The 144179-nt window shown below is 40.3% G+C and overlaps 2 protein-coding genes and 1 non-coding gene across 10 annotated transcripts; 2 read left to right on the top strand and 1 right to left on the bottom strand.

Moving 5' to 3' along the window:
- Positions 1-49735: 49735 nt before the first annotated feature.
- Positions 49736-89314, bottom strand: GPR180 (G protein-coupled receptor 180). Of its 7 annotated transcripts, none has more exons than XR_010837312.1 (11): positions 89047-89297; positions 86252-86410; positions 79558-79755; positions 73122-73302; positions 72930-72979; positions 69477-69634; positions 66331-66522; positions 64307-64384; positions 62926-63249; positions 56364-56449; positions 49736-49902 (listed from the first exon to the last, which is right to left on the bottom strand). XR_010837312.1 is itself a non-coding variant. In XM_059042318.2 (9 exons), the coding sequence occupies exons 1-9, from the start codon at positions 89189-89191 to the stop codon at positions 63091-63093; spliced, it is 1323 nt and encodes a 440-aa protein (XP_058898301.1). In that variant the 5' UTR covers positions 89192-89314; the 3' UTR covers positions 60993-63090. The 7 variants fall into 7 exon arrangements, 4 of the variants coding, with proteins under 4 accessions (XP_058898301.1, XP_066872980.1, XP_058898302.1 ...); XR_010837313.1 differs by having other exon boundaries at positions 49738-49902; positions 79558-79758; positions 89047-89283; XR_010837311.1 differs by lacking the exon at positions 56364-56449 and having other exon boundaries at positions 49738-49902; positions 79558-79758; positions 89047-89283.
- Positions 89315-92462: 3148 nt separating this feature from the next.
- TGDS (TDP-glucose 4,6-dehydratase) lies at positions 92463-110194 on the top strand. Of its 2 annotated transcripts, XM_059042320.2 has the most exons (12): positions 92463-92732; positions 94680-94746; positions 95802-95870; positions 96945-97035; positions 100090-100232; positions 102472-102570; positions 103559-103618; positions 104957-105000; positions 105603-105768; positions 107282-107340; positions 108093-108190; positions 109447-110194. In XM_059042320.2, the coding sequence occupies exons 1-12, from the start codon at positions 92647-92649 to the stop codon at positions 109515-109517; spliced, it is 1053 nt and encodes a 350-aa protein (XP_058898303.1). In that variant the 5' UTR covers positions 92463-92646; the 3' UTR covers positions 109518-110194. The 2 variants fall into 2 exon arrangements, with proteins under 2 accessions (XP_058898303.1, XP_066872465.1); XM_067016364.1 differs by lacking the exon at positions 95802-95870 and having other exon boundaries at positions 92572-92732.
- A 10258-nt stretch (positions 110195-120452) lies between these two features.
- On the top strand, positions 120453-120525 carry TRNAF-GAA (transfer RNA phenylalanine (anticodon GAA)). Its single transcript has one exon. It is a non-coding gene; the product is annotated as a tRNA-Phe (tRNA).
- The last annotated feature ends 23654 nt before the right edge of the window (positions 120526-144179 follow it).

The following is a 144179-nucleotide window of genomic DNA, read 5'->3' as shown; positions in this document are numbered from 1 at the left end:
TCTTTCCTTCTACTAACGTTGGGTTTTGTTTTTTCTTCTTTCTCTAGTTCCTTTAGGTGCAAAGTTAGATTGTTTATTTGAGATTTTTTTGTGTTTCTTTCAGTAGAATTGTATTGCTATAAAATTCCCTCTTAGAACTGCTTTCGCTGCATCCCAATGGTTTTGGATCATCTTTTTGTTTTTTTGTCATTTGTCTCTAGGTACTTTTTGATTTCCTGTTTGATTTCTTCAGTGTTCTCTTGGTTATTTAGTAACGTATTGTTTAGCTTCCACGTGTTTGTGTTTTTTACATTTTTTTCCCTGTAATTGATTTCTAATCTCATAGTGTTGTGGTCGGAAAAGCTGCTTCATATGATTTCAATTTTTGTAAATTTATTGCAGCTTGATTTGTGACCCAAAATGTGATCTACCCTGGAGAATGTTCTGTGTGCACTTGAGAAGAAAGTGTGATCTGCTGTTTTTGGATGGAATGTCCTATAAATATCAGTTAAATCTATCTGGTCTATTGTGTCATTTAAAGCTTGTGTTTCCTTATTAATTTTCTTTCTGGATGATCTGTCCATTGGTGTAAGTGAGGTGTTAAAGTCCCCCACTATTATTGTGTTACTGTTGATTTCCTCTTTTGTAGCTGTTAGTAGTTGCCTTATTTATTGAGGTGCTCCTATGTTGGGTGCATATATATTTATAATTGTTATATCTTCTTCTTGGATGGATCCCTTGATCATTATGTAGTGTCCTTCCTTGTCTCTTGTAACATTCTTTATTTTAAAGTCTATTTTATCTGATATGAGTATTGCAACTCCAGCTTTCTTTTGATTTCCATTTGCATGGAATATCGCTTTCCATCCCCTCACTTTCAGTCTGTATGTGTCCCTAGGTCTGAAGTGGGTCTCTTGTAGACAGCATATATATGGGTCTTGTTTTTGTATCCATTCAGCAAGCCTGTGTCTTTTGGTTGGAACATTTAATCCATTCACGTTTAAGGTAATTATTGATATGTTTGTTTCTATTACCATTTCTTAATTGTTATGGATTTGTTTTTGTAGGTCCTTTTCTTCTCCTGTGCTCCCACTTAGAGAAGTTCCTTTAGCATTTGTTGTAGTGGTGGTTTGACGGTGCTGAATTCTCTTAGCTTTTGCTTGTCTGTAAAGCTTTTGATTTCTCCGTCAAATCTGAATGAAATCCTTGCCGGGTAGAGTAATCTTGGTTGTAGGTTCTTCCCTTTCCTCAGTTTAAATATATCGTGCCACTCCCTTCTGGCTTGTAGAGTTTCTGCTGAGAAATCAGCTGTTAACCTTATGGGAGTTCCCTTGTATGTTATCTGTCGTTTTTCCCTTGTTGCTTTCAATCATTTTTCTTTGTGTTTAATTTTTGTCAGTTTGATTACTATGTGTCTCAGCATGCTTCTCCTTGGGTGTGTCCTGCCTGGGATTCTCTGTGCTTCCTGGACTTGGGTGGCTATTTCCTTTCCCATGTTAGGGAAGTTGTCTACTATAATCTCTTCCAATATTTTCTTGGGTCCTTTCTCTCTCTCTTCTCCTTCTGGGACCTCTATAATGTGAATGTTTTCCCAGAGGTCTCTTAGGCTGTCTTCATTTCTTTTCATTCTTTTTTCTTTATTCTATTCCGCAGCAATGAATTCCACCATTCTGTCTTCCAGGTCACTTATCCGTTCTTCTGCTTCAATTAGTCTGCTACTGCTTCCTTCTAGTGTATTTTTCATTTCAGTTATTGTATTGTTCATCTCTGTTTATTTGTTCTTTAATTCTTCTAGGTGTTTGTACCTTAATTCTTCTAAGTCTTTGTTAAACATTTCTTGCATCTTCTCTGTCTTTTCCTCCTTTCTTTTTCTGAGGTCCTGTTACATCTTCACTGTCATTATTCTGAATTCCTTTTCTGGAAGGTTGCCTATCTCCACTTCATTTCGTTGTTTTTCTGGGGTTTTATCTTGTTCCTTCATCTGGTACGTAGTCCTCTGCCTTTTCATTTTGTCTATCTTTCTGTGAATGTGGTTTTTCCACAGGCTGCAGAGCTATCGTTCTTCTTGCTTCTGCTGTCTGCCCTCTGGTGGATGAAGCTATCTAAGAGGCTTGTGCAAGCTTCCTGATGGGAGGGACTGGTGGTGGGTAGAGATGGGTCTTGCTCTGTTGTCCAGAGCTCAGTAAAACTTTAATCTGCTTGTCTGCTGATGGGTGGGGCTGGGTTCCCTCCCTGTTGGTTGTTTGGCCTGAGGCAACCCAGCACTGGAGCCTAACCAGCTCTTTGGTGGGGCTAATGGTGGACTCTGGGAGGGCTCACACCAAGGAGTACTTCCCAGAACTTCTGCTGCCAGTGTCCTTGTCCTCATGGTGAGCCAGAGCCACCCCTCACCTCTGCAGGAAACCCTACAACACTAGCAGGTAGGTATGGTTCAGTCTCCTATTGGGTCACTGCTCCTGTCCCTGGGTCCCAATGTGCACACTACTTCTTTGTGTGTGCCCTCAAAGCGTGGAGTCTGTGCTTCCCCCAGTCCTGTCGAAGTCCTGCAATCAAATCCCACTAGCCTTCAAAGTGTGACTCTCTAGGAATTCCTCCTCCTGTTGCCGGACCCCCAGGTTGGGAAGCCTGTCGTGGGGCTCAGAACCTTCACTCCAGTGGATGGACTTCTGTGGTATAAGTGTTCTCCAGTTTGTGAGTCACCCACCCAGCCATTATGGGATTTGATTTTATTGTGATTGCGCCCCTCCTACCATCTCACTGTGACTTCTCCTTTGTCTTTAGATGTGGGGTATCTTTTCTGGTGAGCTCCAGTGTCTTCCTGTTGATGATTGTTCAGCAGTTAGTTGTGATTCCAGTGCTCTCACCTGTAGTAAACTTTTATGAATTTGTATTGGCAAATAAATAAAACAGAACACAAGTATCTTGCCTCTCAATTCAATTTAAAAAAAATTTCAAAAACTATATGGATGAAGACAAAATGGTATGAATGGAAGAGAACAAAACTAGAAACCAGAGATCTGGTTCCACAAATTTCCATTTGTTACCTTGGGCAAGTCACTTGCCCTCTCAGAGTTTTTGTTTTCTTATGTATAAAATGTTGGCATCTTGACCTTTCACTGATCCTCAGAATAGATGAGTATTCTCTCCCCTCCCAGAAACACTTCCTTCAACTTGCCTCCGGGACTCTGCTGTCTCTTGGCTTTCCTCCTGTCCACTCCTTTCTGTCTCTTTTTTTTCCCCCTGGATTTTCCTCTTTTTGCTAGCTTTAAAGATTATAGCGCCCCAGCGCTCAACTCTTGAGCCTCTCCTGGTCTCTGTCTACACTCAGTGCCTTGGTGATTATACTAGTTTTTTTAAAATTACAGCATAATAAACTACCACAAACTAAATGGCTTACAAGGACACACATTTCCAGCTCAGAAGTCCAGGCATGGTGTGGCTGGGTCCTCTGCTCAAGTCTCAAAAACTGAAGTCAAGGGGTCAGTTGCTCTGAGTTCTCATCCAGAGGCTCCAGAGAAGAACCTGCTTCCAAGCTCAGTCAGGTTGTTGGCAGGATTCAGTTGCATGAGACTGTGGGACTGAGGCCTGGTTCTCCTGCAAGCTGTCAGAGGGGAGCTGCTCTCAGCTCCTAGAGGCTGCTCAAATTTCTTGCCACATGGCTCCGTCCTCCAACTTCAAAGCTGGCAATGGAGAATTTCTTATGCATGCAATCTCTCTTACTACAGATTTTTCTCTTCTTCTGTCTCTGCCCTCTAGAGCCAGATTCAAAGGACTTATGGGATTAGGTCAAGCCCATTTGATTATCTCCCTTGATTTAACTAAAAGTCAACTGATTAGTAACTGTTATTGACTGAATGCTTGTGCCCCACCCCTTCATATGTTGAATCCCTAACCTCTAATGTGATGGTATTTGAAGATGGGGCTTTTGGGAGGTAATTAGGGTTAGAGGAAGTCATGAGGATGGGGCCCTCATGATGGTATTGGTGCCCTTATAGAAAGAGATGCTAGAGATCTTTCTCTCCCACAACCCCTCCACCTCTCTCACTGCCATGTAAGGATACAGGGGAAGGTGGCCATCTATAAGCCAGGAAGGAGCTCTTCTCATGTTGGCACTCTGATCTCAGACTTATTTCCTCCAGGACTTTGATAAAATTGATGAGAAAATAAATTTCTTTTGTTTAAGCCACCCAGTCCATGGTATTTTGTTATGGCAACCCAAGCAGACTAATAAAGTAACATTAATTACACTTACAAGATCCGTTTTGACATACACCATAACATAAGCACAGGAGTGAAGTCTCATTTCACAGCTTCCGTCCACAGTCAAGAGGAGGAGACTTTAAAAGGGCTATAGCATCGGGGTGACGTTAGAATTCCACTTACCACAGTAATCTCATCAGGTCTTATGGCTTTAAAAATCAGCTACATGCTCATGATTCTCAAATTTATTTCTCCAATCTAGACCTGTCCAATACTTAGACTAATCTATCTAACTACCTCCTAGACATTTCCACTTGGATATTTACAGGCCCCTCAAACTTCACATAGATGCAACCAAACTCTCCATCCTCCCACCGAGACTTGCCCCTCCCACAATCTTTCTCATCTCAGTTAATGGCAACTCCATCCTTCCAGCTGTGCAGGCCCAAACCCTTGGAATCATCCTTGATTCCTCCCTTTCTCTAATGCCCTACATGTCACCGATCAGGAAATCCTCTGGGATCTAGCTTCAGAAGTCCAAACCATCATTATATCTCATGTGAATTACTGCAACAACTCCTGCCTTAATTTCCTAGTGCTGCCCTAACAAATCACCCCAATGTACCAACTCAAGACAACACGCATTTATTATCCCATAGTTGCGTAGGTCAGAGGTCTCAGGGTTTGTCTGGGTTCTCCGCTCAGGGTCCCCCAAGGCTGATATCAAGATGTCAACTGACTTGGACTCTCATCTTCCAACTCCCTTAAGATTGTTGCAGGATTCAGTTGCTTCTCATGGTTTCCCATCAACAACAGATGATCAAGTCCATCTCATGTGCTGTATCTCCTTGACTTCTCTTTCTGTCACATTTCTCTGACTCCCGCTGAAGAAAACTCTGCTTTTAAGGGCTCATGTGTTTAGATGGGGCCCATCTGGACAGTTCAGGACAATTTCCCTATTTTAAAGTCCATAACCTCGGGACTTCCCTGGTGGTCCAGTGGGTAAGACTCTGACCTCCCAATGCAGGGTGCCCGGGTTCGATCCCTGGTCAGGGAACTAGATCCCACATGCATGCCACAACTAAAGATCCCACATGCCTCAACAAAGATCCCATGTGTCACAACTAAGATCCAGCACAGCCAAAATAAATGAATAAATAAATACTAAAAAAATAAAAATTCACAACCTTAATTGCATCTGCCAAGTTCCTTTGGTCGTGTAATATATATAACATAGTCCCACTTTCCAGGGATTAGTGGGTGAACACGGAGGGATCCTTCTACCTGTCCTGGCTCCTAAACTTCCTGCTCATACCCTGCTCCCTTACAGCCTGTTCTCCAGACAGCGGACAGACCTGCAATGAGGTCCCATCTCACTCAGAGCAAATCCACATCTTCATAATGCCTCACCTACCCTACACAGTTTGGCTCCCCATTACCTTTCTGACCTAATCTCCCTCACACCTAGCATGCTCCGCCTTCTGGGCGTTTGCCCTGGGCCTTCCTCAACTGCACGTTCTCTTTCCCTCAATATCTGCATGGCTCATTCTTCATCTCCTCAAATTTAGTGCCAAGATTCCAACTTAGTGAGGTCCTTCCTGACCACCTATTTAAAACGGCAACCTCCAAATTCCCCAGGGCTCTCTTATTCCCTTTCCAAGCGTTATTTTTCTTCATAGCACTTTTCACTTTTGAATGTCGTATTTTATCTATATTTGTTTATTGTAAGCACCAAAGCAAGCCCCATAAAATAGAGATTTTTTTGGTCCATTTTGTTCACCGCTTTATCTCCAATGCCTAAAACAGTGCCTGACACACAGAAGCCACCCAGTAAAATTTGCCAGTTGATTGAATACAGGAGTATAAAATGAGGATAGTAGCCTGCCCTGAATAGAGGGTTGGGTACTAGGGGAAGGGGGTCGGACCGTACATATTATGGTGTGCCCTCTGTCAGACAAAACTGTAAGCTCCATGAGGACCATGCTGGTGGCACATCTGAGGACCTGGTGCAAAGCAGATTCTCAGTAAATGCTTGCTGAATAATGTCGATGTCACTATGCTAGATTCTGCAAGTACATTATCTCAAATGACCCGCGCTCCTGTGGACTATTATTAATTTCATTTTACCACTTTAACCATCTTCATAGAGCGAGCCAAATGAGACAGTGTGAGAGTATGTTGTGAGGGGTCAGAGTATCTGGGTCACCCAGTCCACCTCTACATCACATGCAGGCTTCCCCTCCACAAATGCGCACGTTTTTTAAAGCATTAACTGTTGAGAAGACAGCATGGCATGGTAGCAGGGGTGTGGGGTCAGCCAGGGAAAGGTCTGACCATTGCCTCAGCCACTGACCACCTGTGTGACTTTGGGGTGGTTACATAACCTTGCTAAGCCTCCATTTCCACTTCTTTAAGTAGCGCTAATCATTGTACCTTGTAGGGATACTGTGAGGATTAAATGAGGTAACACAGGTGAAATAGCCAGCAGAATGCCTGCTATTAAGCAGGTACACAACAACGTGAGTTTTCTTCCTTCCTTCACGAGCCCAAATCCACCTCTCTGTAACGTTTACCCTCTGACGCGAGCGCTGCTCTTGGGAGCAGTGGAGAATGAAACGGCTCTCTTCCAAATGGCTTTTGAAGGCAGTTATCATGTTCTTCCTCAATCTTCTCTTTCTAAAGGTGAAAATACTCAGTTCATTCAACCATTCCTTCTGAAAACTGGTTTTGACTTCGAAATGTGCACTAGTTTGACAACACAGCTTCGAAAACATCCTAGGGAAGTCTAGGGAAGACTTACGTTAGAATCTAAGTTCCATGGAGGCAGGACTTTTTTTGCCTGTTTAGTTCCTGATGTACCCCCAGCACCACGAAAAGTGCCTGGCACACAGTAGGCCCTCAATAAATATTCATTTATTTAAATGATGGACCTCCAGAGGTGGTCTCTATGGGCCTGTTCTGGGCATCATTCTGCTTTTAATGCCAGCTGTGCTTCTCAAGTCTCAGTGGGTTCTAAGTAAGTGGGAATCCACTTCAAACTAGTTTTTTAAAGATAATTTCTTGGACAATACCCTCAAGGCTTATCAATTCGAAAATGTGAAGTTTGTACCACATGATTCTCAGGGACCCTACTAATTCAAGGTTTTGGTTGTGGCCTCTTTTTTAAAAATTGAAATATAATTCCCATAACATAGAATTCACCATTTAAAGTGTGCAATTCAGTGGTATTTAGTATATTCAAGGAGTTGTGCAACCATCACCACTATCTAATTCCAGAACATTTCCATCACCTCAAAAAGAAACCCTGTACCTATGAGCAGGCGGTCTCAGTTACCTCGTCCTTCCATCCACTAGGCACCACTAATCTACTTTCTGTTTCTCTGGATTTGCTTATTATGTCCATTTTATAGAAATGAAATCATGCCATACATGGCCTTTTGTGTCTGGCTTATTTCATCTAGCATAATGCTTTCAAGGTTCATCCCTGTCACATGTTTTCCTTTTTATGGCTCAATAATATTCCATTGTATGTATATATCATATTTTGTTTATCCACTCATCTGTTGATGGACATTTGGGTTGTTTCCACTTTGTGGCTTTATTAATAATGCTTTTATGAACATGTATGTACAAATTTTTGTGTGGATTTATGTTTTCAATTTTCTTGGGTATCTCGGAATGGCATTGATGAGTGATAAGGTAACTATATGTTTAACCTTTTGAGAAACTGCCAAACTGTTTTCCACAGTGACTGCACCATTTTGAATTCCCACCAGCAATATATGAAGGTTCCAATTTCTCCACAGCTTTGTCAACACTTATTATTTTCAGTTTCTTTGATTCTAGCCATCCTAGTGAGTGTGAAATGGTATCTCACTGTGACATTTGATTTGGTTGTCTCTTCTAAGTCAGAAAGTTTAAAGCCCCTTCCCTCCAGGGGCTTTCCTGGTGCCGCAGTGGTTAAGAATCCTCCTGTCAATGCAGGGAAGACAGGTTCAAGCCCTGGTCTGGGAAGATCCCACATGACTTGGAGCAGCTAAGCCCGTGTGCCAGAACTCCTGAGCCTGCACTCTGGAGCCCATGAGCCACCACTACTGAGCCCATGTGCCTAGAGCCTGTGCTCCACAACAAGAGTGGCCATCACAGTGAGAAGCCCACATAACCACAATGAAGAGCATAGCCCCTGCTCTCCACAACTGGAGAAGCCCTCGCACAGCAACGAAGACCCAACACAGCCAAAAATTAATTAATTAATTTTTAAAAAAGATTCTGATTTCAAACTCCACATGATAAAAAAAAAAGATGCTCCCTACAAATGTCCATATTATCCTCTTTGCCTTAATAGTAGTCGCACATTTGTTCAACAATTCTTAAAGTTAATTTATGTTTTCAACCTGCACCACTTCTTAGAGTAACAAGTTTGTTAAATGTATTCTCTGCCTAAAATAATGCTTGCTTTTGTCACTAAAAAAAAAAAAAGAATTAGTTCAACTTTCACCAGTTATGCCTTAGTCCTAATCATCCATTAGTTGAGGGTTTTATACTCAACATCTCCTTACTCGTCAAGGTTCTGGGGATATAATGTGTCCCTCTAGAGTTTGTCTACCAAGAGCTCTGAGTTTTTCAGTGCGCTGTGGGCTCTGGCTGCAGGGAGAGGTTCTAGGTCAAAACTGAGATGCGAAGAGGGCAAAGAGGTGCCATTCATCCCTACATAACTTCCTGTTGAGATAAAAGCCAAGCCTCAGCCAAATAATCCTGGACCACAAATTCACAGCAAGGAAAGAGCAACCACAGACCACACACAATTAGTGTGACACAGTGGCTTTCAGATGGGACAACTTTGCCCCCCCCAGGGAGCATTTGGCAATGTCTAGAGACATTTTTGGTTGTCTACTGGCATCTAGTGGGTAGAAGACAGGGATGTCGCTAAACACCTGTAATGCACAAGTCAGCTTCGGACAACCAAGAGCTATCTGGCCCCAAAGATCAACAGTGTAAGGTTGAGAAACCCTGGTGTAATAGGATATCAAGGAGGACTTCTCCTAGCTTTGATTTTCAGTGTATTTCGCAGGCTTTGGTTGACCTATTTGGTTCAGCCTCTCTAGTTGAGGCCCCAGGTGATAGTGGAAAATAGATTTTTATACTCGTATTAACAAGCAGTACTCAAAATCCTGCCAGTAAAATTAAAAGAAAAGAAGAAAAAGAAATCCCACCAGTGACTGCAGTGAGCTCTGGCCATCTGTGAAATATATATTGATCGGCTGGCTCTACAGGCTAAGTGGAGAGGTTTACTTGTGTGTGTGTGTGTGTGTTTGTGTGCACACGCTATGTAAAAATCACTATCATGTAAAGAGGTGTATCTAGACAAAAAAAGAAGGAAAAATATTATAGAGGTACACCTGGCATTTAATTAATAAAAATGTTATTTTTCTGTATTTTGTTGTGCATGGGATTTGTCAGACTTTTAAATTTATAACTTATTTTATGATTTCTCATTCTAAATAGATATTTACATTCACACCCACTTTGTATTAACTCTGCATGATTTTTCTTGAAAAGACCTTCCAGTGGTAGAGTCTCAGGTCCCACAGAGATCTTCACCACCACAACGTCCTGCCTTTCCCCACCCACTGGCCAATGACTTGCTTATAATTAAACCTGATCCTCCCCTGCTTGGGCTCACTGCACACCAGCTGTCCTCCCCACCCCACAGATGCTGCTCCAAGGATTACCAACAACCTCAGCTTGGCAACTCCAAGCAATGGTCAGCACCTAGTCCTCGTGGCGCTCAATGCTCTGTGGCATCTTACAGCGTTGCCCGCTCCCTCCTTCTGGACCCTCCCCTCTTGGCTTTCAGACACCACACCCTGCTGGTTTCCTTCCTCCTGCTCCCCCCTCACACCTCTACTGCATCTTCTTATCGCTTCCCTCTCTCATCCCCGGCCAGGTGATCTCATCCAGTCCCATGGCTGCAGGAATCCACACAGATTCCTGCAGTCCTCATGTCAGCAGCCCTGACATGTCCCCAGAACTTAGACTTGTTTATCCAGTGTTCTGCCCGACATTTCTCTCTCTTCGCACAGCTCATAGGCGTCTCAAGCATCATGTCCAAACTGAACCTTTGATCCTCTCTCCCACCCTGACCTGCTCTTCTCTCCAGTCCTCCTCATCACAATGAAAGAAACTACCATCTACAGTACCTGGCTGCTCAAGTCCCAAATCCCAGGGGTCTCCCTTTCTTTTAATCTCTAGATCCAAATCCTTTAACAATGTCTCCTGACTCTTTTCCCCAAACATATCCAGCATCTACCCACTTCTCTCCAGCTCCTCCCTCCTCTTACCTGGGTCACTGCTGCAGTCTCCGGACTAGTCTCTCTGCTTCCACTGTTGCCCTGCCGCGATCCATTCTCCACACGGCACACTCAGTGTAAATCCGATCATGGTTTCCATCATACTCAAATGCCCTGATCTGCCAGACACTAGCATCCTCATCTGAGGCCCAGCTTCCGCATCTCTCCTGCTTGCCCACGTGCTCCAGGTACATTGGCCTTTCTCTAACTGGGATACACCAAACTCATTCTGCTTTAGAGTCTGTACTTGCAGTTCCCTTTGCCTGGAAAGCTCTTTCCCATGATCTTCTCATGGGTGACTTCTTCTCACGCTGGTCATCTCTTCAGAGAGGCCTTTGCCAAGCAGTCACTTGACACTCTGCCACATGAACCTATTTTAATTCTCTTCAGTGCACCTATTACTATCTGATACATCCTTATTTATTTGTTTATTTATTTATTTGCCTTTCTCCCTACTATAATGCAAACTCCACAAGAGCAGAGACTTTGTATGTTTTATTCACCCTGTGCCTAGAACATTCAATAAACATTTGAAAATATCAATGAATGGGACTTCCCTGGTGACGCAATAGCTAAGAATCCGCCTGCCAATGCAGGGGACACAGGTTCGAGCTCTGGTCCGGGAAGATCCCACATGCTGTGGAGCAACTAAGCCCGTGCGCTACAACTACTGAGCCTGCACTCTGGAGCCCGCAAGCCATAACTACTGAAGCCCGCGTGCCTAGAGCCCATGCTCCGCAACAAGAGAAGCCACCGCAATGAGAAGCCCTCGCACCGCAACGAAGAGTAGACCCCGCTCTCCGCAACTTGAGAAAGCCCACGTGCAGCAACGAAGACCCAACGCAGCCAAAAATAAATAAATAAATTTATTTTTTTTTAAAAGTGAATGAATGAATGAATCCCTGTTTTACAGATGGCAAAACTGAGGCACAGGGTTAAGTCCCAAGGTAATGGTACCACGAATATAGGTGGTAGAGCCAGGGTTAGAACCCAGGCAGTCAGTGTTCAGAGTCCATGGTCTTAACCACTAGAACATCCTGCTTTTCACCACCCACTAAGCTCAGACCTGGTTATAAAGACCAGGAGGGCAGGAGGACACAGGGTGGGTCTTCTGTCTTGGAACCAAGGGAAACACTTCTTGGAACACAAGGAGATGAAACAACCTAGTGGGGTCTCTTCTTAAATACTAGAAGGTGGAATATGAGTGAATTGACGGCCATATGCAATCCACTCCTGTCCTGCTGGAACCGTAAAGCCTGCGACTGACTTTGACAAACCCGCTCATCAAGGCTTCCCAGGGATTCCGAGCAGCCACGAAAGTCACCCTCATCTTCATCAAACTCAAAGCAAGATAAAGTCGGCTTCACAGCAGCAGTATAAAGTCGCCTTCGGGAGCCAGCTGGGCCTGCCTAGAGGCTGCCACTTTGGGATTTATAAGGTCCCCTCCCAAGGTGAGCGTGAGGGCGCTGAGAAGCCAGGGGCCCGTTCCTTGCTACACCCTCTGCGCCACCGTTCCCTGAGGAAGGCATTTCCTTCCCCTTCAAGCAGCACACACTTTCAGAAAGTGGTCTCAGGGTTCCTGAGTCTGAGGTCATTTGTTTTTGCTGTATTTGATGAAATATTGTGTCCTATTCTTCCCAGCGCCTAAGTCACTTCCTGAAGTTAAATTTGCCCATGGAGCAGCTTTCTCATAGAGTTAATGTATAGAGGCACCACTGGGGAATTAACTTTTGTTAATTTAAGTACTTAACAGTATCTTCATCCCAGTCCACCCCCAATGTCCCCCCCCCCACCCCCTGCCCGCCAGTAATTAGTTGGTTGGGGATTTTTTTCCTTTTTTTTTTTTGCTGATACCTAGTAAAGTAGAACGCTTTTCATGCGTTGTAGACATTCTCCTTGTGTTTTCTGCTCAGCGTTTGACAATAGTAAGGAAGAATGAAAGGGTTATGTAGATCCTTGGAACTGACTATTTTCAAGCTCATGGCTTGAAGAAATTACTAATCATTTTAGCAAAGGTTATGTGTTTGGAATCTTTCGATTTAAAGACACATTCCTCCCTTTCAGATGTAACTTCTGTGAAATTATAATAATTCAGCAGTTAGTAGAAAGAGCAGTAAAGCCATATATCAAGATCTCATTCCAGCCCTCTATGATTCCTATTTCTGACATACAATAAAGGGCAACATATTAATAAAAGAAATTCAGAATTTATTTTCAACCAAGAACTACTGAAAAAAGGTTATTTTTTGATCTTTGTCTTTTTTGTTGTTGTTGTTGTTGAAGGAGAACTAAGACCAAACTATCAACCTTGGTAAACTTGAATTAACCACGATCAGATTTCTTTACATAATGTCTTCTGTATGTTGCTTAGGAATGATTATTAGAAAGCTAAAACATATACAGGTGTATGTACTTTAATACTGGAATTTCAAAGTCATTATTTAAATATGGAGAAAGTTAAATCCTAGGCGTATTAGAAAATTTGGGATCAACTGAGTTAAATTTAAATTAAATGTGTGTGTGTGCAAGTTTCCCCTATTTTTTGAAGGTTGGAGCATCCAGCAGACATTTACTGATAAGGGCTTCCCAAAATCAAGGGCTGAGGTCATTACTGGGAAGGTCAGAGGCAGTGTTTCAGCTGAGTAGAGAGACCCACGGACTAGTGCACAACGTGTAACTATATTCATCTCAGTCAAAAGACAACATAAGATTTCAGACTTGGAAGGGCCCTTAATAGTCATCTAATCTCACCACCTTGTATTCAAAAAAAGGCTCTACTGATAATGTGTTATCTTATGAGGGTGGAGGAAGGAGTGCCTCCCGAGCTGATCCAGTCTGGCTGGGTTGTGTGGTAAACTTCTTGATTACTTAATATTATCTGTTCTCTGCCAGCGAAAAGGTCTGATCACAAATAAAGCAGAATTCCTAGATGGGATCCTTTGTTAATTGCTTCAAGTTAATGCACAGAATTGAGAAATTTGAGTGTTTGCTACATTCAGATGCTTCTTGAGTAAGGAGGGGTAGTGGGTGGGCAGATGGTGCGGCCACAGAGATCTCAATGTTCCCTTCCAGGTTTCCTTTGGGTCTTGGGCAGCTGAGCTCAGTTAAAAGCTCACATCGTCACTTCCCTAGTCCAACTAGAAATGACTCAAAAGGCTGACAGTCTCCTGGAGCATCAGTGGAGTGTACCTCTGCACGAGAGCAGGTACAAGCTCTGCGGTGGAATCAACAGAAGTGGACAGGAGTTCAAGTTCTTTGTGGCCAGATAATAACCAGATATGGTGGTCATAACTCCCCTGATATACAAGGATCGTGCTCGTGAGATGCCCTCACATTAAAAACACCACGAGGTTCCTAAATTCACAGATGGCAGCAGACACTTCAAATCCCCCCCTTGTTGAGTCTCATGCAAGTCTCATGCAAGCACTACTCAAATAAATGCATCGGCGAATTAAGAGGAGTCATTCTTCTGGACTTGGAAGCCAATTGTTTACCAGTTATCAGGTTAAAAAAAGGTTTTTCCCTTGATTTTCAGATAGTGGCTGATTTGATTGACTTGTTCAGTCCCTTGAATTTCATAGCAAAGCTCAAACAATGGCCACTAACGTCTGAATTGTGTGGGGAGGATTTTGGCAGCTGAGTCCACACACCCAAGAGTGAAGTCCAAGGCTGTTTTATTTCCGCACTGGTCACATTTTTATCCATAACGTCCTACTTTTTAAAGGAAAGGGCCAGTTGGCATTTAGTCTGTTGGAACTCCAGGTGGCCACGTGCCACTGGTTATGTAGCACACATTAAAGGGCATGCGTGTCTCCTCTTTCTGATTCCTTTTGCCAGCAGGATGCACTTTCCTGATAAATGAAATTTGGGAACCTCTCTTCCCTCTAATTTGCATGAGAGAATTAGGCAAAGGGCCTACAAGGATCATGAGGGCTCTCCTGCCATTCACCTGGAGTCACGGAGCCGCTACAGAGCTCCACGCAGATAGCGCAATCGCCACCACGTCCGACATGGAAATTACTCTGTAATTGAACTCTATTAGACACTAAGGCTGAGCCTCCCTGAAGGAAGAAATTTGAACATTTGGGAATATTATCTGGGAAATTTAGCTTTAAAAAATATTCATTTGAAATATTGGAGTGATTTATTTAAAAGTACTTGCCCAGAAGTTTAAAATATTCAAAGGATGACCTGGATTCTTCCTTCCTGTTGATATGTAGGGACACATCTTATAATACACACATTCTATCCTAATTGCTTAGTCATTGAATTTCAGTTCTCTCTGGAGAAAGAAGTCAGCCTGCATCACAAAAGAGGAAAGTCTAGGTTCCTAGCCTGGCTGCTCTCCAGAGCCTCAGTGTTGCATCTCCACCTGCCTGCTGGTCATTTGAACTTGGACGCCCTGTAGATAACGCAAGGCTTGGCTGACTGAGAGCACCGCCCCCCCCACCCTCTGCTCCCAAATGGCTCCCCCTCCCAATTCAATGCTCACTGTCACCTTCCTTCCTTTTGTCCTGAAGAGCCATGAGCCCCCAAGGCTCACTGGGCATTCCCTTGCACTATCTCTCACACTCCACCCTTCCTTTCAATTCCCATTACCCCCAGACCCCTGCTGCTTCAAGCCTGGATGATTATAATAGCCTCCTAACTAATCGCTTACTTGTTTCTCCCCCTCCAATTCACTGCTGCCACAGTAATCTCCCTAAAACACCACTTAATCATGCCAAACCCTTAATTAAAAATCTTCATTATCTCTTCATTACCACCAGGATAAAGTCCAAACGCCTTAGTTTCCTTCCACTATCTGGCCTCAATCCACATTTCCAGTTTATTGCCCACTATTTCCCCACAGTCTTCTAGACTCCACTAAAACCTGTCTAGCCACACCATTCATCCACCTGGAATGGTTTTTCCAGCCTGTCACTGAGATTTGTGTTCATTCTTTGAGGCCCATGTCAAGTTCTCCTGCCTTTTTGTGGGGTTTCTTCCCTGGGCGACCGTGTCCTCCGAAGAGTTCCTAGAACACTCAATGTTCCAAGTCACAGCCTACTATGAGTCATTATTTAGATCTACTTTGACTATATGTGTCTTAAAATCAGGAACAGTTCCAGATACATATTTACATCTCCCTCTCTTTAGAATCACCACCACCACTTACGGCCTGCCATCTCCAATAAACGCCAATCATGGTGTGATCTGGTTATAAGATATTTGTAGTTTGATGGCCAAAGGAAATAACTGTTGTAGTATGTCCATTGTGGTTCTTTATATTTGGGACAGCCCGTATGGGTGACTGGCATGCCAGATTATAAAGGGAATTTATTTGGTGTGGACGGGGGCTCAGTTAAATTCAACCAATCGCAAAGGGAGATAGTAAAGAAGGAAAAACGCTGGGGAAATCATTTTCGGGGCAAGATTGCACTCCTCTCCATCTATAAGGACTAAAGAATACAATGGAGGAGACCCTCAGGCACAGCTGTAGAATGGAAGAGGCCGAAGGGAAAGCAGGCGCAGGTGTGTTCAGAAATGTGCAGCTCCGCCTTTCCTTGCATTTGTGCTCGACTCACCAGAGGAAGACACAGTACACCAGGCATGGAGAAGCATCAGGTGATTCTCCGGATTCTCCTCTGCATTTTCGTTCTGATTACAATATAGATACCTTGTCCTGAAGAGGCTTTAGTGGCTTTTAAAAACAACAACCATATCGTGTCTTCCCTGCTCTATGCGGCCAGGAGTGCATTTCATCTCAAGGGCCTTTCCCTCTGATGCTTCACCTCAACTCACTGTATCCCTGCAGGAGTGAAGTGCTCTCCTTGTCTCCGTGGAGTCCTGGGGATGGGCACTCAAAATCTCACATGCCAGCATCACAGGAGTGGAAATTTTCCTTGGAGTCATTTGAATAGAGAATGCCTCCTTCCTGTCTTTTCTCACTTTCCTCCCACTTTTCACAGGGAAGAACCATGGGAAAAAAAACTTCACAAGGAAAGCAACACCAGATAGTTGAGTATGTTGGATCTTCTTTTTTTTTCTTTTTCTTTTTCTATCTCCACCCCCGCCTTTCTTCTCTTTAAACACATTTCACTGGGGAAAAGGAATCTGGGCGACTTGGGCATTAGCATTGTTTCTGGAAGCCAGAGGCGCACATGATCACCTCTACAATTGGCATGATCCTGTGGGCACTAGCCAGAAGCTTTCCCATGTCATCTGTGTCCCTATGGACAGCTGTCACTCAAAGGGCTCCCCAAGGATGAGTTGATGTCCTCTGATCCACTTGTCCCATGTTTCCCAAAGGGTCTTAGAACAGACTTTTTTTGTTTCTTTGTTTCTCCTAATGAAACATCAAAAATGGTATTTCACTCAATGAGATCTGAGGTCACATTATGTGTGCAAGAGACCCAGAAGACATCATTTTCAAGAGCTTGAAATCATTCCAAGCAGGTGAACTGACACTCTCATGACTTGTCCCCAGGTTAAGGTGACTATAAACACTTTTACAAATTACAAATACAATAAAGTATGTGGCTTATGGAAGTAGTCTGTGTCAGAAGGTGTCTTAAAAGAGGTAAGTTTGAGTGAGATTTTGATGTAGATGAGAGAAAGTGGGAGAGAGTGGTGTATGAAAAGATAATGTGGTTGAGTCAGAGTAATTCCTATAAGGATGACGAGAGTTTGATTAAGACGAAATTCTGGATGAAAGTTCACTTTCTCATCAGGCTTAAAACACAGATTTAGTCTAATCTATCTTTACATCCACGGTGACCAGCACAGTGCCAGGCACAATAAATGGGCAGCAAATGTCTGTTAAATTAATGTATGAAAAATTAATTGTTGCAGGATCAAATATATGTAGTCAAAAGTTAACTAGAATATTTCTAACTTTCTTCTATCTTGGTATAAGTTTTTTTTCCTTCCCCTATTGCCTGCTGCTGAACTTTTTGACTTTATGACAGGGTTGAGTGGCAAACAGAAACGCCCAGATTACTATTATATGCACATCCGTAATTTTCTACTTGACTCATGGAGGGTGTGTAACCAGAATGCATAGTGCACTTTGATCCCTTCGTAGTAGAGAGGCTATGTTAATGCTTAAGAGAGATAATAACACCACTAAAGCATGTTTAAAAGCTTTTTGTTATTGGACGGACATTAATGTCCTCAGAGACCTTCCAGGCATCTTCCAGATCATTTATGTTCTACAGGGAACTTCTCTGTAAAAATTCAACTTAGGGACTTCCCTGGTGGCTCAGTGGATAAGAATCCGCCTGCCAATGCAGGGGACACGGGTTCGAGCTCTGGTCCGGGAAGATACCACATGCCGCGGAACAACTAAGCCCGTGCGCCACAACTACTGAGCCTGCACTCTAGAGCCTACGAGCCACAACTCCTGAAGCCTGTGCGCCTAGTGCCCGTGCTCCGCAACAAGAGAAGCCACGCAATGAGAAGCCTGCACACCGCAACGAAGAGTAAGCCCTGCTCGCCGCAACTAGAGACAGCCTGCGCGCAGCAACAAAGACCCAAAGCAGCCAAAAATAAATAAATACATTTTTAAAAAATTTAAAAAAAAAATTCAACTTACCCAGGGTTTTTTCCCAGGTCAAAGTAACAGTTGTCATGACCCTCTCTTGTCTGGGTACAAACTTTATATAACGTAACCTCCCAGTCTAAAGAGAAAACTACAATTTCACTCCACTTGGAAGGTCATACATAGGGTGCAGAAAAGAAGTATGAATAGAACAAACATTAATTAGAGGGGAGACAATATGGAGGCCTTTCCCTCTGTGTGACCTTGGAGGTCTCCATAGTAACTGTGTGCTAATTGGCAAACTGCATCTGCAGGTGAGGGGCGGCTGCCCCCTGACCTCCAGGAACACGAGCGCCACCTAGTGAGGAAATCCCACTTCAAAACTAAGTCCTAACTTTATTCACTTCCCTTTGAAAATGATTACTAAGTTCACACAGACAGGTATATAATTTTAAATATTTTTAAACAAAGAATCCTAACTCCGGAGTCAAAAGACTGAGAGTCAGGAAATTTAAAAATCCAACCCAACACTTTGTATTACGATTTAAGATTCCTTTTTACCCATGTATACTTTCAAAAGTGCTGATATGCTGTTTTTCAAATCTAAAGAACACTTTCAAAACTCTGGAAGAACAAAAGAGGCATGGATGAGTGGGTGATAATAGGGTGCTGGGTGGCAGAAATGAGGCCTTTTACTATAGACTATGTTGTTTGTTTTCAAACCACATGAATGTATTGCTAATCAACAAATCAGTTTTAAAAAGAACAGTCAGCTTATATTCATGTTACAAGCAGCTGTGTAGTTTCAGCAAAAACAGTATTACTTAGTTACATTAAATTTATTTGCTAATTTGCAAAGAAAAATGCCCCCTCAAAAAAAAAATAATGCCTCCTCCTCATGAGGTTAAAGAATTTTCTCCATGTAAAAGTACTTGCCTGCTAAATGTAGGAGGTACTCATAGAAACTTCATCTCAATCACACACACTCACTCACACACACACACACACACACACACACACACACACCCCTCCTCAGAGTTTCTTACATCTTACATAGGCACACATCTCAGCTACTGATTTTTTAAAGAACACTTGTGTCAATGGTACTCAACTTTCTTGAACAAGCTCTACCAAGTACTTTACCTAACTTGATCCTTGGACATACTAACTTAAAAAGTAAATGGATGTTAAAAGTTACAAAGCAAAGTTCAAAGGACATGTCCTTCAGGTGGCCACAATGACTGAAAGAAGACTTCCATTTATCTCCTGCAACTTGGAGAGAAAAGACACATGGAATCCTGAGCCAAAAGCGGCTTATTGTCATGACAAAGACGGGAACCCAGAAACATCAGACTGGCCTTGTCAATGTTCCTGTGATACCAGGCCACCATCAGTGTGTTCAGGATGGCAGACCACTGTAATGTCTTCCATCATGCCTCTAAAAGTATGACAGCTTACTTTGAGGTTATTTTATAAACACCAGAACTGTCTGGTTAAAAAAATGTGAAAAATATCACATAGTCCTGAAGATTTTTTGTCTCTATTTGTGATTTAATTTTTTTCTGTCTACAGACCACTTTATGATTAGGTAAAAGACCCTGGAGACTCCACAATTGTTTCCACAAAATTAAAACAAAGCAGTATACAAGCAAACTCGACAGCTTCTGCTACGCAACTGGGTGCAATTTTTTCAAGTTCATTTTGGAATTCTGAACCAGATCTTCAGTGAATAAAAACCACAGAACCACTATATTTTAGTGTATTTTGCATTTTGGATGAATATTTGGGAATAATGCATTTCTGTCCTATTTAAAGCATAATAATAGAAAATAAAAATACACGTTTTGGATTTTGCATATTTTAACTATATGGACCACATATTGTAGCCTAAACATAATCTAATCTTTTTTTCTTAAATTAATTTTTATTGGAGTTTAGGTGATTTACAATGTTGTGTTAGTTTCTGCTGTACAGCAAAGTTAATCAGTTCATAATCCAATCTTAATAGCATTTGTTGGTATACCTAATGCCAAGTTTAAGTACTATCTTTATATACATATATATAAACTATAGAAAATATTAATTAACTTCAGCAATTATTATGTGACATATGTTCACAATTTTTCCTTACTCATTTTCCTTCAGGAATTACACTGAATAGAGGCTGATAGCTACAAAAAAGAAATTGAAGTAAAGGTGTTTGGAGATTTTAGATACATGCATTTCTGTCTTTTACTGTATAAGCTAGGGATTTTAGCAAAAACTATAAAATGGGTAGAATCAGTGATGAGGCCATTATCCTGTAAAAATGGACTAAAATGAGAGATTTTTTATTTAACTGACAGTTATGGCATTATTTTAAAAAGGGAAAATATGTACAATGGCAACTGTTTAATGATATCCAATTTATAGCCCTAGTCACATGGCTACAAAGCTAAAAAGAAGTGAAATTGAACCATCTTCCAGTAAATTAAACTCATGCCAATATCCCATGGCAACTGCTGGCCCAGCCATTCTCTTCATTTCATCTGAGTTGATCCAGCCCTAAACCTGTCTGTTCTAAACTTGTTCTTACAGCAAGAACCGCAATCCAATGTTTGGTAACGAGTCATTAAGAAGGGAAAAAAACTCACAAAACAGTCAGAACTTTTATTGGATTCTCAATTAGAAAATATTCGTGTTCTACACAGATCTACTAGAGAATGGACTTGAGGACACGGGGAGGGGGAAGGGTAAGCTGGGACGAAGTGAGAGAGTGGCATGGACATATATACACTACCAAACATAGGGTGGATAGCTAGTGGGAAGCAGCCGCATAGCACAGGGAGATCAGCTCGGTGCTTTGTGACCACCTAGAGGGGTGGGATAGGGTGGGAGGGAGGGAGACGCAAGAGGGAGGAGGTATGGGAACCTATGTATATGTATAGCTGATTCACTTTGTTGTAAAGCAGAAACTAACACACCATTGTAAAGCAATTATACTCCAATAAAGATGTAAAAAAAAAAATAAAAGAAAATATTCGTCTTCTAGAGCTATTGGCAATATGGGAAAATCTAGGCTATTTTTGTATATATGTGATTTTGAAGCTATTTCTCTAAAAGTGCAAGCCATTTTGGTTACTTAGTTCTTACAGCTGAGGAGAACCTAACATTCTCCATGAAACATTACACCTAGTTTCTTTAAAAAAATTACTGTATAAGACATATTTTACCACTTACTAGATGGGTTTACATGTCCAACTGAACGAACTATTTGAGGCTCACTCTTCAATTACTGGATAGGAATGGTGATTGTTTCAATTTGACCATTTTAACAACTGGATTGGAGCTAATAACCCTTCTATTCAGAATTTGACCTTAAACAAACGGCAGAGCTATTACCAAGATTATCTGAATGAGATAAATCTCTGGTTCATATATAATTCTTTGAACATCTACTTTCTAACATGTAATTACATACTATGTGATCTGAGATACTTCGACACTACTCTCAACATATTCTGTGAAAATTCCATTAACTTCCTAAAGACTCATTTTTCTCTGTAAACTTGTTTAAACCATTAGCTATTCTATCACACAAATTAACTAGAAATAAGCAAGACAAGGAAAGTTTCTGTTTAATTTTCCCTTCCCCATTCATTTATTCATTCATTGGTTCAATGAATCAATATTTATTGCCTAATAAGTGCCAGGCACTGGATATGATAACAGCAAACAAGAGGCATATCCCTGCCTTCATGGGGAAGACAGACTTGAATCAAATAAACACAAAAGTAAAAATCTAGTTACAAAGCGATGTGAATGAGGTGAAGGAGAATAATAGAATAGCCTACTTACCTGGGGCCTGCAGGGGCCATCTCTGAGGAGGTGACATTTAAATCAGCTGAAGGATGAACCTGAAGCAGCCAGGTGACGAGGTGGGATTGGCTTTTAATAAGCAACAGGTCATTTTTTTTTTTTTTTTTTGCTGTACGCGGGCCTCTCACTGCGGTGGCCTCTCCCATTGCGGAGCACAGGCTCCGGACGCGCAGGCTCAGGGGCCATGGCTCACGGGCCCAGCCGCTCCGCGGCATGTGGGATCTTCCCGGACCGGGGCACGAACCCGTGTCCCCTGCATCGGCAGGTGGACTCTCAACCACTGCACCACCAGGGAAGCCCCCGCAACGGGTAATTTTTTAGTATAAGTTTGCAATACTTGGAACACACTTCAACTACGAAAGTATTTGTTGTTTCTCTGAAATCTGAATTTAACTGGGCATCCTGTATTTTATCTGGCAATGCCAGGTGGGTACCTGAGCACAAAGGAGGTGGGAAGGCTGCCACCACTTGAGAGGAAGTGAGATGGCTGACATGAGGTGATGGAAGGGGCAGAGGGTGAGTTGAGATGGGAGAGCCAGGAGCCCAGATACTCTGTATGACCCAGAGGTATCATTCGGTCATGCCTTCTGTTTTGCCTAAAGCAAAGTTATACAGCACACTAACCACAGGCTAATTTCAATTTAATATAACTTTTCAATTAATATAAAAACCTGAGAAACATTCTCAGAAAATATATGTGCTGTAAACTCCAGAAAGATTTGCTTATTCTCTTGAAAGAAAGGTTAAATAAGGCTTCAGTGGATAAAGCATGTATATGTTCAATCTCTGCTTTCCACTTGGCTATTTCATCCTGAATTGGCTGAGTCTTTCATGGTACGTGCAGGGGGTCCTGAATGATGCTGTCTAGGGAAACCTATTGTACTGGCGGGCTGAGGTGTCCTGCAGAGGCATAGGATTCAACTCTTGTCTATTAAATGCTGTCCATTTCTGCCCCCTTAGGTATTCTCACATAAACCTCTCTTAGTAGCACATGTAATTTGGCCTTCCCAGATCTCTGAGTCAAGTAAACACGTTAGCTTCTGTTTTACAATTTCTACCTGGTGTTAGAAATTATATCATTATATAACCTCCCCTGCCATCTTTCTCCCACCCCCTCAAAAGTGTGTACAAGTGTCAAAGAGTTTGTTTATCATATGTTCCAAATTCATTAACATTTAGCTGGTAGCTTTTTGTCAATATACAATGAAATAATATAACAAAGTCTTTTGGCCCAACCCTGAAATAGTCTAGAAAATAAGAGAAAACTCTGCAAAGAACAAAACTGTCTCTACTCTGCAAAGAACTAAAATACAATGATGTTAACACTAGCTGCTACAAAGTCTCCTGGCTTGTCATATGTGTGCATGTGTGCCTCCTCCGTAATTCATTCACTCAATATAGATAAAGCTCCCATGTGCTACACAAAGTATTTTCTGGCACTTTCAAAAGGTAGGTCAAATAGAGCCTTATTAAATTTACTAAATAACTCAGGCATTGAGAGTCTATCAAGTTAAAAACTTAGCACAATGACAAATTCTAGGGATACTTATTGAATCACATTTAGAAAGAAAGATGAAATAATACTGGAAATTCAGAGTCCCTGAGGAATAGTTTAAATAGTTATAAACTAAGGGTTACACATCTCATTTCCTTTTAAGATCACCAAGGGTGCCTTTCTCCAAATACATTTAAGACCTGTAACCTCAAAACTTCCTTCAGCAAAAGAAAAAACCAATCACACATGAAGTAACCCACAAAAAGAAATCTGCATTTCATAGTCCTTTGGGGAGGTATATTAGCTTTCTAAGGCTGCTGTAACAGAGTACCACAGACCAGGTGACTCAAACAATAGAAATACCTTGTCTCACGGTCTGGAGGCCAGAAGCCTGAGATCAAGGTGCTGGCAGGTTTGGTTCCTTCTGAGGCTGTGAGGGAGAATCTGTTCCAGGCCTCTACCCTGGCTTCTAGTGGTTTGCTGGCCATCGTTGGCTTTCCTTGGCTTGTAGATGTGTCACTCCAATCGTCTGTCCTAACCTGGCATTCTTCTTGTGTCCTCACATCCTCTTCCTGCCCAAATTTCCCCCTTTTATAAGGACACAGTCTTGCTGGAATGAGGCCCACACTAATGACCTCATGATAACTTGATTATCTGCAAAGAACCTATTTCCAGATAAGGTCACATTCACAGATACTGGGGATTAGGACTTCAGCATCTTTGGCGGGAACACAATTCAACTCAGAATAAGGGGTATTGGAGAACAATCCAAATACCTCTGGGTTTAAAAAAAGGAAACCATGCTAAGCTAGTATGATTTGCTTAGCCTCAATTTTGATCCATGAGCAGTTGATGTTTGGGTTCAAAAGCATCTTAATCTAGACAGTCACAGGAAGGCAAGTGTCACACCATAAGACACAACACAAGATGCTATTAGATCAGACAGCCATACGGGAGATGATTACAACTCATTTTTCTGACCCAGTGACCAAATATAAATTATCAAAAGCTTCAAAAAGATTGACTTTAAAAGCTACTAGTAAGGTCTGATTTTGACAAGTCAGGATTCCTTATAAAGACAGATTGCCTACTTATGTGGCGAAAAGGGACACAGGACAAAGTAAGAGGCAGAGTTCTGCTTTCCAGTCATGGTTTCCTCAGAGAGCTGGTAGCTTTAGGCAGATAATTGCATTGGCCCTTGTATTTGTGGGTTCTGCATTCTTGGATTCAATCAACCACGAATAGAAAACACTCAGGAAAAAAAAATTCCAGAAAGTTCCAAAAAGCAAAACTTGAATTTGCCACTTGCCAGTAACTATTTACATAGCATTTATATTGTATTAGGTATTATAAGTGACCTAGAGATGATTTAAAATATATGGGAGGATGTGCATAGGTTATGGGTAAACACTATACCATTTTCTATAAGGGACTTGGGCATCCACAGATTTTGGTATCTGCGGAGGGTGGGGTATGGGAGGCTGGAACGAACCCCCCTTGGATACGGAAGGATGACTATGGCTTTTATTAGTCTCAGCATCCTCATGAGGCGGTTGGACAAGTGATCCCTAAATTCCATCACCACTGCACACTGAACGACCTGGTGAGATACACCCATGCATCCCTGAGACGGGGAAAGAAGTAGCCCTTTCCACACGCCAAGGTGAGATCCTCAGGCCCTAATCCATGCTGTGTGTACACTGTGTGCTCCACTGATTTAACTATGACCTGCCAATAAATGCTATTTTCACTCCCACACACAGTGAAAGGATGGGGTGATGGAAGTATCAAGGCCCTGATCACATGAAATGAAAAACATAGAGCAACTCTTACTAGGCAGCATGTCCAGGTGTTCCTCTCATCTGAGAATAACTAACTTCCTCTCTACTTACTCACCAGCACTGGGGAGTCACGCTGTGAACAGTCCTACAAGGGAAATGGAGGCTAAGACCTTTGCCTTTGATAGCTTGGTTGACTTATGTAGAAGGTTCAACGAACAAAGGCATCCTTGAACTAAAAGGATCGTGAACACATTAAAAAGTGTCCACGTAAGTACAGAGGAAGCGCCATTCTACAGAGCGGTGAGGTCCGGGGACACTGGCCACTTTCACCAGGTTGATTCAGAGATGCCTGATGGCAAGGTTGAGAGGCCGACTTTTGTCTTTTCAGAACAACAGTCCTACAGAGCGGTTGGTAACACGTGCATGTTTTTGTGACTGTGAAAACACTGATGGCAGCCATTAGCCGAATGACTTCTTTAACAGGTTTTCACAAGGATTCCAGTTCATATCGACTGGAAAGTGTCTTTTTTGTTTTGTTTTGTTTTGCGGTACGCGGGCCTCTCACTGTTGTGGCCTCTCCTGTTGCGGAGCACAGGCTCCGGACGTGCAGGCTCAGCGGCCATGGCTCACGGGCCCAGCCGCTCGGCGGCACGTGGGATCTTCCCGGACCGGGGCACGAACCCGCGTCCCCTGCATCGGCAGATGGACTCTCAACCACTGCGCCACCAGGGAAGCCCTGGAAAGTGTCTTGAAAGCCTCAGAAAACTACCCCAAATCTGGCTTCCCTTTGAATCCTTGAACACCTCCTCAAAACACACAGAACAGAACTGGACCCATGGACATCTATGGATGAAGACTTGGCAAGACCCTCTCCTTTCCAACATCTTGGCGAGGCCAGTTCTAGGATTTTTGTACAATGGTCTGGAAAACTGTGTCTTTTCACTTTTATTTCCCGAACATCATTTGCCGAGGAAGGGTAAATCAGGCTTCTTGACGGCAATTACTCCAGAGAGGTGGAATCAAGTTAGGTTTGGTTTGGTGAATTTCTCTGAATTTCCAGAGGGGTAATATAAGAGCCGTCTCATATCAGAAGTAGTAGCTGCTGTTGTCCTATCCAGTACCACGTGTGAAGGGGTAAAGAACCTATTTCCAGATAGGAAACTTCATAAAGCTTCCAGCATTCCATGAAGGGAAATGATTCTTCTTTGCCTGGAAGTTTAGACTGACTCCTTGGTTATGAGGATGGAACAGAGATTTTTCTCCGAGAACAAGTTGTTGGTTCCTGCTGGGTGAGAACATTGGAATGGAATATCACTACTCAAATCAGTAAGGCTGAGGTTGTCAAGTGATTTGTCCCCTGTCACTGAGATAGCACACGGATGCCTCTGTCAGGACTTTTCTGGCATATGACACATTGGAGAAATCAGAGTGGTGAGCGTATGTGTATTTTCACAAAGGCACATACCATACTGTTGATAGAAAGGCACACAGTATGGGAAAAAAAATCTGCTGGGGGTACTCAGGGAAGTTTCTACTCATTGAAAGTCTTGATCAGATGCTGAGCAATCCTGTGTCAGGCGTGACTTTGGATTTACAACGCGGCTCTAAGCTTCACGGGCAGAAAACAGCCACACCAACATACACAGGAGTCCTTTACGAATCTCTGCGAATACAAATCCCTAGTCCTTTACTCCGACCAAGCTGGTGATGTGCTTCCTTCTTCAGTTGTCGTAAATGACTCTCAGCTACACGTGTGTGCAAGTTACCACCTACACCTCCTCATTCCCTCAGCTTTTACCACAGCAGCGGCAGCCCCTGATTGCAAATGCAACTTAGGGGGTGTCTTGTACCTAGAGAGAGCAGCGCCCTAAATGTGGCTTTAGGGAGGAAGAATTCATGATCACTAATGGCAAGGCTCGTAACACTGGGTATAAAGAAAAGCTGGGGTGAGGGAGGAAACAGTGCTTTATTGCCAGCTGATCTGCCCCGTCAGAGATAAGGGGATCCTTTGGGCTGGACAGCTGCATCAGCTGTCATCTTGGTTGCAGCTCACCCCTTGCCTGGTCCCATTTATCTTTCCTCTGATAGTGTCCATGACTCAAAGACTCCCATCCACAATAGAGACTTCAAATAGGTGGGGAGGAGAATTAGGAGCTTGTAGACAACTGGTGATAGGCGACTTGGATTTCGGCTTAGACGTTATAGGATCTCCATTTTAAAACATCCGAATGTGCATTTTGTGCAGTTTGAAATGTGACTTTCAAAGATGACCCTAATCTCTGGGGAGTAGATAGTCCGTCCAACCGATGTGAATTTCGCTGGACAGCCCGTTTTTGCTTCCCCATGAGGAATTAAAGTAGATATGCGAAAAGGTTGTACCTCTTTCAAAGCCGACTCCCCCTGTAAGGAAGTGCTAAACCTCAGAAGGCAATGGAAATGGCTGATAAGGCATCTGGTTGGTGCCACCGCCTCCGTGGGTGGCTGCTCTTTTGACAAGACACATCTGAATTCGGAGCGAGGGGCTGTTGGTAACAAAGTCTTATATACAAAATATCCACTGTCAGAAAGGTCTGCAGTATAATGAACACCCTTATCATCACTCGAATCTTTACAACAGCTTGGATGACTTTCTAATTGTGGCTTAGTATAGTTAATTACGGCAACCCTTCCCCATTTTCCAGGATGATGCATTAATATTACAGATCATTAATGTTACTAAATTGGCATAATGATATAGTAGATTTAACGTCCTAGATACGTTAAGACCTGCTTTATAATTTGGCTCCTTCGTTATTTGCCTTACATAGGAAAAGTATGCAAACAAGCCTCTTAACAGTAGGCTGCATGTAACTACTTGTGTCATTTTCCCTAATAAATTATTGATATAGAAAACACCAAATGGAAGACTTCTTCAGCTTCAGACTGTATGTGAAGCCAACATTTTCTTTCTAATATCCACTTCATCAGTATAGAAGTTAGAAAGCTGCAGCTCTTGAGCCAGGTTTTATAATTAGACAAGACTGTATTTTACATCTGCAAAATACTCATGCTTAGTGGGGAAAAAATGAGAAACGCGATATGTTCCATTCTGTTGCAATGGTTATACCATTTTAATCTCTTAAGTTCAATATATATCCTCTAGCAGGCTAGACTTCGAGGATTTCATTTTTAGATCCTTAAGGCTGCATATATCTGTCAAACCAACATAATGAATTTAAAGTGCTAATGCCTAGAAGACCAGAAAAACATTGAAATATATCCTTGGTTGATTAAATTACCACCTCCAGCTACTTTACATCCTTATGTCCAAATAGATTTTCTTTTTACTTACCAAGTGCTGGATCTGGAAGATGTGGAAGATGTAATTTTATGGTAAAAACATGCACATGTCTTTAGACAAGAGCATTTTATTTAAGCATCTTTTTAAAGTCTGTAGAGTATTTCTGTGATAGGGCTTGCAATTTGATTATGGGGCCTTTCAATTATACTCAACCTGCAGGTTACCCAGTAACTTTCAAGTGTATTCTTGGAATGGAATTTATGTTAAACATCTGAAGTACTAATATTCGAATGTTCATGATAACAATATCTAAAATAATGTGAACTTGTTTTGCAAAAATATACAGCAACCATGAATACTAATCTTTATGTTAAAAAAGTTGTGTCTTCAGGAACTGCTTAGATTGACAGACTGACAACTCGAGATAGCAAAAATGACTCAGAGACATTCCTTTCTCCTAAACAGGGTGGCTTGGTTGTTTAAGTAGTCTGTCACTTAAAAAGATGAGACCGGGTGCAAAATCTTATTCCTCCTTGTAAAATGGGCAGTCAAAATAACCCTAGAAATAAAAATGCTTGTGGACCCGAGTGGGGAGAAAATATTGGTTTTCCACTCAACTTTTACTGCTGGAATTTAAAGTAGAATCAAATCTGAAAGATTAGTCATGTCTTTCTATATGCCTGTATTCAAAGACTTAACAGCACACTGCCTTAACCTGTACACACTTATACCACGTGGTCTGGTTCAAACACATATACGAACACACACATACACACTCAACTACACAATCACAGAACTCAAATATACACATATTTCAGTAATCGCCCTCACACAAAAGGAAAGTAGCAGCAAATGCAGCTGCAGGATGTGGGGCTCATGTTCTATTGGAAGATGGCTCATTACAAGCATCCACTGTGCGACACCTTGTCCTGGCCGCCAGGCTCTGGAAGGACCAATTCTGACCATATGTTCACTGTTCACACCCCTCCAAACCTGACCAAGGAGATGAGAGAATGGTCCTGCCATTCCAAGGGGAAGTTTCTAGAACCCTGCAGTACTAACACATGGTGTAAAGACAGTGAGTATCAGTGGCTAGACATCGGGGTGCTGTGATGTCGGGGGGGGGGGGAGGAAACTAAAGACCGAAATGAATGCAAAATAAAATGACAAGTATCAGAGGAAACAGGGGCAGGGACCGAAGGCAAGAGAGCAGATTTGTAGTGCTTTGAAATGAAACGTTATAATCCCTCCGACAATCCTGTTGACTATGAGCTCTAGCACTAGGAGTACAAGGCAGGAAAAAAGATACATTGTGGGATAAACAGCTTCTTATAAGGTAAAACTGAATGGCCAAAATAGATGAATAAGGACACACAATGGAGAGAAAAAAAAGAAATGCGTCAGTGGCAATATGAGAAAAAGGCAAAAGTGAACAGAGGACAGAAAGGCGGAAGAGAAAAAAAATGTAAATGAGTGAGACAAAAAAGCCAAAAGACGAAAAAGAAAAAGAGAACAAGAAGGGGAAAGAAGTAATATTTTCCTTGATAGAAATGCACAAAAGGGAAGATGAACTTTGTTCTTTTTCTCTTTCTACTCTCCTCTCTTTTTCTGCTTTTCGCCTCGCAGCACGCCAGCCTAAGCTGAGAGCTGTAATGTCATTAAATTGCAAATGCTTTTTCATTTCCGACACACACTGTTTACTTATCTGGCAAAAACATATGTTGGAAGGAATCCGTTAAATTCTGCCCATTGCCTTGGGTAAAAGTGCAATGGAAACGGACCCACCGAGCGTCCTCTTTCTTCTTCTTTAGCACTCCCCTTATCTACAAGACGGCTTCGCAGAAAACTGGCTAGTTCAATGAAAAATGAAGATACAGCGGGAGATTAGGGAAGAACACTGAGCACAAAATTCCTGGAGAGAGGGTCACTCCATTGCAAATGATTTCACTCCTCTAGATCTGCATAAATTACTATTTTTAAGGCATCTCCAAAGTCTGTATATTTTTCTCACTCTGTCAAACATTTAATTTCACGCCCCGTGTTCTGAATATGCTAAAATGCATATCTCTGATGCACCTTTAAGCCAGAAAAACGAATGCAAAATTGAAGATAAAATGATGTGATTTGCACTACAAGCCTATTACTTGAGGTATTTACATATAGTTTACCTCTGCAGTTCTGAGGATGATTTATTAAAAAAAAATCTGGATTAAGCTCATATAAATATGTATAAATCTTTGTTTAGAAAATAGATTTTGCAGCTGTTGTGTCGAAAAAGTTCTTTAAGATTCTGTGAAGAATTTTCCTTTTAGCATGCTTTGAGAGGGAAAAGAAGGGGGACAGAATCTGACATTCTGCTTGGTTGGGGGGAGAAAAGCATTTTTCACCATCCGGCAGTTATAAAGACTCCTTTATTGCCCTTCCTGGCCCAAAGCAGGTTGGCCCCTCCTCGGTCTTTTATTACACTTATTTAATTTTCTTTTTTCCCCCCTTTTTTGCTTGGGCCCAAATAATAGTGCCCTGGATTACTAAACGCAAATGAAAATATTGGTGTTTAATGACTGAAACAATCGTGAGCCTTTTGGATCTGCCCCCTCACACCCCTCGGCCCCTTCTCGCGCCTTTTGTTAATACGCTCTCTTCCAATGTATCCTCACTGACACCAAGTCCGGGACCTGCCGGGAGCGACTTCCAGCTACCGATCTGAAAATGATTATTAACACACTGCAAGCCAGATCTCTTATCCGATGGGAAAGCAATTCTACAAATACGATGATTCCTCTAAACAATCCCCACGTGTGTGTTTTTGCCCCTCTCCCTCTCTCTCTCTTTCTCCCCCTCCCCGCCAATCTCGAGTTTTGCCTCTTTGTCTGAAAAATGCTTTATTTAGTCCGGGCTCTCCCATACCCCTCTGATCCCTGTCCCTCTGTAATCGTTGTGGGGGAATTACTCTTTGCTATTTTCTTGTTAGGCTTTGGGTTTAGGAGAATTTAGATAACAAAGTTGACTAATTCAGAGCTGAACACACATTGGACTCTGCAAATCTACCTCCTGCCACATGATAAGGGCAGGGCCAGCTTCTGGGCTGCACCTGCCGAGATGCTGTGGGAACAGCTGCTTCTGGTACTGGGTACAGGGAGCAGCTATTTCTTCAAAGCCTGCATTAATCCTTTCGCAATTAAACAAGAAAGGGATGTTTACAGGCATTTGATCGCTTTCGGGGTGGGTGGGGGGAGATACGAGTTTGCTTACAAAGACTGAATTCCAGCTCTGGTGTGCAGCGCTGCTTAAAGTTGACTAATGACAATTTAAAAGAGTGAAACTGCAGTCATTTTCAAAAGTTAAGAGTCATTCTTTTTGCACAAAATGGCTGAACAATCCCCCCTAGTGGTCTGTTTCCTGTTCCTGTGATTTATGAACACTCTCCTTTCCAAAACTGCCCACTTGGTTTGTTTATAGGTTCATAGCAAAGAAACCGGAAGAAGAAAAAAAAAAAAAAAACCACCAAAGTCAGACTATTTAGAATTGAGATGAGCTTTCACTGAGTTCCTCCTTTCGACACCCAGACAGAGCCTAATTTCCCACAAAGTGACGGGGCTAAACACTACTGTAAAGCCAGCTTTCTACCTCAAGGGTTTTCTCAAAACTGACAAATAACCTCAGAACTCTGGTGTGCACACTCCCCTCACTGAAATCAAGGAATAGGGGGTGTGATACACTCAAAGTGCTGGGTTTGGGTTTCTGAAGGGAAAAGGAGTAAATCATGGAAATGGCCTGTGCCTTTCTTTCTAGAAGGTTTGGCCCCAACTGGATTATTTCAATCCTTTAGGATAGAATTACCTTTAAATGATTAAAGAACCCTGTTTCTCAAGTGTAACTGCTAAGAAAATGCCTGGTCATTGATGCCATCCATTGTCCCATCCTTCTCTTGACTCTGTGCACAAAGGTGGGAAATCCTGCTTCCTTCAGTGTCTGCAGGTGAGATGAACTGCCTAACATCCTCCACTGCTTCCTTCTAGGCCCCCCCCCCACACACACACGAGGCCAGCTCTCACTGGGTTGAGGTCACCCAAGTATTTCAGGCTTTGAACACTGAGATAAGGAGACATCCCATCTCCCCTGAGTGCTGGCTTCCTTTCCATCAGCCACATTCCCAGTCAGGCTCCTTTTTCAGACTAGATAGAAATGGAATCTAGCACATCCACTGATCATGGAAGAGACTATATAGCATTGCCCCTGGACAGCTCAGATGGGGAGAGTATTAAGATTTCTTCTATTACTGGACATCTTAGTCTGTTCAGGCTGCTACAACAAAATACCACAGACCGGGTGCCTTACAAAGAGCAGAAATTTACTGCTCACGGTTCTAGGGGCTCAACATCCATCATGGTCGGGTTCTGGTGAAGGTCCTCTTCAGACTGCTGACTTCTCGCTCATGGTGGAAGGGGGAGGGCTCTCTCTGGAGTCTCTATAATAATACTAGTTCCATTCATGAGGGCAGAGCCAGTCACCTCCCAAAGGCCCCCCCCTTCTAATACAATCACATTGAGAGTTAGGATTTCAACATATGAATTTGTCAAGGGGTGGGGAGGACACACATCCAGAGCATAGCAGTGGAACATGGGAGAAGAAGAATATTAAATATTTACTAAATATTCATCTACCAAAAACAGTGCAAAATAATCCTAAAGCCCTAAGCCCTGACTTCCAAGAAGCTTATGACATTAGAAAAAAGTAACATCAAAAAACAAATCCATTGCCAACCTCCTTGCACTTCAGCCTTGAAACCTTGCAGACTTTTTAAGTGTGGTTTTCTCCCAAATGTCTAGACTATTTTTTTCAATAACACTTGGACTTGGCTTCATTTCCTTCCTTTCAGTTTCCTCAGTCTTTGTCCTGGTCTACAAAATCATCATTTCTTGCTAGAAACATCTCTGGGAGCCCCAAGGTCTCTTTTTTATTTATTTATTAATTCATCTTAACCGCAGTTGCAAGAAAAGAATCCACCTAACCATGTAACTTTCCTTCTCAGAAGTGTGCTCCAGTTTCCAACTACATCATCCTGAAACTTAATCTCCTTAGCTTTGAGACCCCCTTAAAAGGACTGTGGACTTTTTAATCAACCATTTAGTAACACAACTGTCACCTTCCTCTATACGCTAGACCGTAATTGGATAAACCTGTTTGCTCTTCCTTGAACCGCGACTTAGAGTTTTACATGTACACATACCCCTCCTGCAGAGACAAATTCACCGTCAGTCTAATGAAGCGTAGGCCTCAGGGCCTATCACCCCGGTCATTTCTAAGAACTTATACCTAATTTTGCCTTTGTTTCTTAAAGAGGATCCTTCCCCACCAAATTACATAACTTTCAGCCTCCACAAAATTGGTACCTGCCCCAGCCCCTCATCATTGCACCTGGATGTGAGCATTCACTGAGTCCAGAAGCTTCTTAAGACCTACACACATGCCAGCTCATCCTCTCTTTGAATTACATGTCTTGCTTGTGCATATTATCAGTTTTAGAAGCTTGAGGGCTTTTCCCTGTGATTATGTTATCTTTTCCATAAGATGATCTAGTGAACGACTCCACAGTAGAGACTATCTTTTTTTTACATTCTGTACCAGAATATCAAAGTCTTGGTTTACTATTTGTAATGTACTGAACAAACATTTGGCTGAGTGTTTCTGAGGAAGTTGGAAATTGTTTATTTATAGGTATCAATATTAAAGATTATTAGAGGCTAAAATTGTAACTTCCCAATCCCACATTCATTCAAATAAAAATCAAAATAAGCAGACATTTCTGGAGCATGTTCGTTGCTGCATCTTTAAACTTAGAATGGGTGGGTAATAAATACTTCTTGAATAAGTCATACATAAGTCAGGACGGGGGCTTCCCTGGTGGCGCAGTGGTTGAGAATCCGCCTGCCGATATAGGAGACACGGGTTCGTGCCCTGGTCCGGGAAGATCCCACATGCCGTGGAGCAACTAAGCGCGTGAGCCATGGCCGCTGAGCCTGCGCGTCCGGAGCCTGTGCTCCGCAACGGGAGAGGCCACAGCAGTGAGAGGCCCGCGTACCGCAAAAAAAAAAAAGAATGAATTAAAAAAAAAAAAAAAAAGTCAGGACGGGGGTGAAGGGTGAAGACTGTTACCCATTGGCTTGTGAAGACTGTTACCCATTGGCTTATCACTAAAGAAGCCAGGGGAATTTAACTGGCTTCTGGCATAGGCTAGACCCAGACATCAACCTCTTCCATCATTGGTTCCACTGTCTTCTGTGTTGGATTCACTCTCAGGCAGGTCTAACCCATGCACTGGCACGACCTTCAGAACCTCTAAGCATGTATCCTATTAGCACAGAAGCCCCAGAGTAAAAACAAAACAAAACAAACAAACAACAACAAAACTCCTTTTCCCCAAGAATTTCCAACAAAAATTGTGTCATTGGACCAACTTGAGGCACAAACGGAGTCATCTGTCCCTTCTGACCTGTGCCTGGGGAATGGGCCAGGCCTGGGCCACGTGTGTGTCTGGGTAGTGGTATGGGGGCCAATCCCGCATTGTTTTTTTCATTATGATTGAAAAAACAGCAGGAGGTGGTTTCCTAACAGAAAATTGAGGAGGCCACTTTCATTTCTTTATAGAAAAACATAAAGAATAATTATGAAGTGACAGAAATGTTTATAAACTGCTGGTTGGAGTATACGTTGGTAGAACTGCTGTAAAATATAGCTTGGGGTTGTCTTGTGCAGTTGAACATGTGTGTTGTCCCTGATCCAGCAGTTCTGCTCCTCGAGTGTGTCCCAGAGAAGTGCTTCCACACACGCACAGGAGCGTCCACGGCTGCATTACTCAGACTACCCCTGAGTTACCTGGAATTGCTAAGTGGTGGTAGTCCATCACCCCTCATTGATGAGCCAGAACACTTGTATAGAGAAACGTCCCCTCATCTACTGGTACAGTTTACATAGGTAAGACAGCGTAAACATTTGATTTTTTTCCCTTTTATCAATTTTCAAAGTCAAGATTTAGTTTCTTTCAACTTTTTGGTGTCCTTATGAACTCATGTGTTTAACTGTGTTTGATGCATTTTAACCCATTGCAGTTTGTTCTTAATAATATCAATTTGTTCCATCTTTGGCTGCTGGAAACCTTTTCAAGTTGGCTCCTAAGTCCATTCAATAAGACCCTGGTAATCTTTAATAGTTTCCTTTCTTTCTGGCTTGACAAGATGCTCTGACATCATCTTAGACATTCCCTGCCCCAAAGCAGCAAATTCTGCCAGGAGCCCTAGCTCCTTTGAGTGAGAAATGATATATGCAGATGGCATTAGAGGTGCTCATTGCTGCTGGGTTCCCCATTGTTTCTGGGTTTTTCCAGTGGACAGCACTAGACATGAATATATACTAAAGATAAACTATATCAAGAGTTCATAGTGATAGTTCTAATTTAAATTCAGGACTGCAGGGTTTTGCTTAACCCCTTCTATATTACACTGTATCTCTCTTCTCCCACGTTGAGAATGCTGGTTCTCAAAGCACTTAATATTTGATCAGAAAAACTTGCTTTTAGTAGTTGATCATTTTTACTAATTGGACAATTTAATTGACAATAGTGTTTCAATTGTTCTTACAGTTTTAAGAAAATTATCTTGAAGATATTATTTTCCTACAGAAAAATTTAAATTGCAATATTTTACATTTAATTAGTTCAAAACATTATGGGATATTCCACTTCTCTTCTAGTAATGTTAGTGATATGTAATGTTGGCAATGTTAGTATTTTCCTGTTTGGGGCTTGAAATTCAAAAAACATGACTTTTGAGTTTTAGTCAAATTTAGTCAGATAAGTCTTCTGTTCACACATTTCACATGCCTTTCTGTGTAAAACATGTGATACTAAATTAGAGCAATGATTATTTAGTTTTGTATTAAAGAATGTCTTGTGAGAGAGCCTGGAAATGGCTTACAAGGGCCTCAACACATAAAAAGATAGGCCCAAACTTTCAGTTCCTCGTTGGAACAATAAAAATTTTATCAACCCTCCCGAGCAGGTTAGTGGGGAGATAGGCTTAAATGCCAGTCTAGGATTAAATGCCTGAAGGGTGGGTTCCTTCCTAAGCAGGCCCCTCTCCCTTCCTTCAGGAAAGTTAAGAGTTTAAATGTATACAGATTTATATCACTAAGTGATGGCAATGGAATGATCCTCGAGCTATAAGAGGCCAATGTCCACACATGTTCTTTCCACTAAGATAAACTGTTATGATTTTTAGATACGTGAACTGGGACATCCCTGGTGGCCCAGTGGTTAAGAATCTGCCTTCCAATGCAGGGGACGCAGGTTCGAACCCTGGTTGGGGAACTAAGATCCCACATGCCGTGGGGCAACTAAGCCCGCGCGCCACAACTACTGAGCCCGCCTGCCCTGGAGCCTGCACCACAACTAGAGAGAAGCCTGTGTGCGAAGCACCAGTGCGCCGCATTGAAAGATCCCACATGCCGCAACTAAGACCTGACGCAGCCAAATAAATAAATATTTTTTTAAAGTAAAAAATAAAACATGTGAACTATCCACATGCCTAGCTCTTTACATACTCACATTGTATCTTGTATATATTTGCATATATATGTATACATGTGTATATGGCCATAAACTCATATATACACATATGTGAACATGTACATATATTATACATACATATATTCATATATAAATAAGATAAAGGATAAGCATGTAGGAAGTCAGGCATTTCTATAATTCATAGATATGTCCAATACATATATATGGCTGACACAGCCTCTTCAGGTAATGAGTTTTTTATATTAACTACGTGTTTTAACAGCTTGTCTTTGAAGTATATGCCTATTTTAGAACATAAATCCAACCACCAAGTTTACCTTCCAGTCTTGAACCTTGTTTAAGTCTCAGCTTGTGCTCAAGAAATATTAAATTGTTACCATAATGTTACAGGAAACAGAGTGAACAATTCAAAATCAAAGGTCATACCAAGGAAAAAATTAAACTGGTCATTTATGGAAAAGCAACAGTCATTGTGATCTTAACTTTTCTAAGCAAGATAGACTATAAAAAAAAAAGAGCAATGTTCCAACTAGATTACACATGAAAGGAAGTGTACTGATTTCTGAAATCCTTACTTATGTAGATGTTTAATAGTGCAAAATCTGGCCCTTGAGGCAGGGGTGGGGCAACTTAATTTTAGCATTTCAACAATAACTTTAAATTTCTCACAATTCAAAACTCTACTGGATGTACTTTTAGGGAAAACCTATTAGTTTTCCTAATAAATTGGACCTCACACCTAGTAAGTATGAATACACATTTGTTACAATCAGGCAAAAACAAATGTTATTAAATTTTGTGTCACTTGGTGGATGGAAGGAGAGTGAACTAAACTGTATACTTCCAACACACCATTCCACAAATGTGGAATCCAATGAGTGAATACATAATAAAATGAAATGAGACATATCTGAAAAGTAGCTGCTGTACTTATGTGCTAATCACACCTCAAAGCATAACATTGTTTGTTTGTTTTTTTTAAATAACAGAAGCAATAAAATCCTTTTATGGATTAATCTTGTGCCAACTTTTCTTTTTTAATCAAATCTATTCTGAGCTAAAGAAATTCAAAAATGCAAATGAAGGGCCTGATCCTTCAGATCTTGTGAATATGTAAAGACTGATACACTTCAAAGATTTTTTTTTTAAACTCAAAAATTAAAGTCATCATGAGACACAGCAAAACATACTTATTTGTAAACATTTTAATTTTATATTCCATGTGAAATTTCACCCTAATAAAAGTCTTCAGGAGGGAGGGTTTTAAAATCCTGAAGTTAGATGTTTACTAAATAAATACTGCTCTAGTCTGATTTCTCACATATGTTTTAGACTGCAAGTGAGAATTCAATTGTTTCACATGGCAAACCAAACCAAACAAGAAGAAAACCACGTTCGAAAAGAGTCAGTGCTCTCAAATGTGCAGCCCCGTCCTCTCCGGATACACACACCACTTGAACTCAAAGGGTGGGTGAGCTCACGGAAGGGTTGTTAGTGCAGCAGTCCCCTGTGTGTTCCCTCCACCGGGGATGAAATATTCATTAGTAGACCTAAACAAACTCTTCAGAACATTTTTATCTCAAAGTGAGAAAATGCTATTCACACAGGCTGTTAATGAAGCCATCCACCATCTTGTTTGATGTTGTTCTTGTAGTTAAAAGGAGCTCTGAAAGGCCTCAGGCAGTGCCTACTCTCAGTTGGCAGCTGTTTTATCCTTTGTGGGGCAACTGTGTAGCTGTAACACAGACTCTTCCCATAAAATGCCAACCCACATGCTGCAAATGCAAAATACAACAGTATTCATGGACATCAACTATATAATATCAGGTATCACATAAACTACATTTTACTGCATGAGACCACAGTCTGTAGAAGGACATAATAACATATTATAAGGATGCTTCTTCTTAGAATTCAAAGCATAAGAAAGAACGTGTTTTGGTTTCTGTCCTAAAGCCAGAGAACCCAGAAAATATTAGGAAATAAATGTATACTGTTGATGTAATGGAGTATAAACATGTGGTTTGTGCATCTATTTTTCATAAGAATATCTCACACTACTTAAAGCAAATATATCATGGGAAAGAACTTCATGTTATTTTGAGATATGAGTATATACACATATGCACAAAACTATAAGTAAAATGTATAAGATTGAAAATTTACATCAAGGTTGTAATGACACAATCAAAGAAATTTTAAGATGCTCTTATCATTCATGCAACTACTACTTCTGTCCCATTGGATGGATACAGTTATTCAGAAGATGATTTTGCAGTATTTGTACTAGAGTGGAATGGTTGCCAAAGTCCATGGGGACTGTGGGGAAAGTCACCAAACACAGTATTCTACAGCCAGGTGACACAGGCATTTCAAACTCAATGCCTCAAACATTAGACTCAATATTTAACCCCAATAAAATTGCCCATCTTCATGTATTTTCTATTTCAATTCATGACACATTACCTGTGGTAGGCAGAATCCTAAGGTGAACCCCAGTGACCCACACTCTTGAGTGTGGACAGGACCTGTGAGTATGGTGGGATAGCACTCACACTCACTGTGTGTCAAAGGTGAAGGGATTTTGCAGATGTAGTTAAAGCCCCTAATTGGTTGACTTTGAGTTAGTCAAATGGAAGATGAAACTGAATGGGTCTGATTTAATGAGGTGAGCCCTTTAAAAGAGGGTCTAGAAGTCAGAGAGAGTCTCCTGCTGGCTCTGAAGAAGGAAGCTACTTCAGATGTAATACATTACATTGGGAGAGGAACACATGTGGATGGCCTCTAGGAGATGAGAGTGACCCCTGGCTGACAGCCAGCAAGAGAATAGGAACCTCAGTCTTAACAGATGCAAGCGACTGAATCTTGCCAGCAACCGGGTGAGCTTGGAAGAAGACCTTGGGCTCCAAGAAGGAAGATGGCCCGGCTGCTACCATAACTGTACTTTTTTTTTTTTTTAATTTGTTTATTTATTTTTGTCTGTGTTGGGTCTTTGTTTCTGTGCGAGGGCTTTCTCCAGTTGTGGCGAGCAGGGGCCACTCTTCATCGCGGTGCGCGGGCCTCTCACTGTCACGGCCTCTCCCATTGCGGAGCACAGGCTCCAGACGCGCAGGCTCAGTAGTTGCGGCTCACAGGCTTAGTTGCTCTGCGGCATGTGGGATCTTCCCAGACCAGGGCTTGAACCTGTGTCCCCTGCATTGGCAGGCAGATTCTTAACCACTGCGCCACCAGGGAAGCCCCATAACTGTACTTTTATAAGACTCTAGGCAGAGGACCCAGCTAAGCCATGCCTGGTCTCCCAACCCATGGAACGGGACATAATAAATGTATGTTGTTTTAGGCCACTAAGTTTGTGATAATTTGAAAATTGGAAAACTAGATACAGTATACTAAGGCAAGAACCTGGAAGCAGAAGCATAAGGGGGGAACATCTAACACAGCCTGGGAGAAGGGTGAGCCAGAGAGGCTTCCCAGAGGAGTTAACACTTAAGCTGAGCACCAAAGATCAGAAGTCAGGGGATTCTTATTAGTAAAAAAAAATTAACAAACACCTTCCTTTATTCTGTAGTTCATGAGAACCAAAATGAATGAGGGTGTGTACTGACTTAGGGGTTTCCTTTAACTGATCCCAGATATCCTGGGTTCACCAGATCAGGGCCGTGAGGGGCTCTCAAATGTCCAGTAGTTCTTCATGCGCTTGCAGGCAGAACTACCAACAATGAACTTTTAAGGCTCCAGTGTCTAACCTTTGGCCAGTGCGAACATGTTCAATCACTAAATTCTTTCTAAAAGTCTAAACTAAATTGCTCTTACTATAGTTTTGAATTATTGCATATAATTGTCATCTGTGAAATATAAAAGAGCTATTTCCTCCATCTATCCTTTTATTCACATTGTTTATTTGTTTGTTTTTTAAGAAGCCCCCTCTGCCATTTCTTGAATCTGTAACTGTCACTCATTTCACATTTTCTCATAGAAACGACTACACGTTTCTTTGTCTTCTATGCTTTTCAATATATCCATAGTCCTCTCAAAATACTAAAATCCAATTGAACTGGTTTCAGTAACAAAATAATGCATTTCCAGCTCTTCCATGTAATGTTTCTAAATATTTAGTACATCCAGGCTTTGTAGAGTAAAATATACTCCATTGTTTAGTAATATTCAACAGTAGTCCAATATGAATTTTTCTTCTATACCCTGTGCATACTTTTTTTTTAAATTTAATTTTTAAAATTTTTGGCTGTGTTGGGTCTTTGTTGCTGTGTGCAGGCTTCTCATTGTGGTGGACTGTCTTGTTGCAGAGCACAGGCTCTAGGTGTGCGGGCTTCAGTAGTTGTGGCTCGCGGGATCTAGAGTGTAGGCTCAGTAGTTGTGGCTCATCGGCTTAGTTGCTCCGCGGCATGTGGGATCTTCCCGGACCAGGGCTCAAACCTGCGTCTCTTGTATTGGCAGGCGGATTCTTAACCACTGCGCCACCAGGGAAGCCCCTACCCTGTGTTACTTAGTTATGCCCCCATTTTATGTGAAACAACTTTGTTAGCTACCTTCATAGCTATGAATACAATGGCATCTTAAAAAAATATTTTTTAGGTAAAATTTATATAGAGCAGAATGCATGGATCTTAAGTGTACAATTTGGTGAATTTTGATGTGTGTACATCCATGTAACAAACATCCAACCAAGATAAGAATATGTCTAGTACACCATAAAGTTCTCTTTGTCCCCTTCTAATCATTTCTCACTGTTACTGTTTCTATCACCACAGATTAGTTTTGCTTGCTCTAAAACTTAATATGAATGTGAGCATACCCCTTCATGTATGGCTTTTTTTGTTTAACATAATGTTTTTGTGATTCACTTATGTTGTTGCATATATCATAGTTCATTCCTTTTTATTGCTGAGTAATATTCTATTACATGAATATAGCACTATTTTTAAATTCATTCCCCTGTTTACAGATATTTGGGTTGTTCCCAGGATTTGGCCATTCTGAACATTCTTATTTAAGTCAAATGACTTGGACATACGTTTTTTCCTTCAAGATGAAGACCTAGGAGTGGAATTGCTGGGTCCTAGGATCAATGTTCATTTAACCATATAGGAAACAGCCAATAGGGAATTCCCTGGTGGTCCAGTGGTTAGGATTCTGTGCTTTCACTGCCGAGGGCACAGGTTCAATCCTTGGTTGGGGAACTGAGATCCCACAAACCGTGTTGTGTGGCCAAAATAAATAAATAAATAAGAAACTGCCAATAAATTTTCCAATGTGGGTGTATCAGTTTACACTCCCAACAGCAATGTATATGAGTTTGAGCTGCTCCACAGTCTTACTATTTGGAAACAGCCTTATTAATTTCAGCCATTCTACTGGGTGTGAAGTTGTATTTGGCTTTGATTTGTATTTCTCTGATGATAATGATGTTGAACATATTTCCATGTGCTTATCAATCCTTCATATATCTTTTTTGTGTTCAAGATTTTTGCCCATCTTTACAAATTAGGTTGTGTTTTTCTTATTTGATTATAGGGCTTCTTTAGTCTGGATAAGTCCTTTTTTGGATATATGCATTGTGAATATTTTCTACCAGTCTGTGTCTTACCATTCATTTTTTCATGATATCTTTTGAAAAGCAAAAGTTTTGATTTTGATGAAGATACTCTCAACTTTCTCTAAGCTTCACAAAAAGCTTAGTGCTTTTTGTGTCTGAAGAAATTTTTTGCCACCCTGAAAGTCACAAAGTTTTCTTCTAGAAGTTTTATAATTTTATTTTTTATATCTTAGTCCTATTATTCCTCTCAAATTAATTTTTTGGGTGTGGTATGAGGTAGGGGGTTCAAGGTTCATTAGTTCATTATTATTTACATACATCTAACCAGTCATTTCAGTACCATCTGTTGCAAAGACTTTCCTTTCCTCATTTAATTGCCTTGACATGTTTGTTGTAAAGCATTTGATTATGTAAGTGTGGGTCAGTTCTGGACTCTATATTCTGTTCCACTTATCTGTCTTTACACCAAAACCATATCATCTTGATTACTGTAACTTTATAGTAGGTCTTAAAATCAAGTCATGTGAATCAAATTTTGTTCTCATTTTTCAAGAATATTTTGATTACATCTTTAAAATTATATACTGTTTATTACTAATAAATATAATTTTTGAAAAAAAGTCAGTTTTTTAAAATAAAACATTTCAAAATGGATCTTTTGGCCAACAAAACAATAGCCAACACAGTCCCTCTTTGCTGTGAGGGTCTTGACAAGTCTGTTTATTTATTTATTTATGGTTGTGTTGGGTCTTCATTTCTGTGCGAGGGCTTTCTCTAGTTGTGGCAAGCGGGGACCACTCTTCATTGCGGTGTGTGGGCCTCTCACTATTGCGGCTGCTCTTGTTGTGGAGCACAGGCTCCAGACGCGTAGGCTCAGTAATTGTGGCTCATGGGCGCAGTTGCCCCATGGCATGTGGGATCTTCCCAGACCAGGGCTTGAACCCATGTCCCCTGCATTGGCAGGCAGATTCTCAACCACTGCGCGACCAGGGAAGCCCGACAAGTCTGTTTAAATAGATTAGCAGTCTTATATCTTATGTTGACGTGTATATAAAATCATTCAAGGAGAGATTTCGGCACTCCCATGTTCACAGCAGTATTATTTAATAGCCAAGACCAGAAACAACCTGAGTGTTCATCAATAGATGAATGGAGATTTCATATATATATACTTAGAGTATTCAGCCATAAAAAAGAAGGAAATCCTGCTATTTGCAAAAACATGGATGGACCTTGAGGGCATTATGCTAAGTGAAATAAGTCAGACAAAGACAAATACTGTATGATTTCGTTTATATGTGGAATCTAAAGCAACAACATGACAACAAAACCAAGCTCATAGAAAAAGAGATCAGCTTTGCGGTTACCAGAGGCAAGGGGTGCAGAGAGGGGGAATTGGATATCAAGAGGTACAAACTTCCAGTTTTTGGTTTTTTTGTGTGGTACGCGGGCCTCTCACTGTTGTGGCCTCTCCCGCTGTGGAGCACAGGCTCCAGACGCGCAGGCTCAGCAGCCATGGCTCACGGGCCCAGCCGCTCTGCGGCATGTGGGATCCTCCCAGACCGGGGCACGAACCCGTATCCCCTGCATCGGCAGGCGGACTCTCAACCACTGCGCCACCAGGGAACCCTGAAACTTCCAGTTTTAAGATACGTAAGTACTGAGGATGTAATGTACAACATGATGACCATTGTTAGCACTGCTATGTGCTATATTTGAAAATTGTTAAGAGAGTACCTCCTATGAGTTCCCATCACAAGGAAAATATAATTTTTTTCTTTTCATTTTCTTTATTTCTTTTTTATTTTTTGTATCTATATGAGATGATGCATGTTAACTAAACTTACTACGGTAATGGTAATCATTTAACAATATATGTAAGTCAAATTATTATGCTGTACACCTTAAACTCATACAGTGCTATATGTCAATTATACCTCAATAAACCTGGAAAAAAATCATTCAGGAATGTGTGTGAACAGAACAAACTTTGACTCAAATTTTAGAATTTCATTAAAAAAATTTTTTAAAGAAAAAATTGTGATGACAGAGAGACATGTAAATGCTACATACTATTCCTGAAGAAAGCATTTTACAGCTCTTATCAATGACGTGCCAATTTTTGAGGCCATGCTTAATACTATTTTTATGGAACGTATTTGCAAAAGGATGAAAAAATGCTTAAAAATTACAATTGTTAATAATGAGATGAGTAAATACACTACTTAAAACATAATAACAAAATAAAATAAAAGATTATTTTCTTTAACACACCTCAAAAAAAGCATAATATTTAATAAAAATGAGCAATAATCTGGTTGATGAGAAAGATGCTATGCTACCAATAAAAATCAGCCTATCTGGCTGATTGACCTAGGAGATTGGAATGTTTTTCTTTCCCCTCCCCACAAGTACAGCACAACAGCATCAGTGAAGGACTCCTCCCAACAAATGCCCTTCCTACTCCTCTCCTGGCTGGGGCTATGAATGTTCTGGCAAGTCTGTGAAAGTATCTTCTGCAAACGTGAGAGACACAGGATGTCCATCTTCTATGCAGTATAAAATACTTCACTTGAAGTCTGTTTTAATCAAAAGAAGGGAGTATCGTGTAGCAGCTAATAAGCTTTAGAGCCTGACACACTCTCAGTTCTGTCACTTAACTGTGTAACATTGGGTAAATTACTTAATCTATTTGAATGCATTACCTCTCAAGGTTGTTGAGAGGATTACATTATAGAAAGTACTTGGCCAATGCCTTGAACTCTGTAAGTGATAAGTCACCACTGCTGGTTTCTCTTTTAGATTTTCCCCAAAGTAGATGAAGCAAACACTTACAAAACAAATATGCCAAAATAAGCATATAATTTACAAATTCAGTACATTTAAAATTACTTAAAAACCACAATCATCAGATCCCTGAATACTGGGAATGTGTACCAGTGGAAAGTGCATATTAGACTGGGAACCTGGACCTAGATTCCAGTCTTGGGTTTGCCTCTATGTGACCATGTGATCTTGAGCAAATTATTTACACCCCCTCGCCCCTGCCCAGAGCCTCTAGATTCCTTATCTGCAAAACGAGGGGATTGTTTTAAGAGAATCTCTAAGACTCCTTTTAAAATCTGTGATTGTAAGATTTGACTAATTAATATAATTGCCACTCTGCTCAGAGTCAAAATAGTCAAATATTTATGATAAAATGTTTCAAATCCCCTAACTCCCCTCTAGAACTTAGGGAAGATGTCAAAGCTATGGCAAAGAGGGGGCCTGAGTCATTTAACTAATTAGAAAGCTTTTGCAGAAGAATGCTTACTAGCGATAAGACTTTACACTTAATATGGCAGAAACAAATGTCTCCAGTGTCACTTCGATTGGTAGGAAGACGTGGCCTCTGATCCTTCTCAGGTTGACTTCCCACAATAATACCTTTATCACTTGGACTAGTGCATCTCTTAACAAATTATCATACAAATCCTTTCTTCACTAATCTCAGTTATAACTTCTACAAATTAGTTGACCTCATGGTATAGAACATTTGAATATTAAAGTTTAAATCCTGGATGTATTGGAAAAGAAAGTCTCCTCATCTTTCTGTATTCTCATTTGAAAAGAAAAATGCCTGTATTTCGATTCTAAGAAGCATCTATGTTTCAAGTTTTAAGATCTTGAAATTGAATGCATCTAATAGTCGATGTGTTTGGAAAGCATTGTGTCATAATTTGGTTAGCAGCAATTTGTTTCTTAGTAAAATTAACGGTAAATCTTAAAAACAGTGGAATCTTAGATTCAATTACATACAGTAAAATCTCGCCAACTGAATACAGGAACTTTTGTAAGGCTCCAATGTTATAAATAGTCCTCAAAAAGTCTTGTAAATTGTCAACATAAACAATAGGGACCTACTGTATAGCACAGGAAACTATATTCAATATCGTGTGATAACCTGTAATGGAAAAGAAGCTGAAAAACTGAATCACTTTGCTGTACACCTGAAGCTAAAACAATATTGTAAATCAACTACACTTCAATTAAAATTTTTTTTTTTTTTTGCGATATGTGGGCCTCTCACCGTTGTGGCCTGTCCCGTTGCGGAGCACAGGCTCCAGACGCGCAGGCCCAGCGGCCATGACTCACGGGCCCAGCCGCTCCGTGGCACGTGGGATCCTCCCGGACCGTGGCACAAACCCGCATCCCCTGCATCGGCAGGCGGACTCTCAACCACTGTGCCACCAGGGAAGCCCCCCAATTTTTTTTTAATTGTCAACAGGAAAATGCACTGAATGTTGTCTAAAGTTCTTAGTTTCTAATGTCTACAGAGGTCCTACATGAATGCAAGGTCTTAGTATTAAATTGAATCCCTTCTGCAGAATGAGGAAATGTGCCAACACAAGCTAAGATAAAACCATACTGGCCACTATGATTTCCTCATTGGCCAAAGAAATCAGATGCTGAACTCTACAGATTCTTTTTATCAGTCTTCCCCAAACTGTGTTTTATTCTCAGAGATAAGTTAATGTTAAAAAGTAAACATTTTGGGGTTTCCCTCGTGGCGCAGTGGTTAAGAATCTGCCTGCCAATGCAGGGGACACAGGTTCGAGCCCTGGTCCGGGAAGATCCCACATACTGCAGAGCAACTAAGCCCGTGCGCCACAGCTACTGAAGCCCGAGTGCCTAGAGCCCGTGCTCTGCAACAAGAGAAGCCACCGCAGTGAGAAGCCCATGCACTACAATAAAGAGTAGTCCCTGCTCACCTCAACTAGAGAAAGCCTGCACTCAGCAATGAAGACCCGATGCAGTCAAAAATAAATTAAATATGCATACATAAGTTTTACTGTTTGCTGCTTATATTTTTATAAACAAATACATGTTTATTTTATAGACATTGATTTAAATTATAACTGATTTTAAGTTTGTGAAATGTTTGCTTTTTTAAAAAATTTATTTATTTAATTTAAGCAGCAAACAGTAAAACTTATGTATGCAAGTGCAATGTCCTCATCTTACAAGCCACCTTCCCAAGCCACAGACCTAATCTAATGAAAATTGTCACAGTTGAAACATTTCTCCTATTATTCTATGTACTGTATAAACAATAATTAAGACTAGAAATTAATCCTTTAAAAAATCTTTTAAAAAATTAAATAAGACTAGAAATTAATCTTTTCAATTTTTCTTATTATAAAGGGTAATACATGCTCCTTGTAGAGAATTTGGAAAATGCAGAAAAGAATAAATTAAAAAATTTGAATTCCACCACTCTGAGATAATCATCACTAAGATGAATGTATTTTTTCAGTCTTTTATATAGTGCTATATACATTAGTGTAAAGTTGGAATCAGAGGGTATTGGTAAATATGCCACACATGTGTAAAGTTTATGTCAATTTTTTTCACTTATGCTTATTTTATCATGACCATTTTCATATTAGTAAATATTCTTCAAAAACATCTTGGTAAGGTAGATTGGAACAATGTGGAAAAACAAAACATTGGATTCATACCTGACTCTTTAAACAGTGATTTTTGACTCTGCACATTGTCAATCACTTGCAGAAATTCTCAGAAAAATACAATGGCCAGACCCCACCCTCAGAAAGTCTAAATGAATTAATTAGTCTGGGATGGCATCTAGACACACAAATTTTTTTCTCATGTAATTCTAATGCATAGCCCTGGATGAGAACTATTGTTTTACATCTAGATAAACTCCAAGTAAATTAAAACATTGTGAAAAAAAAGAAACCATGGAATTAGTGAATAAAAATGTAACTGTAGGGCTTCCCTGGTGGCGCAGTGGTTGAGAGTCCGCCTGCCGATGCAGGGGACACAGGTTCGTGTCCCGGTCCGGGAAGATCCCACATGCCGCGGAGCGGCTGGGCCCGTGAGCCATGGCCGCTGAGCCTGCGCGTCCGGAGCCTGTGCCCCGCAACGGGAGAGGCCACAGCAGTGAGAAGCCCGGGTACCGCAAAAAAAAAAAAAAGTAACTGTATATATAATCTTAGGGTACTAAAGAACACTAAAGGCAGAAACATAAAAGGAAAATATTTATATATTTAGCTATGTGAAAACTTTACATTTCTGAATGCCAAAAAAATCACAAACAAAACGGAAAAGCAAATCACAAACTAGTAAAAGTATTTCCAATATGCATTATAGGTAAAGCTCTTAGAAAGTATAAAGGAAAAGATGAAGAACTAAATAGAAAAGGTCAGGTATAGGTAAATCACCCAAGAAAAAAAAAGTCACTACATATATGGAGATAAAAAAGCATTTCCTCTTTAAATGGAAAAAAAGTTGATCTTCATTTCAGACTATATTCCTCCCTTCCTGACTCCTCGCTTGCCACTCATAACTCAGGGGCTATACAGTAGCATTTACATTTATACCCTGAAGCTTTACCTCATTAAAGAAAATCAAACTCTAAGAAAATATATTAAAACTAAAATATGAATACATAAAGAGGAGAGTCACATGGACACATAAAGGTCTCATAAAATCAGATGCAAAGGAACATAACACCGCTTTATTACTGAGTCCAGCTCTGCACAGGTTCAACTCTCAATCAAAGGAAGTCTTTTCAATCTGCTGCAGTGCCTTTACCCTTATTAGAATGCATACTCATTAGTTTCTGATTGCTCCTCTACATAAAACGTGCCATTTTTGTACCTCGGTTTCCACACCCCTTGTACAGTATTCATATTTTATCTCTAAAGATTGTAATAAATCACTTCAAATACAATAACCCATTTAAGAATGGATTTTATAGGCTGAAAGGCACACCTTTGGTGATGTGATCGCAATCATCAGATGCTCCGATTCTCCTCAAGCCCGTATTATACGGTGTGTACATAAATGATGCAGCAAGGATAGGAGAGGTGATTATAGGCGAATGAGTCAACTCAACCCAAAGTGTACTTCCTGGTTTCAGGGTGTATCCATAGGAACCCTTTGAAATGTTTTGTTTTATTAATTTGGTTCCTATTTTTCACTAGTGCCAACACTTTCAAGATAATGCGGTTTAGACATGTCGTAGCTGTTGAAAGTCATAGCGTGAGCTTGAGCTGACAGTGGTGTATCATCAAGAACTAGAAACAGCAAAATAACATTATGGTAAAGAGTATGAGAAATAAGAAGACAAAGGGCAGGAAATATTGCCTTACCGACTTAAAGCAGAGCCCTGGGGGAAGACACCTGGTTCGGAGCACAGTGATTCTTTCAACACAGTGAAGGGGTCCTACTGGATAGAGTGAGAGAGATGGGTTCCTGGAAGCTGAAGAGCAGGCAGTGAAATGTTGCTTTCTGGAAAGGAATTTACATTTAAAAAGGTGAGAGATCTATGACCTTGAAATCTAGATAAGAGCTATAATTTGTGATTTTTGATATTGTTCTTAAAGCCTGACTTTACTACATTTAGAATGCTTTCCATCTAGAATTCTCAAATTAAGCTTATGTATATGCTTTTAGGAACAAGCAAAGATAGAATTTACAGGGGCTTAAAAGGATTGTTAGTTTGGATATAATAAACTTTAATAACTATTGAATGTCATTTATTTCTACAGACCCTGATATCTTTACAAAAGGAAGAAAAGAATATTATAGTTTACTAATTTGATAAGGAACTTTGGTCACAGAAATTGGTGTATCTGAGAAGAAACCACTTTCTACTTTAACACCCCCCTCCCCCCAACAAAAAAATCTTTTACAACCACTCTAACTTCTGGATAAGTCTTAAAAGCTAATCTTCTGAAAGATCTATGAGGCTCACAGGCTAGGCAAGAGATTTCAAAGTTTACTTTGTGTGGGTGTATGTTGGAATGTAGTCACATGTGAATTAAATAGAATCTTGAATATATTCCAATCACACCTACCTTCTGTTCTAACCACATATGTACAATTATTTAAAACAAACACTTTCATCTCATGGACATTTAAATATTATCTCTATGAATGAATAGATTAGGAAGAACCCCAGGTTCGCTGAAAGTTTTCCACACAACCTTCAGGTCTATAAATAAAGAACATTGCACTGAGTAGGCACAAGCACCATACATAATCTTTACAACAATCCTATGCGTTAGTAATATTAGAACCCATCTCTCACTTCTGGACACCCCTTACTCTATTCAGTAAGACCCCTTCTCCATGCTAAAGGAATCCCTGTTTGCTCCGAAACCAGATTACACATGAGAAAATGACTGAAAAATGGCAGAGCCAGGATTGAAATCAGTCTGCCTTGTTAAAAAGTCCCTGTTCCTTCTAGTAGGTAATACTACCTTCTAAATATGAAAGATTTTGGCACCTTTTACAACTAACCAGCTATACTCTAAAGCATCTAGTGGCAAAAACCCTGAAATATAAGTGATGCATAAAGCAAAAATTCAAAATAATACAACTGATTTTAAATGCACTTTTCAGAACACATGACTCTTGTCTTTCAAAGACATTTACAATAGCCAGGACATGGAAGCAACCTAAGTGTCCATCAACAGATGAATGGACAAAGAAGATGTGGCACATATATACAATGGAATATTACTCAGCCATAAAAAGAAACGAAATTGAGTTATTTGTAGTGAGGTGGATAGACCTAGAGTCTGTCATACAGAGTGAAGTAAGTCAGAAAGAGAAAAACAAATACCGTATGCTAACACATATATATGGAATCTAAAAAAAAAAAAAAGCTTCTGAAGAACCTAGGGGCAAGATGGGAATAAAGATGCAGACATAGAGAATGGACTTAAGGACATGGGGAGGGGGAAGGGTAAGCTGGGACGAAGTGAGAGAGTGTCATGGACATATATACACTACCACATGTAAAATAGATAGCTAGTGGGAAGCAGCCGCATAGCACAGGGAGATCAGCTGATCAGCTCTGTGCTTTGTGACCACCTAGAGGGGTGGGATAGGGAGGATGGGAGGGAGAGGCAAGAAGGAGGAGATACAGGGATATATGTATATGTATAGCTGATTCACTTTGTTATACAGCAGAAACTAACACACCATTGTAAAGCAATTATACTCCAATAAAGATGTTAAAAAAAATTTAAAAAGACATTCTCAAAGAGTGAGAGAACCTGAATGTTTTCATTCTCTAAACTGCTAAAGTTTATACCCTATTAACTATTCCAGTTTTTAAAAATCTCATTAGTTTGGGAGGGTAAAACTTTCGAAAATGTATGGTTCTTCATCAGGAAATCTGATAATACTACTCACTACTTAATAGAACAATAGAGAAAAATCCTATCATCATATTCTTGGATGCTGAAAGGCATTAGACAACATCCAACATCCATTTAAAAAATTATTTTATTCTCTAAATTATGACACAAAATTGATTTTTTTAGTGTGCAGCTTTTTGACTTTCAACACACGCATAGATTGATGTAGCCACAACAGTCAAGATACAGAAAAGTTCCAACACCTCCAAAAAACTCCTTGGTGTTACCCCTTCATAGTCTTACCCTTCTCCCACCTGTAATTCCTGGCAACCACTGATCTTTTCTCCATGATTATAGTTTTTGTTTATTTGAAAATGCCATCTAAATGGAATCATGTAGTATATAATCTTTTAAGACTGACTTTTTTATTCAGCAAAATGCCTTTGAGACTCATCCAAGTTTTGTGAATTAAGTTTGTTTCTTTTTATTACTGACACTATTCCTTTGCATGGATATATCATACTTTATAAATTCAGGACATGTGGGTTGTTTCCAGTTTTTTATGATTGTGAATAGAGCTGCTATAAACATTTGTGAACAGATTTTTGTGTGAACATAAGTTTTCACTTCTCTAGGGTTATTACCCAGAGGTAGGATTGCTGTGCCATATGGTAATTTATTTAACATTATAAGCAACTGCAAAACAGTTTTTCTAGAATGGCTGTGCCATTTTGCATTCCCACCAGCAATATAGGAGAGTTCCAGATGCTCCACACCCCTGGTAGGACTTGGTATTTTCAGTATTTTTATTTTAGCATTCTAATAGGGGTATCTCACCATGATTTTAATTAACATTTCCCTAATGGCTAATTATGTTGAACATCTTTCCATGTGCTAATTTGTCATCTATATATATTCTCTTGGTGAAGTGCCTGTTCAAGATTTTGGTTCATTTTTTTGGCTGTGTGTGCAGCTTGCACAATCTTAGTTCCCCAACCATCAGACCCAGGCCCTCTGCAGTGAAAGTGCTGAGTCCTAACCACTGGACCACCAAGGAATTCCCTGGTCCATTTTTTCATTGGGTTGTCTTCACACTGTAAGGTTTTAAGAGCTCTTTACACATTTTTAATATAGAGCACTTTATTGCATAAGTGATTTAAAGTATTTTCTCCCAGACTGTAACTTGTCTATTCATTCTCTTAACTGTGTCTTTTGCAGAACAAAAGTTTTCAATTCTAATGAAGTCAAATTTATCAATATTTTCTTTTGTAGATTGTGCTTTTGGTATGTCAGAACTCTTTGACTAACTTTAAGTCACAAAGATTTCATCCTATGTATTCTATAAACGTTTTACAGTTTTGTAGTTTTACATTTAAATCAATGATTCATTTTGAGTTCACTTTTGTATAAGGTGTGGGGTTTATGTTGAGGTTCATTTATTTTGCATATGGATGTCTGACAGTTCCAACACTGTTTGTTGGAAAGACATTCATTTCTCCACTGAATTGCCTTTGCATCTTTCTCTCTTTCCTCTTACATTTCTCTGGAAGGGACTGTGTAGAATTTGGTATTATTTCTTCTTTAAAGCGTGGTAGAATTCACTAGTAAAACCATCTGGGCCTTAAGATTTCTACTTCAGAAGGCTTTTAAACCTTTTTAACAAGAATTCCTTAGTCATTATAGGACAATTTTGGATATTTAGCTCATCTGGAGTAGGTTTTGGTGGTATGTAGTATTGGAAGAGGTAATCCATCATGAGCCCTATGAATCCCTGCATATGCTTTTGCTGGGTATGTCAAGATTGCAAGGCTCCAAATACTCTCTGTCTGGGTCTTTCTCAGGATTGTGTTTGCAGTGAGCAAGGTGAGGTAACTTCTCCCTCTCAACACAAAGCCAGTTACAAAAGAGAGAAATTCCCCAAGTTCAGAGTTCCTTGGGGGCTACACAAATCCACTTGCGTAACATCCATCTAGTCTTACCAGTATTGCCCCCATGGACTTAGAGGTATGTGTAACCAATGCAAAACAGCCTGAAGCTCATGATGCTTACTGTGTTCTGAGTAATAAAGTCCTTTGTCGCTGACCTAGGAGTCTCATGTGTTCTGCAGCCTCCATGAAGCAGTAACAGGTTAACTAGTTAGGTAGTTAAGTAGGGTAAAATCTCAGACCCTTCATAGTTCTTTACATATTGTTTTCAGGAAATGATTATTTAAACTAAATTGTCATATTAATGTTAGCAGAGGTTTTGTTTTTGGTTTTGTTTTGCAGTATTTCCTTGTTAGTCTGTAAATGTCTGCTGAGTTTGATATCTCCTTTTTTTTCCTGATAACAGTAATTTGTGTCTCTTATTTTGTCAATTTTATTAGCAGTTTATCAATTTTACTGATTTTTTTCAAAGAAGCAGTTTTGGTTTTATTGATTTTCTTCATGGTTTTTTGGTGATCAAGTTCATTGATATCTGTTCTTATCATTTTATTTCCTTCCTTTTTATAGCTTTAGGGTTATTTTTCACTTCTTTATTTTCTTCAGTTGAAAGCTGAGATTATTAAGGCTTTTCTTCTTTTCTATACAAGCATTACTTTTTAAGTTTTCTTTATGTCTTTTCATGCTTGATAGCTCATTTCTTTCTTTTTAAAATTTTTATTTTCATTTTTATTTAATTTTATTTATTTAATTTTATTATTTATTTTGGTTGCGCTGGGTCTAAGTTGCGGCACGTGGGCTCCTTAGTTGTGGCTCACAGCTCCTTAGTTGTGGCTCGCCGGCTCCTTAGTTGTGGCATGTGCTCCTTAGTTGTGGCATGTGTACTCTTAGTCATGGCATGCATGTGGGATCTAGTTCCTTGACCAGGGATTGAACCCACGTCCCCTGCACTGGAAGGCGGATTCTTAACCACTGTGCCACCAGGGAAGTCCCTATACAAGCATTTGGTGCTATAAACTTCCTTCTAAGAAATACTTTTGCTTCCTCCCACAAATTTTCATATGCTGTATTTTCATTTTCTGTCAATTCAAAATATATTTGGTAAGCCATGGTTCATTTTAAAAGTGTTTGGTTTTCAAGTGTTTGTAGATTTCCCAGTTATCTTTCTGCTCCTGATTATGATCAGAGAGCATATTTTGTATAAATTCAATTCTTTTAGATTTGTTATGGTTTATGACCCAGGATATAGTCTATCTTAGTAAATGGTCCATGTGCACCTCAAAAGAATGTATATTTTTCTGCTGTTGGGTTGAGTGATCTGTAAATATCAACTAGATCTGGTTGATTGGTGGTGGTGTTCAATTCTATATTCTAGCTGATTTTTTTACTAGTTCTGTTGATCACGAAGAGAAGAATACTCAGGTCTCCAACTATAATTATGAGTTTGTCTATTTCTCCTTTCAGTTCTGTCAGTTTTTGATGTATGTATTTTGAAGATCTATTGTTTGATGTATAATTTAGGATTGCAATGTTGTCTTAGTGAATTGTCCCTTTTATCTTTTTTTTTTTTTTTTTTTTGGCTGTACACGGGCTTCTCACTGTTGTGGCCTCTCCCGTTGCCGAGCACAGGCTCCAGACATGCAGGCTCAGTGGCCACGGCTCAAGGGCCCAGCCGCTCCGTGGCATGTGGGATCTTCCCGGACGGGGGCATGAACCCGTATCCCCTGCATTGGCAGGCTGATTCTCAACCACTGCACCACCAGGGAAACCCTGTCCCTTTTATCTTTTACTTCTTTCTTTATCCATGGTAATTTTCATTACTCTGAAGTCTACTTTGATCTTAATATAGTCATTCCAGCTTTTAGTTGATTATTGTCTGCATGTGTATATCTTTCCCATTATTTTATTTCAACTTACTTATAGCATTATATTTGAAGTGAGCTTCTTACAGATAGCATATAGTTGGGACATTCAAAAAAAATCTGTTCTGACAATCTCTGTCTTTTAACTGGTGATTTAGAACACTTACAGTTAACGTAATTATTGATGTGTTTGGATATAGGTCTATCATTTTGTTGTTTTCTGTTTTTCTATTTTTAATTCCTTCATCTCACCTTTCCTCTTTTTCTTTTCTTTTTTGAACATTTTTTATTATTCCATTTTAATTTTCCTGTTGCATTTTTGAAAAAAAAATGTATAGCTTGTTTCTTAGTTCTCATTCTAGGGATTATAGTATAAATATTTAACTTTTCAAAGTCTACTTGGAACCACTTCATGTGGAATGTAGAACTCTTACCACCATGTTACCAAAACTAATTAACCTTGTTCTGGAGATACTAGCAATAAGGAGTAAAAATGAGAGGTATAAAAGGGAAGAAGAGAGGTTAAATGATCGTTATTTGCAGATGACATGATTGTTTATCTAGAAAGTACTAAAGAACCAACTAGAAAGTTATTACAACTGTTAGGAGATTTCAGTTGGGTGATTGAAAGCAAAATTAAAATACAGAAACCAACAGTCTTCACGTGTAAAACAATAGCCATATACAACATATAATGAAAGAAAACATTAAAATATCTAGGCATTATCAAGAAATGTATAAGTTCTATATAAAGAAGTCTTTAAAAAGTGACTGACAAACACACAATCATATTAAAAAAATAGAAAGGTATTTCATACCAGTTTCATGAATCACTATGGAAGCAACCACAGTTCAGACAGTTGATGACATGCTTGGCTAAGGAGCCAAAAGGACAAGCTACCATCTGTGAAATTAACATCCAACATGTTAAGAAAGTCAAATCCCTAAGTTGATATGGAAATTTAATACATCCCACTAAAAACAGTAAACAGGATTTGATTTTCTTTTGAAAAAAATCAGAAAAAAAGGATTCTAAAGCTCATATGAAAAAATTGGCAAGAATAATTTTAAAATTATGAAAAAGGAGAGTATTAACAGGAAATTATCCCTATCAGACAGTAATGCATATTTTAAAGCTACAATAATTAAAACAGTGTGGTATTAGACCATGAATCAACAGTCTTTCAAGTCTTTTAAGCCTTGAAAAGGCTTAAAAGTCCCCAAATAGATTAGCTACAAATCAATAAATAAAAGGTGGATTATACAATATATGATGTTGCAATAAGGGGGCAACCATCTCAAAAAAATTAAGTTGTATCCCTAGTTCACATTTTACAGCAAAGTTTATTCCAGGTGGATCAAAACTTTAAACATATTTTTAAAAAAAAGACTGTCAGAAGAAAATATGAGGGGTTTAAACATAATCTCCAGGAGGTAAGGCTTTTCTACCTATGACACAGGTAAAATGCAGTGGCCATTAAAAAAAAAAAACCTTTTAATTCTACCTGTATTTTAAAAATCTATAAGCTCAACTGAGCTTCAGTGTGCAGTCTTTGTTGGGGTTTCACTACATGGGCACGATAGAGTCTCTCACTGACCACAGGGTTGAACTTAATCCCCATCCTCTTTTCCCTCCCCGGAGGTCAGGCTGATATCACTGTGATTCAAAGCCCCAACCCTCTAATCATATGTTTGGTCTTTCTGGTGTGGTCAGCTTTCATATTGAGTCATCTCATTAGCATAAACTATCAGTTTCCACCATGAATAACAAAGACACTTCTAGCACTCTGGAAATTCCAATGATTTAGATCCTAGAAAGTGGGATGGAGGTGGGGAGCAGGACAGTCTGGGAGTAGGGGCAGAGGGCCAGGCAAATTTTTTATTCCAAGAGTTAAGAGGCTACCTGTAATAGCAAAAGGCTGGAAACCAAGTTTAGTAAGAGGACTGATTAAAAAAAAATTAAGATTCATTCATATAATGGAATTCTAAGCAATCAATGAAAAGATGGGGCAACTCAGTAGGTAGGGATACAAAATAAACTGCTGAATGTGCAAAACAACCTGTATGGGATGCTCCAATCTGTGTTTCACACGTTTATATATACATGGGGCCATCTCTAGAAAAATATACAAGAAACTGGTAACAGAGGTTGAATCCAGGGGAGGGAAATAAGTGGCTGCAAGGACACATTTTTACCCTTTCAACCTTCTAACTTTTGTACAATCAATGTACATATATTACTAATTTAACAAGAATAAAACATTAGGGCTTCCCTGGTGGCGCAGTGGTTGAGAATCCGCCTGCGGATGCAGGAGACACGGGTTCGTGCCCTGGTCCGGGAGGATCCCACATGCCGCGGAGCAACTAAGCCCGTGAGCCATGGCTGCTGAGCCTGTGCGTCCGGAGCCTGTGCTCCGCAACGGGAGAGGCCGCAACAGTGAGAGGCCCGCATACCGCAAAAAAAAAAAAAAAAAAAAAAAAAAAAAAAAAAAAAAAAGAATAAAACATTAACAATGTATTTGAACATTTCTATGAGGGTACTGAATATAATTTATAATTTAATCTTTGAATACTAAGGGCTATTGTCACGAGCTATATTGAACAATAAAGCTCTAAGTGTCTATTGAGGCACACAGGGCTGTTTTTACCCACACTAAATGACCCCAGGCTGCTGTGATTTGAGTGTTAGGGTCATTTTTAGTTTTTCTTTCTCCCAGCTGCTTCTGACTACTATCAACATTCCTTCCTCTAGCTAACTTAAACGTTTTAAATTCGTGCTTTCAGTGTGGTAGGCTAAAAGGCCAGTCACATGGTCCCAATACAGTCTATTTAAAACAAAGGGAAACTGGCTCTTTGACAACTTGAGGAATCCTCTTAAAATTGATCAGTTTTAAAGGTTAGACTTTATTTAACAACTACTTGACCACTCAAGATTTTTACACATTCTCAGTTCCATATAACTTAATAAAGAACAGCAAGGCATTACTGAAGTCACTGTATAGGAGGTGTTGCTAAATATATGTCTGAAACTTTTTCAGAATTGCTTTTATCCATTCATTCAGAAGTATTTTTGAGCATCTAGTATGCACCAGAGAATGTTCTAGGTGCTAGGAATACAGCAATGAATAAGACAATGGCCAAACTCCCTCAGAATTTACATTCTAGTTGGGGAGAGAGGCAACAGGCAAAGATAAAGCGGTACTATAAAGAGAAAAGAAAATACTGTAATAGTGATTAGGATGGGGAGCAGCATTAGATAGGATGGTGTATCGTAGGGTCTGTTCAGAAAAGGAAAACCACTAGGATATCTCTCTCTCTCACACACACACACACACACACACACACTCCACTTTTAATATATAAAATAAGGGATTTATTATAGGGATTCTAGGGGGCTATTCCTTTTGTGTCTGGCCAGTGATAGGGAAGATGAATGTGAAGTGGGGAAAGCAAAGACGCACTGGGACCTGCCAGGATGAGCAAAACCCATGGGAATTGAGTGGAACTCATGAGAATGGACTGCAAGTCTCCAACCTTGATAGTGGGCTTGTCCTGCACAACCCAGCTCCCTTTGTCATAGAGTAATACACACATCTAGCCCAGGAGTCAGAGAAGCTGAAGGAGGTGACCCAGTAGGAGATGGTGCTCTGTGGACCTGGCTGCCGGCCCACAGACCAAGAAGGTGAACCAGCAGATAAGCAATAACCTGGGTGAGCAGCAACAGGGCGTGCCTTGCTTGGACCTTTCAGTGTTAAAAACAATCTGGATCTGGCTACTCTACTTCAGCCCACTAAATCTTACTCTAAACATCTCTTTGACCCACGCTATTCTGGAGTCATGCAGAGGTAATTCTGAGAAACATATCTCCAGCTTAGCTACATTGCCTCATATAAATCCACCACCGACGGTCAGAGGTCTCTGGAAGATATCTGAGCTGACAACTTGAAGGATGAGGATTCAACCATACAACCACATCAAGATTTGGAAGAGAATATTGCGGGCAGAAGAGCTAGTGCAAAGGCTCTGAGGCAGTGATATAAATGAGGTACTTTGGGATGATGAGACTGGGGCACAGTGAGAGGGAGAGTGGTATGAAATGAGATCAGAGATAGAGGGAGGGGCCCAATCACGTGGGGCCTTGTAGAACATGGTAATGAGCATGAGTCACTTTTTTCTAAGTGCAACGAGAAGCAAATGGAGAGTTTTTAATAAGACAGCAGTAGTTTGATCTGATTTACATTTCTAAACTATTTTAAAATAATTTCAAATATAAAAGGCATCAGGTTAGCACAAAGAACTCCATCATCCGGGTGATTTCCCTTTGCTCTGTGGAGAGTGGGCTGCAGCGGGCAGGACCACCCCTTCCACAACTCCAAGCTTCTTGCTCTTCTATGTAACTGTGACTCCTAGAGCACAATGTGCATGATGCCCTTGGAGTTGTGCAGAGAAGGCACCCAAGTGTGGAAGCTGCAATATTACAGAACTACTGCACAAGTTCAGTTTTCAGATCTCATTGGAAAACCAATCCCATTATTTTAGTCTCAATTCATAAATACATGTTGGAATGAAAATTGGTATTACCTCTTCAGATCTAGTCTCAAATTTATTGGCTATATCAAATCACTTCTCAAAAACAAAGAACCTTAAAGATTTGACACCACTGAAGCTATCTGAAGTGGACGTGTCACAAATAATTCCAGATTTCCAAAGAATTTCCAGAGAATATGCATAGCCGCCTAAAGGGAACGTGGTGAAGGGGCCAATGTTTATGCTGATGTATAGATTCTAGTCTCCTTATGTTAGAATTGGCCGTAGACTTGTATATCTCCCATTTTAATCAGACATGGCTTATTTTACTTGAGATCATGAAAATTTTTCCTAAAGCAAGCTCTTCTGCCTGGATTATCTCTCCCTGCTAGCAATACTGTCTGGCTGAAAGCCAAGTGTTCAAATATTGAGGGTACAGATATTCAAGCTCATTTCTGATTTTCAGCACAATGCCAGGTTTAATGTTAAAAATCAACAGCTAAAATTAACTATGGATAGCCATTCATTCTCGCTAAAATTTAACACATCTAATAGGTGCTAATTAAATCATGAGGGTAAAGTAGAAAAGTGAAGGAAAGTCAGGTGACTATGGGAATCATTTATCCTCTCTCTTCAGTTAAAGGGGAGTGTGGTTACAGCACTAGAGCTTAGGGATGAGTGTGAAGGGCCTGATGCACAGTAAGCACTCAATTAAATAGGGGCTAATGTTATTATACATGTCAATTAAAATAAACACCACTATATATATATATATATATATATATATATATATACCTTCCTAAAAGAAGAAACAAAGATACTTCTGGAAAAAAAAAGCTCTCGAGAGACCACTCATCTTCTTTAAGAAAAAATGTAAAAATATCAATAGATTTTTTAAAAAGCATTATCTGACAGAGAAAGAAAAGTAGAAAACTTTTGATCTTTAATTAGCGTTTGCAGTATACACTTATCTTTCCGTAATCTGTGGGGACAAATCTCCATGTAAACATTCAGAAAGAGAAAAAGAGGGGACACTGTGTCATGACTTATGAACTATGAATTTTGAGCTCAGATTACTAACCATTATTCACAACTGCCTTATACATTAACTGGTTTTCTTCGTTTAACAGTGGCTCTTGAATAACAAAATAAGTTATCAGCAAGTTCAACCATAACTTAAAAAGTAGAGAAAAAAACCTGTTCAAGCCTCATAAATGCAAGCACAGCAATATATTTCATATATGTTGATTACAATTTCCATGTTCTTTGTGTAAATAACACAAAGATTATTCTCTTCCCAGTGTTGCAAATTCACAAAATTTATAAAAAGGCTTCACTTTTTTTCCCCAGCTCAGTTAACTGTACTTCAGTTGAACACAACAGACAATAATTGGGGTTATTAGTGAGATGTGGTCAAAGAAAAGGTCATGACCACTCAGAAGAACACGTAAACCTAAGATATACCTCAGATTTTCTAGTCTCAACCTGTAGCTCTCATTTATTAAATAATTTACAGAGAACTGTTGAGGATTTAATGAGCAGGCTGAACTCTGTCATTCTGCCATTTTGCTAGTCATGAACACATGTATTTTCCCTGTAAAATGAAGCAGAATACTATTCATTTCCAATGAGACTAGATGTAAGGGAAAAACAAATACAAAATCATAGAGATTTTTAAGTTGTGCTATGTTGCTTTAACTGTTTAATTTTAAAAAGGTTAATTACCAGATCAGTGCACCATCTCTTGCTTAAAAACCTAATACCTTTGCAAGTAGATAAAAAAATATCTTTAAAATAAGCCAGAGGTAAAAACGTAAAGGCCTGAATGACTTGAAAAACAGAAACAGAATAACTTCTGATCAGTGACTATTAATGGGCATAGCCATTTTATACAGCAAGTAACAACAACAATTTAGCAATTTTTTAAACAGGCACTTGATAGAGCGTATGCTCAATACTGGGGCATCATACGCAAAAATATGGCTTTATTACAAAGGATTCAAGATGGCAACTACTTAGAATCCAGTGCCAACACGGATTATAACAAATCCAGTGAGTATTTTGTTTTTCAATTATTCATAGAAAATTTAATCCTGATTAAGTATCCTTGGGCAGGAATTCATGGGTAGTTGATGACTGAAACCAGCATTTATGTGAAATGCTTCTGTTAATTTAATCTGTGTATACAGCTTAATTATGATTGGGGATTCAGTATAAGAGAAATGAATTATATCAGGATTAAAACTTTAGTACCATATCACAGAGTACTTTCTCCTTTCTTTTTCAACATGTAAACCAGCTTGTCCCTTCACCTAAGTGCTCAGATTTTAAAACCCTTTGTAAAACCAATGCAATGTATCTAAGTTTTTCATAAACTGTCAAAAATGCTTTGCTAATCAAGCTCAAAACCTAACTAGAGCTAAAAGTAATAGAAGAAAATGGAGAATAACCCCACCCACAAATAAACAAAAGCTTATTCACTTAACTATGAATATATTTTATATTGATTTTCTGAAGTAACTTCTTTTTCAATTTCTTTAAACTCCAATACGAAATGCATTTTCCTCAAAGCATAAAAAGAAGCAGTTTTTAACCAGTGTATTACACAGATTTCATAACTGGACTTGGTTTAGACATGTATAAGCAAGTAATCATTTAACTGATTACTTTTTGTAAGACTATCAAACCTGAGTTAACTATTGATATAAGATGAGGCATTATAAGTGGTGAATCTCTTACCAAAATATCATATAATTCTCTTCATCTTTATTTCCATATGGAAATTGCATAAATGACCTTATAACAACACTCTTTCTTGAAAGTTTATTAAGTATATTTCAAAACATTTATTACCTTTTTTTCAGTTTGGTACTGCTTAAATGCAGTTGTATAAATAACATGCTCTGCTTTCTCTGTTCAATTTTTCATACCAAAAGTATGAAAAAAAAGGTCACTGTATTTGGATCCTTATTGCACTCTGGTAAGTAAATTTACTTTTCCTCTAAAGAAAATCAAGTATCAGAAGTGAGGCCGACTTTTGTGTCCAGATGATATGGTCAGTGGCAGTGTTACTGAGGAAAGTGAAGAAACTTCCCAGTATAGACTGTGGGATAGAAAGAGTCTGTAGAGAATCACCATGGAAACAGACTGGCAAAGGATAACACCTACTGTAATGACCTGAAAAGAAAAGAAAGAGAATGCTTTACTGCATGCAAAAACAGAAATTATATTCAATTTATCATGGACCTATAGATACTTTATACATATATAAACTTATATATACTTTATATAAATATATATAAATAAAAAACTGTATCCGTCCCAGCTTTACTGTGGGTACATTTTGTAAAAGAAATTCTCAATAGGAAAATGAGACTATGTTCAACTATAATTGTTCAAAAGTAAAATTCCTTTAACAGTTAGTTTATAGATGTCAAAATAAGACACAAAAGAATAATTTGCCAAACTATCTTCTCAGAGTGCATGCACTAAAGAAAGTAATAGGAAAAATCAGACTCCTGGCTCATCTAGTAATAGGAATAAAGCATACCCCTACCTGAACCCTGAAGAGTGCTCTAAAAGCCCTTTCCGAAATTCTCAAGTCACTTCTCTATTTTTGTAGACTACCTTCCTATTTATTTACCCTTTGTAAATACCTCAGGCTCAAGAAACATTTGTGTGTTCAACCACACACTGCATTGCTTGTAAAGGGCTCCTGGAAGAACTCCACTTTGAAATTATGGAGTAATTCACCTAAGAAGGTAGGTATCAATACAACCAAAATGTGGCATACTGGAGCACGGCATTCCAGTCTGCAGGCTGTTAAAGCAACTAGGCTGACTTTTAGAAAGCTGTCTTGATTTTTAACATCATGTAGCAAAAAATTTTAATCATTTTTTCTTAATTACAAAGATGTGTTATAAATTTTATAATTTAATTTATAGAACAGTATTATGAAATAGGCTAAAATAAGAATAACAAAAGCTGGGGCTTCCCTGGTGGCGCAGTGGTTGAGAGTCTGCCTGCCGATGCAGGGGACACAGGTTCGTGCCCCGGTCCGGGAAGATCCCACACGCCGCAGAGCGGCTGGGCCCGTGAACCATGGTGCGTCTGGAGCCTGTGCTCCGCAATGGGAGAGGCCACAACAGTGAGAGGCCTGTGTACTGTCAAAAAAAGAAAAAGAAAAAAAAAAAAAAGACTACAAAAAACTATTTTGGTCATGTATATTATTTACCTTATCTCTTTGGTAGTCATTAAAAATGATAGAAATGCATGCAAGACCTGGATGGCACAAAAACCACAAGATACAGCCCTGAAACAAATGAAAAATAAGTCAAATAAGCGCAGCTATGTCTTTGTTTTTAGAATGTACCAGATAAATAACATTACTAGCATATTTAGAATGTCTTGATTGATCTCAATTGGCCTGTACAGTAGAACTTGCAATAAAATGTAGAAATATATTTGCTATTGTTCTGACAATGATATCCTGTTTCTAATCAAATGGGTGTTTTTGGAGTATTTAAAATCTTACATCTTCCTCATACATATATTTTGAGGTTTTTGATATATAAGTAACAAATCAATAATTGAGAAAAACAAGGTACAAATGTGTAATATTTCTATAAAAAACAAATAAGAATATACATTCATATTTGCATATAGATACACAAAGAAATTCTGTAAGAATACACAAAAACCTGATTAGCAGCGGTTACCTGTTTGAGATTTAGTACAAAAGACACAGAATTAGGCGAGTAGGAATGGGAAACTTTTTAACACTATACTTTTCAAATATATATGTTCTATTTTTCCTAGAACATGGTAACATATCCTTTTCCAAAATTAAATTTGAAATAAAATAATAAGTTAATACTAGTAGCTGTTGAAATGCTTGGTATATTGAGGTTATAAGGAAAAAAAACAAGATATAGAAAAATGTGTTCAGTATGCTACTATTTTTATAAAAGTGAAGGGAAATACAAAGTAATATATATATATTTTTTTGAATTTTATTTATTTTTTTATACAGCAGGTTTATTAGTTATCCATTTTATACATATTAGTGTATATAGTAATATATATTTTAAATTCTCTAAAAAATAAATTAGGAATTAATAGCAGTGATTATATGAGGAGGTGATAACTGCATAGATGGGAGAGAAGGAAGAAGCAAGTTTGCTGCTTTTTAAATACTTTTGGATGTTTGAACCTATTCAAATAGTTATATTAAAACATATAAAAATTAAAGTTTAAGAAAAAATTTTTGTACTGTTTTAAACATAGAAGAAAAGAAAAAATTTAGTTTTTAAATACCTGAAGTGTATACTAACTTTTGAAACAATAAGCACTACTGTCTCTGGGAAGAATTCCAAAGTGAAATGGCATATCCTTGCCTGTTTGGTACTCAAGAGGCCTGACATGGGTTCCTAGGGCTGCAGCAGCAGCTTTAAAATGCTCCACATCTGGAATAAAGAAGGAATTTGGCCCTCCTCCGTCTCAGTCTCATTCTGCTGAGACTGTCAACTAGGGTGGGCTGACCAAACAGCTTATCAGAATGCTACTTTGAGTTGCCAAGATGATGGGTTACGGATTCTCTCAATCTGACCAAAAAAATATAACTTTCTAGGAAGGGAGGCTTCTGTAACGTTACTGACTCAACCTGTCTCCTGATCTTTTCCTTTATTAAATGGGTGCAGAAAAAAAATCCATTTGCCTTTAGATCTCACTAGCATAAGAAGGACACAGCAAGGGGGAATGAAGTAAACATGACCTCTCATGCATGCCATGAATTGGCTGAAACATAGTATGTACTCAGTTTCCTGGCTCCCTCCACTTATGCTGAAGGACGGCTCTTCATAGTTTGTTATAAAACATTGCATAATTCTGGGAGTAACAGTTCATAGTCCATTAATGACTGTTTTTTGAGACATGCAAACTGTATCCTAATTTTTTTATTTAAAAAATTCTGATACTACAGAAAAAATGTAAAATCCCTATTGATAAAGAAATTATAATACAGGCAAAACTGACCTGCCAAAGATTACATGGAAACTACTGCTTCATGAGTTCTGCAAAATGGGGATAATATCATCTATATCTCATAAGTTGCACAGATTAAATGATTTGAAGCCCATAAAGTACCTGGCATGTAATAAAACTTTACTAAATATTAGCATATAGTTGCTCCTTAACTTCCCAAGTAAAGCAAAATGAAGTTGATAATGTGAAGAAGTTATTTTCTAACCAAACCCATACTTTGGCAAAAGTGATATAGAACTCCCTTTTGAGTGTACTTCTTTCCACTGTGATGATCTGGTAGAGTCCACAGCCTAATGACAATGCTAGGCAAATTCTTAAAACAATTAGAAGGATCCCTGCTAAGTTGTGGTGTGAATGGTGGCCGTGAGGACTGGTATCTTCAAACTGTTCCCAAAGTAGCAAAATACTCTGCAAAAAACAATATTATATTTAGAGGAAAAAAAGTCATGTCTACTTACAATAAAGTATTTTTTTCAACTCTTTTCTATATCCCCTTAACCAGTATATAAACATTCCTAAGAGGCCCTAAGGTTTATCAGACTACATAAGGTGTTGATTAATAAAGCACAGGCAGTTTTGCTTCACTGATACCCTCAGCTGGAGAAAAGGGATTGTTATCAAATGAGACCACATACAAGAGATAAAAAATGCTACTGTTACCATGAATCAAGTAAGACATCTCTAATGATGAAAATAAGTGGAAAAGATGAAGAGAATAAATATAAAACTTTCTTCTAAATCTATCTCTTTCTTACTTCAACACCTTATTAGGAATCAAACCGTTCTGCATTCAAGCCCATTATCTCAGGATAAACTTTCAAATATCCCAGTATCTTTTGTAATCCAGAAATTAACAAGTCAGAATTGTTGATTTCAGACCTCATTCTTTTCCCACGGTAACCTCCCTGGGTAAAGGAGAGTAGATTTTCAATATCCATCATAGCATCCAGGGCACAGTCACTTATACTTATTTGTTTGTTCACCTTTTTTACCATATTGTTACTATCCCAGTGTAAAGCTCGCAAGTTCCTCATTAAGCTGTTCTGTTTACTGCTATTCAGTAGAAATCAGTGCTCACATTCCCTCCACCTTTACCAAACAACAATCACTTAAATTACGATAATTTTCACCATCACACATGTCAGTAGCCCTCTGTGCTTCCTTCATTTGCCAACTCAGCCTTCAGAATTGGGTCTTCAGTGGCTTCCAAAGAATTTAGGTCAAAACTCCATCATTAAACCCAATTTTAGGCTTTATGGGGTTTACCAGCAACCACTTCCTTTCCTCATTCTCAAATCTTCCACCCTAATTTTACTCCAGCTACCATTTTTGCTAGGTGAACTCTTTTCTCATCTTGCACACATAAATTTCCTTCTGGAAACAAAACTTTGACCTTTATTACAGAAATTCATTCCTCTACGCCAAAGTACACCCGTCTGATTCCTTAACTTGCATTTCTAAACTTAACTCTTTACAACAAAGAAGTGCTATTATAGAACTATCATTTCCTGCTATGTGAGGTAATGGATATGTTAACTGGCTTGATTGTGGTGATCATTTCATAATGTATAAATATATCAAAACATCAAGTTGTATACCTTAAATCTATATAATTTCTATTTTTCAATTATAACCCAATAAAGCAAAAAAAACAAGCAAACTACTATTTCCCATGATTCACATTTTTACATACTCATACTCCCATATTTTCACATACGTATGCTAGTGCTTGGCCTGTGGAATACACTGTACACATTTATGTGAACCTCTTGTTGCCTGTCTCGGCCACCTAGTCTGGTTGCTGTTCAGAGTCAGGGCCGTGTCTAATCCATTCTTCACAAATGCTCACATAAACTCTAGGGTAGTGTTATAATCTCAAATTGTATTTGTTTATGATAATGAATTTAAACTGCAATGAAATAATGAAAATTCAATTTTTAAAACAGTTATTGACAAATGAGAATTTAACTTGATATTAACACTACTCTCCATAAATCCTGGATCAAAAACATTAAGTTGGTAGAACTTACCCTTATTTTAATCACCTCTAATTCAGTTCTTTCTCACTAGCCCTCCCCTCCTGGCATTACCTCCTTTTTAAATATCAATATCTATGATATGGTCTCTTTCTAAATCAATCATGTAAATTCAGTAAACCTTCACTCAGCACCTAAGGTACTAAAATAAGTACCAGAGGTAGATGAGCACAGGCCTTACCCTTCACTAGTGAGTTTTTCAATTTATTTAATGCATTAAAACTTGGATTATGATGTCCTTTACAGAGCCCAGATGTTTATTTCATTTTCATCTATAGCTAATGATGGTCACAAACTCAATACAAATTTTTATGTTTATATCTTTCTTCTTAATTTTTATAAATCCACTGTACATAGGCATATGGAGATCCTAGAATAATGTCTATAGGTCACTATAGAGAAAAACAAAAAAAAAAGGCATAGAGGACTCTTCTAAAAGACCAAGTTTGCTTTTGCATTTGTTTTCAAAAACAAGATCCTATTCTTTGTTATTCTACATTTTGTTTTTTCTTTAATCTGATATTCATTTGAATTCTTTCATGTATAAAGTAGATTCTGGACAATGAATGAATCTCAAATTCATTAACTGACTCATTTAATATTGAGTACTTACTAAGTGTTAGAAAATATGAAAGAAAGCTCTTAATTAGGAAATGAGAATCTAACTGAATATTAAATACACTGCACTGAAAGAATCTGATAGGAAGCTCAGATTCAGGTAAATCACAATGAAATTCTACAATATACATATACCAGCACTCAGAAAATTAACAGGTTATTTTATCTATCACTCTTTTTTTCCCCATTTTTAAAAAACTGAAGTATAGGTGATTTACAGTGTTGTGTTAGTTTCTGATGTACAACAAAGTAATTCAGTTACACATATATATACATATTCTTTTTCATTCTTTTCCATTATGGTTTATTACAGGATATTGAATATAGTTCCCAGTGCTATACAGTAGGACCCTGTTTATCTATTTTATATATAGTAGTGTGCATCTGCTAATCCCGAACTCCTAATTTATCCCTCCCTCTCCCTCTTTCCCCTTTGGTGACCAGAAATTTGTTTTCTATGTCTGAGAGTCTGTTTCTGTTTTGTAGATAAATTCATTTGTGTCATATGTTAGATTCCACATATAACTGATATCATATGGTACTTGCCTTTCTCTTTCTCACTTACTTCATATATGATCTATCAGTCTTTAAATTCATACTTTAAAACGACACAAATTCCTCATGGGTCCCAGGTTTCTTGACATGAGATATGTTCAAATTTGCATTTCTCAGTATTGCAGAGCAGAAACATTTAGCATCACTACTAACCTGTGTTATGACAATGAACACAGCAATGCCCGTGGATGCAGGAGTAGAGTCCCACTGGAGAGGTCTGCTCTGAGACTTCTTCATTCTCACTATTGTCCAACCCATGCATAGACTCAGAAGTAAGTATAACATTTGAATTTGGGAAGCGATGTCAAAAACTAATGGGAAATGAAAACCAAAGTCAACTGAGTTTTCACATTACAAAGAATTTTATCTTTTTTTTTTTTTTTTTTTTGGTCACACTGCGCAGCTTGTGGGATCTTAGTGGGATCTTAGTTCCCCGACCAGGGATTGAACCTGTGTCCTCGGCAGTAAAAGCATGGAGTCCTAACCACTGAACCACCACAGAATTCCCAAATTTTATCCTTTTTGCATTGAGAATATAATTATTTTATTAAGCACAAAAGACAGGCATTTTAAAAAAGAAACTGATGAAATTCAATAGGAGATATTCATGTATAATAATTCTAAAGAATTAAAAATTTGCCATTAAATTTGTAAACATTTCTGAAAATAGTTAAAACAATAGCAATACTCCTATTTTAAAAATATATGTGTGTCCATATCATATATTTATTAAGGCCAACTTTAAATCTCTTTGTGTTTCTTATTCTTCTTAGTTTTTCTCATTATAATCTATAACTCACTGCTTATGAAAAGAAACAAATTTTAAATATAACTTCTGCAATGTGGAGACTACTTCTGGGTGGTTAATTTTTTTTGGTGGCTGACCTATAATATGAAGAGTATTTTCTAAATCTATTAATAAGAAATAGCATGACAATAAAACGCAGAGCTGCTGTAACATCCAGTTACGTTGGCCCTAGTGTCAGAGTCCTGAAGACGACTGAAGCTCTCCATGCATTAGTGTGATGTGCCACCCGGTGGCCATCGCTTACACTGCAGGGGAAGCTGGCTGTGGTAGAAAAGACACAACGCAACCTCCTGCACCCAGTTCAGTGCTACAAGAAAATAACAAGCAATAATACTTCAACTGCCATGTGTATTCATTTTAGAAGTTCTATTTACTGATTTTTTAAAAAAATTATTACTTTTTCATCAGAGTATATTTTGATGTGGATTTTGGAATAAACGTTGTGATCACAATTCAACAAAATAAAACTTTCTTCAAATTGCCATTTGTAACTTTGATATCTATGACTTTTATTTCTTTTATATAAAGATATTCTTAGAGAAACAGATAAAACTAGCTGTAGTATCAAAGTTATATTCAAAGTTACAAGCCAAAAACCTATTAATAATAGACCTCTTCAGCTTTATTTTGCCATATTTTTCTCCAGCTCTGCCACCCAAATTAAAACCGGATACTTTACATTTATGCTTATATACTTGTAATAGCGAATTCTAACACTGAACTTTCACTACAATTTAATGATATAAAGTGTCATGGCCTTTCAGAACAAGCACAGTTTTCTTACACCATAGATTTTAAATGACTGTGATGCTAATTATTTTTATTAAACATTTCACAAATACATATTCAGTTACTTAAAGAAGTTAGCCAAAGGAATATCCCTACATAAGTTGCTAATTAGCAAAAACAAATACTGGGGAGGAGGGAACGTTGATTTTCTGGCTCATTTCTTTACATACTAAGTAATGCACATATTGATATAATACCATAACTGTGAGGGTAGGTAGACACTGCTTATCTGTTCTTGAAAAATAACTAATGTAGATAAAATACACAGATGACACAAAAACCCCATTCTGTGGAATTTGATTAAAAATCTTCTTTAACCAAACCTGTTGTCAGAACTACCAAAAATGATCAACATTGAGTTATTGCAGTTTTTTTAAAAAGACTTTTGCTTTTAACTTACCATGAAGATGCCAGACAGCCTAAAACACTGTTTTGTATACAGTAGACACTCACAAAACTTCAAAAGTCCTTGACTTTAGCAACAGCTTTGCTACTGATGGGCCTCTGTGTGCTTTGCCTCTTTGAACCACAATTTCTTCATCTAAAATGCATAAGCTAAATTATTTCTATGCTCTGTCCAGCTTAAAAATGCTAGGATTCTCTTAAACATCCTGAGTCATCTAAGAGAAAACAGGGGTTGAAACCTTGTTTCAATAGGGTTCTAGTAATGTCAAAAAAGGAGAAGCAACTCTTGTTCATGCCCAAGAGGTTAACAGTATCCATCCTCTTCACAAGGAAAAGGAAAGGTTCTAGAAGTTTTAGAATCTTAAAATAGGCAGCAAGATCAGGATAAGTGGGTCCTGAGATGATTATAGAGATTACCATAAGATACCCTGTTAAAGAGTGAGGGGACTAGAAGAGAAATATAGAAATATAAGGAAAGTAAATCCTAGAATGTCTTCGTATTCAGAATCTGCCTTTTTAGAGCAAATCTTAACTTGTTATTCCGGATTGAGAATGGCATATGACCTGATGTCTCTTTAAAGTTCCCTTTAAAAAGTCACGATTATAGGAACGTTTAGTTTTTCACCATCATATTTAACTGAAAACCTACTTCACAAAAGTTCCTCTTATAAATTAAAAAACAAAGCTGAGAGGTCAGCTGAATTATAGGTATACTCTATGGCTCTGGGTTAGAAATAGAGACAAAGAGTCAAAAAAGGGATGAAAAAGGGGAAAAAAATTTAGCTTTGTGGTCAGAAAATTTGGGTCTAAATCTTGGCTCTACCATTCACTAGCTGACTGACATTTGGGAATGTATTTCTGTCACTGAGCCCAGATTCTTTATCTGCAAAATAGGGATAAGCATATCTACTTCACTGAGTTTTTACTGAGGATAAAAATGAGAGAATGTGGGAGTCCCCTGGTGGTCCAGTGATTAAGACTTGGCCTTCCAATGCAGGGGGTGAGGGTTCGATCCCTGGTCGGGGAGCTAGGATCCTGCATGCTTTGCAGCCAAAAAACCAAAACATAAAACAGAAGCCATATTGTGACAAATTCAATAAAGACTTTAAAAATGGTCCACATGAAAAAAAAAAAGAGAGAATGTATATAAATATGCTCTAAAGACAATGAAGAGCTACACACATTACCTATTACTAAGAAGAAACTAAATAGGATATGTGGAGGGCTTCCCTGGTGGCGCGGTGGTTGAGAGTCCGCCTGCCGATGCAGGGGACAGGGGTTCATGCCCTGGTCCGGGAAGATCCCACATGCCGCCGAGCGGCTGGGCCCGTGAGCCATGGCCGCTGAGCCTGCGCGTCCGGAGCCTGTGCTCCGCAACGGGAGAGGCCACAACAGTGAGAGGCCCGCGTACCGCAAAAATAAATAAATAAATAAATAGGATATGTGGAAACTAAATGTATAATCTTGTTTCCAGTTGAGCTGAATCTAACCAACCTTGGATAAAAAAACTGTATTATGACAAAAAATAATTGACAAAAAAGGAAAACATACAAGAAGCAGATAGCAAGTTTATGTTTTAAAAAAATGCTCAGTAAGATACTCACATTCTGCCAAACTTCCCATAAAAGGTACCCCTATTCCATCCTTGGAGTAACTGAAGAATTGAAGAAGAGAATATTAGCATCAATTACAAATGTGAAAAAAATAATTCATAATCAAAGCAAGCATAATTTTGGTGGACTAGTTAGGATTAATTAGACTTAATGATGAACCCAGTTTTAATGGTTTTGAGTTACCTGGAGAAATGAATGTAATTAGCGAAAGCTGAACCAGCTTGTAACAGCAATGCAGTTGTCAGAACCTTTAAAACCACGTGCATGGGTCCTCCTTTCTTAATAGCCTGCCACAACGATTGTGCATAAATGCAAGCAATCACAAAGTACACTAGGACTAGGAGGAAAAAGAACTCATGTAACCCTGTGAAGAGAAGAAAGGAACAAGCCAGTTATAGTGTTGGGTTGCTTTCAAATCTTCCCATCAGTATATTTCCAGAACTTGTTTTTTAATTGAAGTCATAGCATTTACTTTTGTAAGAGAAAAAAAAGGAAGATTGTTGAAACAAATGATTTTCTACTTTAGGATACAGTCTTAACTATAAGAACGCAGATTAAACTGAAGTCAATCTATAAGAAATCATATTGGTCGGGGAATAAGCCCGAAGACTAACCACAAGATCATAGCTTTGGTCAAAACAGTAAATTAAAACAATGATTTCAGCATTCAGCTGGATATGTTTTTTTACCCCCAAAGTGGATTTCTTTTATAAGACGTTTAAAAATAGATTTAGTCAGTCAATAAGAGTTTTATATACCCTGACAATGACTCTCAAAGTGCAAGCCCTGTGCCAGCAGCAGCATCACTAGGGAAGTAGTCAGAAAGGCAGATTCTTGGGACTCATCCCATAGCTACTGAATCGGAGATTCTGGGAGTGGGACCCAGCATTCTGGTTTTAATAAGTCCTTCAGTGATTCTGATACAGCTAAAGCCTAAGAACCACGCTCTGGAATGTATCATAACCTTAAATTCCCATTTGGGAATTTTGACAAAGCGTCACGACCAGGCCTCCTTTTGAAGTAAATGGCATTCAGCTCTGTCAAAGAGGAAAACCTATGGAGACCATGGGACTCCACTCCACAGGTGACTGAAACTAAAACACCTGACCAAGTGGCTACCAATCCAAAGACTAGTCACTGGCCAGCAGCATCACCTGGTTCTCAAAGATACGAAGCCAGTCATGTTCTCTTGGGACATCAAACCACAAAACATAGACGGGATGAGGCAATAGGAACTGGATTTGAAAAGACTGGATGATGGAGCAGGCCAAAGGAGTCAAACCAGGCCGTGACGAAATAACAATTCTGGGTTAGCAGAAGTTTTGAATGAGCAGAGGCAGCTGGCTGGTAAAGACAAGAACAGAGTGTATGAATGGGCAGATTTTATATTAAAAATGGTCCCAGTCATTAAGCAGCCTCCAGTTTCTACCAGCAGCTTTTCAGTAGTCTTCACACATCCTCAAGATAAACACCCCTTTTTCTGTGTTACCTGGAATCTTTCGACTGTGTCTTCATTTTTCAGAAATTTCAGAAAATTCGATAACCAACCAGGGGCCAGCTTTGAGTTTAACGGCTTACATGTACTTGGTTACGTCTAAACCTAGTCCCTAATATTAGGGCTTTTATATTCTATCTAAATAACACTGGATATCGTGACAGTGGCTAGAGGCGTCTCCACTGAATCTGTGGACGGATGAACAGTCTAAACTGTACTCACTTCCATGCCAACTGTGACCCCTGAACCTGCTCCGGCTTCCCATGGGGGATGAACTCCAAACAACAGGCAGAGAAGGGAATACTTACATTGTATGGAAAATAATTTTAGAAAAGTAATCCAGAGGATACAAACAGTAGGAAAAATACTCAATAAACAGTTCAATCTCAATCATGTTTTCGGCATTGTTAGGAGAAAGAGAGAGAGAGAAAGAAGTATTTCAGCCACTGGGTGTCTCTCTTGCTCTACGTACATAAATGCTGATTTTCCACTTCTCTAGTCTAGGTGAGAAAGTATGTTTAGACTTCAGGAAGAGAATATCAAATAACAGAATGGGCATCTTTTCTTTTAAAATTCCTGATATAGAGATGTATTCTAGCTTTAGAAATAACGGGACAATAAACCTGGGGTTGTTATAGTAACGGAACAAGGCAGAAAATAAGCTAAACATATTATAACTGTGTGTCAGTAAAAGTATGCTATCCTGTGTTCTGAATCTGTTTTTACCTTTTCTTCTTAGTATAAAGAATTAAATATGGCATTCTATTTAAATTTTTATTTATTTATAATACTTTACAAAGTATTCATTACAAGATAAGGTTTCAGACTCTATTAGGTTAGAAATGCACCATGAAAAGAAAATCCCAGACTATTTATTGAGAACCAGAATAATACAGGAGGAAGGCACTTTTGAAAATAAGACACATGACACTAGCAAAAAATGTTTTAGGATTATTGAAGATTAAATGTATCTTCCATAAAAAGCTAACACGGTAACCAAAAAATTATTTCATTGAGATAATATATTAAATAACTCGAACTAGGACATTTGTCCTACACTTTGCTCATTGCATTTTGCATAAACTATTCCTACCTTGACCCTGATACTTTAAAGATAAAACTCTGGGTCTGCACTCAAGTGTTCTTTTAAATAAACCACCTCTAGGAAAAAAAGTCTATTTCTTTTTTTTCTCTTCAATCAACTTTACTTTTGTTCTGCCACCATCCTTCACAGGAAAGTAATCTATGTTCACCTTGAAATTAAAATCTAATTTTAAAACAGGTGGATACTAGGTATTAAAACTTACCTTTACACCAAAGAAGAAAAACACTCTTAAATGAGCATGCAATAGGTGACAAACACTTATGTTACAGGGGAATGAGTAGATTTTAGGGCAAACTTAGCTGGAAGAAGCACTGGCAAAATTCAGTAGGAAGAAAACTTCCAGGACAGCTTTAAAAAAATTCAGCTCCGGCTAAATGACGGGAGATGGGAGGAAAGAGGGTAAGAAAAGGAGAGAGTCATCGGGTCATGGGGCAACCCCGGAACACTCTCGCCTACCTGTGATGCTTGCTGCCTCGGAACCCCAATGTCCAGCCCACCCTCAAGGGTCTCAAGACAAATCCTGATTAGTCTAAACCAATTAGAGAAATTCCAAGATTCCCCTTTCCCAAAGAGGTAAACCTAACCCTTTACTTCGACATGTTGGTTTACCCTTATCACCTTTCTGATACCTTCACTTACATTTCTCTTATGATGTTAGACAACAAGGTCATGTGTCTAGTTCTGGCCAATGAAATGAGATAAGGGAGCTTCTGGGAAAGGTTTCCTTGCTCTTAAAAAAGAGACATTGAATTTTGCCATTGCCTAGATGTATGGCCCAGACTGCCGCAGTTAACTTTGAATATGAGGGAGCTGACAAAGCTGACAGTCAGAGCATAACAGGGTAGGGTAATGCTAAATAAACTACCCCGAAGAAGCCTCAGAAATTATTGTTATACAAGAGAATTAATTTCCTTATTGTCTATACCACTTGCATTAGAGTTTTCTGTTACTTTAAGTTACAGAGTCAAAGGTAAGATCCAACCCATCATCTTTCAGGATAATGGAGGAGAAAAGGGAACAACAGAAAATAATAAACATATCTGGAATCTTCAGAACAGTGAGATGGCAGGTGTGACAGAGCCTGTAATACCATTCCAACGAAAACTAGTCTACTTTAGACAATAATGCTTTAATTCTCGGGATTCTGAGTACTTCTTCTTTTGGTCTCTACTAATCACAAATACAGTTAACAAGGATTCTAATTTTTTAGGAGGTAGTTTTATTTTATTCTACCTTGAAGCATGATATTCTTATGTAGTATTTTGTCAAGCAGCATCAAACTTGCCTTAGTCTACATTAAAAAAAAAAAAAAAAACCCAAAACAAAAACACCTAAGTCTGTAAAATACAGGACTAACTAAAGTCTCGTAGATATAAAATACATAGTTGCTTTGAAAGAAAACAAACTAAGATTTAACCAGAGTAGCATATAACTTTAATTGTAGCTTTTTGCACCAGGTTATTCTAATTCAAACCTCTAAGATACATGTTTTAGCAGTCAATTCTCAGTAAAAAGCATAGCAAATCAATTTTCTCTACTCAGGGCAGAAAATTAGTCAAATGAGGAAAAGTTTCTAAAATGAACTAACTGGGAATTCTTCCCTGGAAACAAATTCTATACCCGAGGCTACAGAATAGGAAGAATCCCTCTTAAGGATCTACATTGAAACCAACACATTACCAAAACAATGTGGAATATGGGCTTTTAGCTAAGTGGTTCTGCACATTAGAATCAACTTCAGAGCTTTGACCAACTACAAATGCCTGGCTTCCACTCCAAAACCAAGTCTATCTTTCAGTCTCTGGGGGTGGACATCTGTATTTTTTCCAAAGCTCTCCGCATGCGTACACAGTGACAGGTTGAGGACCACCGATTTAGACTTCAACGTAGAATTAATCATATTTTAAGCATTTAAATAATAAAATGATGTGATCCTTGGAAATTATGCCAGCCATCTAGCAATGAATACTTTTGAGTACTTATGGCACTTTTTAATAATCAATCCCTAGAGATTAGCCTTGCACAGAATCCCATGCTTAATGAAAATCCATATTACAGTGAAATTTTTTCCCTCATTTAAATACTCTTGGTGACGTGACCAAAGTAACTCTCCCCATTCTAGTATAAGAAAGACAGATTTTAGACATACTATAAGTATCAAATCAAAATCAGTCACAGGTGAAGACAGGTCAAAAGGAGTCAGGACTAAGAACTGAGTCAGAATGGTTAGTGGGAACCCTAAAGAAAAAGCTAGCCATAATTCAGGGTGTTGAAAAAAACACTAGAAGATATGGGCAAGGTTCAGGATGAGCCAGGGTAAGGATGACTGACATTCAGTAGTCCAAGCATGGCACAGGGCACAAATGTCATTACTTTATGGCCTAGGGTCAAAGTTCAGATATCAAACTGGGAATGAGGAAAGAGTCCAGAAATGAGAGCCTAGATAAGGAGGCAAGAAAAAGTCTATCAGGATCCAGTGAGTCTCATGGATCCATACAATAAATAAAACAACCTCTTGAGCCTCCACCCTCCTGCCTTCAGGCAGGAGGGGGAAGGGCTACTAGATGTGGACCCCACTAGAGGCAGTAGGGTTTGCATGTACAGTGACTACAGAAGAGCATTACTTCCTGCTGAAGCCTGACCAGTCCTAAAGATAAGTGTCATATGAAATACTGAAGACTTATAGTCAAAAGAAACCTTAAAAGCAAGTTAATCCAACCACCCATCCAATGCTATCACTAGACCTGGGTTTCATCAATGCCTTACCAAACTATGTAAAATAAATGTCAATATCTCTTACTAAGATAAAAGAAATGGTAGGACAGAATTAACTTTCAATAATGATTTACGTTGATCCAAAATAGTATCAAGTGAAATTTAACCTTTACATTCATTTGCATTCAAAAACAACTATGTCATTTCCTTCACAGAAAAGACTTTTAGAATGAATTATTTTAAAATGTTTAGGACCCCATTCTGTCACTATGTAAGTATTTTCTCAAACTAAAAGATATTTAAAAAAACGTTTCTTTCTTCATACATTAAGTTACTTGTGACTTATTGTTTATAACACAAGCGCCTTGAGTTGCTTTTCTAGCTGTGGCAATTTACATTTTGAGCTTAACAACTGGTTTAGTCTAATGTGGCCTCAACTCCTGGCCTACCTCCACCCACCCACCTTGATGGCAAATGTAATACAATGGGATTGAATTTTTCTCTAAGCAGATTGACTCCTCCAAGTGGGTAATGGACTCATGAAGAGGTAAACACCTAATCCTTTCTTTGACAGATCGCCTAGAGATTTTAGTTTTCATTCTGACATGTTAATTTACAAATCCATAATACTTTATAGCATGTCCGCCATTAATCACAAGAAGTCATTCATTTCTGTTTGGGCTAGGAATTCACTTCAGTAGGGCAGAACATAAAATTTTGTCAAGCTAAAATTTTGATGAAATATTTTATGGGAGTAGATTTGATTTTGGAAAGTTTTATCAATTTTGATCATTTCAAAAATGGTTGCAATCTCCAATGAAGGCAACCCCTAAATATGTTCAATCAACCTAGTGAAGGACAGCTATACAAAGTAGTGGAGTTTCTAGCTCACTTAATCATTGGGTTACTAACTTAGACTGCTCAGTTTCTTAACATTTTTCTGTTTATAAAAATAAAGCTAGCTTATTGTAAAAACAAAAAGATTTAGAATGTAGAAACTAAAAACTATCCATAATTCTACCACCCAAAATATGGAAACAACCTATTAATATTCTTATACTTCTTTCTGTTTATTCTCTGCATTTTTTAACACACTTGAAACCATACAATACAAAATTTCCAGTTCTGCTTTAAAACTTAATAGTACAGCTGTTACAATTCTATAAGAAGATTTATTTAACCATTTGTCTACTGTTGGACACAAGTTGTTTTTAATTTTCAGTATTCTAAGAACACAACATGAAGATACTTGTGAATAAATATTTTTCTGTATTTAGGACATATACTTAAATATATATTCTTACCAGATTCTCCAGCACTGAAATGATCAAACGGATTCCCTTCAGCATCCGGGTTTAGTAACATCATTTCAAATGGGATATCTTCCACCTGAGAATTCTCATTGTCCTCTTTGCATGTATACTTGTCTGCATAGAACACGTGCCACGTTTGTGGATATGGAATCTGAGACACTGTCAGATTATGTTCAGTCTGATTCATGGCTACTTTAAAGAGAAAAAATAGCACTTTCAAAGCAAAATTCTCAAATGTATTTTCATTGTTTTAGTCACATAATAAATTTGAAATTAGAATTCTTCTGTTTAGTTCTTATTATCTCAGTAGTTCAAGCCCTGATGTAGTATTGGAATAAGTTCTGTAAGTCATAAAGCAGGTAAAAATAATGTATTTTAACCAACCAAAGGAATCACTATAAAAGTTCTATGAGATACCACAAATGACTAGAATAGTTTCACTGAAATTCTGAAATTCAATTTTAAGTATTTTCAAAGTTTTCAAGTGAGCTAGCAACTAAAAATTTTTTTGTTGTGGTGATAAAATGTATACGATATAAAAGTTACCATTTTAACCATTTTTAAGTGTACAGTTCTGTAGTAAGTATATGCACAATGCTGTGTTACCATCATGGTAACATTTCTGAAAATTACTTGAGTTAAATTTAAAATGAAGCATTCAACTTTGGAAATTATTATATCTAAAAACTATGACTGACAAACACCTTCAAAAGATTTTCCAAAATCTCTTCCTGATTGGTTATTCTTTAAAAAGGTACTAAATGTAGAAAACTAGAAGTTACAGGAATATGAGTTGTTATACTGGGTCACATCTATATAGTGTGTTGGGCTGAGGTGGGAACTCATGAATGTTGGCCTCACACAGACCTGTGCTTGAATCCTGGCTCCAATACTTAACTTCTACGTGACTTTGGGCAAGTTACATAAGCAATGACACTCACTTTCTTCATCTGTAAAATGAAGATAACACAGCAAAGAGCTGATGCAAGGACTAAGTTATATGAGTCACTTAACATGGTATCTGTCATATAGTGTGAATAAAGGTTAATTGTCCTTTTCCTTTATTTAAAATATGGTGATTATACCAATAAGTGGTTCTTAATCCAGGGTAATGCTATTCCTCTGTAGGGCATTTGAAAACGTGTAGGGACAGTTCTGTTGTCACAGCAATTGTTCTCAACTTCAAGATACCTGAAGCGGGGCTGTGCTAAACCTCATACAATCCAAGCTTACATGACAAAAACCTGTTCTGCCCAAAATGCCAGTAGCACCCCCTTAGAGAAACACTAAATGATGTCTAAGATCCCTTCTCGATCTAAAACTATGATTCTGACCTAAGAGAAACTCACTACTACCATGAATGTTGTAGGAAAGTGGCGTCTCAAACACTACGTGTAATAAAGACAATGGAAGAGTTAGAGAAGCAAGTCTTACTAATCATATTCATTACTTAACCTCTCTAAATTTCTTTCTTCAGTAGTAAACTTAAGATACTTGCTCTATCTGACTCAGAGTTCTTGTGAGGAGCAAATGAGACAGTATATGAAAATCCTGTGTGAAGAGACTGATTCTCTATAAAGTAGAGTATTCTTAAAATGTATGATTATGTTGGGTACAATTCCCAAGTCTAGACTGCCCCCACTGCATGCCAGTTTGTCTTGATCTTTTCCTCAACTGAAAAAATGAAACTTTTTAATAAATAAAATACATTTCTTGAGATAACTGTGGAAATCAGTATATGGAAGAGATTTTAGAGGTTATTATGAAATTATTCATTTTCTTAGATGCAGTAATGGTATTATCATGGTAATGGTAATGGTTATGGAGAAGAATGTCCTTACTCTTATACGATGTATGCTGAAATACGGTGAACTGCTCAAGGCACCCACAGCTCATTTTCATTTCAGTGAAAAACAAAAACCACACACATACAAACATAAAGCAAATGTAACAAAATATTATTGATAAAATTATTAAATCTAAGCCAAGGATATACAGATGTTGGTTGTACTATGCTTTCAACTTGTATGTATAATCGAAAATTTTCCTAATAAAAAGTTGGAGAAATATTATTTATATGTTGTCTTTATAAATGAGATACAGATTTATCTTGTCAGAATTCAAATTTTGAGGACTTAAACTTTACATTTAGGAATTTCATTAATAGTAGTTAAAAACTAGACAAGATGATTTTGTTGAGAATACCACAGCATTGTTTTTTTGGATATCTTAATTTAGCTGACATTTATACTGTTTTTCTTACTGCACAGCTTCTAGAAAAAAGTAGCAAAGACTCTAGTTTTCTCTAGTTTCTGTTAAATTGATGACCTTTAATAAGAATTCAATATATGATCAATAGCAACTCAGAAATAAGGCTTTTGAAATGTGCAGCTCGAAATTATGTAATCTGGACTTCATTATATAAAGGCTTTGCTGTGTTGAGGTTTTATCACTTGCACTTTTTCTCTTAGATAAAACAATATAAAAATTTAACCATTGTATTTCCACCAATACACTTTTTGATGTTTCATTTTAATTATGTAGATCTACATCAAATAAAAACAAACGTGTGCTTCATAAAGTGATACTGGCCTTAGTTTTTGTCTTGCTGCCTTTTTCAGTATGCCTAGGAAATAAGCCTCTTGACAAAACTGCATGTTCATTGTTTTTGAAACAAAAGACTACAGCACAGCAGGCTTACTGTATGCTGATGTAATGAGTACCTCAAATATAACAAAACTTGAACTGCAGAGAACGGTGTTGAAAGGCTAATCGCCCAATAATATTACAAAAGGAAATGAATACTGCTAACAAAATTACCCAGAAAAATAAAATACTAACACCTTTAAGCGATTTATACAATATACCAAATGTACAAGAGGAAATATATGCATATGATGTAAAAAGTTAATACTGAAAATGTTTTATATACAAAGTTACATTTAATTCTTATAATCTGACAGCAAATTTTTTTGCATATAAACTCATCATTTTCTGTGCATTTAAATATCTTCTTTGTTTGCTTTAAAAACCTAAAAAATAGTTTTTATCATTTAAAAAAATCTGATGTTTTATGACATTACTGAAAGAGAAAAAAGCAAAAAGTAAGACTGAAAAATAATTTCTCAAACATTAATTTGGGAGAATGTACAATCACAAGCAAATTCAACACTGAGATTTTTCAAATCTACTAATCTTTTCATAGTTTACAGCAGCAATAAGGTTTTACATATGAGTTAGGCATAGTTAATGGGCTCATCACCAAGCAGGTGAAAGGCTATTAATTCTTAAAAGTCTCATTAATGGTCAGGAAATGAGAATTATTTCTATAAGGAATTATTTTCAAATATGTGATACTACTACACTGTCATGAATTTAAGGATATGCTTTTTGTTTCAATGCATCAAAGCTTCTAAATAACAATATACTATAAATATGAAAATAATATATAAAAGTTGGAGAATACAGATTTTGTTAAGACTTGGCTTTTGTTAAGGGAAAAAGAACTGATTACATATGTAGAAAGGGATATATATGTCATTAGTACTTAATTTATTTCAGACCTCCAAATTTAACAAAAAATCTTCATTCCTCAAAAATTCCAGTTTCCTGAGATCTTCCGTTCCAACAGTTCCAAAGAATACCCTTGCACTTAAGAGTAGGGAGGAGGAAGGGAAAACAGAAAAAGGAACAACAGCAAGAGGTTTTATAAATTATAGCTCTCTACATATGCAACTCCACCTAAAGAGTCATAATTAGAATCACAGCATTTTAGGACTTTTAGGAAGCTTAGAGAAAGCTAGTCCAACTGCCTTGTTATACAGATAGGTAAAGTGCAGCTCAAAGATAACAAGATCTCGTTACAAGTTACTAGCAGTGATTCTCAATTTAGCTGCTGTTGCAATGCAGCAAGTCTCTCTATATATGTAAGTTCTGTGACTGAAGGTATCTGACTGATAAAAAAAAATTATGTTTTTGCAAGTGTATATAGTATATGGTATAATATTGACCATGTAATATAAGAAAACAAATTGATTCCTACGGCTCAAAGCTTTAAACTGTCTGATAAGTTACTATTTCATTTAATTTCACTTTATTTTATTTGGCTGCGTTGGGTCTTAGTTGCAGCACTCGGGATCTTCCTTGACGCATGTGGGATCTTTAGTTGCTGTGTGCAGGCTTCTATCTAGTTGTGGCCCATGGGTTTTCTCTCTCTAGTTGTGGTGCGCACCCTCAAGAGCACGTGGGCTCTGTAGTTGAGGCAGGTGAGCCTCTAGTTGAGGCACTTGGGCTCAGTAGTTGTGGCGTGCGGGCTTAGTTGCCCTGCAGCATGTGGGATCTTAGTTCCCCGACCAGGGATTGAACCCACATCCCCTGCATTGGAAGGTGGATTCTTTACCTCTGGACCACCAGGGAAGTCCCTGATAAGTTTTTAATAGAGAAAGAAAAACACTTTGAGGTGCGAAGTACAAAGCAAATGAGCTACTAACCAAAAACTCCTCAAGCACTAATAAGTTCCATGACAATTCATCCTAAAAATACTTGGTCAATGCTTAACTGAGCACTAGTGTATCATAAATTCTCACTCATAGTACCATGTAACTAACATTCATAGTCCTTATCACAATAGCAGTTTCACATTTATTCACAGTGATCTTATTTATACCCTCAGCAGCCTTAAGGACTGTGAGAGTGTCAGTATTTTGGTCCCTTGATTTATCACTAGTGCCTAGCATAGTACTGGAAGTGCTGTGAGTGAATGAACGAATGAATGAATAGACCAAAAGAGCCCTGCTGCTCTCACTGATTGATTTTATAACAAATAAATAAAATGTAAACTTGTAACTAAAATAAATGCTGCGGAGGAAAACAACAGGCTAGAAAAACTCAAGTGTTAACTTAGTGGATGGAGGAGCCAAAGAGGAGAAGGAAGTAAAAGCAGAGGAAAAGCCTGTGCAAAGGCCCAGGGTGGCACTGAAAGAACACCTGCACTACAAATAAAATGAGGCCGAAGGGGGCAATGCTGTGAGATGAAGCTGGGGTTGGGGGTAAGCGACAGCCAGACTCGGATGGCTTTGCTGATCAGATTAAGGAGGGCCGTGTTTGTGCTAGAGCAGTAGGAACCCGCTGAAGTATTGAAGGGCGTGGTGAGGATGTGAAAGTGACATGATCAAACCTGCTATTCAGAAAAATCACTCTGATTCCAGAGGGGGACCAGCATAGCTGCAGTGGCCAGGTAGGAGGTACTGCAACAGTACAGGCGAGAGATTACGGGAGCCTGGAATAACATGGTGGGGGGGTTAGAGATGCAGAAAAGTAGATGAATTCAAGAGATACGGAGAGGTAACTTACGAAACAAGAAGGGGATAGAGAGGTCAAAGAGGGCCGTGCTGGAAGACTCCTTGGTTTCTAGCTTATACCCTAGACAGATGGTGGTGCGAGTTCCTGAAACAGGGAACACTGGAAGAGGACCAGGTTTGGATGGGCAAGGTGGTTGACATTATGAGAACTGGGAACAGAAGGATAGAACTTTTTATACATATGTGGAACACCTAGATGATTACATTGGTGTAGAAAGGAAAAGAGAATTGATAATGAGCATTTGTATGAATTTCCCAGATTAGTTCTAAAATTCAGGGTTGAGGTAAATAACTTTATGTAACTGTCTCTCTGATATCTGAATCCAGTCATCCAGGCTTCTTCAGCATACTGTCAATGTCATCTCACAAACCTAGACAAAAGATCCCCACAATGGGGGGCAATGACTGGGGACTTGTATTCTTATCCCTACTCAGGTCATGAGGGAAACAGCTGCTAAGACTAAGAAGACTGGATGTTTAGAAATGGCAGTGCTTTACTGACTAGACTGAAAGAGGAGTCAGAGACTCATCATTATGCAGAACATGGCAGGGGAAATACAGGGGGGAAAGGGGAGAGGGATAATTCCTGTTTTGTTCTCATGGATGTCTCACATTCCTAATTAACAACCATTAACTGCCAAGGGGTAAAACGGGTAGCACGGCATAGCTCTTCATTTCTATATTAAACAGATCTGCACTCACTCCGGATGGCAAACACCCTAAGGCATGGGACAGCGTTGATGAGAACGGAAGAGCTCAAGAATTCAGGCAACTAGAATAAAAGCAGAGCCTCACCAGAGGCAAACCGAGAGGTTTACAAAGGATGTGTGGCTGGTATATTTTAAAATGACACATTGTGTCACCATACGACTTGGTCCTGAGTCCCAATAACATGTTGCAAAACAGCATCACTTGGGCTAAATTATACAATTAACTGAGATAATGCAAGCTTAGTGTTTAGCTCAGTGCTACCAGCTAATAAGCATTCAACAAATGTTATCATTCACTCCATGCTGCCACTTGGTCAAAATATATCTGCCATATTGGTATGAATTATATGACCTGTGAGAAGTCTGAATGTAGAAAAGTACACCTTTATAAATTATCTGGATATTTTTTCAAGTATTTTGAATAAGAGGGGAAAAAGGCATTCTATCTTTTGTTCAAGGAAAAGATTAGTTTCCTTAAACTTTAGCTTAAAATGTACTCAACAGAGTGTGATATGTGCTGTGCCATGAAACATCTAGATATGTAAATACTATACTCCTGACATTAAGGAAGAAAAAATATATACATAATGATCAAAGAAAAAAGGATATACTCACTTGTTAACTGAGCTTTGGATAATTTTTCACTACAACTATAACCGTGACCGCTTTCCTGCAGCTTTAGCCATTCCTGGGCTTGGAACAGGTAGAGTTTAGCTTCCTTTCCAATGGCTACTGCTATGTCATTGATTCTGACACAGAGAAGAGCATGGTCACCTGGACATTAGAACAAAAATCATCAACTCGTTTGGTCTTGTATGGAACTTAGACGGTAGGACAATTCAATACCTCTATTTATCAAAATGGGAATTAAAAGAGCACAGTTTTTCTTAAATCTCATTTTAGCTAGGTAGGTCACATTAGAATGACCATCCCATTCAGATGCAAGTCAAGAGATTATTCACATTAATTATCCAAAACAATGTGTGGTGTTTCCTTATACTTCAGCTGATAACTCATGGTTTTTCACTGAATAAACAGCCACTTCTGTATGTAGACATTCACTGATAGAATTTTGCCTCATTTTACAACCGCTCCACATCTTTTTTGTTTGTTTTTGCGGTACGCGGGCCTCTCACTGTCGTGGCCTCTCCCGTTGCGGAGCACAGGCTCCAGACGCGCAGGCTCAGCGGCCATGGCTCACGGGCCCAGCCGCTCCGCGGCACGTGGGATCTTCCCGGACCGGGGCACGAACCCGTGTCCCCTGCATCGGCAGGCGGACTCCCAACCACTGCGCCACCAGGGAAACCCCACTCCACATCTTTAACACTTGCCTGTAAACTATCCATAGAAATTTCCTGCCAAAGTTTCTTTTGTTTTTTAATATAACATGGCTGCTAATATTTAATTATTCTTTTAATATAAAAAACAAAAACATCTTATTGCAAGAAAGGTTAAATAAATGAGTTTTGTGGTAGACCTGATACAAAATTTGACATTTGTGACTTTTACAAAGGAATTTTCAGAACAATATGTGTTGTAAGACAACTATAGAATGAGCCTTGTTGCACACAGCAACTACATTTAAGGCCCAGGAGAGAAATAACAAAAAGTAGTTGCCTCTAGGGAAAGGGACTCTGGGTGAGAAGGGAAACAGGACTGTTTTTTCATCTGAAGATCTTTTTATTCTCCTGTTTCTGTTGTTTTTACTATTATCACTTTGACTAAACATTTTAAATAAATTTAAAGTTATAGTGTGTATCAAAAACTGTTTAAGTCTCTGATATAAATTAATTATGCTATAAATTATCAACAGCCTTAAAAGTGACTCTAAAGCCCTATTAACATCTTAAATCACATTCTGAATTAGAGTTCATATTTCAGTACTGTATGGTCTTAGTATTATTATTTTCCTGAATTCGAATTCACTGAAAATTGGTAATAGTAAAATACACACACACACAAAAGAGAGAAAGTGTGTATGTTAATATACTTGGAACACTCTATTCCTCAATCTTACCTGAGAAATCTGGATATACTACATGTTTCTCCTCTATGTTTATCAGGTAATCACCATGAAATATCAGGGTTGTCTAAACCTGTCTGGGAGTCACAAGTAACAAGCCATGTCACAGCTTCCATACATGCCAGATATTCTGGTACTGTCCAGACTGTACCATTTATTGTAGTGACATTACTATCACAGTCAATAGTCAAAGTATAGTTATAGCCAGTTGATTAGTAACTGAAAATGTTACCTAAAAAAATAATAAAACTCTCGAGTTTCTTCTTCATTCACCCAAGGTCTACTCCACAATAGATTTTGTTAAATGGATTGCATCTCCTTTTCTCAGTTATTTTTAAAACTTCAGATTAAAAATAATAAAGTTTCCCTTCCCTTCACACCAATTCCATAATTCAATACTTTAAATTTCTTTCCCAACCAATTAGCTTCCTGTTTTTATTATCTTCTCCTAAGAATCCTCTCTAGGACAGTATTCTGACCTTGCATATTTTAATGCTAAAGACTCTGAATCAAGGATCCTAACCTCATAAAAACAAATAATTATTTGAGATATAGTAGTAGTCAAATTAAGTAGTATATACCAACAAAAACATTCAAATTTTGAGGGTGCAAATAAAGCAAAAATTAGAAGGAATGCAGATTCATTCATTGAAGAATTATGGATTTTTGAGGGAGACCAGAAGGGAAGACTCGAATGCAATCTCATTTCAGAAGGGCCACAGAGAATACAAATTATGAGGCTTCCAGGATACACTTGCACGCATTTGTCAAGTTAATTCTAGGCCTCGTGGTCCACCGTAAAGCTACTCCTTTCATAGGGAGGTAAGCAAACTGTCCCAGCAATTGTGACAACTAGATTATCAGGTGCTTTGGGGGGAGGGGTGGGTGATTCCAAAACCTCTCTGCTGCAAGTAGGTTTTAGCAAACTGATCTTAAGACAAAAGGAACAAAACCCAAGAAATCTAAGTTCTGGGACTTCACGAATTACGGTGCCTTAGTGTATACAGTCAGGCTGAGAACGGACCGAGCAAAGGATGCTTCTTTGGGCGAAGGATCTCGAAACTGGCAGCAGGAGAGTCATCAGCACTTTCGTTAGGACGGGGAGGACTGGGGAAACGGTCTTTTAGGTGCAGAATACAGCCACTAACCGGGGGAGGTGCTGACAAGGATCTGGGGAACAGCAACACAGGGGCTGGCCATAAACGCACCCCACGATTCCGGGAAGCTGCGATGGGGGCGGCTGCCGGCCACGCGGGAAGCGCAGGTGAGCTGGGTGAAGTCCCCAGCCTCGCCGCCGCCGGCTCCCGGCTCCCCACGCGAGGCGGGGAGGGAGGAGCCGCGGGATGGGCCCACGAGCCTTCATCCCTCTCCCCGCCCCCACACCTACCGTGGAACTCGAAGTGGCCGATGCTCTGGCCCTGAGCGTCTCGGGCCGCGGCGCTGCTGAAGCTGCCTCGCAGCGTCTTACCCTGGCTGCCGGGTGGCCACCAGCAGCAAGTTAGGGCCACCGCCAGCAGCCGCAGCCCCCCCATCCCCGCCTGCTGCTCGGCACCCACACCCCTGCTCCTAACCGCCCGTGGCCGCGGCCCCACGTCTACAGCGTGAGACGCGGAGGTGAGGGGAGAGGGACCGGCGTCGCGGACCCGCCCCCGGGAGTCTAACAGCCAATGAGGGGGCCCGTCCACCACGAGCCAAGGACACCCACCAATCAGAGGCTGAAATGGGCGGGACTGCAGATATGCAAGTCCCATCACTCCCCGGCCTTTTGGGTAGTTCCCGCCTTTTTTATGTAGACTCAGGAGGATGTTGCTTCAGGTTACGGAAAAATTATTGCCTTCCTCGCCTCCGCGCGCGCGGTGCCATTGCGCATGCGCGGGCGCACGGAACGGGCCCGAAAAGTTTCCAGAGATGTGTGGGATTCGAAAAGAACCAAGAAACACACAACAGCAACGTTTCTGGTGAGGCGAGGAATACTCCAGCAAAGAAAGCCCTACGTGCCCATGTAACGTAATGGACGTTTCCAATTTAAGGTCTCAAAAGCACGTAACTGCCCCTGTCCATTTAACGCGTGGCCTCTTGTCACCTTCAACCGACTTTTTCCTCCTAGGTTACCAGTCTTCTTGAACTATGCCATCATCCAACAGGCCAGACAGCTGAGAATTATAGCGACCCCCCCCCCCCCCACCTTACCGCCACCCCTCATACCTCTACATCCAATCAATTCAATGAAACAGAAGTTTATTAGCGCCTCTTCTGGGCGGTTAGGTTAGGAAGTGCCAGCCACTATTCTGTGCAGGCCACCATCTTACCATTATTTACTTGGCCTATGGCAACTAACGTGACAACAGTCAATTTTCTCCGAGTGGTTACACACAGTCTGTCTGTAGCCTAGTACCACAGAAAGCTTTGGGAAGCGCAGTATGACTGCATCGCTTTCCTTCAAAGTCAGTTGCCTTAGGACATAACCCAAACTCTAGAATATGACTTTCAAGTCTCTCGAATTTGTGTCTCTCAACAGTTGATGTCCATCCTTACTGAGCCACTGTCAGTTTGCTAAACACACTCCAAGTTCTCCCCTCCGGGCCTATAGCACTTGCAGATTCCTCCTGCTGGAATACTTCACATATTCTACCATTCAGCCTCCACTTCATCTCCTTTTCCTACTTTACTTTCCCAAGGCACGGTAAGAAGCCTTTCTCAAACCCTCAAATTCGTGATAGATACCCCTGGTACCAGAATCCCTTACTGCCCTAGCAGGGCAGTTACCACACTATTTTGTAAATGTCTATTGATTTATCGGAATCCCTTACTATAGTGTAAGCTCCAGTGGTCAGAGACTATGTGTGTCTTGATGAGAGTAGAAGCTCAAAAATCATTTCATGAATAAATGTATATAAATTTTTTTCATTTGACAACAAGCTTTCATTACATATAATCAAGTTCTCACAACAGACCTCATCATTTAGAAGAAGAAATCTTGAGGGAACATTTCATATATACCCAGTGTTTTCTATATCTCTGGATGACCAGGAATAAACTGGAGATATTAATATATGAGATTTTTATTCATTAAAATATTTATTAAAATATTTTATTTATTTTTAATTATAAAAGTAATTCATGCAGCTTAGAAAAAAATGCAGTCAAAAAAGTACGGGGAAAAAAAAGTATGAAGTAAAAATTGAAGTCCTCATTTCCTTCTTTCTCTGCTCAGACGGATACCCAAAGGTAACTCCTTGTTAATAGTTTAGGGTGGATCCTTTAAGACGTGCATATACAAATTATGTGGTGCTTGCAAACCAAGGACAGGAATAAAATTGGTCCGGAAAAAAATCTGAACACTGGCCTTGAATACTGTGAATATTTCTTCTTCTCTTTCTTCTCTTCATAATCAACTTTGTTTTTCTCTCTCACTGAAGACAGCCTTCTTGATTCCTCGTTTCATTTGAATGAGTATAGCTACCAACAAGTTGCAAAGTTTTATAGGTCCTCAGAGTTCAAGAAGAGCAACCAGACTATGCTAAAACCTTAATCCAATTCCAATCCCAGGAAGAGGATTCAGTTAGCCTATGGTGAGTCAGATGCACATCCTGTGGTCTGCCTGGGTGGGTCAGCTTGGGGAGATGATAAAGGGTAGGGAAGTCTGGTCAGATAGAACCGTAAGTATTCACCACGATATATTTTGGTCCTCATTCCATGTTGGTACATGCTTTTTAAAGGCTATATATCAGCCCATTGCATTGAAGAAGTGAGACAATACTAGTAGGCATTTAGATTGTATCCAGTTTTTCATTATAGCAATGAACATACTCATGTTTTTCTGCAATTATCTATATTATACATCATGAAATTTGGGGATCATAGAGTGGTGTGTACATTTGAACTTTTCATGTATGTTACCACTTGGCCCCCCAGAATGGTTGTAACAAATGACACATCCACATATACTGGGTATTCCCATTCTTCTTAGACTTTACCAGCACATTATGTGGAAAACAAAAACAAAAAACCAAGATATTTATTCATCTGAATACACAGTATTTACTGATGGTTTATTCTGTACCTGGCCTGGTCCTGAAGCCTTGGGATTATAGCAGGAAACAAAACAAAGGCCCTACCTTCATGGAACAGTAACAATGAACGATTTAACATAAATGTTGAAGATGGCTATGGAGAAAAATAAAGAAGGGTAAAGTGGCTCGGCAGGGCTCGGGTACAGCTTGCTATTTTAACTGGAGCGATCAAGGAGGGACTCTCCACTAGGGTGGCATTCAAGCTGATGCCTGAGGGTAAAAACCAGGCAGACATCTGAGGAAAGGGCACCCAAGCCTAAGAGAAGAAGCATGCCTGGGAAATGCAAGGAAGACCAAAGGAGGGCAGGGAGGCTGAGGCAGGGTGAGCAAGAGGGAGAACAGTAGATAAAGATCTAAGGATAGGATCTAGGGAACATCTTTACCACGACTGCAAGCGGCCCGCACTGTCTGTACATGGTGCCGACGAGAAAGTAAAAGGCCATTTTGCAATTCCAATCTCCCACAGTTTGCAAGAAGAGAACTAAGAGAACTGGAGTTCTCAGCTCAACCGGTGAGTAATCTGTGGAGATCGCTGTAGTTCAAGAATGAAAAGAAGCTAATCATTCCTAACTCCGACCACATGTGTAGCTAAGTAAAGCCTAGTCCACGGTGGTGTCATTTGCCCCGGAACCTTTAAGACCCTACTTTCCCAGCTACCCCAGTCACTCCAGTCCTCCGTGTTGGCAGAAGAGCTGCGCCTGCGCAGGGGCGCTGCGCGGCCCGCACACCCGGAGGCCCGGCCCGGCCCTCAGTGGGCGGGGACAAGTCAGCCCGAGCTCCGGAAGCGGCCGCTGCCTGCCCGGTTAACGTGTCCGGGGAGGGAGACGCGTCGCAAAAAGTCGCAGTCGCGGTGGAACTTCCCTACGATCTACAAACCTGGCGTTTTACGGTTCCAGTCCCTGCTGAACTGGGAGATGTCGGCTACGGGACAGCCCGAGCCCTTGCGTCCTCCCGACGGCTTTGCGAAGCGGGTCCTGGTGACCGGGGGTGCTGGTTTCATGTAGGTAACGGCGCCGCTGGCAGAGTAGTGGCTCCCCAGAAACCCCAACCTTTCCCTGCGCCTCTGCTTGCCCTTGGCAACTTGGGATCAGCTTTGGGGATCTGATTGACAGGGGGAGGGTCTTAACGCACGACTAGGATCATCCCACCTTCTCTCCACTTACCGGCCTGCGAAGACGTGCGTGGCTTCTTTGGAACGACTTATTTTAAACGCTTCCCACACGAAGCAAAAGTGCTGTGGTACTTGTCCACCCTTCTACCTGGCCCGAGAGGTACCTGTCACTCTTCTGAGTGCTCCGCCTTTGCAGTAAGCTTCTCACCAACTGCCCCAACCCGAGCCCAGGGCCCACGATACACAGGCCTTGGACGTATAGGCTCCATGAACCGGTTTGGGGATTATGATAAGGGTTTCATTTATTCAGCAGACTTAAAAAAAAATCCTCTGTCGGTGTTTTGACCTGTACTAGTCGTTTGAAGCCTCTTTCCCTCTCACACCCATATTTAATCAGCAAGTCTTCTCTCACTCCTTCCAAAGAGACCACTTCTCACCCTCCTCCCCTGTGTTACCCTAGCCCCTGTTAATGTCTGCTTTTGCCTAGACTGCTACTGTAGCCTCCTGATTGGTGCACTCTTGCTCCCTTAAAGCCTGCTCTCACGCACAAGTCAGTGTTTATTAAGTAAATAAGTGCGTAATTTCACTCCAAAGATTCCTGTCGGACTTAGAATAAAATGCAAACTCTACACCATGTCTAGAAGACTCTCAGGTGTTAAAGCTCAAACCGGATCTCCTGTCGTTCCATCTCTTGCTTTTCTGGGCCTCTTGCAGTTCCTGGAACCCAGGAGGCTAGTTTCCCCTATTTTGAAGACTTTGCACTTGCTTCCCCTTTGCTTAGGCTGTTTGCATCACTCAGTTCAGATGTTTACGCATAGGTCACCTCCCGGCCTTAGCTGACCACCCTATCTAAAATAGCCCTTCTCCCAACTAACACACTTATCACTACCTGAAACTGTATTGCATGTTTGTGTTTACTTGCTTATTGCCTGCATCCCAACCCTAGGATGTAAACCAAGTGAGGGCAGAGACTGTGGTTCCCTCAACACCTGGAGGAATGCCCCCCCCCCATTAGTATATTAGATCACCTCTTCCAGTCGGACAGTGACTTGGAGGAGGGTACCAGGCAAGTTTCATTTAATGAAAAGGGGAGCATGGACATAAAAGGTTGGTACAGTGCTGGTCCAGGAAAGGTATGTCCTAGAAAGTTCTGTGAAAGGGCTGTCAAGTACAAACTCTGAATTCATAATTTGTTCCTAGGAGCCCAGCGTTTTGGTGTATGTGATAAAAATCTGGTGGATCATCTCACTGAGAGATGCCTCTGGCTCTATTTCAGGGTCCTCTAAAACCCAGTGTGCCACTAACCTCAGGATGGTTTCAGCAGTTCTTAGCCTTGCAAACCTAGGTTTACCACTTTACACCACCAAATACTTATACCAAGAAAGAGCAATTACAGTAGGCTACTGTGAACATGGACAACTCCTATGCTCATAACAGCTTAATTTTTACATAGTTATACCTGCAGTCTCTGAAAAGGCACATTGTCGTTTAAGTCCATCTGCAGTGAACACCACCCGTTGTGTTTATGATACTGCTTTACTTCCACGCTCAAAGTATGCGTGGACAGCATCATTTGGTTAATTATTTTCTTATACCCAAGACCAGTAAATTCTCTTCACCATAGTGTAAAGGGAGTGTAAGACTTTGTATATCAATACTGTTGAGAAGATTAAGTGGATGTGTGTATATTCAGCGTAGTTATATCATTTCTGTTATCTTGCAACAATTTGAAGGTATCTTTGAATAGTTTCCTAATACTCAACAACTTAGGATAATGTTTGAGAATTTAAGGAAAAGGTTAAATTTTCTGCTAACAAGACACGCTTTTCTCTATAGCGCATCACATGTGATTGTCTCCTTAGTAGAAGATTATCCAAACTATATGATCATAAATCTAGACAAGGTAAGTTTTATAAAAATGAACTCTGTGTTTAAAAAAAAAAAAAAAGAGCCCTGTGTGCTGAAACTTATTTATATTTTTAAAAAGTATTAGAATCCTGTCCTGGTGATATTTTATTTTTTTATTTAGTCATTTTAGCTGCTTAGGAGCCTATATAGTTATGTGTTCATACAGTTTTAAAGCTTACATAAAGTTTTGAAACTTTTAAATTTGTTATGATAGCCCATAACGTAAAGGTTTTAAGTGCAGTATTTTTACTAAAAGAAAATCTTCACTCTGAATTCAGTATTTAGCGTAATCTTGTGATTATTAACCTTTCTTGGCATTGAGATACTCTGATTATTTTATTATATGATTTTATAACTACCACCTCCTGAAAATTATATATTTATTTTAAAAACTAAAGTGCACGTAAATTAATTTAGTTTTGAGAATTTTTCTGTAATAATTGGAAGTTCCCTGGAGATTCTGAAAGCCATGATTGGTAATCACTGTGTTGTTGACTTTAAACACAGGATACAATTAGTTACCTTAATTTTATAAAACATAATAGTAAAAAATAGAGAGAGAGAGACAAAAAGTAATCTGTAAGTCTTAATAATTTATGCCTGCTGTAATATCATGGACAGTAATTTTTTCCTCCATCTGTATACACTGATTTACCAACAGTTAACTCAGGAAAAAGCATAATGAGTTACAATATGTGTAACACAGGTGTAATTGTATTCAATGACTAATTCCTTTTCAGTAAGGAATGGTGAACTCTTACAGCCCCCAGTGGCTGAAGGCAAATCTGGGCAGGAAAATTTTTTAAAGGGGGGTCTTATAAAAATTAATTTTTTTGTATTTTGAAAAGGTAACAAAATTACATATTTTTGTTTGTTTTTTACTTTTAAGATATCAGAAACTTCTAAAAACACCGAGAGCAAACACTTTAAGAAGACACGTTTTTGTGTTATGATCAGAAATCTATAGTATTTTAAATAAATTGATATTTTATAGGAAAAGCTATTATCACTTTTTGTGTTGTTTTTTCCCCCATCCTTACTTATTTTAAGCTGGATTACTGTGCAAGCCTGAAGAATCTTGAAACCATTTCTAATAAACAAAATTACAAATTTATACAGGTATGGAAGAATTCTTATAGTTATATAATTATTTTATACTGTGCCTCTTTAGTCATTTAGACATTATATCTTTCGACTTTGTAAACTTGTATAATATGGGCTTGGAAGCATGCTTATTAAATAACTTTTTAATTTCCAGAAGTGCCATGTGCTATAGAGAATATTACTTATAGATTTATACTGCCTATAAAGCTACATGTTATTTTTGGTGCCTTGGCAGATCTAGGAGTAGCTGACTGAAATTCCATGGTGTGTGATTTTTTAGGTCCTCACTAGCCTTCCTCATAAGGCCTTGCTGGTAGTTAAAGAGATTGGTATAAAGTAGGGTATTACTCAGACCAGTCAGTAGTCAAAAACCACCATACAAGTCCATGGTAGTCCAAAGTATAAACCAAGCAGCCAGGTCACTCATTCAGAAAGCGAAATTTTAATGTCAAATGAAATGTACCTTAGGATTTATGATTTTTTAAAGTGATTCTATAAACTCTCTTTTTAACCACAAATCTTAAAGAATATACTAAGCAAACATTTCATAATTCTTTTCTTCTATCTGAAAGTGTCTCCTTTACTCACTGAAGAATTGTTGAGAATACGTATTTTTAGAACTAAACGTACATATAACATTAAAAATACTCATAAGTTTACTTAGTTGTGGTGAAATCCATCATTCCACTTGTTTTACTTACTTTGGATATATTTCAGTAGTGGTTATCTCAAACTTTTAAAAGTATGTTTAAATTTTTTCCGTTAACATAGTTACCTTAGGTTGGCAAGAATGTTAAGAAAAAAGCTAGCACAGTCCACAGAAGTAGTTGGTGCTAAAAAAAATACTCTTTTAGACACTTATTTGCAAAAACATATTTTGAATTGAATATCTGGTACCCTAGGATGCTGAAGAAATACCTCATTACTGTATCTGACCCCTCAGTTGAATTTTCAAGATATTCTCTTTTATACCTCGGGGGGGGATAAATTTTTTTTCTTATCATGTTTTTGTTCATGAAGTAAAATGGTTATTATGGTTGGGAGTGCTCAATGAAACTTAGTTTTTTCATGTTTGTTTTTTTTATATAGGGTGACATATGTGATTCTCACTTCGTGAAACTACTTTTTGAAGTAGAGAAAATAGACATAGTACTACATTTTGCGGCACAAACGCATGTAGGTAAGCATTGTTTTATGATGGGCAAATGTTTTTCTCCAGTGGCTAACTAGCCAAAATCAAGGTCCAATAACGAGGTTGAACAAGTAGGTACTTAATGTATGTGAAAGAACATATACCATGTTTTACCAGAAAAGTCCACAGTCACTCTGTCATCTAGCTACTTGGCGCTCTTCAGATCCCTTGTGTTAGCGTAGGGTAAAATGTCGCCTTGAATGTTATCTTAAAACTGAGTTTAGCCAAATCCAGAATAGTGATTACTTCTGGGGAAATGGACCTGCAGCTGTATTTTTATGTTGTTTTTCTTAAGGTGGGTGGTAGATACACAGTTGAACATTATATTATCTGTACTGTTTTGTCCTAAGATATCTTCTAATAATTTGTCTAACATTTTATATTGTGAAATGTAATATATATTCAGAAGAATTTAGAAGTAAGGTTAAATGAATAATGATAATGTGAATACTCATGTAGCCATCACCTAAACAAAAGAATGTTGCTGAACCCTCTTTAGTAGTAGTATTACTACTGCCTTATTACCTGATTTTTAAGTTACAATTTCCCTTGGTGTTCTCTGCAGTTTTACTGTCTCTGTATTTATCTCTAAACAGTATAGGTTAGTTTTGCCTGTTTTTAGATTTTATAAAAATGCGTAGATAAGATAACATGAAGGGTTTTGGTCTTGCTTTTTCATCCTTGTAGATTCATCCATGCAGTTGGGTGTAGGTATAATTTGTTCCCTGTCAGTGACATGCAATATTCCATTCTAAGTATATACCACAATTCCTGTGTCTGTTTTTCTCTTGCTGGACATTTGGATTGTTTGCACGTTGGAGCAATTTTGAACAATGAGCATTCTTACACATGCATCTTGGTACACATAAATACACATTTCTCTCAATATATAACTGGAGTTGTAAGATCTGCACACTTCAACATGGAGATAATTTCCAACTATATTCCAAAGCAGTTGTACCAGTTTCTCCTCCTGGAGGAGTATATGCAACCTTCTGTTATTCTAGGTCTCACCAAAGTTTAGTTTTGTCAGTCTTTTCCATTTTTGTCAATCTGAGTAGTGTGTAGAGTGGCATCTGATTGTGGTTTTAATTTGTATTTCCCTGATTACTGATGAAGCTGTGTACTTTTTATATGTTTATTAATAATTTCGGTTTCTTCTTTTGTGAAATGCTGTTGAAATCTTTTGCCCATTTAAAAAATTTAAAATCAATTCTCATTGATTTGTTGGAGTATATTCATGTGTGTGTATATATATATGTGTGTGTATGTGTGTATACACACACACACACACACACTGGATACTAGTCCTTTATTATGTGTATTATATATATCTTCTCCCACTCTGTGGCTATTTTTTCATCTTTTTGCTAGTGTGTTTTGATGAACAGATGTTCTTATATAAATTCTCAGTGAATTTGTATATCTTTTATGGTATGGTTGATACTTTTTGGGTCTTAAGAAATTCTCTTTTACCCCAAGGTCATGAAGATATTCTTCTGGGTTAGCTTTGAAAAGCTTTATAGTTTTGCCTTTCACATTTAGATTTGTAATCCAGCTGAAACTCATTCTTATATGCACTGTGAGATAAGAATCCAATTTCATTTTTGTCTATTGGAATACCAATTGGACCTCTGCCACTTATGGGAAAGTTCACCAGTTCCCACTGCAGTGTCATGTATCAAGCATCTATATGAGTATCTGTTTCTCAGCTCCCCATTTGTCTATCTGTCTGTGCCTGTGCTGATCACACAGTATGTTGACTAATGTAGTGTTTCCATGTCTGGTAGAACAAATCTTTCTACTTGGTTAATGATCAAGTGGTTTTCCTTCAAACAGTTTATGAGATGCTTACCAGTACTTCCTGTTGTCAATCTTTGGTGGGTTTATTATATTTTTCCCTGATTATTAATGATGTTAAAAACCTTTGCATTTGTTTACTGGATTATCCTCCTCCCTCTCCTATTTGTATATCTCTTTAGAAAGTTTCTGTGTTAGTCTGTTTACCATTTTCAAGTGGGTTGTCAGTTTTCTCCTTACAGGTTTTTCTAAGTCCTTCATATATTCTGAGTTCAAACCTTTTCCACTGCCTTTTTTCCAATCTGTGATTTGCCTTTTCACTTCCTTTCTGTTTTATTTTATCCCATCTCATCTCACCCCACCTCAACTCATGTCACATCATGTCACGTCACCTCACCTCAGCTGCGTTGTGCGATCTGAGTTCCCCAACCAGGGGTTGATCCCAGGCCCTTGGCAGTGAGAGTGCTAAGTCCTAACCACCAGACTGCCAGGAATGTCCCTGCCTTTTCACTTTCTTAATGATATCTTGTGATGATTTGAAATTCTTCATTTCAGTGTAGTCCAGTTTATCAGCCTTTTCCTTTATGGCTAGTGCTCTTTGTGTTCTGTGTAAGAACTCTTTTCCTACCTCCAAGGTCATGGAGATATTCTCTTATATTCTTTTCATAAACGTTATTGTTTTGCCTTCTACATTCAGATTCTTTCCCCATATGAATATCAGTTTGACCCACCACCATTTATTGAAAGAATTCAACCTTTCCCCATTGCCACCTCTATTGGAGATCAAGTACCCACATATGCATGGTTCTGTTTCTGGGCTCCTGTTCTGTTCCATTGGTCTTTGTCTATCCTTATGCCATTACCACACTGTAATTACTGTAACTTTATAATAATTCTCGATACCAGCAAAGCAAACCCTCCTACCTTTTAGTTACAAAATTTTTTTAAATTTAAGAGCATTTTAAATTTTAGATGTATCATTTCTATTTTGAATTTAAAAAAAAGTGTTTCCTGCAAATATAGCACTGATAGTTTTCTAGGTTCTAAGAATTCACATGTACTATGTAATTTGGGCTTAAAGAAATCATAAATAGCAATGCACGTTATGTTATTTTTAACACCGTTGCAGTTGTGGTGAATGAAGAAAAGTGAATAGACCTTTCCTTAAGCGTGAGTCTACTGTTTAGTATTTGCTTTGTCCCTTGAGTGGAATTCTAGCTTTTTCTTTCTTCTTTTTTTTAGATCTTTCATTTGTCCGTGCCTTTGAGTTTACGTATGTTAATGTTTATGGCACTCACGTTTTGGTAAGTGCTGCTCATGAAGCCAGAGTGGAGAAATTTATTTATGTCAGCACAGATGAGGTCTATGGAGGCAGTCTTGATAAGGTGAGCTTAGAAAATGACTGTTTTGGACTTCCCTGGTGGTGCAGTGGTTAGGAGTCCGCCTGCCAATGTAGAGGACACGGGTTCAAGCCCTGGTCCGGCAAGATCCCACATGCTGCAGAGCAGCTAAGCCTGTGCGCCACAACTACTGAGCCCATGCGCCACAACTACTTTTTTTAAAAAATAATTTTTAATATTTATTTATTTTTGGCTGCATTGGGTCTTCGTTGCTGCACACGGGCTTTCTCTAGTTGTGGCGAGCAGGGGCTACTCTTCGTTGTGGTGCGCGGGTTTGTCATTGCGGTGGCTTCTCTTGTTGCGGAGCACAGGTTCTAAGCATGTGGGCTTCAGTAGTTGCAGCACGTGGGCTCAGTAGTTGTGGCTCACGGGCTCTAGAGCACAGGCTCAGTAACTGTGGAGCACGGACTTAGTTGCTCCACAGCATGTGGGATCTTCCCAGACCAGGGCTCGAACCCATGCCCCCTGCATTGGCAGGAGGATTCTTAACCACTGAGCCACTAGGGAAGCCCTGCGCCACAACTACTGAAGCCCGCGCACCTAGAGCCCTTGCTCCGCAACAAGAGAAGCCACCGCTATGAGACGCCCGCGCACCGCAACGAAGAGTAGCCCCCGCTCACCGCAACTAGAGAAAGCCCGCGCACAGCAACAAAGACCCAGTGCAGCCAAAAATAAATAAATTAAATAAATAAATAAAGCAGATGTTATAAAAAGAAAATGACTGTTTCACCTCCTCACCCTGTACCACCATACAAACCTGTCTTACGAAATCCTACTCTGGACTTTTTCATCTTCTGATTATACACACTTACGGGACTCCCCAGAATATTATTCCGTTGTGTCTTCTGTTCAAATCGAATAATACCACTCCAAATGGGGAGCCACAGCCTAGTCTGGCACAGATTTATATATGTAATTTGACTGACCTACTCTTCAAGCGAGCAGCAACTTTTCCCTGATCGCCCAGTCTTACTTACGTCATGAATGTCGTTTCCACGGGCCAGAGTATGTGTAAGTTACGCTGCAAAATAAGGCCTGTCTCCCTTCTCTTCCGCTCAGCAAAGCATGTTGCACTGTCAAGGAGTGAGTGCGAAATTGTTGTAGAAACTGGAATCTGTTCTCCTTTGTTAATCATTGGTAAACATTATACTTTTTTATGCAAAGAGAGGCTCCATTCTCCAGTCTGTATTTTTCATAGTCAGTGTTTACAATGACCTCATTTTGTTTTGTTTTATTTTTTAAATGCATTTATTTACCAAAACACGTACATAGTGGTAAAAAAAAAAAAAAAAAAAACAAGTAGTTTGAAAAGACTTATAATGAGAAAAAGCAGACCCGGACCACTTCTCCTCAGTGCCCAATCCCACTTCTGAGGACCAGCCATTTGCAAACTCTCTTTGCAATTTTTATCAGGTAAGCTTCTTCCTTCTTGTACTCCTGTCAGCTTACATCAGATCTGACACAGTAGCCAGAATGCTTTTTAAGATATAAGTCAGATCATGATATTACTCTCATCAAAACCCATCAGTGTTTTGACAGTGGCCTTCAAGGTTCCACATGCTCTGGCCTCTAGCTTTCAGACCTCATTTCGCATTCCTCTTCCCTCACACTAGCCTCCTTGTAGTTCCATTGGACACAGTGTGTCTCAGGGCCTTTGCACTTGCTGTTCTGTCTGCCTGTTCTACAGGGTTGTTGTGAACTTTAAGGAAGTTACTACATGTAAAGTGCTTAGAAAAATGCCAGGCACATAGTTGGGTTTCAATAAATTTTTTTTTTTTTTTTTTTTTTTGGCTGTGTTTGGTCTTTGTTGCTCTGCGGACTTTCTCTAGTTGCGGCAAGTGGGGGCTACTCTTCCTTGCGGTACATGGGCTTCTCACTGCAATGGCTTCTCTTGTTGCGGAGCGTGGGCTCTAGGTGCGTGGGCCTCAGTAGTTGCGGCGCGTGGGCTCAGTAGTTGTGGCTCGCAGGATCTAGAGTGCAGGCTCAGTAGTCATGGCGCACTGGCTTAGTTGCTCCACGACATGTGGGATCTTCCTGGACCAGGGATCGAACCCGTGTCCCTTGCATTGGCAAGATTCTTAACCACTGCACCACCAGGGACGTCCTCAATAAATGTTTTTTAAATGTACTGATTTACATTTCAAGTTTGTAATATGTTCTCTGATTTTTCTACTTAGAAAGTATACATAATACTTTTTTTTTTAATATGTCTTTTTAAAATTAGGAATTTGATGAATCTTCTCCCAAACAACCTACAAATCCTTATGCATCATCTAAAGCAGCTGCTGAGTGTTTTGTACAGTCTTACTGGGAACGATACAGGGTAAGAACTGACTTCAGAAACTCTAGGGTCATTTTTCTTTGGACTTGGGTGTTAAAACTCCAAGTTAGCATTAGCAACATTTCATTTTCAGGATGGCAGACATAGATTAAGAAAAGTGATATGTTGAGCAGTTTAAAAAACTGATTTCCTATATTGTGTGGACAAAGCAGGGACCTACTTCTTCCTATCCAGTTCATCATTTAAAGGAATAATTTATGTATATATATTTTTTCTGCTTCACTAATAGGTAGAGTGTTACAGCTAGAGTGAAAAGCCCTGTTGGAATGTCCTGATTCCCAGGAGCCCTCTGAGTGAAGGAAGACGGAGGGAGGGCAGAGGCCCTCACCAGCCACTGCTGCTCTCGGCCCCTCGTGAAAGGGAGATAGACTTACCCCAGTGGCTGTGTCAGTGTCCGTGCAGGAGCCCTGCCCACTGTGAATCATCAGCTGGAACCCCCCCTGCCCTTGGCTTCCCCCTGATCTTCCAGAGTTATTAGGGACTGGGTCAGAAAGGCGAACCAAGGAATTGCTTCAGCATCTCTAGCCTTTTGTGTTCCAGTAGCGTTGGTCTTTTCCCTCCACGGACGCTCTTTTTATTTGTAAGGATTGGTCCAACAGAGAAAGCCAACTTGAAGTTTAACATCTCAGGTGGTCTCTGAAATAATCAGGTAGAAGTGTCCTTAATTTCCTGCTCTCGGACCTACAAACCCGCCTCCATCTCTATTCATCCTTCCCTTGTCCCAGTGAAGAGACTCTTCCTCTTCTTCCTTTTGGAACCTCTCCCTTTATCTGAATCCTGTCCTCTCCTGTCTTTTCAGGAACCTTACATTAGAAAAAAAAAATCCCTTTGCTTCTGTCCTTAAGATGTGTGGAATTATTCAGTCAAAAGTGCCCATATGTTAAAACTGCTTATCTTTAGATCATCATCATTATTGGACCTTTCCATTACCTTAATGTTTCCATTACCTTAATGTTTCCATTACCTTAAGTTTCCAGTTGTCATCACACGAAGCAGCAATGTTTATGGACCACATCAATATCCAGAAAAGGTACATTTTACTTTTGAATTTCTGACGTGTTTTAGTGATTGTAACTTCTCATTATTTAAAATAATCTCTCTTCAGTTATTTGTCCAAAATAATTTATGTTGCAATTAACCATAATTATAAATGCTTTATAGGCTACATACAAATCTTATCATGTTTAGAGTTTGAAAACTTGAGTTTAAGTCTCAACTTGATACTCAGCAGCTGGGGTGACCTTAGGTCCTTTGAGCAGTGTCTTTAAATTGACGGGTAGTGATAATACTTAGGAAGGATTTTTGAAGAGTCCAGTGAGATGATGTATGTGAAAATGCCTTGTACTTTGCAGGATTCTAAAACCCTATAGAGTACCCCCATCACTACTGTCTCACCAGTGAAGACTCCTTCCTAGTATGCAGTCAGACCATATGTCAGGCTGTCCAGGAACGAAGACGCTAGTTAGAGAGTGATGCAGGAAGCTTGTACATAAACGTGTCTTAAAGGCAGCCGATTAGCTGTTCCGCAGCTCCTCTGTATTGTTTCAGGCCTGAATGTCGTCCAGAAAGTAGTTTAGCAAATAAAGAAATGTAGTTAAAAGGCTGAAAATGTGTGCGGTTGATTCTGTATCATTAAGCCCAATGTTAAGTAACGACTAGTCTCACTGCCTAAATTTATTTATTTGTTAAAATTTTTATTGGAGTGTAGTTGATTTACAATGTTGTGTTAGTTTCAGGTGTACAGCAGAGTGAATCAGTTATACATATATCTCACTGCCTAAATTTAGAGCTGGGTTTTCTCACTTCTTAGCCGCTGGTTGCCTTGATCTGTCTGCCCAAAGGAAAGGGCCTATCGTGATCTGCCAATGTTAATATATATTTGGCTTAATTTTTAAACACTTATTATAAATTCAATAATTTCTTATCTCACCATGTTTAACATAAATTTTATTTGAATCCAGTGGCACTGGAATTACTTTTTATTAATTTCACGAGCACTTATTGAATAGCTACTGTCTGTAAAGTAAAAAGTGTGTGATTCCTGCTCGTATAAAATCAACACAAAAGTGAGCTTGCAGTGAGAGCAAACTGTTCAGGAAGATTTTTTCTGAACTTTTTCACTATTTATATCATTTTATCTTCATTTTTATCTAGCACATGACTGGTAGTTTTGAAATAGGAAACAATCTTATAGTTCTTTTACTTATCAGAATTATAATAAATGTTTCTTGAACTCCTGATAAGAATTAGAATTTGCCCAGAAGTGTATCTCTTAACAATAATAATCTTTTAATCTTATGATGAGTTCAGGTTTATATTAATGAATGAATTTCCAAAGTCTGAAATGATAATTTAAATATTCTTTTAGGTTATTCCAAAATTTATATCTTTACTTCAACACAACAGGAAATGGTATGTTATTTACCTTTGTACCCATGTTCTTCTGGTATGCTAGAGTATTTAGCGCCAGTCTTTCTTGAAAATCATAAAGTGTTAGAGTTGGAGGCCTTAGGATTTAATGTCCCAACAAATTTAAGAATTCCTTCTACAGTCAGTGTAATAGTTTTAAAGATAATTATAATGTATAATTCATCTTTATAATTTGATTACTAAGACCATTTTAACTCTTAAATAATCCATCCTAAAACTTTGAGTTATAGCATTAAAATTTGTCATCTATCTTTATATAATTTTACTTTTTCAAACGATTTAACTGAACTGCAGATAGTCTTCAAAATGAACTTAAGGTATAAAATCGATGAATAAATATTTCTGCAGGGGTCACTTACATGTTTGCCACTTTCCTAGTGAGCACCCACAGAGGGTTTGGAGGTCAGTTAAGAATTGTGGATAAAGTCTGGAAGTCATGAGAATTTGTATATTCAGTAAGAGATGTCTAGGATCTTCATGGGAATTGCCTTCTCTGGAATTGTACCCAATCATTGCCTTACCCTGGTTTGGGAGAGCTTACTTTTTTTTACACTTTATGATTCCCTTTCATTTCATCTTTTTAGCTGCATTCATGGATCAGGACTTCAAACAAGAAACTTCCTTTATGCTACTGATGTAGTAGAAGCATTTCTCACTGTCCTCAAAAAGGGAAAACCAGGTGAAATTTATAATATTGGAACCAATTTTGAAATGTCAGTTCTCCAGCTTGCCAAAGAACTAATACAACTGGTAAGTATATATTATAAAAGGGTAGTATTTTCAAAATTGTCACTAAATTAGTGACAGTAATCACTAATTTTGTCAAAATCAACAATTTACAGTTTACGCATTTGAAAAATGAACCGGTTAAAAAAAAGGAACTTCATAATTCCATATGTATGCCGAAATGCGTCATTATTTGAAACTGCATCTTTAGTCACAGCTTTTCAGGAAAAAAATTCCACGACATTAAATGTGCACACCCATTATAAGACATTCAATTTCAGAAAATCGAATGTTAAATTGTACGTCCTAGCATCAAGGAACACTGATATATAGATAATAGTTATGAGTGTTTTTCTGTACTAGTGAGCATCAATTATAAATCTCAGGATTCAGTAAAAAGAGCGACTGAACGAATGGAAAAAATTTGTTTTCCTTTACACTAACAGAATACTCTGTCCTCCAAACGTGTGAGTTTTCCACGCCCAGCAGTTCTCAGACGCCAGCTTGGTATCCTACAATTTAACTCAATTCTGACATTATCTATCTGGAGATGGTGTCAGATCCCACAGGTTAAGGGCTCAGTCTCACAGGACTGCTCTCACTTCACATGTCAACCCCGAGACCTGGCTGTCACCTGTGCTTTTGATCAATGAGGTATATAAGTCTGAGGTAATTTGCTACAGGGGCTCACAGAACTCAGGAAAATAGTTTACCCACTAGATTACCGGTTTATTACAAAGGATGGAGGAGATGCATAGGGCAAGATAGGAGGGAAAGGGTGTGGAGCTTCCTGCCCTCTCCGGGTGTGCCACCTTCCCAGCACCTCCGTGTGTTCAGCAGCCTGGAAGCTCTCCTCTTGGGTTTTTATGAAGGCTTCATTAAGTAGGCATGATTGACTGAATCATGGCCACTGATGATTAGTTCCACTTCTGGTCCCCTTCTCCTCCCTGGAGGTGGGGGCAGGGAGGCCGAGTTCCATCTCTCCAATCACGTGGTTGGTTCCATCTCTCCAATCACGTGGTTGGTTCCATCTCTCCAATCACGTGGTTGGTTCCATCTCTCCAATCACGTGGTTGGTTCCGTTGGCAAGCAGTCTTCATCCTTCGGTGCTTTCCAAAAATCACGTATTAACCTGAACTCTGGTGTGGTTGAAAGGAACTTACGAACAGCAAAAGACACCTTTATTTCTCATCACCAGGAAATTCCAAAGGTTTTAGGAACTCTGTGCCAGGAGCAGGGATGAACACCAAATATATTTTTCTTATTTTAAATCGCAGTAGCACACTTGAGTCATAACCAAAAGCCAAAAAAAAAGTGCATTTTCTTCTATAGTCTATATAATGTGTATTCTCTCTGAGCTTCAGATGGAATTCAGGTTATAAAGTATGGAAAGTGTTAATAAAATGCTATTCGTCTTAGCTGTCTTCCCCACTTGGAGGAGGTGGTTTTTCTTGTCTTTTGAATCAGTTGTTGAATACCATTTTATTCTCTGGTCTCACTTTATAATTTGACTCGAAGGTCTTCTCCATTTTGACAGATCAAAGAGACCAATTCAGAGTCTGAAATGGAAAACTGGGTTGATTATGTTAATGATAGGTGAGTAACAAGTTAAAACATTGGGGAAAGGTTGTGAAATCTTAGGTACTTATAAGATTATAAAATGTATGGACCTACCCAGAAAAGTTCATCTTTTTTGAGCTTTCTGCTAAAATGTTTTTTCCTGATTATAAATGTCATAACAATAAACTGTAGCATTATTATTAGCTGTGTGACTTAAAGAAAGTTATTGACCCTTTCCAAGTCTGAGATTTCCTTGAGTGTGAAATAGGGATAATAGTGTTTTGCTTATGGAAGTATTTTTAAATTTAATTTATAGTGTATATAAACTACCAGACCCAGGGCATGGAACATGAGTCCTAACAAGTTTATGTGTATTTATTCATTAATTCATCGAACATTTAGGTATGAGACGTTGCATTCATACCTAGATTGTGGTTGAAATGAGGAAAGGGTAAGCCACAGAGAGGGTTAGGCTTCTGGATTATAGATGATTTTTAACATATACTTTATTTTACAAATATATAAGTGTGTCATCAGGGAGAATTTTTGAGAGAAAATTTGAATTATGGGCACACATTATTTCTCTCAGTATTTAAATTTGTAAATAGGGAATTGCCTGGTGGTTCAGTGGTTAGGACTCCACGCTTTCACTGCCGAGGGCCTGAGTTTAGTTCCTAGTCTGGGAACGAAGATCCTACAAGCCATGCAGCAGGGCCAAAAATAGGTAAATAAATACATTTGTAAATATATATCCACAGTATCATTTTAAATCTGTTTTGTTTTCCAAGACCTACCAATGACATGAGATATCCAATGAAATCAGAAAAAATACATGGCTTAGGATGGAGACCTAAAGTGCCTTGGAAAGAAGGAATAAAGAAAACAAGTATGTTGTGAATTGATCATTTGGGGGGAGGGGGAGAATCAGAAAAATTTTAAGGCACAGTAATTTATTTTAGGACACTACAAACTGTTGTGGTGAATCACTTTCACTTTTCAAATTTTTACATTTAATGTATTTCTAACGTTAGTAATTAAGTATCCTGAATTTCATAGACTAACTTCCGATTAGGCTTCCTTTGTCTTACTAGCATTTATCAGATACCTATTTCATTGATTCTCAGATGCACATTTTTTCACATCCTTGAGAGGTATGTGTTTTACAATCACTAGTGTCTTATAATTATTATTTCAACTTTTTTTCTTTCTTACTAATGTGTAAAGTAATGGTCCATCTTAAGATCAGGCATCTGAGATTTGGTGAAATAGAGACAGTTGCCGTCTTTGAGCGTCTTGAGTCTTTTTATACTGAAACAAACAAACAGGGAGCAAATTTAATATGTGCAGAAATAGCCATTAAAATAAGTGTATATATAGTCTGTGCATATATGTTAAATTCTGTTTAGAAATGTACTCAAGAGAAAAGATGCTCAAGTGTAGGAAAAAGTCTCAGTTCAGAGCTTGACATACAAAATATTTGTGTTGAATTTTAAAAAGCAAATTCAGGGACTTCCCTGGTGGTCCAGTGGTTAGGACTCCGTGCTTTCACTGCTGTGGGCCCCAGTCAGGAAACTAAGATTTTGTAAGCTGCGCACATAGCACAGCACCCCCCCCCAAAAAAAAAAATAGAAAAAGCAAATTCAAAGATACTTTATTATTTTTCAACTAAAAAAACTTTATTAATAGGACAGCAACATAAAATAATTTTACATATTAAGAAAAGGAAGTTGACATCATCTCACTGTGCCTACCATGTAGTATTGTGATGTTTACATTAACAAAATACTACACTTTTTTTCCTATGACTTTAAAACCAGTACAAGTGACTTATCTCCCTTTCCCCCTGAATTCCCTAAAATTAGAATGTTTTAATACTTGTACCAGCAAATTCAGTATTGAAGGACTTTTGAAGTTAAAAGGAAAAGAAATTGTTGATTTTTAAATCTACGTTTTCAAGTGATGAAATATCTTCTGATTAACATCATTGGTTAGTTCAAAATCAAATTGTTTTCATCATTAGGCAGTCCTTGCCTACACATTAGCTGATGGGCAAGGCTTGTCTTACTTAGCAGGAACTCAGTAAATATTGGTTAACTGACGTTTAGTTTTTTATTTTTTATTATTGTCTTTTTGTTTTATCAGTTGAGTGGTACAGAGAGAATTTTCACAACTGGAAGAATGCAGAAAAGGCATTAGAACCCTTTCCTGTATAGCCACCGTTTGTGCAGTCGGGACAGTTTTCAGAGAAAGAAGAAACTTATCCTACCTCAACAAGTGATATGAAATCAAGCGACCAAATGAAGTGTCCTCTTTTCATTTGGACTTAGATTATGACTTTTTGTATAAAATTCAAATGTAAAATGCCTCAGTCTTTAGAAGAGGTTCGGTATTAGCATAGGATTTAAATATCAAAATTCTCTCAGAAACCTTTTCTCCTAAAAATTAGGAACCAGTAAGCATAGAAAGACCCTTCTGTAGGTGCGGGCCAGGAAGGAGGAATCTCCTGGTTCTGAGAACAAGGACAGGGAAAAGCTCTGGGCAGATGACAGCCTTCGCTGGCATTGAACTCAGCTTCCCATCCTTTCCCACTGCCTAGACAGTCTCTGAAGTTTTTTAGGCAGTATAGGATGAGCCTTTTGCCCTGATTTATCTTTTTAAGGTCTGATGTGCTACAGTTGCTTTAAAAATGGAACAAATGGAAGCATATCTAGCACTTTTTATTTGATAATTTTGTACAATTAAGTTAAATATTTTTTAAAAGAAGGATGTCGTTTTTATATTTTCAAAATTGGTCATTGAACTATGTAAGTAATCTTGTATCAGAGGAATTTTATCATGTATTTACTGTTTAAAATGATTTTATTTATAAAATTATCAATACTTTAATGTATTAATGTATAATGTGACTTTTTTTAAAGTAATGTGTGTTTTTGTTTTGCTGTAAAAAATTTTTTTAAATACTTGATTATCATGTATTTTTAGTTCCTCTCTTCCCTAAAGACTTTAAGATGATTTAAAAGGGTAACTGACCGGATATTACATTCAGAAAAGGAAAAGGGTCAAAGACTATGCCCAGCTTTCTGGCCTCAGTGTGTGACTGGTGCCTTGTTTTCTCTGTGGAGTAGGAAGCAAGGTTATTAACCCAGAGGTGGTTGCAGGAGGGCGATAGGAGTGGCATGAGGCTTGCTTGGGGGCCTGTGGAGACTGGGAAAAGTGCAGTAAGCAGACTGAAAATTATTAAGGGGATTTGCCAAACAGGCGTGAAACACAAACTGAGGCCGAACACCGTAGTTGCAGAATTCTGCTATGTGTCGAAATAGATTGAGCCAGAGCTGGGCTCAGTGTGAGGCCCAGGGACTAGAGTTGAGTGAGATGGAATGAAACGATGGTCCCCTGGTCTTAGGTGTGTAGGGAAGAAATGCTTCTTGGAGCTAGCCTGTAGCTCTAGAGAAAATGGAGAGGGGAGAGGGCCGAAGGGAGCGGGGGTAAGATCTCAGGAAGACAACTGCAGGAAGTTACAGGCAGAAAATGGGAGCAACTGAGAGCAAATAGTCTTTGGTGGAGTTTGGTCATTGAGGGTAGCTGACAAAATAAAAACACTTGTTCTGTGTCATTTGTTCCTGCACATATTTTTGTGCTCTTTCAGGCAGTGAAGATACCCTGTATGATAATATGATGATGTCCATATGTCAATTTACATTTCTCCAAACCCACAGAACGTATAGATAACACCAAGAGTGAACCCTAAGATAAACTATGTCCTTGGCGTGATTATGGTATGTCAATTTGGATTCATCCTTGGTAAAAAAAAAAAAAAAAAAAAAAAAAAAAAAAAAAGCACCATGCTGGTGAATGATGTTGATAATGAGGGAGACTGTGCATATGTAGGGACAGGGAGTATATGAGAAATCTCTGTACCTCCCTCTCGATTTTGTGATAAACCTAAAACTCTAAAAAAATTGTCTTAAAATTAAAAAAAAGAAAAACCTCAGAAAAGAAATCGGCTAAGTTGGGCTTCCCTGGTGGCGCAGTCGTTGAGAGTCCGCCTACCGACGCGGGGCACACGGGTTCGTGCCCCGATCCGGGAAGATCCCACGTGCCGCGGAGCGGCTGGGCCCGTGAGCCACGGCCGCTGAGCCTGCGCGTCCGGAGCCTGTGCTCCGCAACGGGAGAGGCCACAGCAGTGAGAGGCCCGCGTACCGCAATAAATAAATAAATAAATAAAAGAAATCGGCCAAGTTGAAAGCTTTTGGTCTGCAAGAGCCCTCTGAAAGCTGCCCTTTCCTCCCTGCTCTATACTCAGCTGCTGCCATCTGGCTCCCATTCCACCTCTGCTGCAAGAATTTTCCCTGTAGTCACCAGCCTCAGAAACCCTCCTGAGAAATGTCATCTACTCTCATTGCTTTAATTACCGTCTTTCTTTTTCTTTTTCCAATTTCAATTCCTTATCTCTATGCCAGGATCTCTTTTCTGAGCTTCTGATCTCCAGTTTGAAATCAGTTTGATAGGGCCTCAAAAATTTAAACATAGAATTACCATATGATCCAGCAATTCTACTCCTAGGCATATATCCCAAAGAATTGAAAGCCGGATCTCAAACAGGTATACTTGTACACCAATGTTCATCGCAGCATTATTCATAAGCCAGAAGGTGGGAAGTACCCGTATGTACACCTACAGATGAATGGATAAATAAGATGTGGTCTATACAAACAGTGGAATGGTATGATTCCACCTGTATGAAGTCCCTAGAGTAGGCAAATCCATAGACACAGGAAGGATAATAGAGGTTTACCGGGCCCTGGGGGAGAGGGGGAAAGTGGGGAGTTATTTAATGGGTACAGACTTTCTGTTTGGGATGATGAAAAAGTTCTGAAAGTGGATAATGGTGATGGTTGCACAACACTGAATGCACTTAATGGCACAGAATTGTACACTTAAAAATAGCTAACATGGTAAAGTTTTTAATGTATATTTTAGCATAATAATTTTTAAAAACGTGTACCTAGACCAACAGCATTTTTATCAGTTGTTAGGCCTGCAAATTCCCGGACTCCATCCCAGACTTACAGAATCCGAAGCTTTGGGGAGCGGGCCCAGTGATTCTGATGCACACTCATGTTTGAGAACCCTGCTCTGTAATATGGGGAGATGAAGCCAGAGAGAAATGTGGTGACCCAGTCACGGATGGCCTTGTCTGCCATGAAAAAAAGTGCTTGGACCTCATTCTGCCGGCAAAGAGTTAATTTGGGATTTTAAGGAAGAAATCGACGTGGTTAGATTTGTGAGATTTATCGAATTCCTATTTTCAAAACTAATAACGTGCTCATTACAGAACACTTGGAAAATTAAATCAATAAAAAAGGCACACCAGCCATTGTCTACCACTGGAGGATAACCCCTGCTAATGTTCAGATGTTATGTTCTTCATTTCATTTCTTGGAACATATATATACATTTTAAAAAACCAAAATGGGATCTTAATGGACGTACTGTTTGGGAGCCTGCCCTTTTTCACTAAGCAGGAACATTGTTACATATTATGAGATCTTTTGCCATTTTTTTTTTTTTTGACTGCAGAATTTTACGCGTTTGATAGCTCATTCTGGCAACAGTATGAAAGATAAATTTAAAGGAAGGCAAGATTGAACTCCTGCAGGGATCCTAGTTATGAAGTTATTGCAGTAAATCAGGCTGGTGATGATAAGGCCTGAAGCACAGCACTGCAAACAGGTGGCATCGGCGACAGACGTGGGAACTCGTTAGATTAAAAAAACTCGTTGATTGACGATCCGTGGGAGGTGCACTTTCTTGGGGGGTATTTTAAGGTTTTGAATATCGAATTGGAAAGAGTGGAGAATGGTGAATCATATTTGGGAGATGGTGAGCTTTAGGGATCTGTGGGATATCCAGATGGAAGTATTTAGCAAACAAACTCATGAATCTGATGTTCAAATTGGTGGGCAGGGTTTGAGATCTACAGACACATATTTGGGAGTTAAACGGCAATGAAAACCCTAAGAGTGGTTTAAACCCCCCGAAAGAGAACATAGAAAATGACAAAGTTGATGGTGTGCGGCGAGTCATAGGCAAGCCATGAGCAATACCAAGGTTTTCATTGCAGGCAAGGAAGCCGGGGAGACGATTAAGAAGGAATCGTTTTAAAAAAATAAATAAATATAGAGAAGTAGAAGAGAACAGGAGGAAATAACACCACAGAAGCCAGCGGGACAGACATATAATAACAAGCAGGTGGCCAGTTGAAGTTCAGTAAGGCAAAGACTTAAAAAGTACCCACTTGCTCCAGCCACGTGCAGGCACATCTTCTAGGGTCGTTTTAGTGGAGTGCGGGGTGAGGGAGAGGGAGAGCATCTGGATGATAAAGAATTGAGTAGTGATTAGGGATGGAGGAATGGAGAAATGGAATTCAGACCAGTCTTTATATATATATATATGTTTGTTTTTATTTTTGGCTGCGTTGGGTCTTCGTTGCTGCGCGCGGCCTTTCTCTAGTTGCGGCGAAGGGAGGCTACTCTTTGTTGCGGTGCACGGACTTCTCACCGCGGTGGCTTCTCTTGTTGCGGAGCACGGGCTCTAGGCGCTTGGGCTTCAGTAGTTGTGGCGCGTGGGCTCTAGAGCGCTGGCCCAGTAGCTGTGGCACACAGGCTTAGTTGCTCCATGGCATGTGGGATGGAACCCGTGTCCCCTGCATTGGCAGGCGAATTCTTAACCACTGTGCCACTAGGGAAGCCCAGACCAGTCTTTAAAGGAGCTGAGTAAAGTCAAGTTAGGGCCAGCCCTAAGGAAGATGCAGGGTCAAGGAAGCTTTAAGTGGTATAATAAGAAATATATCTGAAAAAAGAGAAAGAAAGAAAGAAAAAGGAAGGAAGGAGGAAAGAAAGAAATAGAATATCTAGTCTTTGACCCAGGCTTCTGGCACAGGCTCCTAAAGCCCTTCGTATTTCCTGAGTGACAGGAGAGTCTTTGTTTCTCCTAAGGAGCCCCTTTAGATCACATTTGTTTATGCAAATGAAGTGACTTAGGGCGGGGCCTCTAGATAGTCTGGGGCTGGAGCCGGTCCCCAGAAAGGCCAAGTGATTAGAGACTGGGATCTTTCAGTCCCATCCACTGACCTGCAAGAAGGGGAGAGAGGAAGGGCCTGGAGATTAAACTCTATGAACATAAACTCTTGAACCACCAGGTTTGATGAGCTTCCAGTGGGTGAACAAGCGGAGGTGCTGAGAGAGGGTGCACCTGGAGAGGGCCAAGGCAGCTCTGTCGTCGTCCCCCCCCCCCCATTCCTAGCCCTACCATTCAATGCGTAGGGCATCTGGCTGTTCCTGAGTTGTCTCCTTTATACTAAACTGGTAAGCGTAGGTAAAGAGTTTCCCTGAGTTTTGTGAGCCATTCTAGCAAACTGTTGAACCCAAGGAGAGGGGTGCAGGAACTTGAGATTTTTATAGCCAATTGGTCAGAAGTAGAGCTGGTAACCCGGACTTGCAATCAATGTCTAAACATGGGGGCAGTCATGTGGGACTGAGCCCTTCACCAGTGAAACCGCTGAGTGGCAGTTCTTTTAATTTTTTAATTTCTTGAGGAACCTCCATACTGTTTCCCATAAAGACTGTGCAACGAAACCAACAAGCTCTGCAGAGAGTGTCACCACTCAGTGTCCCATGTCCTCACCCCTTTGATCTCTCAGCCCCTCATTATAACCGGATTTTTCTCCCACGACCTTACTGAATCTGTTTTCACCTGACCATAGTCACTCATAACCTCCTAACTTGGAATGAGCAATTTCTTCCTCTTTCCCCCGCAGCACGCGGCCCTGTTCGTGCCCCAGTTGTTAAAAAGCTTTCTTCCTTTGCCTTCAGCAGCATTCCTCTCCCATTTCACTCACCATTTAGATTCCCCTCTTTGTCTTCTTTTTTTTTTTCTTTTTCTTTTTTTTTTTTTTTTTTGCGGTACGCAGACCTCTCACTGTTGTGGCCTCTCCCGTTGCGGAGCACAGGCTCCGGACGCGCAGGCGCAGCGGCCACGGCTCACGGGCCCAGTTGCTCCGCGGCACGCGGGATCCTCCCGGACCGGGGCACGAACCCGTGTCTCCTGCATCAGCAGGCGGACTCCCAACCACTGCGCCACCAGGGAAGCCCCCCTTGCTGGCTTCTTATTCTACTGTCTGCTCCCTTGGTCGTGCAGCTGTCCTGTGCACTGAAGGAGGTTTAACAACTTCCTGGCCTCTCCCCTCTCCCCTAGTTGTGACAACCAAAAGTGTCTCCGGACTTTGCCAGATGTCCCTTAGGGACCAAAAACACCCCCAGTTGAGCAGCACTACCCCGTACTCCTCGGCTTCCTCGCTCACGTGCCCTCTCAGTCCTTCCTGTTTCCTCATCCTCATGATGGCCACGAGTGCCACATTTCATTTCCCAGCACCTCCCTTTTTTGCCCGGGTTCTAGGCTCAGGGTGCCTGTTGCATCCTGGACCCACCCACCTGGAGTCCAGAAGATGCATCAGCTTTTACGGCTACACCGGAGAACCCACTTCCACAGCCCCAAATTGTGCTTCCTGTATTCTCAGTCTCGAAAGAAGATGTCATCATCGACCTTTTCCAAAGCCAGCAACTGGGACGCCGTCGTTGACTCTTTCTCGCCACCCATGTCTCGTCACTAAATCCTGCGGATTCCTCCTTAACCAGCTCTGAAATCTGGCATCTCTTCTCCAGCTCGTACTCACCACCACTGCCTCAGTACTTAGAATGACACCCTCCTTGCTGGTGTCCCTGCTTCCAGACCCTCTCCACCCAGACCTTTCCTTCATACTTCCCCAGACTTGTATTTTTATAAATCAAACCACTCCCTGACGTAGAAAAGATGTTTGGGTTCCCTGTTGCCCAATGCACGAATCTCCAAAGAGTGGTTCATACCGAGGGAGGCCACTCCTGCCTTTCAGCTCCATCCTCAGCTGCCCTCACATACGACCACGTTGGCTTTCTTAGGATGCCCGGCCCATCCAGGCCCTGTGCCTCCACACAGCTGTCCATGCTGCCAGAATGCAACTTCCTCTTAGTCTGAAGAACTCCTGTTCAACCCTCAGAACCCCATCTAAATGTCAGCTACTCACCTGCAGATGATGAGGTTCTGCCCTCTATATTACTATCACACTTTACTTGGTTGATTCATCTGCTTACAGGTTTGTGTGCCCCACTAGACTTCTTGCTCCCGGAAGTGTAAGCATCTCTGTATCCCAGAACTTGTACCTGCAGCATCTCTATTCATTTGTGAGGGTTTTAAAGGAGCAGGCTCTTTGTCGGTGTCACTTTGTGTCTCCTGGTTTCTCTCTGCCTCTCTCTCCACACACACATCCCCACTCCAGGCAGAACCCCTTGCTTTTCCACACACCACTGCCCACGTAAAGCTCACTTTTTCCTGGAACCTCACGCTTTAAGAAAGCGGTAAAACAGTTTTGCAAGTCTTGTGCTTGCTACTGATTTCACTTATGTTTTGTTGTTGTTTAGAAGGACTGATCTTTAATCCTCACTTTGGTTCTTCATTGTAGAAACTTCTATCTTTGAATAATTCTTCTTTGATCTTTTCTCCGCTTTACTAGCTGGTTTTTCTAATACTGTTGTGTTTATAACCAAACTCATTACGTTCAAATGGACACACTCTTAAAAAAAGACAAGTTTTGGGATTTCCCTGGTGTCGCAGTGGTTGGGAGTCCGCCTGCCAATGCAGGGGACACGGGTTCAAGCCCTGGTCCGGGAAGATCCCACATGCCGTGGAGCAACTAAGCCCCTGAGCCACAACTACTGAGCCTGCGTGCCACAACTGCTGAAGCCCGTGCACCTAGAGCCCATGCTCTGCAACAAGAGAGGCCACCGCAGTGAGAAGCCCACGCACCTCAACGAAGAGCAGGCCCTGCTCGCCGCAACTAGAGAAATCCCACGTGCAGCAACGAAGACCCAATGCAGCCAAAAATAAATAGATAAATAAATTTAAAAAGAAAAAAGAATAAAAGACAAGGAAGACATTTTTATCCCCAACATGTGTCACGATAGATTAGGAGGTTGACCTTGTGAAGTTAAAGAAAAATTTTGCTCTAAATCACAGATGAGTTGACCACGAGGTATGGAACTGTGTTCTGAGTCTTCTTGAAACAGCATGATTTCACTTAATTGTGTGATTTTTTTCCAAGGTAATTCATTATATATTAAACAAACAAAATTATATCCACAGACGTTTTGATTTTTATGACTTTGTAAGGCTTTCATGTGTGTGAAAGCAGAAGTAAGAAAAAAAATCCTTTGTTAGACCACATGTCCTGATTTGGTGATTCCAAAAATATGGTCCTGAAATGTATAGGAGAAACCTCAGCATTAGATGGACTAAGGAGCTACTTAGACTAATTACAGATTTGGGGAAGAGTCTCTCCGTTCTTAGAAAATGTATTTCTAGTTACATTCAGGTGCCTAAGATCTCATTAATAAGGAAGAAAGTTCTTCAATCTTTGGTAAAAAAGAGCATTAAAATTCAGAAATTTCTAGGATCTGTAAGATAAGACTAATATTTATCTTTTTTCAAAGTTTTATTATGAAAAATTTTAAACATACAGAAAAATTGGAAGATATATTTCTCCACCTAGATTCAACAATTGTTAACATTTTGCTATTTGATTTTATCCATATATGTGTGTGTTTGAGACATTTAAAAGAAAGGTGTAGACATCATGACACGTCAACCCTAAATACTTCAGCATAAATCTCCTAAAACCTTAGCATTCTCCTGACAATACCATTTTCATACTTAAGAAAATTAAGTCATTTCCTAATATACATATTAAAATGTCTCCATATTTCCCTGAAAGCTACTGGAATATGCCACCAAAACATGCCACTTTGGCATAAGATGTCTTGAGCTGAAGGCAATTTGGAAGATAAACATACAAGAAAAGCTCTCTGCCCTCTATTTGCTTAAAAGCAGGACATGAAGTTGTAAAGATGTCCCCCCTCCCCTCCCTACCAGGAAGGACAGACCTGTTGGGGAAGGCACAGTGTCTCCAACCTTGGAAGCAGATTGGACACCACTACTCCCACTTCCTGTTACACACTTATTTTCACGTGCACTTGCTTTTTATCACAACTGCTGAAAACCTAGCTTTGCAAAGAGATGACATCACTGAAAGAACTGTAGAGTGATCTCTTGCTGAAACTATGAACTACCTAGCAGTTTGTGCAGCGTCCCACAGATGTCCAGTATCACTGCGTTTCCCTCAAAAATCTAAAATAGTCTGCAGCCCCCTGTGAAGGCACTGCAGCGTCCCGGGTTGCTTTTCTGCACAGAACGGAAACTATGACACTAAGTCCTGAAAACTTCCAGTCCCCTTTGTAAAACACCAATGACAAAAATTGAGTTGATTGTTAAAAATCTTTTCTCTTGTGGTGAAACTGGTAGAGTTCATTATGTAGCCCAAAGCTGTGACTCTTTTTCATAGTTTATAAGTTGGGTGATCACATCATTGATTTTCCCTTCATTCTAGGATACTTTTAAGAGTGAAAGGGGTGCTACCATGACAGGATTCTGGGAGGTAAACAGGGACTGTACTGGGCAAACCGGGCTGTGTGACCACCCAGTTAATTCATGACATACGTCATAACATTTATATTCTGAAATCCGCCTTTAGTCGATGAATGGTCACTATTACAATGCAGTTTCTCTTCCCTTGTAATTTGCCGAAGGATCTTACATTAAATTCTGAAACATGAAGTTTATTGGTTGCGCTCTTCCTTCCATTTCCCTTCAGACCCTGGACCTTTTCCTCACCCCTACCCGTACCCCAAATTCCATCAAAACTTAACTTTCTTAGTCACCCAGGTTCAAGCCTTGCCTGCGGTATTTGGAGAATGTGAACGGTAGCTACATTCACGACACACAAGAAAGGCTGTAAAAGCCCTCTTTCCCCATCTCTTTATGTTTGACCCGCCCAAGGCAGCTGCTCCAAGTTTCTTCTTCTTCCACTCCACCCCCCCTGCCCCCAAAAGCCTACACAGAACTCTGTTCATCCTCAAGCTCTCTTTGGTCCCCTTTCCTTCCTTAACCAATGACTTCTTTTAACTCAAGCTCTTCTGTTTGGATTTGACGCAACAAAGGAATTCAGAAAGTGACTCTACAACCTTAGAGATTGCAAACACTTCCCATGTTCCGAACTTTTTTCTTTCTCTTTCATATTCGTATGCATGCATGCATCCATCCCTCAAAACTGGCTGTGAAACTTCCACTTACTTGGGTGAAAGGGCGGTGAGATTAACACTTCTGCCTTCAGAGAATTACAACTTAATTGGAGAGGGAAAAACAACAGACAATAGGATGTTCGGACATTGCAGAATGTCTGTGCTTGGCAGGTAGTTGGTGCTTCAGAAACATTCGTCAGCTGGTGTAGGAAGTAGTATTGACATTGGGTGATCGTCCTCAGTGAGCTCGCCAAGCGTTTACGGTGCGCCTATCTGGCTCTGTGCAAAGCGGTGGTAGGAAAGTGAGCATTTCGAGGACCCAGGATCACAAGGAGACTGCAGTACTGCCTCCATGCCCTGGTCCACTTGTCCACCTTAATCGTGAAAAGTGAGAGGTCAGAGCGGGAAGCGCCGACACCTTGGGCAGAGGGCAAGCCAAAGGGACCACCCTGCACCGGGCTCGCAGGGACCAGCTGGGGGAAGACGAACCCGCGCCCCGAGGAGCCGCGGAGCCCTGGGGGCGGGGAGTGGTGGGCCGGGGGCGCGCAGGCGTGGCCGCGACGCGCTTCCGCCATTGCTGCTTTTGACCCCGCTCCGCCGGGCTGCGGGCCAGTCCAATCCGCACCCCGCCGAATCCCGCAGCGGGGACACCGGGTCGTTCACGACGCCTGCTGTCGATGATTAAACCAAAGGTTTGGATTATACTGAAAAAAGTAAGTAACGTACAGTGCACTTAGTCATGGCTTGTAAAAAGCAGGCAGAAGAATGTTGATACGTATAACCATTAAAAAAAAATTTTTTTTAACATATAACCATTTAATAGGACAAGGAAGACACGCTGTAAATGATTAGTGGGAAAAGACGGAAGGGGCGGACGCGAAGAGTTCAGTGATAGTTTATTCTAAACACAACAAAACAGGCGCCGAAATAGCTCAGTTGGGAGAGCGTTAGACTGAAGATCTAAAGGTCCCTGGTTCGATCCCGGGTTTCGGCAGAACCTTTCTTTTTCGGTTGGAATTTCTCGTAGGATTCTCTGTTTAGAGTAACCTGGCTCATTAATTCCAGGTAAAAACTGGGACTTGAAGGGCTAGCGAGAAGTGGAGACAGCTGTTCTCAGTCACCCCTGGGAATGCGGCCGCTACTTCCGAGGCGCCTCCAACGGAGGCGCTGCTGCGGGTGCGCAGTGGGAAGCGTGGTTGGCGGGGAGGCGGGGCCAGAGACGCCCTGCTCGAGATCCGGAAGTGCGGGGTAAAGGCATGGCAGCTTTACAGCTCTGTAAAATTAGTCTTGCATCGCAACAACTTTAATTAGAGTCTAGATCAGTGGTTCGCAAAGCGTGGTCCCAGGACCGCCAGCAGTCACCTGGGAACTACTTGGAAATGCAAATTCTCGCCCGTGCTACACAGCTACTGAATGGGAAACAGCCTTAGGTGTTTTGTTTTGTTTTTTTAAATTTTTATTTATTTATTTTTTTAACATCTTTATTTGAGTATAACTGTTTTACAATAGTGTGTTAGTTTCTCCTTTACAGCAAAGTGAATCAGTTATACATATACATATGTTCCCATATCTCTTCCCTCTTGCATCACCCTCCCTATCCCACCCCTCTAGGTGGTCACAAAGCACAGAGGTGATCTCCCTGTGCTATGCGGCAGCTTCCCACTAGCTATCTAATTTACATTTGGTAGTGTGTATATGTCCCTGCCACTCTCTCACTTCGTCACAGCCCACCCTTCCCCCTCCCCATATCCTCAAGTCCATGCTCTACTAGGTCTGTGTTTTATTCCCGTCCTACCACTAATCTCTTCATGACATTTTTTTTCTTAGATGTTTCAACAAATCTTCAGGCGATTCTGAAGCAGTCAAAGTTTGAGAGCCACTTTATCTAGACATTCCTTTCACTGTTTAAAAGAGCCCTTTCCTAAGACTTTTTGTGCACAAGCTTTTACCTTGTGCAGTCTTTTGTCCTGCAAGTCTGAAATAAAACTTTTGACACGTGCTCAGAATTAATTTTTCTGAAAATTTTCGCTTTCATGGTGAGTGTGTGTGTGTTGCTGGTGGGATGTGCTGGGGCATCGACTCTGGTAGCCATCTGTAGGACCCACTCCAAGGCTAACCTAGGAGCTGTGGAGTAAGGAAAATGAAGCCCAGGGGCCTGATTATATCTTGTGTTGGCTCCTGGGAGCTGAGCCAGGACCCAGAGGTAGAAATTGAAGGATTAAATTAACTTTAATTTAATTTAAATTGAATTGAATTGAATTAAAGAAGGAAGAAATTTCAGTCTAATTTGGAGTCACTAGAAAAGGGAAGATTTAGTTTAGTGAGGTGATGAGTTGCTGGTCAGCAGATGAGAGACAGTCACTTGTGGAATTTATGCATTAAATCTTGCATATATTCTGCTTCTGTTGGTTTGAAAGGGAAGGCCGCTCACATTTATGAAGTCTCGTGTGCCCTCAGGGTATTAATTCACTCGTCAACTGGACCTCAGTTATGTGCCTCCCACTATGTGCCAGGCATTATGTGATCTTTGTAACTACCCTATGAAGTGACCTATTATTAGCATCTTTATTTTACACATAATAGTCCTTGTAGGAATGCAAGTATTAAACATATGTCAGGCATCTAACTTCTGCCACGTCCTAAATGTGATGAAAAGTGAATAGTTATTGGGATGTTTGTGTGCATAAAAATGAGAGTAGTTTTAGGAGCAAATACAAGCTTTTGCTGGTGAATCAGAAAAGGCTCTATGGGCAAGATGGTCTTGATTGGGCCCTCTGAGGAAGATTTCTTGGCAAGGGAAAAACCAAACTGGAGTGCAACCAGCCATCCACGTGTTTTTGGTTGTTTTTTTTTTTTTCAATTAATTAATTTATTTATTTGTGGCTGCATTGGGTTTTCGTTGCTGCACGCAGGCTTTCTCTAGTTGCGGCGAGCGGGGGCTACTCTTTGTTGCTGTGCGCGGGCTTCTCATTGTGGTGGCTTCTCTTGTTGCGGAGCACGGGCTCTAGGTGCGCGGGCTTCAGTAGTTGCAGCACGCGGGCTCGGTAGTTGTGCCTCACGGGCCCTAGAGCGCAGGCTCAGTAGTTGTGGCGCATGGGCTTAGTTGCTCTGTGGCATGTGGGATCTTCCCCCATCAGGGCTTGAACCCGTGTCCCCTGCATCGGCAGGCGGATTCTTAACCACTGCGCCCCCAGGGAAGCCCCATCCTTGTGTTTAAATGGGAGGGGAATGGTGTGGGTGCCGGCAGTGAGAGTGACTGTTCATTTCAGGCAGCCTGAGGCCTGACTACCCCGTGGGCAGACACAACAAGACCACGTATTTGCTATAGGAATAGGGACATTTGTAGGGGGGGAGACTAGAGGCACACACCTGGTTAGAAGTCTGAAGAGGTGTTAACAAACTAATTTTAACTGAGTAAATGTTAAAGATCGTATTGGCTTTCTTCAAAGATTCAGGAATCAAGGGGCATCCCGTCTAGGAAATATAAAGGGGCTCTGAAGAGCTGTGCAAAAGACTGTTCAAGGCAGAGGGAGGAAGGACAAGGAAGTTATTCCAGCCAGCGGCCCCCAACCTTTTTGGCACCAGGGATCAGTTTTGTGGAAGACAGTTTTTCCACGGACGGGGAGGGGAGCGGGGGATGGTTCAGGCGGTAATGTGAGCGATGAAGCTTCTCTCACTGGCCCGCCACTCACCTCCTGCTGTCCACCGGGTCCCTAACTGGTTGTGGACCGGTAACAGACTGCAGCCTGGGGGTTAGGGACCCCTGATTCTAGCAGAGAGCTGATTGTTTCAGGCAAGGCCACCTTCCTTTGGGGGGCAAGAGGGGTCTATCAGGCGGATTACCTCTGTTGGGGGAGGGCTGGAATTTCCCCCCTACCCTCCTTGAGTTCTTGTGGCTGGACTAATAATAAGATTGGCACAAGACCCACTAACAGGAGAAAAAGAAACAAGGTTTTTTTTTTTTTTTTGCGGTACGCGGGCCTCTCACTGCTGTGGCCTCTCCCGTTGCGGAGCACAGGCTCCGGACGCGCAGGCGCAGCGGCCACGGCTCACGGGCCCAGCCGCTCCGCAGCATGTGGGATCTTCCCGGACCGGGGCTCGAACCCGTGTCCCCTGCATCGGCAGGCGGACTCCCAACCACTGCACCACCAGGGAAGCCCCAAGAAACAAGTTTTAATACATGCTCGTGGAGGTCCCGTAGAAACGGGACCTAAGAAGTGGCCAAAGCAGGTGACTTTTATATTTTTTAGACAAAGAAACAATACATTTGTGAGGAATTGACAGGACAAAGAAACTTAGGCTTTGGGCACTTAATTAGAGAAGAACCTAAGCAGAGTTTGGGCTTGGGGTAGTAAATTAAAGAAGTAACAAGGTTTGTGTATATAGGCTTCTTGGTCAAATTCCCTCTCTCTGGTGATAAGGGTGTCCTTCTACTTCCAGATGCAGGGAGGGCACCTTTTACTGGAGAGATATTTTGTTTCCTGCTTCAGGGAGATTTAGGAGGGTCAGAGTCCGTCTAGCATCAGCCATTTCTTAAGTAACTTCAAAATAATCAATATGCCATTGAGGCACATTTTGGGGTGGCCTGCCCTGGGCCCCAGCACCTCACTATTGCTGACCACGTAATGCCAGACTGATTGGAAGATTACGTTCCTGGGAGAGGCTGAAGCTGCAGTTAGGGTAGGTATTAAGTCTCAGTTAGGTGATGGTGGGCCTAGCACAAGTGACTCCATTTTGGGCCTGGTATCTCTTTTGTAGCAAGGGGAAGAGGAAGGGGATAGTTTGGGCAGACCTCCACTGGACCTGTGTTCGTAAAGTGTTTTGCTGAGTTTGTGGGTGGGAGGAATGATTAGGAGGAAGGTAGGCAGCATTTAAAAAAATTAAATATATATTGTATTAAAAAATAATTACATATATACATATACTTTATTTAAAAATAATTACACATATCCATATATATGTAATTTTTTAAACTTAAGATGTAAAGTCTGAAGATGTGATCTGATCATGTTTATTGCCTATCACTGACTTGAGACGTGCTCTGATAGATGTCAAACGCTGTCAGTTTCCAGGGATGAAGGCTGAGAAAGACGGAACATGCATTGTCTCTTAGGAACCCTCTGATGCCAGGCAACTCCAGGACAGCTCTTTATAATTAAGATGGGGTGTTTAGCTCTATATAACCAAGAGGGGTATAAAGCGTAAGGAGTAAAGTGTGGAGTCAGCCTTTACTTTAGAAAAGAAATGCTTTCAGTGGAGAGAGCACCGTCAACATTAAACATTTATAAGAGTTAATGCTCAACCCAGCTCTCTACTGTCAGCAGAAAGGTTGTGAATATCTCCTCTTACTTCAAGCCATTTATCCTGAGTGGCGGGGGAAAGGCATCTGCTCAAGTTTCCTTGGTGAGCCTTTGGAAAGAAGCCTGGGACCTCTGGCTCATCTGACAAATTTCTAAGGTGACATGCAAGCATATTGCTAAATGACTGTTTATCTCTTAATTATTCCGGATACTGTATTCATTTTAGGTCAGAACTAGGATATAATGAAGCTGTTACAATTGTTATATACAATATAATACTAGATGAGCATTTAATAATTTATTGGGGCCTTTTATATAATCAGTGTGTATGTTCATTAGTGCCCATTTTATTAGCCTTAGGTCATATTTCTACTTGTTTACATGTATAGTGGTTTATAGTTGTTTAGTTTCGTGTTATATTATTTGTCACATCTCAGACTTATCTGATGTTGGTCAGAAATGTAACTCCTGTTGGATTTACCTCCAATTCCAGGACTATATGAATCCTGCCCAGTCATCCTTAATAGGTGATGTCAGAAAGGAATACTTTGTTTAGGCGTAGCTCACGTATCTAACTGGAAATCTGGAGGGTTGTTTGCAGTCCCTAGCTTTTGGAGTGTAATGTTTGGGAGAGGGCCAGCATGAAGCCTGGGAAATGAAGCAGGACAGTTTGCTGAGGGGCAGGGCTCTTCATAACAGACATCCAGGTCTCATATGAGTTCCGTAAGTTGAAAATTTCATCTAATGGGTTGTCTTAAAGCAGGGTGTGCAAATATTTGACTATTCACTTCCTAAATATATTCTACAGTACATTTGGGGCAACCCCTGCCCCTACATACTTCACTGACTTTCTAGTCCAGAGTATAAAGAGTGACCAGAGTTGCCATTTCTGGAGCGTTCTCTATGTGCCAGGCATTCTGATGAGCACGCTTTATACATAATCCCACCAAACTTGTCAGTAACTCTTCCGGGTAGGAGGCATAGTTGAATATGAATTTTTTTAGAAGTTACATAGTAGTGCAGTTTGAAAAGGCAGCATAATTCTGAGATGTATTAAAATGCAACATGAGCCATAATAATAAAATAGTTCGTTTATACATTGTGTTACTGAGATCTGTGTTAGAGCATTTTGTTCAGTTTTGATTAACTCAATTTAAGAGGAAAGGGTTAACAAAGAGCAAAAACATGATTAAGGAAGAGGAGATTTCTTTCAAAAACGACAATAAAAGGATATGAATTCGATTTGCCAAGATAGAAAAGCTGAGGGTAACTTCATTACTGTCTTCAAATTATGGTTCTTCCGGGATATATAATTTCCAGGGAGATGCCAGAAGAAGAAATGGGTTTAGATGAAGGTGGGAGAGCTTTCTGTTAGATAGAAAGGAATTGTGATAAGGTACTTGATCTAGTTTTGTGAAATAAAATTGACGGAGATTGGTTAACCTAGAGAATTGCTGTTGAATAGATCTGGCTATGTTTAAGAGGACTTCTAGCCAACTCTAGGGATGTAGGGGAGGAAAAAAACTTTTCCCCACTACCCTCTTAGGTTCTGGGCTGGGGACCTGTATATAAGATTGAAAAAAGATTAACAAGAGAAAAACAAACACATGATTGACATGTGTATTGCGCATACACGTGGAAGTACCCAGTGATGAGTAACTCAAAAGAGTGGCTAGAACTTGGGCGTGTATGGCATCTTACAAAAGAACAATGAATTTGTAGAGAAGTAAAAGATGAAGGAAGGGGCTTCCCTGGTGGCGCAGTGGTTGAGAATCCGCCTGCCAATGCAGGGGACGCGGGTTCGTGCCCCGGTCCGGGAAGATCCCACATGCCGCGGAGCGGCTGGGCCCGTGAGCCATGGCCGCTGGGCCTGTGCGTCCGGAGCCTGTGCTCCGCAACAGTGAGAGGCCCGTGTACCACCAAAAAAAAAAAAAAAAAAGATGAAGGAAGAAGGCTAAGTTTCCAGGGTGGCAAACTGCAGGAAGGTAAATATACGGAGAAACTAATGGTAAATAAAACTAGTTAGTAAAGTTTATTACCTAGGTCCTTTGGGTGCCAGCTGTGGGCTGATCAGGGTGTACAGTTGTCTCTGGGGATTAACTTCTGTCCTTTCTGGTAGAGGGAGAAGGAGGGACATCTTTACAAATTTATGTCCTGCTTTTAGGCACATAGGGGGAGGGCAGAGAGCTTTTCTTGTATCTGCTTCTTCTCAATTGCCTTTAGCTCAAAATAATCCTTTTCCCAAAGTGGCATATTTTGGGTGGCATATTCTGCTACCCTTCAGGCATTTCACAAAAAATCTACTAAAAAAGAAATCTCCTGAGATGTGGTTTCTTTGTTGTTATTGTTGCTGCTGAGTTGAGGAAGGAAGAGGGTGGAGTGGAATGAGGTGTGGACATTGCTGGCAGAGACCATAAAGAGTGTGGTGGCCTCATTGGGAAGGCTCTTATCTCTTAACCCTAAGTATGTCTAGAAGAAATACCTGTCCCTGCCTCAAAATTTGAAAAAGCACTTTGCATCCCGAGGTAGACCAAGACAGCCCCCCAGAGAATTACGGGCTGTTTAGAGTCTTCATAATAAATGAAACCATGAGCCTTTCCTGAAAGTTATTGACTCTGCATCAAAGATAATTTTATCCATGACAATCTCAGTATTGATGTCTGAAGGTATGTGGTGACCTTTGCAGATAAAATACTCTGACAAAATCACTGTTTTCCCACTATGAACAGACTAATTATAAACTTGGCAACACTGCTCATCTTGTATATAGATGTGGGTGTGTTTGGATGTTTTTGGGGTTTATTTCAGAGTTTCTTGTTTGTTTTTGTTTTCTTTTTGAGCTAGTCTTTAAAAAACTTGGATTTCCTTATTTAACTTCTTAGCAAGTAAACTAATTTTCTTTTCCTCTAAATGCTTTTCTCAGAGCAATGTTAGAAAAGAAAAGAAAAACAACTCAATAGAGTTTCAGGCAAATGGAAACATGGGGAGGTGAATGCAAGAAGCACGAAAGTGTAAGAGGTGAGAGTTCAGAAAAGAAAATTGCCATTCCATTCTTGATGGCTTTGAATAAAGGGTACAGGACAATGTAAAGCTGGAGTGCCCAGGAATTCTTGGTCATTGTGAAGACCTGACTTATTGTTTCAAGTGCTTACACAGTAAGGCACACACTTAAATGACCTTGAGGTGCCCTGTTAAAGGGGGAGGTGGGGGGCCTGTATCCTGCCAGTCTGTTTCAAGTAAGTTTCATGACCGCCTGGAGGGAAATTTGATAGGTAAGCAGTAGTCCGTGATGTTAATTATCTAGGAGATGAATCTTCATATAGTTATATACATTTACTTGTGTGAAGGCAAATGATGAGGTTGGTGATTTTCTAAAATCCAGAAATCTACCTCTGGCATACCTTCCATTGTGAAGACAGGGCAGAGACCCATTCTCTTAACATTCGTGTGGTTCTCTTCAAAATCTATCCTCGCATAGTCTTTCTCATCTTCATAAAGTCTATATATCGTTGACTCCACTTTTCTAGTGGTCTCCTAACTGGGGGGCCCAGTCCCAAGCAAAATGTCTTTCAGACACACGGACAATGTGAACACAAGTTTGTTCTCTTTCTGCTACCCTTCCCTTCCAGAACACAGCATCTATTCTACAACTTCTTCCTTTCTTCTTTCCCATCTTATCTTCTTTTTCAATCTCTCTCCCAACTCAGAGAGGCCATTCTCATACTTAAAAGTTGGGAATTTGAGAAGATGTTTTTAAAAATTTAGTTTTTTTAAACAATTGATTGTTGAAGTCAGTAGTGAGGAACTGAAACAAAAAAGGAGGTACACAATGAAAAGTACATCTCGGGTTTAGCTCTGTGCCTAGTTCCCTCTGCAGAGACCACTGTTAGTAGCTTCTAGTGTATCGTTCAGTAAATAATTTTTGTATGTACAAGCACGTGTGTCTGTATCTCATTTTACACAAACAGTATCATTATGCACACAATTGTAAAGCTGTTTTCTAAAGATGCACATTACTTCTCCTTTTCACATAACACCACACTTTCCTTTCTTCGTTTTTTTTCCTCAAACGACTGTAAACCTGAGCTGAACTTTTAAACCATATTTAATATCCTATAAAGTATTCCAGATAATCTTACCCAATAGCAATGATGTTTACATTCCCTGATTGAATCGAACTCTAAGGGATTTTAATATTAAATCCATAAACTGTATCTGGATTTGAATGGTCTGATCTCTTATGCTAGGAACAAATATTAACAGAAAAATTTGGTTTTGTTCCTTTTACAAAATGAAGGCCTGATTTGTTGAGTAGTTTCAGCTGTGGAGTAGGCAAGAACGAAGTACAGGTACGCACAGCATAGAAACATCTCCCTTGTAAGCATTTTCTTAGGTCAAGTGGGTAAATTGCTCGGAGAAAAGTATAGTCAGGTGCCTGTTTATTGCACATCTTATTCTGTTAGTGTCTCCTCAATTCATGTCCATCTTTCGAGTTCTCTCTCAAGCTTGGCCTCCTCTTGAAACCTTTTCCCCGCAGATTGAGTTACTGTTGATCTCCCCATTTTGACCGCCCAGAGCACCCTGAACTCTGCCCTGGGCGTGGGATTCTGTCCCATCTTTCATTATCTGTTTTGAACGTGTGCTCGTTTCCTTATGGCACAATGCCACCTCCGCGGAAAAGGTGGTTTGGACGTCAGGAAGCGATACTTCCATGTTCCAGCGGGAACGTGTGAGCATTACCGAGGCGTGGGCTCTGAAAGAGGTCATGTGACCGGGAATGGCTGGAGCGATGTGAATTGACTCCCGGACAGGGTGTAGGAGTGCTGGGCTCGCGAACAAAAGGGAGAGGACACAGACGACAGAAAAAACCAGGCAGGCTGGAGTAGGCGATGTCACATCCGCCCCCTCAGTGGCCGTAGGACTGAGGGTGGAGGGCAGACGGGCGGCTGGGACAGTTGATCTCGCCCTGAAGGCGGGGAATCCTAAGAAGACGGCTTTTATCCCAGACCCCGCGAGAGAAACTTCAGGAGGGCCTGCATGCAGCTTTATCCTTTTAAATCTGACTTCTCCATCGTGTTCGTGGTAGCAGTGGAGCGCCCGTCACCCGCAACCAACCCGGCTGAAGGATCTGAATTGAGAGTCACTGCAACAGTTTCCGGTTTATAGCCTTGAACTCTCACATTGTAAACGCAGACGGATGGTGCGCCAAGGCCATGCGCTTTTTCCTCTGCAGTGGGTGAAGAGGAGGAACGCGGTACAGCCGGAGGCGGAGGAGAAGGCTGAAACCGCGGCGCGGGCCGCTGCTCTGTGTACGCACGTGGCATGGGCAGTGGCCAAGAGCACAGCCCCTGCAGGCAGGCTGCCTGCGCCTGAGCTCGGACTCCATCTGTTGGCTATGTAATGTTCATAGGTTCTAGAACCCTGAAGTTGCAGCTTCCCCATCTGTGAAATAGAGGGGGGTAAAAAATTACTTCTATTATAGGGCTCTTGTGAGCATTAAATGAGGTGATCCACGTACCGTGCTCAGCCTGTGGCACAAGGCATAGGCTTCGTGCTCGGTTAGCGCCCCCTGCGGGTCGCTCTCTTCCTTCAGGAATGGGTTCCAGCATTAGCTTTTCCTGGCTCCCCAGGAAATCTTCCATGTTCTTTCCACTTGGTACTTCCCGCACCTTATCTGTTTATCCATCTATATTTCCCTACTGGCTGCTGTCTCCTCCCTAAAGTCTCCATCCATTATATGCATACATATAGCTGATTCACTCCACTGTACAGCGGAAACTAACACAACATTGTAAAGCAGCTATACCCCAATTAAAAAAAAGAACTATCCATGTGCAAAGCAGAGAGCACACAGTAGGTGCTCAATGCATGTTTATCCAATGAATGATAATACACCTCCCTTTTCATCCTCCCAGTGGTGGCTTATCAACACTGTCATAGCCTCTGACTATACTTGTTTTTTTTTTTGCGGTACGCGGGCCTCTCCCTGTTGTGGCCTCTCCCGTTGCAGAACACAGGCTCCGGATGCGCAGGCTCAGTGACCATGGCTCACGGGCCCAGCCGCCCCGCAGCATATGGAATTTTCCCAGACCGGGGCAGGAACCCGTGTCCCCTGCATCGGCAGGCAGACTCTCAACCACTGTGTCACCAGGGAAGCCCTATACTTGTTTTTATTATGTTCGCTAACAAGAGAATGAACTATTTTGAGGGTCTGGACTGAGATTCCTGTTCCTTTTCTATGCCTTATGTCATCCAGCCCTGTGCCAGAGACGTTTTGGGTTCTCAAGAAATGCTTCTTGACATCTATTGATTTGTCAATAAGCAACTCTTTCCGAAGGACTAAAAAGCGTTTGTAGTTAATTTAAAATTCTGGATGATTTCTAGTGTTTTCTTTTTTGTTCATGTATTAAAATTTTTTTCCGCTTGCATTATTAAAAAAAGGACCGAAAAAAGGGCTCTAAACCTCCTTCAACATAGGAGGAGAGCAGGAAGCTGGACCTCTGAGTTAGTGCTCCAGAAAGAGAATGGGGTTGCCTTAGCCTAACAGAGACAAGTTGAAGCATTTTGGGACCAGGATCCTCCAGGGCACTAATCCGCATTAATGCAGGTCATAAACCCATGAGGTGGGATCACAGTCACACATTACATGGTTGACATTCAATAAATGTCTTAACAACAACAATAACATTCTCTTCATCTTTCAAGTTCCTTAAGATGTTCTGACTGCTATTCTTAAGTGGAAGATTTACATAACTTTCTAGATAAACAGGTTTTAGAAAACCTTCCAGATGTAACAGAGATTAAGAGCTAAATAAAGGTTTTTATTTAGCCAAATAAAGGTGTTCTGAGAGATATAAAGAAAACAAACAGTCCCACACAAATAGAAACATGTCTTAATAATGGAAACATTTTACTTAATCCACCAATTATGAGCTCATTCATTCTTGTGAGTTATGCGGCTGTGCAGGTGTTGGCCTTCAGTAGGTGTGCTTGGGAGGTCCCCCTTGAAGAGGAGCTAATGGACCTCAAGGCCCTAGCAGCTCGCAGAACATGATTCTGTCCCATGTCAGTGTGAAATCATCTGGTCCAGGCCGTTTGGTTCTTGGCTATTTTGAGGGTTAGGCCCGTCAACCTTGGATCCTAGACTGTATCTGCTGCTGGCCCTTGGTAGCTGCCACATTTCTGTGCACATACTTTGGTCCACGGGGCCTGAAATAGAGGGCTCACTTTCTCTCACTGTAGAAAGATTTTGTGTCACTTACTAGCTTCTGAGCTGGTTCTTGACACCATTTTGGAAGCACAGCCCAACTCTTCCCGGGAGTTAAGGGTTATATATTTCTAGCTAACACTTCTCTGGGATGCCTGATGAGGAGCTGGATTGACTTCAGTTTTCCATAGAGCCTCTGTGGGGTGACAGGAGGTATTTTCCATCGAAGAGGGCAACCTAAGCTAACCTATGCCAGTTAAAAGTACTGGTATATTATTAGCGCTTATTTGCAATTCACTGTGCCAAACCAACCTGAGGGTACAAATAGGATCACAATATTGGTAATAACTCAAGAGTTTTACCCCAACTCGAAGCCTTTTGCCCCAACTATTTATTGAAGACCTCAGCAATTGGAAAGAATCTTGCCTACCAGCCTGGGGGTGTTTCACATATTTTCACACAAGAAAATCTCAGATTGCTGGGTACCCCCATTGGAACTCTGGTCTACCAGGCTTCTGTCGTCTTCTGCTTGGCCTCACGGGCCCTGCCGTAGTTCTGCGGAGCCCTGACATGGATATGTCTGTGCCCTCAGGGTGCTGTTGCTGTGTTCTGCGTGGGAGAGCCGCTGGTGGCTCCCAGGTCTGCTATAATAACCCCCTGGAAGTGGCATGGAAGTGTGCCGTCATCTCACACTCAGGACTGGGCTGGACCCCTCGATGGCAGGGATTGCTGACACCCAGAATGATGGACCATATTCAAAACCCCACACTGATGCTATTCAATTCCACTTGCGAGATGCAGTCTGACACAGTGGTTCAGAGCAGAGATTCCGGTGCCAGACTGCAGCCTGGCTTTAAACTCTGCCTTTGCCACTGACCTTGTGGAAATCATCTCATCTCTCCTTGCCTCAGTTTCCTCACCTATAAAATGGGGAGGATAAAAATAATAGTATCTCCCTCATAGGATTGTTGTGATTGTTAAATTGCTAATATATGTAACCAAAGCAGAGGCTGGTACATACTAAGCTCTAAAAAGGTGTTTGTTATAGAACCATGTCAAGTATGTGTCCTATAAAAACATTCTCACCTTCTTGAAGATTTAGTACAAAGAAATGAACGGGATGAGTTTATTAAAAGGAAACGGCTTTTTCACGTTCCCACCATTCGGAGGCCTCTAGAGTAGCATTTAACGTAACACATTCTACCTTGGCACAAACTCCTGAAAAGGCAAAGGGAGCACTCCCTCCCCCGGCAATGAGGGTGGAATGAAAGAAGTAGGTCTGCCTGTGACATGAAGGGAGAATATAAGATGAGATGGGGGCTTCCCTGGTGGCGCAGTGGTTGAGAGTCCGCCTGCCGATGCAGGGAACACGGGTTCGAGCCCCGGTCTGGGAGGATCCCACATGCCGCGGAGTAACTGGGCCCGTGAGCCACAACTACTGAGCCTGCGCGTCTGGAAACTGTGCTCCGCAACGAGAGGCCGCGATAGTGAGAGGCCCGCGCACCGCGATGAAGAGTGGCCCCCGCTTGCAGCAACTAGAGAAAGCCCACGCAGAGAAACGAAGACCCAACACAGCAAAAATAAATAAATTAATTAATAAACTCCTACCCCCAACATCTTCTTTAAAAAAAAAAAAAAAAAAAGATGAGATGGGAAATAATTGCAAAAAACGAGGAAAGAAACCTGTGTTCGTTTGCTGGGGCTGCCGTTAACGATGTCCCACAAACTTGGTGGCTATTGCCTCACAGTTCTGGAGGCTAGAAGTGCAAGATCAAGGTGTTGGCAGGGGTGGCTCTTTCTAAGGGCTGTGAGAAAGAATCTGTTCAGTGCTTCTCGTTTAGCTTTGGTGTTTGGCTGGCACCTTTGTGTGTAGAAGCAGTATCTTGATCTCTGCCTTCGTCTTCACACAGTGTTCTCCCTGTGTGTGTGTCTGTGTCCAAATTTCTCCTTTTTATAAGGACACCAGTCATGTCGGGACCACTCTGATGACCTCATTTTAACTTAGCTCATTACTACATCTGCAACAACCCTATTTCCAACAGGATCACATTCTGGGATACTTGGGGTTAGGACTTCAACATATGCATGTGGGGGGAATACAGTTCAACCCATAATGAAGCCCTGCTGGGGTTCTCCAGAAACAACCACTGAGAATGAACCAAGAAAAGACTCTATAATTTCCTTTTTTTTTTTTTTTTTTTTGGCTGAGTTAGGTCTTTGTTGCTGCACACAGCCTTTTATCTCTAGTCGTGGCTAGTGGGGCTACTCTTCATTGCGGTGTGTGGGCTTCTCTTGTTGTGGAGCACGGGCTCTAGGCTCTCAGACTTCAGTAGTTGTGGCTCTCGGGCTCTAGAGCGCAGGCTCAGTAGTTGTGGCGCACGGGCTTAGTTGCTCCGCGGCATGTGGGATCTTCCCGGACCGGGACACGAACCCGTGTCTCTTGCATCGGCAGGCGGATTCTCAACCACTGCGCCACCAGGGAAGCCCCATATATTTGATCTTGAGATCATGCCAGGAAGGTGTGTGTTTGTTTCTCAGCCTTCTCTTCCACCTTCCTAGAAAGCCAGAGCTTCAGATATTATTAAACGCCTGTGTATGTATCTGTTTTCAGAGGGAAAAAAAGGGGGGGGGTTAGGTCAGTTAGGGGAATCGTTTAACATTTTGGTAAGATTTGGGGGCCCAATATGGTTTTGTGCCCTACCCTGTCGTGAACCCGGAAGGCTATCGGCGAGGCGTCTACCATTCCCCACGCGCTCCAGATGACTTTCCCTCCCAGCTCTGTGGCAGCCCTTGCCACTAGCATAGATTAATTCTGTCATGACCCTTTCTCAATTTCTGCCTTTGACCAGAAAAAAAGAGGTTAATTGCGTGCCATCTCTCAGGAGAATGAGGTATCAGCATTTCAGTTCCTGATATTTTATGAATTGTGGGTAGCTAATTAAAACTTAAAGATTAGAGGAGCTATTTTGGCGGAGGCCTTTTGCAGGATGGTGAAATGGAGAGAACAAAGGGTTGTCTCTTCTTTTTATTCCGGCAGCTTAAATGAAACTTCAGGCTGAAATAGAGCCTTGAATTGTTTTACAAACTGAGTATTCATTGTATTGATTCTAATTTTAATTTGCAGCGAGTGGTGTGGTATCTGAAAGCTGTTGAGGGGCGAACGGCTGAGATTATTGGGAATGTTAAACAGCAGGATTTGTGTTCCGAAGCTCCGTTTGATCCTTCTTGACTTCTGAGAGACATCTTAAAGTCAGATAGGAACCACTGACAGATTCTATTAGATGTCCTTAATTGCCGTCTCAGAACTCAATAGGAGTTTAGATCTCTTCTGTTGTCACTCACAGTTAACTGTTTGAGTTGCTCCATGGTTGATTAATGGATCTGCCACAAGCATTGGAGTTTTCTTGGTTCCTTTACTCCCTGGTTGGCTTTCAGGCTATTCCATTTGTTCGGATACCACCAACGTCACCGAAAACCCACATCTTTGGCATGTGAATCAAGGAAGCCCCCAGCCCCTACCCTACTTTGTGCAAATTAGGAAGGGCACATCTTCAGCTGACGCAGTCCCCACAGACACGTAGCTTGGAAAGTCAAGTGTGGTTGGATTTTAGCTCCTACCCACCTCCTGACTATGTTCCCTTGAGCTGGGCCTCTCCCGCTGCAGAGCACAGGCTCCGGACGCGCAGGCGCAGCGGCCATGGCTCACGGGCCCAGCCGCTCCGCGGCACGTGGGATCTTCCCGGACCGGGGCAAGAACCCGCGTCCCCTGCATCGGCAGGCGGGCTCTCAACCACTGCGCCACCAGGGAAGCCCTCAATATGCTTCTTGATGTAAAAGAATTTCTTCTCTTTGAAATGAGATTAGGTTAGATGAGATTGAACAAGTGTCCAGATGCGAACTCCTTAGATGCAAAACCAGGCTGTGCTCATTTTTCATATCCCCGACCTTCTAGTTTTTGCCTTCTATCCAAATTGAATAAGCAGCTACTAGGGCCAAGAAATAACCAGGTTGGGGGAGGGAGTGACGACGGGGCAAAGGAGAAAGGACTTTCCATCCAATCCGAAGCGTGTGGGCAAAGACTCTGAAGCTGGAAGGAATTTGGTGCATTCTAGGAATTGAAATAAGAGCATCAAAATCGAAGCTTAGAGATCAGGGAGAAGCATGAGGCAAGAAGAAACTGCAGGGAGGGGAAGAGGACAGATCGTGGGGGGGCTGTGAGTCCACGCTAAAGATTTGGGACTTGTATCCCGTGAGGAACTGGTATCTATCCAGATACTCAGTTTTAAGCACAGACATAAGCTGGTCAAACTTGTCTTTTAAACAATAACTCTGGTCACGAAAAATGAACCAACTGGAAGGGAGCAGGACTGACTGTGGGAGATCTGTGCAGAGGTCATGGCCCCAGGTCAGGAAACAGACCCTGGTGAGTTGAACGTGGCATTGGTGGAAAGTAGGGGAAAGTGAACAGTTTTAAGAAACCTTGAGAAGTTAAAATCAGCACGATTTGGTGATGGATAGACCAAGAGCACTAGAGGAGAAAAGCGCCGAGGGTGACCCCCTGGTTTTGGCACGGGTGACTGGACGGTATAAGTGCCACATCTTGAACTGTGGAACCCTGAGAAGTAAGTTTGGAGAGTGAGATCCCGAGATGGGTTTTGGATGTGCTGGATTTAAAGTCCCTGTGTGTCCTTCAGGTTGAGCTGGCAGTTAAATACATGTGCTCTGGCATGTGACTGAGGGCAGGGAGTGTGGAAGGCCCGGTGGAGGCTCACACCAACGATTTTGGATGGCATCAGTCTGCCTGGCTGAATCATCCTTTAACAGTTGCTCAGGCGCAGGCCCGGAGATGACCAATGGTTACGTTCATCTAGGGAGAAGAGTAAGTCAGCTGGCTATGGACAGGGAGTTATGAGCATCTGCAGTATTATAATGATGGAAAGTGGAATTTAGGATGGATAAAGAGGGAAGAGAAGACAAAAAGGAAAGTGAAGAGGGCAGGGAGAAAGCCAGTGAGCCAAGGGTCTGGCGGTCCCATGAGACTAATGGAACATCAGGTGACAAATAAAGGTTAACAAACATAAATAAGATGACGTTTATGGGTTCCAGGGCTTAGAACCTGTTATCTTTGGGGGGCATCGCTCAGCATACGACAGAGTACTTGAGCAAGGAAGCAGGAAGGATGGGAGGTTGTGATCACAGAATTGGGTATTTACGTGTTTTCATGACTTCACCTCCAAAATTACACAGAGTTGCCATTTTTGGAAGCGACACAGTTTCAAGTGATGCTAAAGGCAAGAACAGGACCACGAGGGTGGTGTCTAAGCTAGAGGAAAGGAGGAATATTGGAGATGAGGTCAAGGAGATGAGAGCCCGGATACCAGATGGGCGTTCACACAGACCTTGAAGTCACGTTGGACGATGGCAGAAATGGCAGTGGTCAATTGTCAAGGTCCTCAGAGCATGAGGAAACGCTATTATAAGTCAGAAGAGGACAGAAAAGGAGGAGATGTTGGCAGGAGATGTCTGCTGTTTCTCTTTAAACATCACCAAGGGAGAAGATGGGTATAGTAAGGAAAAAATTCCTCAGGAAACATTTTATTAGAAAGGTATTGAGAAGGAAACAGGTGAACGAGAGAAAAACACAGGCAATGTGCAAGTCCAGTTGGCTCCATTCCTGAGATCCTTCTCATTCTGGATGATTTTCTTGGGGGCTGGCCGGGCTCTGGTCTTTTCTTCTCTCTTCATCAGATCTTCTAACACCTCTGCAAGTTGGACTACTTCCAAGGAAGCTTGTGGATTTTTCTTTGCAAAATTTGGGGATCTAGCTCTAACTATAATCTGAAGGGTCCACCTGTGTTTTGGCAAACAGCATGCCAACCTTTGGCACGGTGGCTTTGGAGCCTGTCTGGCTGGCCAGGGCCCTTGGTATCATGGTGATCTGGGGTTGTTGGGAAACCATCCTGAGATAGTTTGGCTGGTATACAATCATTCTACTGAATTGGTGACCTTTGGAAATCTCTGAGCAATTGTAGGGAGCAGTAGGTTCTATTTTGATCATTGAAAGCCAACCTGATTCCCCACAACGTTGTAATCTTAGTGCTTTAGCAGGTAAAAGGGATGCTCAGCGTATCAAAATATAACACACGCCATATTTTTTCTCCTTCACATCTATGCCTTAGCACATCCAAATTCTGTATTTTACCACCAGTCTATACTTGAAGAAGATCATCAAGATCTGTTCCTGCCATTGTAAGATCTCTGAGATGGGTGGAAATGTTGATGACACGCCAGAATCCGTTCCAAAGACAACTCGTATAGACTACACCTCTTAAGTTCCAAGGTGATTCATCTGGGTTGCGCTTTATAGGGTTCAGAAGATAGGGTTGGGTAACAGCAACATGTCACTGAAGATAAGTGAACGTTGATGACAGAGTGAACGGGGGGGGATGAGAAAGGCAGAGAAGACTCAGTTGGCAATACTCCGAGGCATGCGGTATATTGTTCCTTTCTGAGAAGTGCCTGCCATCTGGCTTCTTTTATACAACAGACTTACCATGCAGTGTCACTAGTACAGAGTAATCTTTGCATGAATTCTGAGTAGGTGCCATAGTGAATTATGTATAACCAGATTTAAAAGAAATTCCTCATAATTGAAATATGGAATCATGTTAAACCTCTTTTTACTCCAAAAAGGCTTGTACAGTTAAACCACATTGCTCTCTCTTTGGAGATACTGTCCTATCCTCTATCCCCTACAATTGTGGAGTGATTAATATAGTTAGAGAATGGGTAACCATGAACATTTAAGAGAAATATTATAATATCAGTGTTGCGACATATTCAACGAAGGTCTCGTGTTATATTCTTATTTTCTCTTCGAATTTTTGCATCTTGCATTTTGACACACAGCCCCCAATCCATTAAAATTTAAACTGTAATGACATCTTTAATACATTTTTTTCTGCAAGTTTTGGCCTTAAAGATGAATTTATTTCTTGGGCACTCGCATGCTATGCTTTTGGGAGTGGAGATGCTGCAGTCTTTCTGGAAGGCAGTTTGGGAACGTGTAACAAAAGCATTAAAATAAACGTGTACTTTGACACAACAGTCCTACTTCTAGGAATTTAATTCATGGAAATGATCAGAGATGAGTACAAAGATTAAACAAGGATGTTTGTTGCAGAGTTCTTAACACAGGTGAAAAACTGTAAACAACTCTAAATGTCCCAAAATAGGGAAATCGATTACACCAATTATGATAACATCATAATTATTTATGGTGCAGTGAGTTATTATGTACCTTTAAAAATCATGAGAAAAATTTGAATAATATACTGCTAAATGGAAAAATTATAATACAGAACGTGACTTCACAATTTTGTTTAAATTTATGTGTATGTACCAAAATCAGGTTGAAAATATAAATGTCAAATAGTAAACCATGGCTATCTCTGAGTAAAGGACTTATCAATGAATGACTTTCTTCTTTGGTCTCTTTAATAGTTTAGAAACTTTCTATAATGAAATGGATCATTCCTTCATAAGAGGATAAATGCTAGGATAATGCTAGGGAAGACCCCCAAGAAGCCAGACAGCAAAGGGTTAAACACGATTTCACACATAGTTGCTCTACTTTTGCTGCACAGGGTATAGAGTACATGAGTGATGGCGGAAGGAACCAAAGATCAATGAATAGTATCAATTAGGCATTCTGGAATAGGACCCAGCCTAGGAACTCTTCAAAGACAAAGAGGAAGAACTAGTCTCAGGGAACCCGCAGTGAAATGAGTGAGCCGAACTGCACCTAAAAGAGACTTACAGAACCCAAACAAAAGGATAGAGACTGAGGAAGAAGTGACAAAGGAATAAGAAGAGATCTCTAAGGAAATAATTCCTGGGGCCTGCCAGGAGCCAGGATCCTGAGAGGCCATCCACCCCCAGAAGGCAGGTGTCACCAACCGTGAGACCTAGGGGGCGCAGGTGGGCAGTGTATGTGGAGCAAGAAGAACTGGCCGGGAGAGTTTGGGGTATTGGGGGTGGGTTTAATGCAGCGTTGCTGGAGCTTCTAGTCTTTCATAGTAAGCTTGAACTTCTAAGTGGAATCTCCTAATTTTATAAATGCTGGCACATTAAAATTTTTTAAAAATTAATAGGCTTAATATTTTTAGGGCAGTTGTAGGTTTATAGAAAAGTTGAGCAGAAAGTAGAGTTCTCATATAACCTCTTACCCCGGCCCCCTAGTTTCCCCTATTATTAACACCTTGCATTAGTGTAGTACATTTATTACAATTGATGAGCCAATATTGATGCATTATTATTAACTAAAGCCCACAGTTTACATTATGGTTCACTTTTGGTGTTATACGTTCTATGGGTGTTGACAAATGTGTAATAATGTGTATCCACCATTACCGTATCGTACAGAATAGTTTCAGCGCCCTAAAAATACTCTGTGCTCCACCAATTCACTCCTCCCTCTCTCTCCCTGAACCCTGATCTTTTTACTGTCTCCACAGTTTTGCCTTTTCCAGAATGTCATGTAGTTGTAATCATATGGGATGCCGCCTTTTCAATTGGTTTTGTTCACTTAGCTGTATGCATTGAGGTCCCTACGTGTCTTTTCATGGCTTGAGAGATTATTTGTTTTTATTGACGAATAGTATTCCATGTTATGTATGTACTACAGTTTGCTTTTCCATATACCTATCGAAGGGCATCTTGGTTGCTTCTAGTACCTTTTTTTAAGAGACAGCTTTATGGAGGTATCATTGACATATAATAACCTGCACATATTTCAGGTCGAAAACTTGATGGGTTTTCACACACCTGTATATCAGAGAAACCACTGCCAAAATCAAGATAATGAACGTGTCTATCACCCCCAAAGGTTTCCTTATGCCCCCTTTGTAATCCCTTCCTCATACCCCTACCTGCCGCCCTGTCTCCAGGCAAACACTCATCTTTCTGTCACTTGAGATTAGTTTGCATTTTCTAAACTTTATATAAATGAAATCATGCAGTGTAAACTCCTTTTGGCTCGCTTCTTTCACTCAGCACAAGTGGGAGCAGGTATTTCCCCTGGATTCTGTAGAAGTCTAAATTTCAAGAAGCTGGCATGTCTCCTGAGGACGGTAACTAAGAAGATGCCGCCAGAGGTTTGCCCTAGTGTCAAATGTCCCCTCGTGCAATATCTCCTTGTACACTAGTGTCAAATGTCCCCTCGTGCAATATCTCCTTGTACACTAGTGTCAAATGTCCCCTCGTGCAATATCTCCTTGTACACTAGTGTCAAATGTCCCCTCGTGCAATATCTCCTTGTACACTAGTGTCAAATGTCCCCTCGTGCAATATCTCCTTGTACACTAGTGTCAAATGTCCCCTCGTGCAATATCTCCTTGTACACTAGTGTCAAATGTCCCCTCGTGCAATATCTCCTTGTACACTATATTAGTTACGAAAATAGCCCAAACTCTTCTTTCCTTCAGAGTCATGTTGCAAAAGAGTCTCCACTCTCGTGAGTCGCCACACGCAGCATTTTCACAATCTGATGCAATGAGCCGTCCAAGCACAACGCCCTGCCCTCCCCCCAAACGGCCACTCCCTGAAACTGCTGTGTTTTGATAGGACTGACCTGGTTTTGATGGAGTGAAGCTTTCAGCCTTCCTTCGCCCTCTGTTTTAACAACTGCAAATTATGGAGAAGCGTTTTTGACATAATTACATGGAGGATAAAAGTAGATTATAAAAATGTGTGTTCTATAATTCCAGTTTGATTAAAGAAAGACTATTGAAGGAAGGACTCATTACATTCCTCTGGAATGATAAACAGCAAAAGAGTAATCAGAATTACTTCTGGATGGTGAGATTATGAGTGATTTAAATTTTCTTCTCCATACTTTTCCATGTTTTTCAAATTTTCTGAAATGAATGTGTGTATTGTTATCAGAAATAGTGTGAAAAACATTTATATTAAACCCCCAATTTGGGCTTTTGATTTGCAAGGAATTACCAAGTTATTTGGAGTAAGTTCCCACACCCAGCTAACTTGAACCCTAATGTCAGGGGAACCACTGACTGAAACCGCCCACCTTGGCCAGGCACCACAGTTGCCATTTGTATGAGTTATTTTATGACAGGAGATCCTGGCAAGGAACACAGAACTAACCACCAACCGGAAGAATTCGGGCAAGGTCAAAAGGAAACCTCAGTCTGTATGTCCTACCAACCTCCCAGAATCCTTCTCGCTGGAATCCATCTTGGCTGAGTGATGCGTGTGCCACCAGGAAGGACCCTGACCCAGAATGATTGGCCAGAGACAATCCGGAAACTAACCCCATCACCATAAAACCTGAGACTTCGAGCCACGTGGCAGAGAAGTTCTCCTGGCTTCCCTTACCCTCCTGCTCTCCACCCAGGCGCCCCTTCCCCATAAAGTCTCCTGCTTTGTCAGCACATGTGTCTCCTGGGACAATTCATTTCCAAGTGTTAGACAAGAGCCCACTCTCGGGCCCTGGAAGGGGTCCCCCTTCCTGCAACACTAAGGCAGCAATAGTCACTGTTTATCATTCATTCACTTACTCCTCCAGCAAACATTTATTACTCAGTTATTACGTGTTAGGCTCTGTGTTAGGTATTGGATACAAAGATGAACACAATAGTAATCCCCTTCCCTTGGAAAGATCCCTCTTCAGCTGATTAGTTATTCAGGTCAGTGTACTGATTTGAAGAGGTCGGTCAAGTTGGGGGTTGGGAGGCGGGTGGTGGTTAAGAATTCAACCAGGAAGTTGGTTTTGAAAGAGAAGGAGAAGGGTATTGCTTTTGGTACTCAAGACTGTGGAATCCATTCCAATGACAAATGTCATTCAGCATGATTGTATTAGCACCTCCATCAGTGAACTGGAAGGGTCATTAAATACTTGAATGTAGTAGAAACTGCGGTTCTACCAATGTGTTTTCTGACTCCATTATTCTAGAGATTTTTTAAAGTTAACTTCTTACTTTGCAATAATTGTAGACTCACATGCAGTCGTAAGAAATAGTACAGAGTTCCATGGGCCCTATACCCAATTTCCCTCAATGGTAACATCTTGCAAAACTATATTATCATATCACACATTCTCAGGATTTTAATACCTAGGAAAACGAAGAAGAGACCAGTCTGGCTCCCCACCAAACTTCATATATAGCTGGTACTTCTGCCATTGTTGGCAGGATTCTGCAACATTGGCTTTTTCTCTTACACTTTGGTAAAGGCCTCCCTGAAGATAGACTTTTTTCTTTATATCTTAAAATATTCAAGTATTTCCTTAATGGGTTACATGCAAGTATTTCCTTAAATTAGATTATCTTCTTGAATGAAATTAGTATATAAATGTGAAGGAACAGCTTTTAGTCATCAGGTTATGGGGACCCTGTGAACAGAAAACTTAACCTATGAACAGTGAGGATGTTTGTAGCCATGGGCGGAAGACTGATGGAAAGATTGTTCCCAAAGGAGACTGTTGAGCAGCGCACAGTCTCAGAGGGGCCTCCACAGGGGCATCTGGAAGTGAATGTAATCTCCAGCCACAGTACCATATACAAGGAAGCTTCTATTGCTTCTACAAGAAGAGGAGCAGCCATGTTCAGAGATTTGAAAGACTTAAGTTCGAGGGAGAAATCTGAGAGGGGAAGTGATGGAAAGTTTTCCCAGGAGGAGCCCAACCCACCTCCCAACTCAGAAGGGAACAAAGGAGCTCCCTGGACCTTTCCATAGAGATGAAGGGGCCAGTAAGTCAGGAGACCATCTGGATGTTCAGCTGATGAGTTTATCCTTTAAGGCACAGTGCTTCCCTGTTCTCATTCATAAATTCATTTAATAAATATTACTGAGCACTTTTTATCTGTCCGTCCCTAACTGTTGACTTGGCAGAAAGATGAGAATTGAGTGACCTTTTTGGGTTTTTTTTTTTTTTTTCTGAGGGTGTTGCATTTTTTAAAAAATATTTATCTATTTATTTTGGCTGCTCCGGGTCTTAGTTGTGGCACGTGGAATCTTCACTGAGGCATAAAGGATCTTTTAGTTGTGGCATGCGGGATCTTTTTAGTTGTGGCATGTGGACTCTTAGTTGTGGCATGCATGTGGGATCTAGTTCCCAGATCA

This window comes from Kogia breviceps, chromosome 16 (assembly GCF_026419965.1).
Source record: "Kogia breviceps isolate mKogBre1 chromosome 16, mKogBre1 haplotype 1, whole genome shotgun sequence".
In the NCBI taxonomy this organism is placed as follows: Eukaryota; Metazoa; Chordata; class Mammalia; order Artiodactyla; family Physeteridae; genus Kogia; species Kogia breviceps.
Note: the sequence above shows the minus strand (reverse complement) of the source record. Positions and strands in the feature narration are given on the sequence as shown.

Bases quoted from the DNA above. Each gene is read 5' to 3' on its own strand.
- GPR180 (XM_059042318.2), bottom strand. From the start codon at position 89,191: ATGGGGGGGCTGCGGCTGCTGGCGGTGGCCCTAACTTGCTGCTGGTGG. The intron at 73,303-79,557 runs GTAAGAATATAT...TTCTCTTCACAG, and splicing joins TTTCAGTGCTGGAGAATCTG to GGTTACATGAGTTCTTTTTC. The intron at 63,250-64,306 runs GTAAATAATATA...TTTTCTTTTCAG, and splicing joins ATGACTACCAAAGAGATAAG to GTCATTACAGTAGGTGTTAT.
- TGDS (XM_059042320.2), top strand. From the start codon at position 92,647: ATGTCGGCTACGGGACAGCCCGAGCCCTTGCGTCCTCCCGACGGCTTT. The intron at 103,619-104,956 runs GTACATTTTACT...ATATTCTTTTAG, and splicing joins CACATCAATATCCAGAAAAG to GTTATTCCAAAATTTATATC. The intron at 108,191-109,446 runs GTATGTTGTGAA...TTGTTTTATCAG, and splicing joins AGAAGGAATAAAGAAAACAA to TTGAGTGGTACAGAGAGAAT.